The following is a 115,873-nucleotide window of genomic DNA, read 5'->3' as shown; positions in this document are numbered from 1 at the left end:
AGTTGTAATGTGGAAGTCTTATGATTTACATTGTCATTTACAGCTTTGTGTGATGACATGACAAGTGCCAGAATTACTGAATGAGGCTCTTGATGAGCGAACACTACTTTCTTTTGCTTCCAAAATTTGTCAATGAAGAACGAGAATATGATACACTGCCTCTCTGGAGAGAAAGAGAGGGAGTGTGTGTGTGTGTGTGTGTGTGTGTGTGTGTGTGTGTGTGTGTGTGTGTGTGTGTGTGTGTGTGTGTGTGTGTGTTAAAGTGTGTGGGTGCAAGTGCTTGCCTGCACTCTTGAGTGTGTGTCACTGGAAGAAGAACAACTTGGACTGACAATGTTGTTTACCTCCTGGCAAGTCAAAGCTGCTTGGAAGTGGTAAGTACACACACACACACACACACACGTACACACAAACACACGCACACACACACACACACACTAATTTAATAGAGCTGCATTGAGGAAAGGAAACTCCCTGGCTTGGAAAGGCAGTGATCACTCATATCCTGATCTTCTGATAACAAAGTGTCTGTGTGTGTGTGCGGTTTGTGCAGTATTTCATATGCTTTCTATCGCCATAGTTACTGTCTGTATTTGTTCATGAGCACAGCTGCTACAGTATATATGGGACAAGCATTCCATAGCTCTACTGCTATTATACACTGTAAACACATGCACATGCACTGACACACACACACACGCAAGGTTGCTTTTCCAAATATTGTCTGTCACCTCCACATGTCGTAACACCTCAGGTATGGATACTGTCATCACAGGCAAACACCTCTCTCTGTCTGTCTTTCAGTATTTCTTTGTTGAATGCTCTCTACATTTAAAGAGAAATCATTGGTGAGACAGTGGTGACACAACCACAAAATAAGACATGATCAAATACCTTTTGTGTGTGAGAGTGTGTGTTGTACTTTTAAGCTATGACGAATAAGGAAAAGCCAAATGAGTTTTAACAAGAATCCTGTGATTCCATGTGTATGCATACATGAAGCTCATACATGCTATACACACATATTATTATTCTATTTGGGCAATAATTATCTTGCTGTTATTTGTTTATTGTCATGCAAACACCTTAAACAAGTAATCCTATTTATATTAAGGTCGTAATATTGTAATCCAGCTTTTTTTGGATGCATAAAACAGGTTTTTTTTTAAATAAGCATCATAACTAGTGAAGGATAAAACACATATAAAAGATCTGACTTTGAGCTGTGCTACATGCCAATAAATGATTGCACACACCAAAAAGCCTTCTGGACATGGCCCGCAAATTACGTAAATAATGTGAATCAATAGAAATATATATCAATAGAATAATGGATCAGTAATGATCGTTCAACAAACTCCTTATTTGTCTTATAATATCTCTTTATGTAATTCAGGTTCTGTCTGAAACAGGCCATTTTAGCTCCTTTCTCTTTAAGGCTCCCCTCTGACAATGTTTGACAGAGATATCTGATGTAATTACAGTATAAAAACATTTTGGTAAATATGTAAGCTTCTGTTCACAGCTTGTTTCTGCTGCCCTCAAGTGGCCAAAAAGTTCCCCTTGATGCCAAAAGCAGGTTTAAGGTTGAAGGTAGTCACTGGTACTGAAGTGACTTTTACTCATAAAAATATGTTTAATGTTGCACAAGTATGTGGGCTACACAGTTTTGGGAATATTCAACAGTTTATCCATCTTTTCAAGATTTCTGTCAGGGTTTCCCCTGAAAACTGTTTACCAGAGGCAGTAAGTCACCCAGAGCCTGAAACAGGTGTTGGCGAAAACAATAACTGCACCAGATTGAATATATTTGCTGTATTATACAGCGCTGCTTTTCTCTCCTGAGGATTGCTTTATTTAATAAAAGGAATCATTTTGAAGATATTGGTTGAGGTGTTCTTTATTTTAAGTGAGGTAGCCCACCTTTTCTGTGAAATATCTCAAGCAACCCAGTCTTTTCTTTTCTGATGTATAAATGAAAATCTACTATTTCAGATTTCCACCATTGTAAGAATAAAATCCATTATTTGGTATCTATATGTTGGCATGATGTTGTTGCATTCAGTGTTCGACACTCTGTCATAGGATTTAATCCAGAAATATTCAAATAGCCAAGCTGCCAAAGTCTATCTGTGTGTGAGGATTAATCTTTTGTGTTTGCACTGACAGATACACGTTTTATGAATAGCAACCGATAAAAGCACTGTGGAGGGCTGCGTTGTTGGGAAATCATGTTTTCTTCTCAAAATCTGGCAAGTCTTCAGCCTGACTGCTATGTACACCTCTTCCAGCTGAGAACACAATACCACACACACACACACACACACACACACACACACACACACACACACACACACACACACACACACACACACACTCTCACACTTGCCCTAAGTAAAGGTGTAATAAAATTTCCCTGTCAGTCTTTCATGTGTGAGGCTTAAGAGCTGTCACACTAACAGGAGGAAACCACCACCCTTTGATAGGCCCTCCACGCTGAACAGAAATCGTGCACACATGGACGCACATGTACAGTATGCTCCAAGCACACCAGTGAAGTAAAACACATTCATTGAACAGAAATGTGATGTGACCATATGGGCAAGTAAACTTAAAGGACCAGTGCGTAATATTTAGTGGCATCTAGCGGCAAGGTTGCAGATTGCAACCAACTGAATACCCCCTACACCCACCCACCCTCCACTTCTAAACATGTAAGAGAAACTCACAAATTATTGAGCCCTCTCTAGAACCAGTGTTTGGTTTGTCCATTCTGGGCTATTGTAGAAACATGGGGGTGCATCATGTTCTGCTCATTGTGGGAGTGGACCCGCTCCCTGTGTAGATATAATAGGCTCATTCTAAGGTAACAAAAACACCGAAATTCTGCCAATAGATGTTCACACACTAGTCCTTTCAGCTGAAAATATGCTGCATTTTCATTCATTTGAATGAGGCCGTTGTCAGCACATCAGTTTTTTTTTACATAGCGTCATCTGGCAAGGTGCTACATCAGCCTGCCAAATATGTAGTTGTATCAAAGTGGATTACTTTGTACATGCTTACTGTATCACTTATGTTTATTTTGCAATCATCACAATGAGAGATAAAACAATTGACGTTGTGATAATTTTCCAGAGTTGCAAAATCCATGTTTCATGTCTCTGCTGTAGGTGAAGCAACACGCTGCCACCATGCAGTCCCACACAGAGTTTTAACACAGAGCTGTTACCTGCGTAGTTTATAAGAAAACTCAAGCCCCAAAGATGAGCGCTGAGCTTTGAGGTGATTTTTATGTAGTATGCTAGGCACAGTTGGTATTGCAGGATCATGTGACAGACAAATGCCCCAAAATATTTTTTGTCTGATAAAATTTTGTGAAAAATCTGAAATAGCCCGATCAGTAAATTATTTTCAGGTTATTCATGGTTGTGAAGAAAACTCTGAAAACACATAAGCGTCAGAAACATGTTTGTCTTATGTGTCACTTCTAAAGGGTCAGTTCACTCAAATCATAAACAAATTACTGAAAAAACTGTGTAGGCTGCTGAATAATTGAAATTTTGGAGATTTGGTTGTATTAACCATTTAAAATGTACTTAAAGACCCTTGTCTGTTTGGTGGTCAGTGTGATTTAAATGCCTCTGGAAGCCATTTTCTGCACAGCGCAATCTCACAGAATATCAAATGTATTCCTCATTAATGATATCTTATTAAAATCTTATGTTTCCATTTGACACATTTTATCAATTATATCGAACACAAGACAATCAACACGTAGAGAGAGGAATGTACTGTATGTAGAAAGTGCCATAAAAGCTTTAGAGGAGCAGCAGCTCGGTCACACAGTGGGAGCACTGAGCCAGTGGATGCAAACCCACTTAGGATTGATTACAAATAGGATATAATCAATTCGACTCCAATTGAATTCACATCAAGCAGAGGGGAAAAGCACTTCAACAGAGCAGCAGAGGCATTCTTGTCCTCCACCATTGATGGTGCGTTTGACACACATTTGTCATGTCAGGACCTTGTGGAGAATTTCCACTGAATATTCAATAAAAATCCATAGCTTCTTTCCCCCTGCTGTTTCTGGAAAATCTCTACTGTCATTTTTTTCTTGTCATTTCTCATCAGTGGGGCTTTGTCCTCAGTGCAGTGCAGAGTCACCTGGGATATTATAGCCAATATGATGACTATACAGTCTGTATGGACTGGGCAAACACACACACAGGCCACCCACTCCACCCCCAGACAAACACACAAATGCTGTTTCATTGATCCGTTAATCTAGTGGGGTGGGGAAGTGCAAGACTCTCATTTAGTTAAAATCATTACCCCTCCCACAAGATAGATAGGGATAAAGGGATTTAGAGAGAAAGGAGAAAACAGAGGAGGTAGAGGCAGAGAGGAGAGCACATGAGGTGACAGAAAAAGATGAGGATAAGACAGAGATATGAAATAAGGGGTGAAGAGAAACTGAGAAAGAATAGCATGAAGGGCAATTCTAAAATTACCTTTTGCAAATGTCTGCTGTGCTATTTCTTTCACTCTAAATCCCCCTGCCTTGCCTCTTTGCCTCCCTTTCTCTCACTCACATCACATACACCCACAAACACACAAACACACACACACACACACACACACACACACACACTGCAGAGAAGAGTGTTTTGCAGAGGGAAGTCTTTGCAGCGGTCGATAGGGCTTGGCGAGTGATCTATCGACAGAGCGGGAGCGTGTGAGAGATGAGTTCAATATACTTCAATTTAGCTCCACTTGCTTTAATTACTTCCACCCTGTGTGTGTGTGTGTGTGTGTGTGTGTGTGTGTGTGTGTGTGTGTGTGTGTGTGTGTGTGTGTGTGTGTGTGTGTGTGTGTGTGTGTGTGTGTGTGTACCCCCAGAGGCTGAGTGGTGTTAGACTACCCGTGAAGGCTGATAATAAAAATACAGCTTTGGCCATTATTGAATTCAGGGTCTGCTGAGTATTTAGGAGGGTCCAGAGGTTTGTGACCCCCAGAGGTGAGAATTTATGTAATGTGTTTAATATAATATGCAATATAATATCTCTGTTAGTATATGTCCATTTCATATTTTGCCATCTATGTCTTTTGCAAAACAACACATTTTTGAAGCTGCTAGATTTTCCTAAGCCTGAAGGACAATAATGACTGAAATGCTCCAATCTCACAGGTTTTATAGTGATCTGTGAAGTGTTATGGGTTATGGGTTATGATCAGGATGGCTGAGAGGTTAATGGACAAATGGACAAAAGTACCTGTGTGAGGATTTGGAAAAATTTCAGTCAAAATGGGCTGAAAGGGTTGTTGGGTTCTTATGTTGCTAATCAGATCCAATCCCACCACACCCACACATAAAGCATATTAGCTGACTTAAATGATAAGGCTGATTTATTTCCTGAACTTTAACTTTGATTGTTGCCCATTTAGTCATAAATATTTAAATTTAACAGAAAATACTCAAAATCCTATTTAGACAGTTAAAAGATAAGATTTCTTTCTAAATGCTGCCATGCATTTTACACATCTCGTTATCTTTCACAATATTTTTCTTTTGATGAATTTGAGCTTTCTGGTTCCACAGATTTGTTGATAAAGAAGTCAGATAAAATGGTACAAATACCACTGTTTTTATCTATGTGGTTGTTAAATCACCAGTCTCTATTCTACCTACAACCAGCAAAAACTATCAATCATGGCGAGACCACTCCCATAAGTTATATAACTCCTCCCTTCAGGCCTGCAACCCCTTTTCCCTCCACACCATACCAGAGAGAAACAAAGGAGAACCCATGTGAGTTATTTAAGGACTTTTATGATTATTTTTTTGATGTGTCATGTATTGAACATTAACTTATTGTTTTCTTCTTTATTGTACCAGATACCTGAATTAATGTATGTAACGTTCCAGATTGTGGATGCATTATCTAATGTAAGTTAAATGATACCCTGATTTGTTATTATTCTTTAATATACCAAGTTGTAACCCTAGAAAATCATCTGCTATTAATCAACGGCCTGTGTTGAATAAATAATTGAAACGGCATCCTGTGTCTAAATGTGCACACTACATAAGATGTTCAGTGAGCCAACACCAACACCACCATCAGCTATATAGCTTTTTTCAGTGGTGTTCTAACTTTTATGCAACGCAATGCATGATTCATGACTTGGACATGTTGTGATATACAGTATACTGCACGTAGATTAAAATCACAGTCTTCCTCTGAGTCTATTTTTCTCTCTCTCCCTCCCTGTACCTGTCTCTGTCTGGCATGTTAATGGATGTTTCCACTGCTATTAAGAATTTAAGAGTGAATTTGTCTGCGAATCCATAGCAATGAGTGAACATGTCCCCCATAAGCCACATAAATGATTTTACACCATAAAAGGTTGGAGAACCACTGGGGAATAACTGTCTGCTGTCTCATCTCTAATCCCTTCTTTTCCCTCCTCCACACTTATTGGTTCAGTTCCCAATACTACTTTTTCTGCTCTTCCACTTTTATGCTAAATACTGTTTCCACTCTGGTGAGCTCTTTGTTATTTCCTCTTTTCAGGAGTCTAAAAAAGAAAACATTAAAACATGTTGATTCAGACTAAAGTTTTCATATACATGGTCATCTAAAACAACACATCATAAAATATTATGATTTTTAATATAAAGGCTCATCCCCTTAAACAGCTGGGCACTGTAGTTTTAACTTGAAGTTACTCGAACGGCTATACAGCTACAGATATTTTCAACTACATATACACATTTAAGTACACAACAATACACAACATTTTTTTTATATTTGCAACAGCAGGAGAGTTTACTTGGGATCGACAGTTGAACTATGGCTCTTTTTCGTGTTCAACCAACATGCTGCTAACTGGACTGAGTTAGTACTGTTTGTACCAGAACTGCTGCACCTGAATCACTTAACAGTTGTTTTCATAAGAATAAGATACTTTACTGTCACTGTATGCATGGAACACAATTTTGTGTGGTGACAAAATAAAAGCTTAGGGTTAAACCCCCCCCCCCAACACACACACACACGAAACAAGATGAAACCAAGGACAAACAACATTTAGTATAAATAAGTCAGGTAGAAAAAAAGGATACACCTAATTAGATATTTAAGATCATTTGAGCTCATTCTCCCATATTTTCCATTTCAACTCAAAGGAGGAAATGAACTGGCCAGATTGGGCAGTTATTCTGCTTGAGTTCATCCCCATAATGAGCGTCTCCTGAACAGGTTTCTGTTGCAGTTTTGTTGTTATTGTTAATTTTACCTGGCAAACATTCAGTAGGCATAATTCAGTCAGCTAATCTAATTAAAGTTAGAAGGTCGAACATATTTGCAGTCACAGGCAAGCCACCAATTTCATGCAGAACTTTTGCCACATCAATTATAGCCTGATGATATGTTTACTCTTAAACGGGAATTATCTTTAATGCGCTGGCAAAGTGTTGTGACCTCAGGGCCAATGAAAATAATCATGGTAACATCTATTGTATAATATCTAATAGGCATTGTGATTGTTTAATCATCTTGTTAGAAAGATTTTATTCTAAATTCCTGAAATGCTGCCTTTTATATACACTAACTTTCTACTGAGCAGAAGTATCAGTTATCTTTTTTAAAAACATGCAATCTGTAATATATTGGTATCTGACAGAACTAGCTTTCATTCTTTGACCAATTTCATGTCCTACCCATGTTTTGTGTAATTTGTGGTTTTCAGGTTTGTGGATATGAGCTGAAGACAGTGGTTAGATGGGTATTTGACATGGAATCTGTACGGTACCTTCTGCTCGACATGTTCAACGGCTGCTTCACAACTGTTGATGATAACAGGGTTGAAAATATGTGTGCCGGTGTGAATCTTTCATCTGCAATATGTCAGCTAACACTCTTTCATTGAAACAGACCGAGAAAAAAATAGCGGGAGGGCGTAACTGTTTGGTGGTGGTTCGAGAGGGAGGGGGTGGGGGGGTGGGGGGGGGATCAGGTACACTAGGTTTACTTTAGCCTGTGATGTGGTTTGACTGTTTATTGTTGTGTCTTCTGAGTTACTTTACTACTTTAATTTGTCTAGCTTCCTTTATACTGTTTCAACTACATTTTTTATAAAAGTTCAGACAGGAAGACCACCTTTTTGTATGCTCACGTCATAGTTTTATTTCTCATTCTTTAGTCATTCTGATCCTTCTCACAGCTCATACTGATCTGTCAAAGCTCATATTTTCCTTGCTGTTATTTCTGGAGCATCAATTGACACATCAGCCTGGTCAAGTCTAACCAATAGCATGGTGACACACCTTCATTGTCAGCCTATCATATTGCAGCTGTCTTTATAAATGTTCTCCTTCTCTGCTCAGGTGCTCTCTTGATGCTGTTTTGTGCGACCCACCACCTCCCCATTACCACTCAGTCTTCAGATTCCTCAATGCAACACTTTAACCTCATCAGCCCAATCAGTTTCAGCCTCAAGATGACTTTGTTGTGATTTGGCCCGAGATTGATTGATCAAAGTCATCAGCTACCATCGCCAGTGTCTGGACTCCATGGGAGGGATCTATCATGCTGCTGCTCAGGATTTACGTCCTTTGATTCAAAAATTCTCCCTACAGAGTCCAAGTGCCAAAGACATTGATAATACCTAATCATTAATATCATCTGCATAATACACATTATTTTATTTCATTCTCTGGTCTCTCCTGATTGAAATATATTTAAATGTTACCTGATACGCTCAGATAAGCTCTTGTGGTAATGAATGTAGTCATCGAACCCTTTCAATAGTAAAAGTGGAAGTAGCCTCATTTGCTACTTCTGTAGGTGACTCAGACCCTGTTTACACAAACGACTTGAAGACGCATTGTGATCTGATTACTCAAACCACTTGCCAAGATGGTCTTGGATGCATTTGACACACACCTTTTGCAGTGTAAACACTAATGTGTCCTGATGCGTCCTGGCAAGGTCATAACTGGAAAATATGTCAAAAAAGCATGCTAGGGGTTTAAAAAGAAGAGGTGCACATAGTTAGACATATTACATAGAGTAATCTGAAGAGTTGGGATAGCCCATACATGTGTATTAGCCCACACTTAAAACAAACCTGACACTCATCTGACGTGATAACTGTGAAATGGGAACCCTCTAGCAGAAGTGACGTAGGCAGCAATGAAATCTGAACAGAAGTGATCATCATGGGACGCATAATAGAGACAGGTGTGAACTGCAATGTGTCTCAACTGTCTACTTGTGATCAGATCACCTGAGACGCATGGTATAAACAGAGCGTCGGTGATTAGAGCATAATTTCTTTTAAAGGTTATCCAACAGCTGGTTGTATCTGTAAAGGCATTTTCATAATCCTGCAGATGTCACTGGCTGCTAGTAGAGCCTGAGAAGTGAAAATAGAGTATGTTCCAATTTAAAGGAACATCAGGGTGGACAGTTTGGTGTAAAAAGCATAACACTAGAGAGCATTTGGTTTGAGCCTTGTCGATAGCCAACAGTCATTGGTTTCTTCCATTCACAAAGAGGATCTTTTCCTGTTGTATTTCAATGGGAGGGATGCATGCTGAGCAGAATTCATCCATACCATATTTGGTATTATTTTAACTTTAAGATATTCGAAATAAATGAATATAACATTTCTGTGGGTTTGGACAGAGTTTTGCTGTTAATGTGTTCAGAGAAGTACGTAGTCATCAGTGGGTACGTCAGTGTTAAGAGAGAAGTTAAGTCATCTGTTAGTCAAAAGTTGGATGAGTTCATAGCTGTCTAATACATCTGAGAATTCGGGAAGGACACTTTTTTTTGTCTGAATTCACCACAGCTGAGTCACTCTAACAGCACCACTAATCTCACACACAGAGAGGAGATGACAGACGGCATGCGCATGTTGTAAGCGTGTGTGTGTGTGTGTGTGTGTATGTGTGCGTGTCTGTGTTGACGACTGCAGGAAGAACACCTGTGTGGACTCGGCCAGTCGTGAATACGTACCAGCAGAGATCACTGACTTCTACACCTGCCTGTTGAGGAAAACAAAAAAACCACACATGCATGCACACACACATTTCAAGACACATAAAAGGCACAGTAGCTGGAAAGTGTTTGAATTGTTTCCGCACTTACACATTTTGTAATATGTCCTGGTACCTGTACCTGAAGATCATCACTGTCAACAATTCCTCGTTTGACATGTTTAACTATATTCACTACACGTTTAAAGCCATTTGAGTCAAAAAGTTTAGTTTAGAGAATTTTCTTGTTTCATGAATTAATTGCAAACACCCGCATGAGAAGATATGTGATTTTTATGGATTGTTACTGAACAGCACACTGACAAGAGAGATCATATGGAAGAGATGCAAGGAAGATATGAGAAGATTGTTTTTCACTACGTTCTTGTCCTGCTTATCTCATCATGGACCATCACCTGGTGGATCCAACACTGGAGGTCTCACCAGTTGATGGAAAACCCCAAAGAGGACAGACAGAGAGTGAAGAGGGGGTGGAGGCAGGGCACTACACACACACACACACACACACACACACACCCACACGCACACACACCTTCACACATCAGTCAGACAGCCCTCTAGTCAGGAGAACCCCTGGCTCACCTTCACACAGATTTACAGATCACACACACACACGCACACACACACACACACACAGAAGTTGTGCTGACATGAATCTATGCAGTCACTTTGACTCACATAAACATGCCCCCCCCCCCTTCCCAACACACACACACTTCAAAGGAAGATTGTAACATGACAGGCTGGCAACACTAAGAACCCACATACAGCTTTTCTTTTGGTAATTCCTCTTCTCAGAAACCCACCTGTTTCTTCCAACTTTCAAGTCATACCTCTCTCTCCCAAGATCTCTGTGCCTGTGTCTGAGACACACGCTCAGTCAGTGTACATATGCTGGTACTCAGGAGCTGTCTTTCTGATGTCCTCTCCCTCTCATCCTGCACTGTGTACCCCTATCAGAGGATTATGCCCACACTGAACCACCTCATAACTAGACACAATGTAGCTACACTCCTGCCTGCACAACTGGGCAGATGTGAACCGCAGTGCTCTGTAATCTTATCTGAAACATGTTGCCGAGCCGATGAGCCTGTATGCAGGCACCGACCTCCATGGCAAAATCTCCTTGATGTGAAATGCAGCTGGAGACAGTTTCGAGACAAATCTGACATTTACCATCTGAACTCGTGTTTCCTCAGCATCAGACAGTGGTTAAACATTTTCAGAACCTTTACTTAAGTTAAATTAATAATATAACAATGTAAAACTCCTGTATTGAGATTGTTATTAGAAAAAAGTGCAGAAATATCATCAGCAAAGTACTAATGCCAAATGACCCCATAGCATTATATATTATATTTTACAGGATTATTATCACAGAGGAATTAACATGGAAGTGGCATTAATGGTAATTTTAATTATTTAAATGTTGGGCTGTCTGTAATTCAGTCCTAAAAACTTGTTTTGCAGTGCAGTGAGAATACTGTATGTCTACCTGTTTTAATGAAAACTAACTTGGTTATAAAAATAAAAGAAATAAAAATAAAAATATTTAAAATTATGAAATAAGGCAGGTCATTGCATTAGGATTATGAAAAGTTATTTTTTTAAATAAAATTCTTCAAACAATCTTTATATAAAATAAAACTTAAAGGATCCCAGGCTAAAATGACTTAATAAAGGTAGACTTTTTCACCTTATAAGTTCATCATGTTTTAGAAGCTGATGATATGTTATATAGAAAAAGTAATCTGCAAAAATGTGCAAACTACCTGTAAGTATAGCTCTTTAATAAACAATGGAGCACAAACTTAAATATCTACCTCTTAAAGGGGAACTCTAATGGTAATTTCCAGCTCTATATTTTTATTTTACTCCATTAGTGTAGCTTTTCATGACTCATGGTTCAAAAAACACATTTATCATAGGCAGCCTTTTATGCAGCCCCTCAGTTCAGCCTCTGTCTCATAACAGGCAGTCTTAGCCTCTGCCTCTTAAAGGCCCTCAAACCATGTTGCAAACTTTAGCAGTATTACTGCCTTTTCTCATTTTTTACTGGAAATGTCAACTTCAGCTAAAGCTGAAGCCTGTGCTTTTGACTTGCTGGGAGCCGTTCTGCGTCTGTAACTTCAAGTTTTGGAACTTTGACCATGTTTAACATACATATCTGATGTCATAACAGAACATTTTAAGTGTAATATGTCATCCTTTAAGCACACTTCTTGAATAAATGTGTTCTGTTACATTCCACCACTGGTGTCAGACCAACATAGGCCTGATGAATGGCACTGTGTAAGGTCAGTCAGGCTTTTCACTCACATCAGTGAGCTGCGGTCCCATTGGTGTCACAGCAGGGGGTCCATGCATTGCACTCTGCTCACATAAGTCTATAGAGCCTGTTAGAGTGCCTAGTAGAATAAAGGTGCCCACACATAATATGGGGGCTAAATTCCTGCATCACACATGGTCTTCAGGTAACTCTAGTCCCGTGTGAACAGGGCTCAAAGTGTGCCAAAGTCATTCAAAAGACTGACTACTAACTGAGCTCTGGTAACTGAATTATGCTTATCTGATTACAGATGAATAATTAGAATACTTGAAGATGCACTGAAAATCACAGACATTCATCAACATGACAATCTCAAGTCAAGGTCTTTTTAGTAGCTGTTCTGGAGGTTTTTATAAGATCATATGATCCCCACCAGGAGATCAAGGTTTTAGAGAATTCAAAGAATTGTAGATTTTAACATCTGCTGTTTCCAAGGTCAACCTAAACTTTGACCATCAGCTCAGAAAATATTGTGTTCACAGTGCTGTCAAGCCGTGTTCTTTTTTTCTCCTAGACGCTCCAAAACAATTATCACACACCTCACTCGCTCATACCTGTCTTTCTCTTCTTTGCTGCATTATTTTCTAACACCAGCACTGCTCATTCTGTTTTAACTATGTCTCTTATATGTCAGAGCGACATCTGGTCAAATCCGTCTCAGGTGTCATAAGAAGTAGGGATGACTCATTCGAGACAGGCGGATGAAGAGAGAGATAAAGGGATGATGAAGGGCAGGATGAAAGAGTGCAGCAGAGCACTCGACCTGCCAGTCACTTGTCTAATTGCTGTGTCTGTCAGAGGAAGCACATGCTGACTCTTCACACGGATGACTTCATGTTATTTTTCTCTTCCTTTCCCATTACTCCCATCACTCTACCTGTTTTGGATAAACCATATTCTTAACCATTTGTCACCTCTCCCTGTCTCATTTGTTCTTTTTCACTGATTTCCATGTGTGTGACATATTCTCTAAAAATATAGTTTAATGAAAAGAAGAAAAAAATGCACTTGCACTTATTTCATCATGTTAACTATTAATAGAATATGGATTTTCATCAGTAACAATGGAAACTGCTCAATGGAAGATTATGGAATCACTTTAAATGAATTTTCAGTAACACACTCATTGCTTCTTTAAGGAATTCAGGAAAATCTTACTTAATTGTGAAGTAAGTAAGCAACACGGTCACAGTCAGAATCGAACTCCAGCAGTTAGAGACAGTTTGAAGCTTTCACTTTGTATGACTGTAATTGAGCCTGATCTTGTAGCAAAATAAATACCTGAAAGAATGGTCCTTTAGTTATTGGTACTGTTGTAGTGGGTGGGGAAAGTACAGCATGCAACCCAGTAATCTATTTTTATGTGGATCTGCTTATTTTGCGTTGTTTCTAGGTTTGGTTTGGAGTTGCAAGATTTCAAAGGACACATCACTTGTACAGTAGCAACATCTAGCCTGTAACAAGGTGACCATATTGTAGCTCCACAGTCCTTGTCATTGACAACTTCAGCCAAAAAGCTACTTGTATAAATAAATGTATGACAGCCATATCTCAGCAGAACAGAACAGATGACCCATTCGTTATTATTTGCTTATATCAATTCATCCTGCAACTATTTTATTAACCTAAAATGTTCTTCTGAGCATTTGCTTGCCAATGCATTGCTAGTTCTAGATACAGTAATTGTCTAAACAGCCAAAAGATGGTCCAGTTAATGATACTACTAGACATATGCTTGACTTTGATGCATTAAAGTACAAACAAGATGTGAAATGATTTGTTTCACAGGACAGACCTCATAGACATTATCAGCCAGGACAAGGCGGACAGCCAATTGATCAGAAATGGATATGTAGAGAATTCGATATGCAGGTTTGTGTTGTTTGTGCTTTGAGATATGGATAGATATATCAAAAGAGCGCTTCACCAATATCACATGCCAGAGTCAAATTTCTAGGGAGTACTTCTCAGTCTGTGTAAAGTTGTTTAGTGTGGCTGTGGTGGTGGTGCTGTGTGGCTTTGAAGCAGTTTTAAAAAGTTTGAGAAAATGACTCACCACTTGAGCAGCCTTGGATTGGGATTGGAGATAACTCATTTTTATCAGAAGCTGTAAATTGAAGGATACAGGGATTTGGAGTGTGACTCATAGTGGGGTCTGAAAGCCAGGATGACTTGGCCTCTGTTGCACCAATTTGAACCATTCTTTTCCTTCAACTTTATGAGTTCAGGTGCCACTTTAAACCAGCAAAAGCTTTAAGCTTAAGTACTTGCACTAACAACAACTGCACAGTGCTGTTTTAGACTGGGAAATAATTTTTTTTTCTCTCTCACTATATCAATGATTCTGTAGCTAATTATATCCAAGAGATGCAAGGCTTTTGATAGTTCCACACTGAACAAAAAGTCAGGAAAAACTGTCATGAAAGTGCATCAGTCTGTGAGAATGAGACTGAGAATGAGAATTTCTCCCAAGGGGAATCAATAAAGATACATCTAATCACAGCAGAAAACACCATTATGACACACAAGCTGAAAAATCACAAAGAAATCTCTTATGGCTTTTTTCAATTTTTTATTTTTATCTCATAAAAAATATATTCTGAAAATAAATAAATATATGAAATAAATATACTGTATGTTCTAGGAAAAAACCCCCATCATAAATAAGAATAAAATCTGTCAACAGGTTTGAAAAGGTGTCTTCGTCGGCTTCGTGCGTCTGACTGCAGTCACAATTCCTTCACTGGGTTTCAACAGAACACACAGTATTCCGCCACAGGACACCACAGAAGAAGTCCTTATAAAACTCCATCAAAACCAGTTCTTCTTCTCTTATTCCTCATGCACTTAGTAGAAAAGTTACATTTTCTGAGCAGCGTCTGTCTTTGGAGCGATTTCAAACAGAGTCCATCTACTTCAGGACAACAGGCAATCCGATACAGGTGATTGCACCAGCTCTCACATCATTTTCCCAAACCAAACATGGCTCCTTTCCAGTGCATGAAACTACATTTTTGTGTAAACCAGCCACACTGTATAGTGGATTATGCATTTTAAGAAATAGTTTACTTAGCAGCCACAGTAGTGTTTAGAATAAAATTAAAAAAGGCCTACTGAAAACAGTGGAATTGACCAGACGTACCAGCCACAGCAGGAAAAAAGTACTAGCAGCTGGTAGTTACTCTCAACTATCGGTTCCACTTTTGTCCCCTTGAACATGCAGTTTTGGCCAGCAGGTAGTGTGATTTAAGAAATGGAAACTCAAAGAAAAATCCATTAATCATCTGTTTGGCCAGTAGGGCCTCTGCATAGGCCAATAAAGGGACAGTATAAGGAGCCGATAGTGTCTTCACATCTTCCCAGATCCTTGGTGCTTTTCAATCAAACACCCTAGCCCGTATGGCTCTTTCCTCCGTGCCAACCATGGGAAGTGTGGGTTTGGTGCACTTCATATGATTCCACTTTGTCCAGATCAACATGATCTTACACTTCACTGAAGAAGTGGATTGGCATTAGGTGCACTTTTAGATTGCCTTCCAGCTGAGACTGACTTTGAGGGGTTGACACCCCTTCAGTTTCAGCTCTGGCCCAGTATGTCCCTGTACAGCTCCGGTACCCTGTCCGGATCTACGGGCCTTGGTAGGAAGTGAGTGAACCTCTGATGCCGCCTCGATCTTGTTCCATCCCGGGATGTCCCATCTTTGTTTAGAGCAACAAAGTAAAATGCACCTTTGTCTCCGTGCCGGTAGATGTTGGAGGAGTAGGTGTTGTACCAGTTTTCTTCAAACTGCTCCCTAAAAACTGATTCTGCTGACAACTTCTCCTGCAGAGAGAAAGAAAAAAAAGGAAAAGTGAGTTTTATGATGCAAAATATGCCACCTGCTGGCAGTGGGATACATATTAGACATGTTGAGAGCTGGTGTACTCTGCAGTTTAAAGCACACATCTGTTTAGTGTGTGTACTCACCGATCCATACAGTTCCCCCTTGCTGTTCATAGCGAGGTAGAGGCCACTGTCCACTCCTCTGATGCTGACCAGTCCCACTGCTAGACTGATAAACTCCAAAATACCTGCACAAACACACATTACATTACATTAGATTACATTACATTCATTTGGCAGACACATCTTTTCCAAAATGACACACAATAAATACATTCGAATTCTATCTTTGAAGTATTATGAACAATATGACTTTCTGCTGTGATTAAGAGCTCCATTGATACCTGTATAATATCCTCCTAAACTACATATTTGTTAAATACTTTAGATGTATCAAATGAAGAAAGCTGACTGTCTGACCAAACTGAACCTGCACTCAAAACAAAAAAGTCCAGTACATTTAACCAGCTGACTCTGACAAGCAAGGCTGGGTGTCTGGTATGGCCTCTGGCGTGAAGTTACATCCAAGTCTCAAATGGAATGAATCAAGTGCCAGAAGTGCTACAGCCTTGCAGCAGTAAAATAAATCTCAGAGCGGTCTACTTTTGATCTGTAAGCTGCAGCTGTTTATCTTGATAACTGAAGATTAGTCGCTAAAAGTCAAGAAAAGCTTTTAATCTAATCTCAAAGAGGAAATGTGGTAGAAATGTGCAAACATAAAATACTCCTGTTGTCCCACCTGGTGAGCTTTTTCAACAAAAAAAAAATCAATTCAATTTCACTAGATGCATTACATCTACTGGTGGCAACATTGACTGTAGCTTAGTTTTGTAGTAGCAGCTGGCACCACAGTAGTAGGCTGCTACATATGTTATACGCATCTGATTATAGTAGCATGTATGGCTTTTTATCATGTGATATTAATAGGTTACATGATTATATAAAGTGGGTGCACCAGTGGGTGGTGATGCAGTGATGATCCCCCAATGTCGTGAGTTTGAACCACCACCCTTTAAAATCAAATACACAGCTAACTAGTATGATGCAAAGACAGTTAAGACCATACAGTCTATGTTGAAGACTAAAGGCTCTCTCTTGCTCTCTCAGTGTGTGTGTGTGTGTGTGTGTGTGTGTGTCCCAGTGCCTCCACCATAAGGATACCTGTCAGCATGTTACAGAGCCTATAGCAGATATTCCACACTGGGATAGTTCATTGGTATAGGCTATCACTACAATTACTATCACTACTGATGAAAATAAAAATAAGAGTTAGGTAATTATCATAGATTGTAAAGAGGTCTGTACCGAATCTGCTGTGGTCTTTCCTAGTGCCCTGCACGGTGCCGTCAGGACGGATCTCCAGGTGGAAGCCGGTCCTGCAGTAGAGCTGCCGCCGCCTTAGAATCCCTTTCAGATGGCTGAGGTCGGCCAGGCTCCGGGACAGCCTCTCCGCGGACACCAGGTGATCCTGCTGCTGCCCCTGTCCACCCATCATCAGTCCGGTCACCGAGTCCACCGCCCCGGCTGGGGTGAGAACAAAATGAGAGCCAACGGGAGCCGGAGCGCCACCAAAGCTGTCCAGAAATCCGTTGAAGCTCCCAACCTCGGCTGCTGCCCCCATCACAGATAAGACACCCGATCCGCTTTACAGCACAGGAGATCCAAGTCGAGATCCAAGTGATGAGCAGAGAGCCTTGATGTGAACTAGCGAGCTGGGGTCAGCAGCTTAATGGGAGAAAAAGAAAAGTTGGATGGAGGGCGTCTTTTAAAAAAAAATCCCCAATGAGTGCGCGTTTTGGCGCAGTCTCCAGCACCGTTAATTAGACTGTCATCTGGTTAAACTCCCGCGTTATCTTGATGTATGCAGGTATCCTGGGTTGCAGCAACCCGTGTCCCTTCTCCTCCTCTCTTCTGCTATTTATCCTTCTCCCCTCTCCTCTATACGCTCCCTCTCTCCTCTTCACCTCGGGATACTCCCCTTTGCTCCGGTGCACATCAGGGTTTTCCTCTCTCTCTCTCTCTCTCTCTCTCTCTCTCTCTCTCTCTCTCTCTCTCTCTCCTCCTTCTGGTTACCTTCTTAATTCACTTCTCCCTTTTATTCCCGCGGTACCCTCTGCTCTCTCTCAGCTCCTCTAGAAGCAGCATGAAGCGCATGAGACAGACACACTGCACTCCACATCTAATAGTCCTCCGTAGCTATATAAATTCACCCCGAGTTGCCTTTTATGCAAATGCGCCCCGATCTCCTCCCTTTATGGCGCATTTCTGTTCCCGTTTGAAACGGAGCCCCCTACACCCCCCTACTCGATCGTCGTTCCTCTGTCTCACCTTTGATGTTCAGTTTCAGTGGAGTGAGCGCAGGGACTTGGAGAGGAAATTAAAAAACTACTAATGAAAAATGTCCCTGACGTGCTTGCTCTCACTACTGCAGTTGACGGATTAAAAGAAGCTCAGCATGCTTATGGGCACTTCAGCGGGTCAGTTTACACTACACGAGTGTTTGTGCAAGTGCGCAACTCAGCTGCGACCTGTGTGTGAAATGGACATGGAGAGAAAGAGAGAGTGTGTGTGTATACGTCAAACAGCATGAAAGTGATATTTCCATTACCCTAAACGCTTTACAACCCCACGCCCCCCATATTGAAATGACTCAGGTGCGGTGGTGAGAGAAGGAAAGCCCCCATTTGCGTAATTTTCGCACTCGGTTGTTGATTTATGGCCCCCGTTTTATGTAAGGCAGCCGCACGTTTACAGCGCCCGCAACGACACACAAACACACAGTCGCATCACACGCACGCACGCATACACACACACACACACACACACACACACACACACACACACACACACACACACACACCTGTGCAAACGACATCACTTGACTGTCAATCCCTTCATTGATCTTTCCAAGATGCTTTGAACAGGAGCCCATATATCCTTAATTGTGGTCTTAAAAGACGAATCAAAGACACAGAGGCTTCAAAGTGGAGGGATCTTGTAAGGGGATCAGGCAATAACAACCTGAAGTAGGGAATATACCTGTTTGAACTGTAGGCTTAGAAAATACCCCGACACTTGACACGTGGAGGACTTCAGAAAAAAAAACTCAATAGCTGTTAATTCTTTATGTAAATAAACTGAATTTGTCATCTTTTTATTGATCATAACTTGGAACACATTCAGTTTACTATTTAATATTTCACTTGCATGCAAGGAAACACTTTGCAGATGAAATATTGTCTGTTTAATTGGATTTAAGAATGTCAAGAAAATATATTAGCCTATTTATATGAATATTTACGTAAACAGATGCGTAAAAAATGACAATAAGATAATGAAATGACTACATTACTACTCTGGGTCTGTTCATCTTTATTTACATTTTGGTCGTTAATGAAATTGTAAAAAGGTCAATTAACAATGCAAGACTAGCTAACCAACAGATGTCTTTCCAAATATGTTTTTTTGATAAACATTGCTTTGTATACATATAGCCTGCTGCTCACTCAGATCTTACTTGCTTGGTCTACATGGTTTATATGGACAATGGTTTTTATCTGAGCAGGGGTACAGAGGCCCATGTTGGAGCCTATATAGCATTGATTTTGGCAGCTATACAGACACGCGCTCGCGCACACTACGCACGCGCACTCACAGCTGCCCCCTCCCTTGGGAGTCGCATTGATAAATGAGTTGAAGGTGCAGAGGTGTGTGTGCGCGCGTGTGCGTGTGATCGCTATAAGCAGGTCATTTTGCACTCATTTCGATTTCTCCAGCATGACAGAAAGACAGGGGTATATATTTTTTTATGCTGTGATGTGTTGTGTGGTTGATCTCTGTCCCTTTTTACTCTGTGTGTCTGTGTCTCTCTCTGTGTGTGTGTGTGTGTGTACGTGTGTTTGTATTCAAGTGAGACAGACAGACTGACGGAGCATCTATGTGTGTGGCGTGTGTCCCTCTCCCTCTCTCCCTCGGTTCATTAGTATTTATGACCAGCAAAAAGGACTTTTTTTTAAAAGGAGACAGGATTGATCAGAATCGCCTCCAGGCTGATCGGATCCTGATGTATTGGATATCGACCCAGTCAAAATGAAGATGTCAACTACAATGCCACGTTACCACGCGCACTTATGAGGTGCAAGTGAACAGTTCCCAGGGTCACATGGTTAGCTCTAAAATGTAATTTCTTGGTTTACTGCTTTGTTTGTAACAATGGACAGAGAGTGAGGCCAACCATGTTGCCACCATTGCTGTATGGAGAAGGAGGAGGAGGAGGCCCCCAGGGTTATATCCCTCTCCGCACCCCACCTTGCATCATCCACTCACCCACACACCCACACACACACACACACACAAAGAAAGAAATTACAACCTAATCGAATGCCTGGATAATGGAATAACTAAATAAGTAGCCTAGAGGTTATTAATGCAAGTTGTTTCCAAACTGGGGTCTGAGGGACTCCAGCGGTGCTTGAAAGCTACATCCAGAGGACCCCCATCAAAATGAATACATCATTTATACTATTTGCCACGAATCTGAAATTTCAACTTTACCACTATAACCTAATAGATAGGCCCAGAGTTCAAAAATCAACCACAGCAAATGCTTTTGTCCCATATTGGACAAACTGTTGTCAAATGAAGGCGTTATCCAGGATCTAATGTCTCTATATTTGTGGCATTAGTACATTTAAATGTTTGAAAAAGGTTTGATTAAACAATGATTAGTCAATTGAGTCTTTGTCAAATAAACCAAACTGAATGGGACCTTTCAACATCTGAGAGGTCAACTGTAATTTTGCATTAATTATTTAACAATCATTTTATAAGCCACCATCAACCCATTAGGGAACCCACTGAAATGATTAAAGACTAATCTTTGGGTTATAAGCAAAGTAGAATCCAAAGACACAAATTAAGATCTCATTAGGTAAATTCAATCAATAAAGGGGTTTATTTCTACCAAGAGGTTTTGATTGTTCTTGTTTGATCTGTTTTCAACTTTTGGCTAAATGGAGCTTATTGGTTAAAGTGATCCACCATGCTTCATGTGTGAACAGGTGACAGGCCCATCTATTAGACTTCTCTCCTTTATTCTCTCAGCATCAAAGTCTTGAGAAAAACCCCATCAGGTTAGCATTAGTCCTACATGTAAAGACTTAAATGGAGAGTTCATCTTTGATATTCGTTTGATATCTGCTCTCCATTGGCTGCTTTGATCCCACACTTCCCACTAGACATTTGATACCACATTGACCCTCAATGAAAAGTGAAGATTGACAAAATGTTGACAGCACTGGTCAGTTTTAATTTTCCCCATGTAAACTGAGATGTCATGTTCATTCCAATATGATGACTCATTTTTGGTAATATATAGTAGACTTTCAACAAATGTTGCTTTTGGATATGATTGATTTTGACTGTGTCTATTGTGAGTATGCAGCCAGTTTGCAGTTTCTCTCAGTAGTATATGCAGTGATGAAAAGTACATTTACTCAAATGTACTTATGTATACTTTCAAGGTACTTGTACTTTACTTGAGTGCTTCCTTTATACACCTTCTACTTCACTTTCAGAGGGAAATATTGTATTTTTACCCATCAGCTAAAGATCTACTTACAAAACATTTACATAAAAACAAAAGCTTAACATTTTGAATAACCTATAGACTTTTACTTTACATGTTTTTACATTGTGGTGACCAATAAAGCTTATTTTTACCTTAAGTAGTAAAATATCTAAGCTTCAATCCATCATCGGCTGTTAATGAATGAAAATGATGGTGAATTAAAAAAACCCCCACTTGATTAATATCTTTTTTAATATGCTTTTAAATAATATGCTTTTAAATATTAATTTATCATTAAATTTTTTTTTGGATAATATTCATTTATATAAGTTTGATGTATAGGGTATGTGCAGTTTTAGGCTACCACTTTATTGGTTAAATTGTATGTATGTATCCTATAATGTAAACTAATGGGCAATGTGAACTCATACGGATTCATCTTTGACCACAACCCTGTTTATAATTATCTGTGGTTCAAATTAATCACTAACTTCAACTCAGTGAAGCATTAAATCCTCTATGTGTCATGGATGTATAACCCTAATCCTGCCAACTGGGTACCTGCAGACCCCAGAGGTACCTATAGTATTTGTCATATCTCACAGGTGCTTTACTTCATCATTTTCAAGCCCTTTTCAATCAATGTGTTCCTTTTTCTCTTTGTGTTCTAATTAGTGTGCTTTAGAAAACATACTATTGTGCCAGTCAAAAGCACTCATTTCTACCTTTGCCATTTTAATAGATGCAACTGTTTATTGACTTCATGTTTGCCATGGATCCTATTTTACAGTATCACACACTATCAGAGGGGTCGGTGCACCCTGACATTTATTTTGAAGGCTTTGTGGAAAGAAAAATTGTATTAAAGAAAAGCATATATTTTATTTTTACACAACATTCAAATTTACTGTAAGTTTCCTAAAGTCACAATATTGTAGGGTTTTTTTTTCAGATGACACTAATTACACCTAAAATTGTTTTGAGGAGAAATAAGGTAACATTTATGTTAAACATGTTGTTAGCATGAGGCATATCCCCCAAAATACGTCACACTGTTTACATGATGTGAAGGGGTCTATAAGACCTTGTAACAGGCTGCATCCCTGCTGTGTACGGGACATTGCTCTCAGCCTCAGCATCCACTGAGCGGCCGGCCGCACATCTCGCGATGAAAGCAACGCGATAGTTTTGGTGCTGCCCGCAAACTTGTAATCACAGCAGCGCAGCAGAAACAGAAACAGCAGCAATGGCCGCTTTCCGCAGAGTGGCAGCGCTGGCAGGCAAACTAAACGTCTGGCCGGCGGCGACAAATGAGTTTTTCGGCAGTCAGACGGCCGCTGGAGGAAGGACACGGAGATGTCTGGCTGTCGGGATGTGTCTTGCAACCGGAGGCGCCGTGGCTATTTATTTGTACAACGATATGACGAGCAGCGGAGGAAGGAAGAGGATGGGGAGGCACTGCATCAACGGTCTGCTCCCGTCCATCCCGACCGTCGAAGCCAAGGAGAAGGTGGGTGTCCTACTGAACCGAGGGCTGTGATCGGTGACGGTGGCACGGAGGCTGTAGTGACACGTAGTGACTTCGTTAGGATAGTGGTCGGCAGAAAATATGCATTCCTCCTCCTCCTCCTCCTCCTCCTCAGTGTTGACACAGGGGCCTCAGGGGACCACTGGGAGAAAGAGATACCACTGAGTTTCTTTACTCAAAGATTAGACCCAGTTACACGGGCCTACTTCTGTACTGTACCCAGGCTGTCGTTGGCAGTCAGTTTATATGTTTTCCTCTGGGGCGGACAAACTGTGTCATTCATCCCAGCACGCCCAGTGGAAACAGTTTACTCACTATTTGGCTGCTGGGCGGTGTGCGCGCGCAGATGCAGGGATGGCGCTCTCCGCTCGAGCTGGTGCTGAAATGACCACAAAATGTTGAGAATGTTAAATGTCACGTAGTCAGGCTGTGGTGCACTGCTAAAAAGCACTGCTTAAAAAACAGCTTGTGCAGCCTATTTAAAGAGGCTTTGGACAGAAAAATATATAAATTATAAACTCCAATTCATACTTACATACATGCATAGCATGCAAAATCATAAAAAAACACAATACAACCACACAACACCACAATAAGACAGCTGTAAAAAGCACTACTAACCCTAACCCTAGCTTATAAAACCAGGAAAATAATATTGCATCATTATTGCACATTATATGTTCAACCAACAACTTAAGTACTACACATGCTAGTGTAGACCATCTGTGGCTTTATATCGTTTCACCAACAGCATTGAATTACAGCTGTTTAAAATCCCTATGGACAATGAAACAAATTAGTTACTTTACTCACTGCAAAGCCTTGTTACTTAACCTGTAAATTAGTTTATAAATAGCAGATAATGTTAGGTTACTGAAGAATAGATGAGTAAATACAATTGAATGAACCAGGGCCCAGTGGTGGAAGAAATACTCAGAGTACTTTTACTTAAATAAACATAACAATATCATGTGTTAAAAATATGCCATTACAGGTTAAATGTACGTTACGAAATCCAAAAATTGACTATAGTGCTTTAACACCTAAATATACTTAAAAGTATCAATTATTAACTACTCAGTAAAAGGGTCCTTTTCATAAGTTCATGTTGTTATGTTGGTCTATAATATATCATATTGCATTATTATTATTATTATTATTATTATTATTATCATTATTTTGTTAGCTGGTGGCAGTAGAGGTACTTGAAACTACTTTAAGTATTTTGATAGAGTGTTCAAATAGTGTTCATGAGATGATTATATCTTTTGAATCAAAGTGTTTATTGTATAAAGTAAAATTGTACTGGAGTAAATATTACCACATTCTCTCTAAAATATATTAGAATAAAAATATATAGTAGCCTAAAATAAAAATACTCAAGTTAAGTACTTGAAAAGCACTGTACTTAGTTACTTTTGACCACGTAAGTGCCTAATGAGCAGCTCCAGAGCTGAAACAAGTAGTAGATAAACGGAGCAATTGATCCATTTCGTGATCATAAGTAATGAAAATGAGATAATGACAGCCTTAGAAACCTAGAAATCTGTAAATCTGTAAACTACTTTCCAGTAGTTATGCATGTACTTACTATGTATGTACTAAATATGCATGTGCATGCATCTGTGTAAATGTGTACAATTATTATTATATCTGCGTAACTAACTTTTACTTGGACTTGGTTTGGACTGTGTAGCTTGTTCAGAGATTTTGTAAATGTTGTAATGCCAGCGTTTTTTGTGTCATTGTTATCTTTTTTTAGACAAGAGATTAACCTGTCAGTTTCTAAATGCAAACATCAGAATTTTCAAAAAAGATTTTAATAATCAGATTCGTACATTATATGTCAGATAGAGCTGCAAAGATTAGTCATGAAAATGATCTTTAGTTGCAGCCCTAGTGTTAGAGCATTTCTGAAAGACATCAACAAGGAGAGTTTTATATTTGGACCACAAATGGCTTTGCACATGATGATGATTTAGTAAGTTTCTGGTTTCTGAACATTGAGTTTGTGTAGGCCTACTGAAATGAACTGTTCAGTAGATGCAGTAAATTGGATAAAACATGCAAAACTGCAGGTACACTGCCTGAAAACAAATGAGATCTTCTTAATCAACTGACAGGGTTGGAAGAGTTGCCTGTGGGGCAAGGAGATTGAGGGTAGAAAGTTAACAAGAAGCTAGCCTACAGGGAGGCAGGAGAGTTATCTGACTGGGGAACATGATGCTCAGTCAGCTGGATTAAAGAGTTGGCTGGATAGCCAGCCAGCCTGGGAAGAGAACAGTTTGTCAGCAGGGAATGGGAAAACTCATCTGGTTGAAGTGGACTGAAAGGATCTGGAAGAACTGAAATGCAGGGACAGAAGATCTGCTGGAAAACATTCTTCAAGTACAAGAAAACCACATTCCCAGGAGTTTGGGTCAGTGGAGGCTTCAGGCACCTGGATCTGAGGGATTTGCTTGTCTATCCTGGCAGATTAAAGCTGAAGGGGTTCAGAAGCATGAGGCAGACAGGACCATACAGACCTAAACCAGTAACTTGGCTGACTGGCAGTGTGGTAATGATAGAGTAGGGACTTAGGAGATGCATGAGGAGATGCAAACTAAACCACAGTGATGCTCGACTGTCCTCATGGAACACAGGACCCCTTTGGGAATGTGCTGGCAGCTGTGTCCTCATTTTGGCTCTCTTCATCTCTCTACACTGTAGAGTAGAGATACTGAATTTGCTGTTGCGGAAAACACCAGATACTGTTGGCACATGAAACAATGACCTCTACTATTAAAGGGCCAGCTAATATATTCATGGTTCAGCATCAGACTCGTATCACAACAGAGAAAAAAGCTTTATGCTACACGGAACTGTATGATGCTCATCAATGTGGAAAATGAACTGATGAACAGTGTTAGCAATCTCTGAGCTTGGGACATTAGTTGGATTGCTCTGTAATTTAACTGAACACAAGACAGTTCAGAGCTGAGAAAACAGAGGAGATGGACTTAAGAGCTGCAGCTGTGAATGGAGAACAGTGGGTTCCCTGAGGGAAAACACCTGGGGCATCTGCTGTGCAGTCAGGAGAACAGGACTAGGCAACAGGAGCAGGTTTGTTTGTGGCCACATGGCACTTACAAGAACACGGTGTGTCACTCTGCACGTAATTTCAATTTTTTTTCCAGTGGAACTTACATTACTTTTTACAACATGGTGTGCAGTATAGCATGTGACCCAGCTCCCTCTGCATAACTTTGTAAACTTCATTCATTAGTGAGAACCAAAGCCACGGGCGTCTCTTCTCTTACACTTGATAACAGTGCATTCCTATGAAGCAGAGCACTCATCTCCTATTCATGCCTTCAAAAGCTCCCTTGGTGGAAGGCAGCATCAAAGCTTTATGAATGAATCTGTGTGCTCATTAGCATGTTAGCTGAGCTGAGCAGGAACCGCACGCCGGGCCCTGTGGCCAAACAGGTTTAAATTTGGAAACCTCTCTGCTAATTGCACAGCTTCATGCAGCACAATCTGTCGGCGTAGCAACTCCTTCTGCTGCAGTTAATCAAGTTGAAGCCCTGGCTCCTCACAGAGAGAGAGAGAGAGATGCTAATCAAGTAGAAAGTAGTGACAAAGTATTTGTGTGTGTGTGTGTGTGTGTGTGCCCCTGTTATCATGTTATTGTACTGCGCCAGAGGTGCTGACTCTATTTATAATCTCAGAGCTAAATGGAGAGAGTTGGTGCCAAGAATAGATGGATCTTCTCATTACAGAGGTTCAAACGCAGTGAAGATGTGTATAGACTATATCTATAGTTTAGATTCTGCTGTCTGTATGAGGGGCACAGAGTCCACTTCACAAAACACTATGACAGCAGGAAGTCACATTGAAACTACCATCATGTCTTGGTATTAATCACCTTTCCCTGTGTGCATGCTGGCAGTTTTTGACACCACTCTCAGTTATACCCCACTTGTCATTCAGATCATCAAATACAGTGTGATCTACTCATTGTCTGTACTGTATGATGAAACCAGTTTCTCTTAATATTTTCCTCTGCCTTGAGATATTTCAATTGGGAAAAATATCCTCTAAGTGTCACTTTGTGTTTTCATTTTATGTCTGCAGGCACGTCAGTTTGACTTTGACGATACAGATGTGTACATGTCGTCCCATGAGCAACGTTTCCACATGTTCAGCTCTGTGGAGTATGAAGGGCAGCTCTACATGACGCCACAAAACTTCATCGAGTCAGTCACCATGAGCGAACCAAGGAGTACGTATTATCCGCAAACCTCTTTTACACTTGTGTTCAAAATTAAAATTAAGAGGCTTTGTATCCATAATTGAGACCTACCTGGAGTTCATTATTGTTACTGTTTGTATTTTGTGTCGGGAACACGCTTTCCTGGCTCAAAAAGCTTTTGAATTTCAGTCAAAGGAATGTTTAAAGATTGTTATTTTGAGGTAAACAATATTCTCTATACATCAGCTCAATTTGATGAAGGTATACAGTTTTTTGTCACATTGGTCCCTTTTCCACACAGTTTTGGATATCGTTTTGATTTGATTTAACATTTGCTTTTATTTTTACCTGACGTTAAAATATTTGAATAAATAAAAATAGAAATTCAATACATTTTATCTTGCAGTGATAGTGATAATGAAGAACTAGCACCTGTCACCTCACACTATTTATGAGAAAGTTATTGTCAGATGGAGACAGGACCCTTCACACATTATATATTCTGAATATTAATCACTACATGACAGAGCCAGCAAATGTACAAACAGTAACTTTAAGCTTTCTATCCTCCATACATCTATAGCACTTTTCAACATGCAACAGCAACAACCTGCTTAATTCTTACTTATGTAGTTGCTCATAAGTGAGGAGGTACTGTTGCTTTTAACTTAATGCATTATGACTTTTGGTTGTTTGATTTCCATGAATTTATTCCTTATTTTATTATATTTATATCTTTTACCTCTCTGGGCATGTGCATTAGTACATATTTTTATTTTTTTGTATATAAATGATTATAACCACTAGACTTTGTTATAGTGTTTAGGTCAAATTTCCCCTTAGGGACAATAAAATATCTTATCTTACCTAATCCTATTGACTCCCAAGCATAATACCCACTATCAAAATATCTATCTGTTTTATAAGGAATGGTACAAACCTCATTGTGTCCTCATGCATATTTGATAACCAGCTGAATATGATGTGGTTTTAGTTTGTTGATCTCCATATGAGATCTAAAATGTTCCCACTTTCCCAATTCTGATATCGGTGCCAGGTGTAAAACAGATACTTTTTTTTTTCACTGCAACAATGTTTTAAAACACTTAAAGACACGCAAAGATGTGTTTAAACACATCTTTGCTGTTTCTGTCAGGCCGCTGCCAGTTGTAACAGATTAGTCCTGGCCAGCCAGCCTCAAAGCAGATGGCTTTACAGCTATTGTTTAGTCTGAGGTTAATGTTAGTCACACACACACACACACACACACATGCACACGCACACACACACACACACACACACACACACACACACACACACACACACACACACACATTCCATTTGCTCACATTTACCCTTTCTCTCTAAACCAGTCAATATATCTAAACCTTTACAATGTCCTCACAAGTTGAGTTAATCACAAACGTTTTTGCAATCCCATTAAAAGAAATCTGCTATCCCTTTCTTCAGTGGACACGTGATTGTATTGCGTGCAAACTGTGCACCTGTATGTGTGTGTTTACATCTACCCACGCTCACTGACATATGATACAGCCGCACATACCCTCTCAGCAGCCGACATCCTCTAATGCCTCCTTTGAAGTTGAATTAGATGAACTTTGTTGTATAAAACAGAACAAAAGTAGTATGTGCTTTTACAGGGACATTACACATACTACAAAGACCAGGACGGCGCACTTTAGACAGTACAAATGGGCCTGTGATGATGACAGTGTATATACAGTGAGTGTCTCTGTGTGTGTTGGTGTGTGTGTATGTGTGTGTGTTGTGACTGTACCCGGCACATTAAGACCCATTTCTAGATCATACAGATGCTATCTGACCGAGCCCACCCAAACTCTCTTCTCCTCTTTCCCTTCTTTTTCTCCCCTCTTTTGTCTCATTTCCCTGGCAGGCAAGAGGCCCTGGAGGTCCCTGACCAAACAGGTGGGAGACACACTCTTAAATGCTTCTTTCTTCTGCTCCTCCATGTTGCAGGCATCTGTTGCATGTTACATCTGTTGCAGGTTTCTCACACACTGCCAAGTTAGAATCCTGATTTTGCCAGGATTGTTAAAGACTTTGTTTTTGTAAATGCAAATATTCTCCATGTCGCATTAGTGCATGCATTGTGGATCATTAACGGATTCATGGCCAGTATATGAAAAGTGAGACAAGTGAGATGGTTGCCAGTTTCTCCTGACCTCCATGCTGCCTTTAAGACTGGATTCTCTGCCAAGCCTGAAATCTTCTAGATTGCTTTAGTGGACAAAATGAGAATTTTTAAGAGGACAGTATGTCAAGTAGAGGATATCTGTCCTTGAACTCTATGCACAGCCATCCCAGTGTGTTCTGTGACTTCAGAAGTATTCAGACCCCCTTAACATTTGTACACTTTATTGTAATTGATCCATTCTACACAGTATTAAACAGTGAATGTGTTCCTTCTGATTCAGTCATCACAGTCAGGTAGCCTGTGGAGTTTTATTGTAATCAAACACAGCAATGTTTACATTCATTGTTCAAGATACTCAAGATATTGAGTGAAATAAATGTATTTTAAAAGCTGAATTTTTTACATCTATTTTTACATTGACAAGCAATCCTTTTCTTCTCCGTCTTTCCTGCGTGTTGCTTCTACCAATTTATTGATCATTGGAAAAGTGTAGTTTGTATGCCCTACACAGTTGCATTATCGCCCTCTGCAGTCAGCTGCAATGTGCAACACGTTACCTTCGTTGTCCTGCTAGTAGAGTGAGATACAAGGAAAACGGGAACAAAACATTCCACTCCATTTGCAACCAGTGGTGAAAAACTCCACAGGTACCTTTAATGTTTTATATAAAATGAAATGCACTCTTTGTATCACTTTGTCTGTTCTTTGCCGCTTTCACTTTGTTACAGGAGCTTGAGAAGATTCTGTTAGACACTCCCCCAGTGTGGAGAGGATCGTCCAAACTGTTCCGCAACCTGAGAGAACGAGGTACAAACACACACACACACACACACACACACACACACACACACACACACACACACCAGTCATGGAAAATAGCAGCAAAGGCACCTTGAGCACCTGTGCACTTACTAATACAAATGCACACACACTTACAGACAGAGTAAATAGCAGTCAGATAATATCAAGGCCAGTGAATGTCAGTGGATTATGATAACCACTGCAGTCTAATTTCCTTTAGTACATACATTATATGTATTATTTTGTGTACAGTTTTTCATGTGTTCTAATTAAGGGGACGTTAAGCTTATTACTGCTTTACAAATGTTACTGCCTTTATTTGCATTTTGTGTATGAATACCAGGGCTTACCTGCTGATGTGTAACTAAATAGTAGTCACACTTGTGAGCTTGTGTGTGTCACTGTAGGTGTCTCTAATCCGGGGTGGGAGCCATACTGTCCCTCTTTACAGCCAAACAACCTGCTGACTAAACTAAAAATAAACCTCTCCTCTCCTCTCCTCTCCTCTCCTCTCCTCTCCTCTCCTCTCCTCTCCTCTCCTCTCCTCTCCTCTCCTCTCCTCTCCTCTCCACCAAAGAGAGACGGGAAGACGCTTCCCCTAATTAAAGCATTTGCTTCAGGAGTGTGTATGTCACAGCCCAGCTCTAGACTATGGCAATGAAAAGGGGAGTCACACGGGTAATCAGTGCACAAGTAAATTTAATCAAATACAAAGTAATCAAAGTTAACGAAAAATGACAGATGAGCAGGATGCGTCTGTAAAGTCAGTCATGTGGGGAGTAGATGAGTGAAGGTGTGTTGTGTGGGTGTTGTATGGTGGAACAAAGTAAAACAACCAAAAAGACAGTTCAGGAGTATGCCAGGGAGAAGAGAGAACTGACAGCTTCTGGCTTTTATAGATGGAGCACACTGGGCCCAGGTGTGTCCCATCCTGCTGATCAGCATTAGCATTAAGGAACCTCCTCTGCAGACAGAGCACAGTAGTGTTAGAGCAGCAAAACAGAGGGGCCGTCACACTGTTAATTACACACATACAAATTGTGTGTTGCATCCCCTCTCTTCCTCTGCCGTGATTACACAAGTACGTTCTTCACCTTGAAGTGTGTGTGTGTGTGTGTGTGTGTGTGTTGCATTCAGGGACCAGAGTTCAGGAGCAGTGCCTTCTTCCTTTTTGTCATCACAGAGATAAAGAGAGAAAAAGGAGAGACTAGAAACTAAAAAGAGAGGAAGTGCAACAAGAATTGGGGAGAAGGAGAAAAGGAAGAAATTGAAGAAGTAGATGGAGTGTATAGTAATCGATCTAGAGTATACTGAAAGAAAAGACTGAAGGACAAAATAAAATGAACCTTAAGAGGTTCGTAAAACTTATTATGCATACTAACAGAAATACATTATATAGTGCATGTCTACTCAAATTGCTGTTGGCCAAAAACCACACTCGCTGTCCCCAATCAACTGGTCTTACATCTGAAATTTGTCCCCAAAAGTAGCCTATGACAGACAAACACACCATCATTTATTTATTCTATTTTTTTTTTTACTTTAATACCCACTCACATTTTTTGAATTGAGCTTTCACTTCTGTCCCTCTTGTAAGCCGTATGTGTTTGTGTATGTGCTGATGTCACGACACGCTCTCTCTTTCATGCCATGATGAGCAAGGACAGCTAAAATCCCTGGAATGGCTTCATATTTCTGACAATGACAGAGCCATTTGTTGGACAAAGGAATGCACAGTGCTGCCTGAACATAGTTGGCTGTGTGTGTGTGTGTGTGTGTGTGTGTGTGTGTGTGTGTGTGTGTGTGTGTGTGTGTGTGTGTGTTGGTGGTTATTCTGTAACCTGGCACAGCATGTTTTTACTTTTGTTTAGAAAGTCACATGTATTCAGCACTGTGATGAGTTCAGGGTTTATAACATAGTATTTACATTTACACTTCACGTTGTCAGTTGTCTCACAGTTCAGTTGTATGAGCATACCTGACACAGGTATTATATTTTATCTGTTGTAAAAATCATTATTTACAACCAATAATCCCACATCTTAGTATCCAAATCCATATGGAATCACTACATTTTAAAAATATTATTGTGATGTATATAGCAAATACAGGTGCTAACACACATTAACATCAGACATATTCATGGATTCTATGTATAATGATTTGTTGTAATGTTATTGTAATTGTCCCAGCATGTGTTTATGATGAAGCATTATAATTTGTTCATGTCTATGCCATTGTTTTATTGAAGCCTTATTAAGTCATTGCAGCTCTATAAAACAATGAGGATTTTCTTGTCTTTTAAACAGCTTTAAGATAGGTATAACTTGACTTCAATTGACTATTTTTGTTTTGATATCAGTGAGGTTATAGTGGCTAGTTCATGAACAAGATACATGTCTCAAATGTATTTGAATTCTGTTCTCCTGTTTGGAGCACCAACTCATGAGTTAAATTTGACTTTTTAGCTGTGTGATGCTTGACCCTCTTCACCAGCTGTATTTTGGGCAGCTAGTTCACCATGAACTTGAGTGAGCTTGCATGCTGGGACTGTCGGCCTTTTGTGGAGATTGTTGAGGACCAGCTACTTAAAACAATCAGCTGAAAGCTGCAAGGAGCTGCAGGCTGTAGTGTTGATCCTTTTTGTATTATAAGGAATCATTTGATTTGATTTGCAGTTGATGTCACAACTATCATGTAGTGGACCTTAAAGCTGTGACTAGTTAAAAAGGAAGGATAGGAAGGAAAAAGTGAGACTGTCCATGGCACCTGTGAGGATGCAGAAATCAGTTTGATTTCAGTGACTTCTTATAAATCAGTGGTCCGATTTATAAGAAGCTTCATGCTTAACAGTGATTTATTGCCAAAAAACATATTATGATATTAGATATTATAAATGTGAAATATTAGGTGATAATATAAAAAACTACCTGGGGTTCAATGTTACACATCTTTTTTCAGTAGTATATCACTGAAAGTATGTGAGCTTAAACATGCAGAATGTATTTTAGAAACCTGAGTAGTTTCAGAGAGTATCTCTTAGTCTTTGTGCAGCTTGGGCTACATGGGGAAAAGAGAATTGAGTTCCAAACCAGCTCCTTTACACAAAGCAGCCAAGCATCAGGAAAACACAAGGTTCACTCTGGTTCGAGCTGGTGTCATATTCACTTGCACGCGTACACACACACACACACACATACACACGGGAAAGCAGTCCCCCGTAACACTCAAGCGAGTCACCCTGAACTATCTGAACGATCAGACAGAAAGCGAAAAAGATTCCTAAATGGGCCCGAGGCAAGAAAGGATCACCTCCTAAAACATTTTTCACGTGCTTATCCAAACACAGACACATACACACGCACACACCCCTGCCGGCCTGTGTCTTTACTTTGGACACTTAGGGTGTAGAAAAAGAAACGGTGTGTGGCCAAATGGCTGTTGGCAGCTCAGCTTGAGAAGACACATTTTAAGATGCTATCTTCATGAAAGGAAGGATTATGTGTGTTACTGTGAGTGTTTGTCTATATGTGTGTGTGTATGTGTGTGAGAGTGCGAGTGTGAGTGTGAGTGTGAGTGCGTGTGTGTCTCTCAAGAGGCCCACGGTCTTTGAACATCTGTAAACATTGTGTGTGTGTGTGTGTGTGTGTGTGTTGAATGTGACCTTTTCTTTAACTCTCTCTGTCTTGGTCTCTTTAGGCATCATCTCATATACAGAGTACCTGTTCCTGCTCTGTATCCTGACAAGTGAGTCAATTCAGTTTCTCCACACATCCTCCTGTCACTTCACCTTATCTACTACTTTATTATGCTATCTCTGTCTCTTTCTTTACTCTGCTTTCTCAATATTGCTCTCTCGCGAGCAGTATTCTGCGCCTATTTTGGGAGTTAGCCAAGACTATACTAAGGCCCACCCAGAACTCAACAAGAAGCAATTATGACACAAATCTGGTGGTTTTCCCCTTTCCCCTTGGGGTAAGATAAACACTGAGAGACAGAAAAAATAAGAAAAAAGATACTTATACTTGTGTTACTTATAACCTATTCAAAGTATTTACATAGGCAGGAGTGTTGGACATGTTACTCAAAAAAGCACTCACTGCTTACTTACTACTGTAGGTGGAATTATTTTTTTTTATTAAAATATTTCTGATACACCTTAAAAATGGTTGACTGTGTCTGTGCTTGTCCACAAAATCAGGAAGTGTAGTTTTTTTATTCTCTCCTGTTAATGATCATGATATTAAAAAGTGTTATGTTATGTTATTGCCCACATTTAACTGATAAAATGATAGCCACAGAAATATCTCATCTGTAAATCAGATTTACAGGAGTTTTGCATCCACTTAATGTGTCCACATTCATGACTAAAAACTATTCAGGAAGATGAAGGCTTAACCATTGAATTAAATTCAGTTAGTAATTGTACAAACTATACCATCTGCATTAGGTTAAATAACAATATAAATGTGGAAGCAGTCTTGTCCGTTCTTGCACAGGTTATATAGATTTATCCACCTGTCCCTTCTTCCTCTTCCCTATATGTCACTTCTTACTGTGCTATTTCTGGATTTTAAATTGCCTTTAACGCACACACACATGCATACTCACCCTATGTGCTCTCTTCTCTGTTCTCCAGAGCCTCATGCTGGCTTTAAGATTGCTTTCAATATGTTTGATGCAGACGGCAACCAGATGGTGGACAAGAGGGAGTTCATGGTGGTGAGTTGCAAATACTGAGCGAAAATCCATCCATTCTGGACAGATTTAACATGCCATCATTAATATCATCTTTTACCTCCAACAGAGAAGTGTTGGTTACATTATTAAATGTCAGAGTGACAATCAGAGTGATGTGACGATCGGTAATACACAACGTTTTGCATTATCATCATACAATAAATAGATGGTGTCATTCTGAATATGATAATAAGAGGGGCAGTTTTTACTAGTCTTAACTAAGCATGTAATGACACCATATATGATACCAAATTTAATTTAGTTTCAGTTTAGTTTGTCTCTCTAGTAAGCTCACCAATTCTTGGTTTTTTGACTAATTGTGTAGTCAGCTACAAACATTCCAGTTAAGTGAACCAAATCTGACCTGTAAACATAACACAGTCCAGCATATATATATAATATCTGGTTTCATGTAAATGTACTTAATTACAAAAACAGGGACACCACACATGTTTTATCCACCTTAAATCCCCACTGATTTAAGCTGAAGCTGCTTTTTTACTTAACTTACATAGATGCACATTCAGCTTACATGTTTTAATGATGAGCAATTATTTAACTTAAGTCAATGTAGAAAACCAACACTCTGTTGATCATGTTTTCAAAAGAGCTAAAGTATACTTGAATCACATCATAGACCAACATGAAAGAGCGACTGACTCAGGATGAGCTCAGAGCTTTGAATCTGACTTTGATTAGTGAATGAGATCTTCATTCTTTCCTTTATCACAGCTTCAGGAGATCTTCCGGAAGAAAAATGAGAAGAAAGGGAGGAAAGGGGATGCTGATAAGTCAGCGCAGTTGGTAAGATAGTTGGTAACAGAGAACCACAGTTTGTGTGTGTGTGCGTGTGTGTGTGTGTGTGTGTGTGTGTGTGTGTGTGTGTGTGTGTGTGTGTGTGTGTGTGTGTGTGTGTGAGGATTGATACATTAAGATGGGCGAAAAAATCAATTATTTTACCATTTACCCTGATTGCAACCAACAGTACAACGACCTGGAGTTATCAGTCGTAGACATGGACTTCAGTAATGCCACTATCATCAGTGGGGTGCTTGAGATTAAAGATCCAAAATGTATTTGAGTTATTGAGACAAACATAGTTAATTTACAGTGAAGTTCATATTAGGACATATCATAACAGGGCTGTAAAGTATGTAAAACAACATATGTTTCATTTGTAAAGTTGATTAAGGTGTAAAATAAGTGCTCTGTCAAACTGATTAGATTAGAATAGACAGCTTTATTATTCCCCAATGGGGAAACTCATTTCAACCAAATTAACTCCTACAGACAACAAACAATATAAACTTTGCATTCACAGTACAGGATGAATAAAAAACACCATAAAAATCAATTTGAGACATAATTAACAGCTGAAAGTTGCTATGAATCTAGACCACATCCAAAAGCTGATGTATCGGAAATGATACTTTATCATCCAAGTAAATTATGGTCTGCATTTAAAGGTATTACAGTAACTAAAACCCTCATATAAACAAGTGCATGCTGCCTTACAGGAACTGTTTTTACAATGTGGTATCTCCTCTGTTTTTACTGTGACAGTTTATCCCTACTGTGTACTTGTTAATCTGGATACATTCTTAAAAGAGTTTGTCCTTTTCAACACTTTTGTGATTAAAAAAATGTTAATGTTTCATTTATGTGTTTTATGTTCGTATCTGCAGGCTTGATGACTGTTTTTGTGGTTTGGTAACTACGTAATAATCCATCAAGCCTACACTTGTCTGGGCCAGGTCAATATTAACCTATCATAGATATATCAAGATGTTGGACTATTACTAGCAAGACATGTCAGTACAGAAGTTATGTTTGAAACAGTAAGGCCATAATGTAGTTGTTCCACCAGAGAATTTATTTCCTCATATTACCAATTTTTGCCACAATTTTTAAATAAAAAAGTAAAACCAGAGGGGCTTGCATATGTGAAACTATGAAAATATGCAGATATATCATTATCAAAATTTTGAAATTTCTCAAATATTGGCATACATCAACTTCAAAAGGTCAGTAAAGGCTGGGCTTTATTTAGAATTGTAAGTAAGTCATTAATTAATCTGGGAGTTTTTTAGGTAACAGTGCATTGAAAGCCACTTCCTGATTACTAGCTGGCAAATCAGAGTGTATTTTAACTTCTGCATGATAACATATTACTGATTTTTAAAGCTGTAATGAACTAACATAAACCATTAAGTCATTATAGTCCCAATGTACATGTACATCTTAGAGTAAAGTGATACAGATTAGATTACAAGATACCATCAATTTGAAATAAGATAAAATACATTTTTAAATAAATTATTACACTGACAAATTATCTTTGGCTGCAAAACAAAACAAATAACAGAATGTCGTAATGCAATATGTGTGTTCTTCTTAAATGTAATCATAGATGTGTTGAAAATGAGATATCCTTGTACAGACTGTATCCACAGCCTCTTTCATTGCATGTACTAACATGTCTTTTACCTTCTCTCCTCCCTCCTCTCTGACTGCATGCTCTGTCCTCTTTTTCTTCTTCATGTCTCTCTCTGTGTGTCAGAGTATGCAGCTGTATGGATATCAGGTTGCCCCCATGAACAGCGTATGTATCCAAAAATCATAACCCCTCAGTCCCTTTTTTGCTCTTTAGATGGTCAAAGAAATGGATGGAAGGGTGAACAGAGAACTAGGTGACAGCTGGGTTTCAAATAATGAAAATAAGGCCTTAAATTTGACGAGTTTATAAGAGCAGTGATGAAGACTTTAATATGAGCGGGACAACAGGTTAAGTAGTCATGGTAAACATTTCAGAATGAACATTTTCTGCTTAGTGTGTGTTTCACAATATTGGGAACTGTAATTAAAGAAATAGGTTGACTTTTTTTCTAAATATGTTTATTAGCTTTCTTGCTGACAGTCAGGTGAGACATCACTCTTATATTTGTATGGTAGACGTGGCTGCAGCCAGCAGTTAGCTTAGCTTAGCTACAGCTACAGTTAGCATGGATCTGGCCAACAATAACAAACTGTTTACTTGCACCTCCAAAGCACATCAATTAACACATTATATCTAGTTTGTTTAATTTGTACAAAGAACAAAGTGTATAAATGTCAAGTTGTTCTCTAGGACTATTTGTAACTATGCCAGGAGCAGTGACTTTTTGGAGTCTCTGCTCCGGTTCCCTGGAAAGCTCACGGTGACAAGACTCCAGGAAACCATTGTACCTGATGAAAAAGTGCCTATCTGAACTTTGTACAGAGCAAGGTTAGCTGTATCCCAGTGTTTCCAGTCTTCTCGTTAAGCTAAACTAACCATTCCCTGGTTCTAGGTTTATTTTTATGGACTGACAGGCTGGTCTTCTATTCTAAGTCTTGGCAAGAAAGCAAATAAGCATATTTCACCAAATACCTTCCTACTACTTTAATTTTCCCTTTTATATGTTGCAGTTCACATAAAAAGATAATGTTGTCTCTGATAATTACAATTATATGGTTGAGAAATAGAGGAGATAGAGCAATAACAAATCTCCAAACCATAAGTCCCGTGATCGAACACGTTTCACAGCCTGCTGGGTGGCTTATCACACAAACTTCACTTCACCTTAGTTTGAACAAATTCAGTATTTGGTTCAGACTATTTCCCTTCATTCTGAGGAGTCTATTTAATTCCCTCGTCAACCACTTTTATGTGTTGACCTGGACTTTGAAAAAGCCTTCACGCTGACCCAGTCCACCTGATCCTCTGTTGTCAGTGAAATATGTTCAGTAGTAGGCTGCTTGAAAGGGTGGATGAAAAGATAAATGGATGGATGGATGGAAAGAAAAAGAGCAGCAGAGAAAGACTTTTTAAGACAGTGTCCATCTGCCATCTCAGCTGAGTGATTGATCGAGGGATGATGGCAGAGGGTGGGCTGAATGGAGAAAGGGATGACAGAAGAGGAGTAATAGATTTAAGGGGTCAGGCGAGATGAACTCTCACAAACAGAGACTGATGTGATTTAAAATGACTTGAGACACTCTAAAGCTGGAAACACAATCAGCCACTGTCCATTTTAGATTGTTTTAGGACACGTGCTGTTTGTTTAGTCATTTGGGTTTGTTCCTGTTGGGGGAGTTTTGGTACAGAGCAGTGGATTTTTATTGAAGGATACAGACAGGAAAGTGCCTCTATTGTCTGAGCAGATTCACATTTCCATCATAAAGAAAACAGAAAAAGTTTGTATTAGAAGGTGAAATAGGTTACATCTGTTGGCTGACATCCAACATTAAACTGACCACCATTGTATTATTTTATGTAAGAGAAAGATTTATTCATTTTCTAAATTTCTGTTAAATAACACCCTGTTAATAAGTAATCACATAAAAAGGCATTATTACATCAAAATTAGAAAATGATAATGAAATATGTGATATGCCTTATAGCTACTGTTTAGAAGAAGAAGAAAAACATAATGAGCTTATATAAAGGTAAAAGGTAAATTCCTCTTAGGATTAAATGATTAACACTGTAGAATGCTGTCCATCCTGTGTTTTGAGTAATGAAGATGTACAATGAGGTAAAAAAATATCAGAGGAAGGATTTGCACTGCCTGGTAACTAAAGGCAACATCCATGTATTTAGACTATGAGCTTTCATTGTCTTGCTGTCTCTCTGTTTCTCTCTCTCTCTCTCTGTCTCTCTCTCTCTCTCTCTATCTCTCTCTCTCTCTCTCTCTCTCTCCCACACACACTCACACACGCGCACACACACACACACACACACACACACGCATACACACACACACACACACACACACACACACACATACACACACACTCCTTGTCCTGTCAGGGTTGTGATGGATAGCTGCGTTGTCACTGTGAAGTTAAGAGCCGTGCAGGGTCATGTTAAAATGGCTGCTGCTGCGTTCTCCCTGGAGAGAAAGACAAGGTGGGTGGTCAGGGGTTCAGCACCATGGTTGGCTTTAATAAAGACAGAAAACACCCTGAACAGAACTAGCACTTTCTAAAAAGTGCTCAAAAAGAAATATGCTTGTATGAGTAACACAGGAAAACCTGCTTTTAGGTGGCAGACTGTTTCGCTTCAGAGAGCCTTAGATATGATCCATTAGATATACTGCATTGGGTATGCCAGATTTCTATTCAAGATTTTATTGAAATCTGACCACTTTTGACCAGTACCACTTTTCTCTAAAGTCCTTTGCTTTATCTGTATATATGTATCAACATTTCGAGAGAAGAATAGTTGTTTTTTAATATATTCTGACCCTTTCTTCCTTCATTCCTGCTGTGTTTGACACTACTTTTATACTCGGTGTTCACTCGGTGTTTTGATGACAGAAAATTAATTCTTAATATTTTAGGTTTTGTTTCTCTTTCTCCCTCTATTTCTTAACACTATTTCATCAACCTAGAGTTAGCAAGTAATTCCCACATCTGTCACTATTCCTCATTATAACCAGCTTGGATAAATGTAGCTCACTGTAGTTCACTTATAATCTTGACCATGTACTCCACAAATATGCTATATGCTACTATATGTGACACTGTTTGTGATTATATAGTCTATGTTTGTACTAGAGTGATCACTGAAAGCTGAAGTTTACTTCCTGAAGTGGTGGAGTTGGAAGTGAACTGACGCTGGCCCTGCTTGACCGCTCCTACAGGTGCTAAAAAAAGACAGTCAGGAGTATGTGGCGCGGAGTTACTGGGACGTTCTGAGGCGAGGTGCCAGTCAAGTCCTCTTTTCTGACCTGGCGGAGGTACACAGAACCAACTGTCCTCTGTCACTTCATCTCTCCATTTGTCATCCTTTACTCTTTCTCCTCATCTGTTTCCCTCTGTTGGAACTTCCATTCATCCCCATAAGTTCAGTGTTACACAACTGCATCAAGCTCGGCCAGAATAAGACCAGAAATGCACAAAGACAGAGTCCCTAGTCGGCTGAACTGCTCAATTTTCACATGAACTAAAATATATATATTTTTAAATGTTGTAATTCAAATTATTCATGGTTAAAAAAACAACAAATGTTTGTTATTATGGGATTGTTATAAAAATGATGATCCCTGTAACTCTTTTATTCTGGGTTGGCTTGATACTGATGTACTGCACTTGTCTTTCCTTGTTTCTTTCCTAAACATTACTTTAGATTGACCCGCCTATCTCTCCCAGCACCATATTTTTTTGTCCCACATTCCTTTGTTTTGTACCACTCCCTCACCACATAAATTTAGATCACTCAGTAGCTGCTACACTTCTATCACTCTGTTTTACAAACCACATTAGGGTATAAAAACTACCTTCTCTTCAACCTTCCCTTCCTTCATCTAAAATCATTCCCATTTGGAGGAGCTCAAACTCCTCACACTGAATACAATATGATCATCCAACATAAGCTTTCCTCCTCAGCTTGACACTTTTTTAAAATGATAAATTTGTAAGTGAAATCTGAGCCTCCTCCAAATCTTTCCATCATTACCCATTTCATTGTGTCACTCACATATCCCTGTTGAACAAATATAACAAGAACTTTTGTCTTTATATTTGTTCTTGTAGTTTATTATTTCTAAAGAATTACATCTATTGTGCTGCTGTGACAGAACTGTCCAATAATGCTAGTTAGATCAAAGATAATGTGACATTTGTATCTTAATAACCTTTTATGTCTCTCAGTTTTATCACCTGCCTTTCGTCATTTGGTCTCTTCATTATGCTTTTGTATGGGTATCTGTGCCTTGTTATCTGTGCCTTGTTGTGGCTAGTGTTGTAACTTTGGTGTGAAATCATTCTCAGTTTACACCACAACATGTATAATGACACTGATTTAATGATAAGAAGGCTTCGTGAAGAGCACATATAAAAAAAGCTGATAATTATAGCAACACACACTCACCTTGAATCACACAGAATTAATGAGTAATCTTTGTTGGAGCACAGAAATCTTTTGCTTCTAAACTTTGAAATGCCTGATTTAAAGTATTATATAATGATAAGTATTTAAACATAACCTCAAAAACGAATGCTTACAAGATTGGTCATATCACTTATCACACAAATCTTGTCTTTTCTAACTTTTTTTCCCCAATATGTCCAAGACAGCGTAAGCTCCATAGAAAAAACAGTTTGAAGGTGCTGGTAATGATTAATAACAGCTAAAATAATGCTAGCAGACTAGCTGGCAGGCTAATGACAGGCTGTGTGCTGTGGTGGTAACGGAAGCTGAGGTGGAGGTAATGACAGTGGAGCGTAATGGGGCTGACCTTGTATTTACATGGAAGAGCCTTTCATGTGCTGGGACGTCAGACGGACAGAACACACAAATCAGACAGAGAGGAAAGGAGGGGTGCAGAAAACAGGGATATTAAAAGTGTGAGGGAAATAAAAAAATTGATAAGGTGAAGTGGATTAATAGGGAGGGGGACACAGTAGAAGAAAAAATGATTGGACTGAAGGGGGGGAAAAAACCCACTGAATTTTAACTCATCTTTAAGAACACCTGATCAGATAAGTAGAAAACCTGAGGGTGAAGAAAAAAGGAAGAGATAAAATCAGAGAGACAACAAAGAGGTGAGAGAGGCCCAAAGAAGATGCCACAGGTCAGCAGAGAGAACAAATGTCGAGGAACAAAGTGTGAAAAAAGGCTTGGGAAGCACATTCAGGGGAAAAGAAAGAAGCAGGTTGTATTTAAAGAAAGATGTGTTTACTCAACAGATTAGTCACCATTATACCTCTTTGCTTTTGTCTGGCGAAGGAGGGTCTGACTGACAGCTAGAGAAGGAGGGAGGGGAGGAAAGGGCGAATTACCTCTATGTTTGTCAGGTGAAGGAGGTACTGACGGGTAGTATGAGGAGAAAGGAAATCAGAGTAATCAGAGCAGGGGCAGGATGAGAGGGAAAGAAGTGATAGAAGAGAGAAAGAAAAAGAGATAAAACTAGGAGGGAGGCACAAGGGAAAAGAAGAACAGTTCGTGGGAAGCGAAAGGGAGGGCGAGCTGTTTTTACCCCTGTAAGGTGTGACTGACTGACTGACAGACAGTCTGACTGACTTGACTAAAGACAGACAATGAGCTCGTACTCTGAGGTATTACTCACAGATAGGGAGGGTGAGGAAGACCGTTTAGTGTTTACATCAATAATTACTGTTTTTACCTTCAGCTTCATGATCAAAGTCTGTGGAAGCTTACACACACACACACACACACAGACACGTAGATGGACAAATACACACATGCATACACCAGGTGTCGGCTCGTGCCCTGTAGGCGTGGTAACCATTACGTTGTCATGGGGATGATGAGCTCACACCAGTGCTGCCACACTTCCAGGAATGACAAGTTTGTTATGATCAGTTTAGCATTATGTCTACCTGAGGTTAGACTGATACAGGTTTGTCAATGGCAAATATTTATACCAAAATTGTTCAATTCTTGACAGTTTGTGCCACCATTCATGTACTTTCTGACCACAGGCTGAAAAAAAAACACAAAATCTATGCATTGACTTTTGATATTCCACCACATCACAGTGAGTTCAATTTTTTTCTAGTTAGATATTCAATATAAAAATAAGTTAAAGTCATATTTGTCTAATAAAAACACTAGTTCTAGTATCATGTTAGAGGTTAACAATACCAGCTATTTTCCTGAGTGTTTTAAAAAAAATGTTTAAAGCTGCACTGATCAATATTTTCATATCAGCAATGTATCAGATAACTATGTATTCTCCTCAGCTCTGCAGGGCTTTTCAGTGCATTGTATTGGGTTTATGACCTTCAGCTTTCCTGTCTGGTTCAGTCTCAACACTCTCATCAACAGTAGCCAGCTGTTTTCAGTAAAAAGTTTTAAACCTGCTATTAGTCATTTTTGGGCTCCTTGGGGGCAACATAAACAAGTAGTGAACACAACACCAACTTATCACCTTTTTGATCAGGTGAACTTGTTAGCAAACTGTCTCTCATTTACACATCAAGTAATTATAAAGCAATATAATCATTCATTTGGAGTTGTGTTTCACCACCTGCTGCATAAATCCATCATTCAATCTTTTTGAGCTCTTTTTCACTATCTATCAACTCCTGAGAGGAAAATCTGGTGTTTTAGTTGTTGCTCATTGCTCCACTATGTTCACAAGCTAGTCCCTAACTGTGTCTGTTTGCTGTTTGGTGCTGAGCAGGTAGTGCACAGTGGGTTTTTTGGAGCTTTTTCTATGAAAACAGCTCCCTGCTGTGGCTGTAAACAACACAGAGAGCAGTGAGAGAGAACCAAAACAGTAAAATTGCCAAAGGACTGCAGATGTGCTACGGGACTGCAGATGTATATGAGCTTAAAGCTTACTGGTACAATACATCAATTGGCAATATTTATGTGTAATACTGTACCTGGTCACTTTACAAAAAAAAAAAAAAAAGTTGAAGTTGCAGACCAGACAGCTGAACAATGAGCTGAAACTTGCTATAAAGCTCTGTACAGTCATTTGAAACATTGTTATAAAAACATTGTTATAAAAATATTTATCACCTCTAACAAATATCCTTCCATTCACACTGACTCATACATAACATATTTTTTACCACATGAACCCATTAGACAACAGTCAGATTCCAGAAGAATTTCTCAGTGGCATGTGCTGTTTTTTTGTTGTTTTTTTCAAAATATCAACAAAAGCAAAACAGCAACATAAAGTTTGATATTAGAAAAAAGACCAGGAGGGAAATCTGGATAGGAGCGAAAAGAGACACACCACCTGGATGCTGTCTCGATCACTCATGTGTCATAAAGCGAGTCTTTAGTTGTTTCAGTTTGTCAGTGTTTAAATGAAGCAAATCTTCTTTTGTCCCTAATCAGAGACTGAGAAACCCAACTGCAAAGTGAATCACAAACAGATCAAAAGTTGAGAGTCACTCATGTTACATTGTGTGTGGTCTTAAAACAGGATTTTCTTTTAATGTTCATTTTGCAGAAAACACTTTTTTTTTATCCTGTGAGTTGCCAATCTGCATCCATTACAACAGGATCTACTAGAGGGCATTTTATTTGGATTTTGATTAGTTAAACCACTGCATCTGTCTGGAGAGCATATGAATAATGTGCATCGGTTGCTGTAAGTGCCCAAAACTGTGAGTAATATGATTTTGCACCATTTTTCAACTGAATTTTTATATAATAGACTTTTGCCAATCGACCTTTTAGATTACTACTCAGCTATCCTAGAGGTTCCCAACCTGGGACTCAGTATCCCTCAACAATATCACGAGATGAATCAGAAGGGAAGTTTGGAAAGTAAACAGAAAAATATTTTTGTGCCCATACTTTTTTTTTTTAAGGAAATCTATCTTCGCTTTGTCTTGTAAATTAAGGAATTTGACCTCTTCAGGCCTCTAGAAAATGATTCAATGAAATGATCAGAATAGATCAAAATCACTCTGTTTTAAGGCTCACAGTTCATAGAAATATGTAAACTTTGATGAAAGCTCTTGAGTTAACATAACGTCTTTGAGTCAAAAAGGTCATACCGTTCATCTATAGGTAGGTAACTTTTATGATATCAGTTTCACTTTTGTTGTGTAACTTATCTTTGAAACGTAACTTGAACTTTGAACAGCGCTGACTTCCTTCTTCCCTGAATCGATATGCTAAGTTTTCTTTCCATCATTATCACATTTGTTTGCTCATTTTTTGATAGACCTATTAAACACTGTGTCACACCAAAACAAGCACAACAAAAAACTACAACACCTTGACTTGAGCAAACATCATCTTCTCTGTTTTTAAAATCTGTGTCATCTTGTTTGACATTTTCTTCATGACCCGCATTGGATTTTAGGATTTTACCCTTGAGGTAGAACCACAAATAGCATCGTGCTGATGATGATAATTATGATAATTGCTCCTCCTCCTTAAAGGGACATGAGATTTCACCCGATCTGATGTCTGCATATACCTATAGCATGGCCATGGATTGGAAAGGGGTTGGGGGTTGACTTGGGCAGGGGGGGGGGGGGGGCATGGCAGCGAGAGAGAGAAAAAAGAAAAAAAGATGAGCTTTTGACATCCTCTCTTTCTGTCCTGGCGCTGGCTGAGCTTTTCCGCTCAAAGGAACAGTCACCTTTTTCTGAAATAGACATGTACGTACACATACTCATGCAGGTGATGAAATATCTACAATTATGCGCAGTTCTCTCAAAAGCACACCAAACCTATCCAAGTTACCCCAGAGAGTTTTTGTAAGGGATTAAATAAGTGTTAACCAACAGATTACAGCACAAGCAAAGAGAACAAACAGCATAAAGCCTGTTAAATGGGATGACTGAGCGAAGACACGCTTGCAAACACTTGTAAGAATCTATATCTATCTATAAGATAAAAGGATATATAAACATGAAGCATAGAACAAAAGAAAGAAACACCACAAACTGGCAAAGGTGACACCCAACATTCTCGCCCGTTGACAGAAAAAAGGTGGAACCGTCTCACGTTCTCTGCATTCATGCTCATGTGGGTTTTGTCTAGTGCTGCTGTTTGTTATTAGATATTCTGTTGGGGTGTGTCAATGTGGCATTTGCAGAGAAATGCATGGGATGTGGTGGCTTTAATGTGTCTGTGTATGTTCCCCAGCTTAGTGTCGTGTATTTGTCTGTGACGTCTTCAGTTGTCCTTCCACAAGGCTTCTCACCCTCCTGGTTTTCTCTCACCTCTTCTGTTTGTCAACTGTTCTTTCCTTCTTTGTCTACCAACCAATCCCCCCCCCCCCCCCCCCCCACATCCCCAGTGGAGAATAGGCATGAGTCTGTTTTTTTTGTTTTTCTCTGTACTGCTATCTAAGCACTTCTCATGTGTTCCCCAGTCCTTGTTAGTCTGTGTTTCATGGTGCTAAAGCAACACTACTCGCCAGTCTGGGCTGCATGAAGACATAGTTGAGCTTCACACTAAAGTAATCAGTGTTAGGGCTACAGAATATCTCTCATTTTGTATCCTTGCTTCGCTTTCAAGAGCCAATGATAAGGAAGATCTTTGCTGTCAGGTCACTGAATGCCAAATATCCAAAGTTCTTTCCTCATGCCGTCCTCAGTCTCATGAAAGAACACATCTTTACATCACTCAGTTCAGTTTCATTCAGATTTAAAAACTGAATCTAATTTTATTTCGGTACTTGATCATGATGGCCAAATAAAAGTTGTACTATCCATTTTTTCAGCAAATATCTTCTTGGATGCTTTGACAAAGAAATGTTTCCTTCATGTCTAAATTGTGTCTTTATAACTCAAATGAACACCTATCCAACCTGAGAGATTTAACTTCAACTTTATTGCTGCCTAGACTGGTGCGTTGATGTCATGATGGCTGCTGACTGTTTGTCTGAGCTGATTGGTATCGGTATGTTTGATTGACAGTTTGTTGTTGCTCATCCAATGCACGTTTTGCACACGTGCAACTGAAACTTGCTTCCTGCTAGCCTGGCACCATGGCGGCCATGTTGGATTTATGATGGACTCCTGCCCACTGCTTCTCCTCCAACCAAAATGACATGTACTGATGAGTAACTCATTGATTTTCTCTCTTATCCCCCTTATGACTCCCTGTCTGATGATTCATAGCGAGCAGATGAGAGTATAACGATTGACACCACCCTGTTGGTCCATTTCTTTGGAAAGAAAGGGAAGGCAGAGCTTACCTTTGATGACTTCTACAGGTACTAAAATACTCAGTGAAGAGCACAAAATGTTTGCTAATGCTGCGAACAAAATAAACCAAAACAAATACTAACATGCTCCTTATGAGCAAACTTTAAGTTAAAACTCTTTGTCCTCATTTCTCTCCTTTTCTGTTCTTCAGGTTTATGGATAACCTTCAGACTGAGGTGTTGGAAATTGAGTTTCTGACCTATTCTAAAGGGTTGACAACTATCAGTGAAGAAGACTTTGCCAAAATCCTGTTGCGCTTCACCAACGTGGAGAACATCAGTGCCTACCTGGAGAACGTCCGACAGTGTATACCTGATGAGAAGGTACAGCACTTGCATGAGCACAGTTTTTTGATGGCAGAGGAATGTGTGGACATAAATATAATGAAGGAATAGTAATACACAAAAAAGTCAAGTCATGTATTTTGCTTCATTTTTGAATAATATTTTGGGTGACATGCTTTCCACTTAACTTTAGCCCCTTTTTAGCTTTAGGTTTTACACTGAGGTCCCTCCTGCCTGTTTTTCCCATTTTCTAATGGCTCCCAGGTCAACCCCAGTGCAACATGATTAATGCAGCCATTATTACTTATTAAGTTAGCCTAACCTGTGATATTTCCTCTTCACATAACTTATTTAATGAATGTTTTAAAAGTATTTTCCTCAACCGGTGTTCAAATTTGAGCAGCAGACAAAGAGGGGTTTTTTTGCGCTCCGATGCTCTCTAGACACGCACAAAGCACATCAAAACAGTCCCGGTTCAGACTGGGTTCTTTTACATCTGATGTGATGCAAAATATTGCACCGCAGTATTTTGCGACATGCCTAATAATTATACTCAATAGTGTGCATAGGTCATCTACCACATATATTTTGTGTGGAAGAGTAAAGTGATCCATCAAGGACATTTGCCTTTAATTAGATAATTGTGACATGAGACGTCACAACCATCATACTGGATGTTCTTTCATCTTTGTAGATTTAACAAGAATTTTGCGAGCAAGGACCACACCACCAATGAGATATGTTTGACAAATTTAGTAACAAGATTTGAATGAATCTTTTGTGCTCTTGATGCGGTGTGGGGAGGCCGTATGAAGGATCCGTTGCTGCAACCGGGCAACGAGGACCCCCTTGGAACCTATGAGAAAGGAGAGAAGAACAGAAAGAGAGAGAATACGAGAGCGAAAGAGGGGGAAGAGGGTTAGGTTTGTTTATATTGGAGCCAGAAGGGGTGTTATTGGGGTGTGTTCCCGCTCCTGAAACTGCGCTTCACAAGCTTCGAGTAAAGATGTAGCTTCAGTAGGTCACTGTTATCAGAAGTATTAACAACAAGAGCTACCAAACATTATAGTAACATGATAGTGTATGCTGTAGTTGTATATGCTTTAACATTAGTGCATTTACCTGTTAATCTTACTTGACACGTACTTAGATGCATGCAGGGATTTTTAATGGGTACCATAAAGACTGAGAAGTCATAACAGGGTCAAACAGGCTCCTCTTGTACTTTGGACATTCAGTGAATTAAAGTCTGTGAATGAATGCAATATATGTGAAAAAAATATATAAAGTTACCGAATGGTAATAAACACTTTTTTCTTTAGATGACAAAAATACCTCTTCATATCCATACATCTGTTTGATTTATTCCTCCTCTATGAGTGCTCCCGCCTTCCAGCCATCTACAGCGTCCGTAATTTCCCACCACTGTCTCTGCCTGAGGCTGTTGTGGCTCTCCACACTTCAGTGCTCCACTGCTTCACTTAAATACACACACACACACACACACACACACACACACACACACACACACACACACACACACACACACACACACACACTTTTAGCTGTATCTACTGTATCTATCTATCTATCTATCTATCTATCTATCTATCTATCTATCTATCTATCTATCTATCTATGTCTTATCTGTAGTCCTTATACAACCCAGTTCTATTTCTGTCCTTCCCTTTTTCTTTTTCATGCTGTGGAAGAAGCAGGAGGTTGGTCTCTGCCTCATACAATGCATCTAATCTGCAGTTTCAAACTGTCAGTGTGTCACACTTTTCCAGTTAGCACGCCATCCTTTCTTTCTCCACATGAGGGTCAGTGAGGTTAGCACACACAGATAAACGACTAAATAGCAAGTTAGTTATTTTTGTATTTATCTGTGTATTTTAACCTGTTTTTCTGTGTGTCTTATTTATCTATTTATCATAAGTCTTCGCTTTGTCTCGTACATTTTTAAAGCAAAGAGCATGTGGTAGTTTTGCATAAACAAAAGAAGCTGAGTTTTTGTCATTAATTTCATTGGAAGCATTTGTAAAGCTTTTATAAATAAAATCATCCTTGGGTCATATCGTCACATCTACATTGTACAACCACCTGCCCTTTGAACAGCCAGCTAATTGTTGAATGGCTTCAGCATTGTTAGCTACTGTATGCAGCTACCTTATGGTTGTAAAACATTGCAAGAAGGCTGCTGTTTCTATTTTTCATTTCACACACACACACACACAGTCCTGTCATTAATGATCTCTTACAGTATGTCATTAATAGACCTATTTCATGAAGTCCATCTGTTAGTGGTTTAGTAGTATGGTTATTTTTTCTTTTTGGTTAATTAATATTTCAGATCACTGAGCTGATTCGCCTCAATGAATGTTGTATGCTCGTCTGTCAAGGTCATTGGATGACAGTTTGTGCTAAAACACTCATTACTCTTGTTTAGCAGCTTTTGTTTCTCCTGAAAACGACATTTCAATACTTCCCCTTTTAGTAATTTTTCCGACTGGTTAGAGTGTGATCGCTTCATGTGTGCTTTCTCCTGGTGTTTCAGGGAATCACCTTCGATGAGTTTAGATCCTTCTTCCAGTTTCTCAACAACCTTGAGGACTTTGCCATCGCCATGCAGATGTACAATTTCGCTTCTCGCTCAATTGGACAAGGTAGGAAGCAAACAGCTACAGGCTCACAGGGTTTCTGCTTAGACACACGGATGCTGTGTTTTCTCTTCCGACTTGGTGTACAGAAAGCTAAAAACATATTTTACTTTGTCTCCTACCAGATGAGTTTGCGAGGGCAGTGTACGTGGCCACAGGTTTGAAGCTGACGCGTCACTTGGTCCACACTATCTTCAAGATCTTTGATGTAGATCATGACGACCAGCTCTCATACAAGGAATTCATTGGCATAATGAAGGACCGGCTGCACAGGGGAGGCAGGGTGAGGATCTGTGTGTGAAAGAAATTGAAAGATTAATGCTAGTAGAAGAAAAGTGTTTACAGATTTTTTGATGTGCAGATTGGTCAGAGATATGCCAATACACAATTTCACGAACTTGGAGAAACTGAATCACAGGCATTCACAACAGGTAGGACATGAAGTAAAAAGGAAGATTTTATTGATCCCCATCAGAGAAATTTGCCTCTCTCCACATGGAGGTCAGGTCGAGGTCTGCTGCAGGGCTCCTACACCTAGATCATCTTAACTTCAGCAGTGCAGATGATTAGATATGCGGAATTACCCAGAAATCAAAAAAGCCTTCTATATTAAAGGAAAACTTTGCCAATTACAACAACCAGTATTGCATAATTACAATGTGGGTAGTATATACAAATAAACAATGTTTAACTTCCTTCCATGATGCCTGCACCCAGAGCTCCTAGCTCAAAGTCTCATATATAGCACATATTGCTATATATATATATAATTGCTTGAACTGATGAAAAAACTTTAGTGTTGTTCCCAAAGAGGGACACTGCCCTCTAGTGGTGTTTTGTGATTCAGCACGAGAGCACAGAGCCTCATTTCTAATGCCTGATATATGACAAACATCACTAACATTGCACAACAGTAATATGTAATCATATGGACTTTTTTGGATGCTGTCTTCACCTCACAGTCTTGGCTTATTAATAGTGTTCTCTCTTCACATCTCTTTCTTTTTCTCCTTCTCTTCTTGCTTTGCCTGCATCCTTAATCTTTTGACTGCTCATCTGTCCTTCCAACAACATACTTACCTTTTTCCTCTTTCCCATTTGTTTCTCCCTCCTCTCTCTTTTGTTGCTTCTACAACTCTCTGTTTTTCTTTTTGTCTCACTCTTTCGCCGCTGTCATGGCGACTTTCTATGAACCTCTCAGGGCTATAAAGCTGTAGAGCGCCACACTTCTTTTAAATCCTGTCTGAAGAAGGAGCTGGCAAGCAGATAAGTATCAACAACAACCATAACAACCAAGATCAAGAGAGAATGTCACATTAAGTCGATGAAGTTCATTCATTTTTATGTTAGAATGAAATGATTTGAAAATGTTTTAATCCCAGAATAATATATTTTCTGTATCATTCGCACCATTAAATGTGGTGTATTATGATGGACTTATATTATGACAGTACAACAATGCCACTAATCTACAAGCTAAAGACAACACTGTTGTGTCTTCTGCAAATATTTACATGAAAGGGTAATTTAACTTAAAATGTAAAATCTCTGATATCTCCAATTCACCTGTCCTAACATAAACATACAGTGTCTGAACTCAACACCTCATCCTACTGCAGCGCATTAACAGAATGAGTAAATCTGAATTAGGCTGGGCGGAAAACACGTCTTTTCAACAGTAAAGTGACAGTTGCTCTTTCATAATATATACCTCATTTAGAATTTCATGTAGAACAGATTTATTATAGAGTTATTAGTCACTATTACTTCTACATCCTATAAAGTGGCATATTGTATTTTTCAGGTCATATGTAATGTGCTGGTAGTTGTACAGAGATGCAACAGTGGGTTCCTGAATTTTTTCATCCAGAATATGTCCACATATTGAAATTTTGAAACTTTTATCCCCATTTCAACACTTTCACCCAGACAGAGTTACCAGATTAAGGAAATACACCCCAGAGTAGCTGTTTCCTCTTGAATGTTTAGTTTTCACTGTGCCAATAGTATCAATCATAGTTAGAAGAACTGGCTGGTAGCCCCCTGCATGACCATGCCTCCTTTTGCTCTGTGTTTACCAGGTGAAGGGCCGACACTATGCCTCCTTCTCCAGCTGTGTTCGCTCTGGGGCCAGGAAACAAATGCACCAGCTCTGGAGGAGGTACAACGAGAAGCTGTAGAGGAGAAGAGAGAAAGAACACAGAAAAAACATGTAGGAAGACGATTAAAAAAACATGTCTGATTGATGAAATGAATTGAATTGAGCTCTGACTTTTATATTAATAAGTCGAGTGGACGTCCAAAGCTGATAACAATTACAAGCATGACTGCCACAGCTAACTGACATTCTTGATGCTGATAATGAGCAACATCGTTCCTCTTTTAGTTCCTGTCTTCTCAGTCACCTGCTGACAATCATCCCAAATATGATTCACAGTGTATTAAAACACAATAGATTAGAATAGTATTTTACTGTATGAGGGTGGCACCCCCACAACAGTAAAAAACTACTAATGATTTTTTAAATTATGAATAAATCTAAATCTCCATTGCTTACTTAATCTGACCAGCATATAAATTCATTGCAATGCAAGTATTCATTTATAATATAATATATAAACAATATGATATTATGTACCAACAATATATATTTTTCTTTTTACTTTTTTATGTGCTGCCAACAAATGAAATGTTCACTCACTTACTTCATCAAAATATTCAATACTCAAATTATTTTCGGAGATGTAGAATAATAACTATATAAATAAATTCACAATAAGAGTTGAGCTGCTGCACTACAAACTGTAAAAACTGAAGGAGCACAACAATAACTATATTGCCAAATTCTGATAGTTACGAAGAGATTGACATCTTGGTAACTCTATTGTAAAATAATATATTCACATACACTAAAATTGTAGAATTTGTTGAATTAAAGTATTATGAATATGCATTGTATTCAAGTCCAATCTGTCTTTTTTCATTTAAATATGTTTAATCTCTTATAGCCAGTATACATTTTGTTACTTAATATATTAATATATATATATTTATATATATATATATATATATATATATATATATATATATATTAACACTAATGCGCCAGTTAATAATGCTATATTATCCTAATATTAATATAGCATTTGAGATGTCTTTGACCTGGATGTGACAGCACAGAACATGAAGACAATAGGGTGATGCAGTTTATATTAATAATTTCTGTATTTTTACATAACTGAATCTTCAGTGTCTTGACCCATGTGTTTGAGTGTCTTAGGTGCATGTATGACATATATCCACATAGGTGCCTTCTATCCATCCCCATCCTCATTCAACAGTTGTATTTTCAACAATTATACCAGCACTGGGTAGTTTTAATAGCAACAAGACGTGCAATGATTACATAATATGTACTATATGTAATTCATATCACCCAATCTTTAATGTTGTAATTTATCATGAATTATTGAATATAATTTGTGACTGTCATGGTGTGAAGTATGGAATATAATTTCAATATGTTTATATGAAGGAATAAGTCTATATGTGTGCCAAGTTATTTCTCATAATGTAAATTATTTTCATTATATGTGGAATAAGTAATGTATTTGTCACATCAGTAGAACTGGTGAATACATTTTCATGCATGAATAAACTATTTTAGGAGGACTTGTGTAATCCGTGGTGTCATTTGAGCATGCGCAACGAAAGCTTTGAGGCAACCAGTCCTTCGACGAACCTGCTACGCTTTTCATTTTAAGGTCAAAGTCTTTAATATGCCTTCAAGGTAAAAATAAATCTGCTGCAGTCCCACTACTGTTACATTGGTAAGTAGGTTGTTGAACTTGGTATCAAAGTGGCATCAAGAAAAGGTAGTTATTCTACACTGTAGGTGTAGGAGATAGCTAACAATTAACATTAGCTTAAAGTATTGACTTGAGTTAGCAACCGGGAAACTTATCAGGTGCGTCCTTTCATGCACACTTTTGCCAGTTTTTAATTCTTTATTGTGTATTTGCTGTAGTTTATATATAATCTCGTTAAATTTCATGAAATTATGTCGGATACTAATTAATTATCGTTATGGTGACGTCTGCCGAAACAGTGGACTTTTCTTCAAACTATTTTTATTATCAGTTATCATTGGTTCAAATGGCATCATTACAACGTTAATAACAATTTGTTGGTTTCATTGCGTTGTGAAAAGTTTGTTTTCGTGTCAAGTTTGAGCTCATTTTAGTGAAATCTTTGTTAAATGCTGCCCCCGTGTGTTCAACAGAGACAACTGCCGATCAATAGGATAAAACAAAGACGGGAAGGTTTTCTTGTCGATCTCAGACCACTTGTATGGTGTGTCTGTAGTCTACGGCGGCGTATTGGGGCCATAGGGTTAGGGTTAGTTAGTTTTTCACTCCCACATTTGTGAGTTATCAATTTTGTAAGTTTATTTCTCATAAATTTGTGACTTTTTTCTCACACATTTGCGAGGTTTTTTTTTCTCGGATTATTCCCCCCTCCTCCCGGTCAAACTTTTTTTTTTTTTGTGAAAATTGGACAATCAGCAAAACAGAAAAAAAAATACATGAGATTTTACAACATACATAAAACAAAGATAGACTAACTAGGGGTTACAGAAAAGAGTTTTTTTGTTGGTCATTATTAGAGTTAAAGTATCAATATATAAGTTAAGATCTACAAGAAACAAGTTAAAGTTTGGAAGTGATTTAGAGAATTTTGCTTTGTGTATGTGAAATTTACGAACTGCAAGTATGAGGTTATTGTCCGATTCAAATTTTGTGATAATATGTTTAGGCATAATGGTTATAGAAAGTCCAGTTTTGTTGTATACAAATTTCTCCATATCACTCCAAAACGCAGATGAGGTGCAGCTTCCGTACCTCCTCAAAGCTGACATGTGTCGTCTGTCTCTGGGACCCGGAACTATGCTCCCCTCGCTGCGTTCTGTCAGGAACACTACAAACGACGCACCGTGTCAACAAACATGCGCCTCCCGTAAACGCCAACATAGATAATCCCAATATACATAGAAATGCCGGATTTAGTTTAATTACACTGATGAAACAATACGACCACAGATCAGAGTGATTTGGGTACTTTTCGTGTTTAAAAAGCGAAATGAAATGCAACAACGTCTGTGACTGCTTCGCAAAGCATGCTGGGTCTTGTGAACTGTGATTATAAGTAAATAAAATCCTTTAGGCTAATACTAACATGATATTAGTGTGATGTATAGTTGCTAAAATTTGCTCACTACACATTAACTTTGTTTTATATTCTTATGAGAAAGTAAAGATGAACCCTGAGTGATAATGACTCTCCTGTAGATCGGGTCCTGTCTCCATCCAGTTATTCGTTAAGACTATACTTTCAGGGATCATTTCTATAGTTTCTGACTTGAGAAATGTGTTTCTAAAGTGATTGGTCTCGCCAACCACGATGATGAGTCGTGATATTCTTTCCTGAGCGCGAAGCGGATAGAGAGTAATGATTCAGTTCATAGGTTCTCTGTCATTGATGACCGTTCACTGCTTCCTAGTGGAGTAGTGAGGGATAGAATATGATCAGAGTGGTTTGCTTAAATGTTAAAAAAAACAATATAATCAGTAAGTTTATTTAGAAAATTTAAACTTTAGAAGTTATTGTGATTGATTTGAGTTATATTATCAATCAAGTAGAGAGATGTCGAGACAGTGTGTACCCGTTCTTTGCTTCCTCGTGTAGCATTGAGGAAGGAATATGGTTGAGTGATGATGACTGGTTAGCAGCAATTTGTGAAAATATCTATTATAAAAATCTGAATTCAGTGTTCACTGTTAACTATAGCAGTGTACCAACTGCATATCCCACCGTGAGAAAGGCTGGTTTGTCATTCCTTTGATTATTTTAATACTGTATTAAATAGTCTAACATATTGTCACTTGACAGGAGTGAAAGACAAAAGGTTTGATTATCAATCATTTAGAGAGGAGAGGCTTTTGTCTTGCCAGTATTTTGAGTTGTGAGAATCTGTGTAATTTTGCATTCTTCTTAATTTCCCTCACAATTTAAAAAAAAACTTTTACCCAACCTTCTTCATGCCAGTGCTGCTTTCTCTGCTGTCTACGTGCTCTCTGTGTCACAGCTTTGCACTGATTGGCTGTGAAGTGTTTTGACATTTACATAAACAGATGTGACTGGACGAGACTCAGCAACTGGTGGAGGCAGGGACCCTGAGTGAGAGTCACTGTGCAGTACATGAGGTACAGTTTTCACACTGTGACTCATTAAGACTATACTTTCAGGGATCATTTCTATAGTTTCTGACTTGAGAAATGTGTTTCTAAAGTGATTGGTCTCGCCAACCACGATGATGAGTTGTGATATTCTTTCCTGAGCGCGAAGCGGATAGAGAGTAATGATTCAGTTCATATGTTCTCTATCATTGATGACCGTTTACTGCTTCCTAGTGGAGTAGTGAGGGATAGAATATGATCAGAGTGGTTTGCTTTGATGGTGAAAAAACAAAATGACAAGTACATATTAGTTGCTAGGAATATATAATTATGTACGGGGTTCTCAACCTTTTGCAAGCTGGGCCCCCCCAAAGCTGGTTCATTGCAGTTGGGGCCCCCCTCCTCCCGGTGACACCCTCCCTTGCGGCCCCAACCCCACTACACCACCTTGCATAGATAGATAGATAGATAGATAGATAGATAGATAGATATATAAAATAATAGATTTGTTATTTTTAGGCCCACACTATTATTATTATTATTAGCCTATTATTATTATTATTATTATTATAATTATTATTATTATTATAATCATCAGGTAGGCCAATCATCATTACTAGGCTATTGTTATAACTGGCAGTAGCACCAGACTTCTAATGTGAGCTTGCAGGCATTATTATTATTATTATTATTAGTATTATTATTATTATTATGAGTAGTGATATCCCTATTATCATTACTAGGCTAGCTATATAATTATAGTTACATGCTTTGCTGTTATTATTATCATTATTATTATTATTAGTAGTAGTAGTATTACTATTATTATTATTATCATAGGCCTATTATCATTACTAGGCTATTGTTATAACCGGGAGGTAGGCGATGTTAATGTGAGACCTGAGCCTGCTTTGCCTTGCAAAGATCCTCAATTCTTGGTGCAATGTCTGATAAACATAGCCTCAAATCATCCTCAATTTGTGCACGATTCCGGTATTTCGTTTTGAGTGCAGTCATTTTCGAGAAGCCTGCCTCACACAAATATGTCGACGCGAAAGGGAGGAGAATCTTCAATGCGACGTCACAGAGTTGAGGGTATTCCTGCATCAATGCTGCCCAGAATGACGAAAGAGGGCAGGAGGTGAAACGTTCCTTCAGCCTACTGTCACTCTTCAGCTCAATAAGCTGTTCCTGCATGTCAATTGACAGCTCGTTTGCTGTGCACACAAATGGATCTCGAACCCACGCGAAAGAGCGATAATCCTCTTTGAAATACGTCGCAAATTGTTGTCTCATTGCAGACAGGTGCTCAGACGCTGACTGAAATAAAGAGGTGAAATCGTGTGACGTGCCTGCATCAGTGATAAAGTCTGCAAGGCTGGGGAACATGTCGCAGTTCCCTCGACTGATGCGGCCATGCCAAAGGTCAATTTTTTGTGTGAAGGCGTTCACTCTGTCCGCGAGGAGCAAAATATGAGTTTCGCGGCCTTGCAAAGACAAGTTGAGGCCGTTCAAACGGTCAAATATATCGACCAAATAGGCCAGGGACGCAAGCCACATGGTGTCATCCAGATGCTTAGCCAGATCTGATTTGATTTCTGTCAAAAAACACTTCACCTCCGCTCGCAGCTCATATAACCGCTGTAACACCCGGCCCCTGGAGAGCCAGCGAACTTCAGTGTGCAGGAGCAGCTGTTCGTTCCTGTTGCCTACTCGCGCCCGCTCGCGCCCCCACCGGTTGAGAAACACTGATGTACCTTAATGAAATTCATAAGTGTGTATGTAGTCTGTTCATTTAGTGATATTAGAATTAAACACATGGATTGATTTGAGTTACAAAAAGTTTGATTATCAATAAATTAGAGAAAAGTCGTGCCAGTTTTGTGACAGTGTGTACCCGTTCTTTGCTTCCTCGTGTAGCATTGAGGAAGGAATATGGTTGAGTGATGATGACTGGTTAGCAGCAATTTGTGAAAATATCTATTATAAAAACCTGAATTCAGTGTTCACTGTTAATATAGCAGCGTACCAACTGCATATCCCACCGTGAGAAAGGCTGGTTTGTCATTCCTTTGATTATTTTAATACTGTATTAAATAGTCTTAACATATTGTCACTTGACAGGAGTGAAAGACAAAAGGTTTGATTATCAATCATTTAGAGAGGAGAGGCTTTTGTCTTGCCAGTATTTTGAGTTGTGAGAATCTGTGTAATTTTACAATGTTTGAACTACTCTATTCTTTTTAATTTCCCTCACAATTTTTAAAAAACTTTTACCCAACCTTCTTCATGTCAGTGCTGCAGTGATGCGGCAGTGGGTCGACTGTTTTTAACACCCGCCCCAACCCGACCCGCCAGGAGATCCAACCCGCCCCGCCCAACCCACAAAAGAAATGCGCTGATCATGACCCGAACCTGACCCGAGGGGAAAAAAATAAAGCCAGTGAACATGTTACCATGGAACCTACCGATGAGAACTCATTTGTGACACTGTAAGCCATAGATAGACAAGGATTTGCACTGGATTCACAGTAAAGATTATGATAAAATTTCAAGAAAGATTAATTGAATACCAAACAACAACAAATACACTGTAAGATTGATTTTTACATCGTTCTTTATTGAACGATTGCGGAAAGCATCTCTCTGCCGTGCGCACAAATACAAACACACACAAGTGTACATGCCAAACGTGGTCAAAACTGTAATATCTGCTATAACATCAGATCTGAGAGCTTACATTTTAGTGAACTGATCTTTGATCTTTAAATTGAAGTAGTAATAGATCGTAGGTAACAATGATATTTCAACAAAACGTATATGTATACGCAGAGCATATAATGATATTTATAGCTGATGACTCTCACAGATCGAGAGGTGAATTAATCTTCTGATCACAATTTAACTTTAGCGTCACTAAGCTATTAAACACGTTATTATTGATTGAGCACAACCATAATGTTGATTTGGAGTGACACCCAACTGTGTTAGGACATAGTCAGGTTTGATCTGAAGAGATTGTGGAAAAACGGCACCATCAAGCTTCAGCTCTCTCCCGTTGCCATGGAGATTCAAAACAAAGCAGATAGTCAGCCAGAGTCCGCACAAAAGTAGTCACATAGCGATATTAATAACAGTTTTATTTTAAAGTTTGTCTTCTTCTTCTTTCACATAAAAAATGGATTATCATAAATAGGCAAGTGAAAGTTCCTAAGTGAGAAATATGTGTTTTCTCTTTATGCCCCGCCCGCACCCGCAATATTAAAAAAAAATTGAACCCGAACCCGCCCAACCCGCGGATAAACCTGCGGATGTCCGCGGGTCGTGGGTTGACCCACGCATCACTGCAGTGCTGCTTTCTCTGCCGTCTACGTGCTCTCTGTGTCACAGCTTTGCACTGATTGGCTGTGCAGTGCTTTGACATTTACATAAACAGGAATGACTGGACGAGACTCAGCAACTGATGGAGGCAGCAACCCTGAGTGAGAGTCACTGTGCAGTACATGAGGTACAGTTTTCACACTGTGACTCATTAAGACTATACTTTCAGGGATCATTTCTATAGTTTTTGACTTGAGAAATGTGTTTCTAAAGTGATTGGTCTCGCCAACCACGATGATGAGTCGTGATATTCTTTCCTGAGCGCGAAGCGGATAGAGAGTAATGATTCAGTTCATATGTTCTCTATCATTGATGACCGTTCACTGTTTCCTAGTGGAGTAGTGAGGGATAGAATATGATCAGAGTGGTTTGCTTTGATGGTGAAATATAAACATAAAACACTTAAATGTGTTAAAGTGGGTGCAATCAATTATGTCACCTTTTTCTTTTACCATCAACATCAGTTAACTTACTAATGTGACTATGCTTGTTTGTGTAAACCTTTACTTTACCAGATGCATACTATCCTGGGTTTGTTTGTTTTGCATTATAGTTGGTTATAATTTACATTCAGCAAACTTTTAGTCAAAGTAAAACACAGACATGTATTAAGGTTAAATTTGATTGGATTTAGTTCTGAGTTCATAAGTTATGTATTGTCTCTTTGTTACTTACCATACCATGTGCTTACCAAATAAAAGGGAAAACCACCCAACTGCTGCCTGTATTTATACACTGGTGATGTCAGTGGGTTGGACTAAGCAGGGGGGGGGGTATTTTACTCAGTTAAAAGGCTGATTTCATGCCTTTGATTTATTCTTGTTTTGGCTCATGGAAATGTTGGGGATGATGGGTGGTAAACAGTGTTGACTGATACAAGTAGCATTGTTGAGTGCCAATTGGTAAGGCGGGGGGGGGTGTAGGTTTAGAGGGGGTCAGAGGATGAAGGTGTAGCTGTGTGCACATGTTCATGCCTTAGTTGAGTACCTTGAGTTAAGCCAGTTCATTTTTGAGCGTTTGTATTCTTTTCATTTTTGGACACATGTTCTTGTTGTTAGGTTGGACTGAATAATCAGTTTTTACTCATTCAAACAACAGCCCGAGTCTGCCTGCCTACCACCTTCTTTGTCACTTGAGTTACACTACATCACACTTGAAAGCTGCTGCTAGGTGTATGTAGTCAGAAAAGTTTCTCAGTGGAAATGTTAGTGTGTTTATTTAGTGATATTAGATGCCATTTCTATAGTTTCTGACTTGAGAAATGTGTTTCTAAAGTGTTTGGTCTCGCCATCCACGACAACAAGTTTTGATATTCTCTTCTGGGCATTAAGTAATGGTTTGTCTCATAAGGTCTCTGTCATTGGTGACCATTCTTTACTTCTTCCAGGAGTAATGAAATAATGAAGGAGGGAATATGATCAGAGTGGTTTGCAGATTCATGTCAAAGATTAAAATAATTAAATATGTAAATGTGTTCAGAGTAGTGTAACAGTTTGACACAATATGTTTAATAACAAAGTTTCATCTTAACTACATCAACTTCAAAACAATAGTTTAGTTTAGAAAATATGATGAAGAGGGTTTGCTGTCATTTGTTGGTTGATCAGTTGAATGACAAAAAGATTCAGTTATGATTTTGATAACTCTAATCCAGTAAAAATTTAATCTATTTTTTGTTTCAGTATTTTTTTCAGTTTTGGACTGTTGGTCAGCTTAATTCTTCACTAACACTAAACAGATATGACTAGACGAGACTCAGCAACTAGTGGAGCTGCTTGATGGCAGGCAGCGACCCTGAGTGAGAGTCACTGTAGTGAATGAGATTCAGTTTTCACACTAAGTTGTGAGTCACTCAGCTGCTGTTGATGACATGTTTTTTACTGTCATGTACTGATGTTTCTCATGGTCGAACAAGGGGGCTGAATGTCCCATTTAACCCAACACTGTTTTATTTCTAACACAAAAATTATAGTTATATCCTTCTACACCTTCTACACCTTCTTTTCAGCTGTACTGTACGGCACATAACTTAAAAAGAAGAAAAGAAGACAAGAATCAAACAAAACATATATGTATTAATTCATTGTCTTTATTAGTTTATTAAATATTTTTTCTTTCAAACAACTATACGATTAATCATTTCTGCCCTTTGCTAAAAAAGAATAAATAATATAACGCGTTTTAAACTAATCTAATACAATACAAATAACTCACATTGTTGGACTTTCCTATCCTTAAAAAAGAAACAGGAAGTTGCGTCATACGTGTATTTGCTCTGTGACGTAACACGTAAATAAGTTGATCAAGCTCCTGCTGCTTATTTGCGAGCTTGTTGTCTTCCTTTAGCTTTAATTATCTCTCGCTTTAGTCATTTTAATGTCAGCGATACGATTTCACACAAACTCGTGGAGATAAAGGCGGAATCGACATTTAATTTGACACAGGAGGACATGCCCTCTGACTTTGTAACGTAACTACAAAGTGAGCGGCGTGTGGACAACAAACCGGACCGTCAATCAAGAGCTAACAGCGGGTAGCGCCTCAAATCTGCTCCCCCTGTGCCGCTCCTTCACTTGTTCTCTTTCATTTCGTTTTCGTCGGCTTTCTAGATTCTGTCGCCAAGTTCAGTCGGTTGTCTCGCCAGGAGAGGATGAACTGGCTTTTCCCCCTTTCCAAAGGCTCCGGACCTCTCCCTCCTCTCAACAGCCTACAGCAACAAAGACAGCGGCAGATCGAGTCTCTGAAGGCGGCTCACCCCAGGTACAGTGAACGCACCCCGGCCATCTAACACCACAACCCGGTGCTAGTGCTACTCATGAGCTGGATCATGATGTTTTTATGACAGCGCACAATGTATGTTGGCCACGTTGTTGGCGTTGGTTATGAGGAACATGTTGACTCATCTAACGTAAACAACACGTTAGCTTAGCTAGCCTACAAGCTAACAGTGCACTGCCAGTCTAAGAAGTAGCTTACAGCCTCATTGTTCACATTTTTTCCCGATTGTTCCGTAAACATGAGTGACAGGCTTGTATATGAACCTGCTGTACGTGTTGAGCGGCTAATGTTTGCTAGCCTTGCCTCTTAGCTATGTGCTTTGCTGTGTTTGCTAACTAACCTAGCTAATGACAGTCACAGTGCTTATTTTTAGGGTTGATGACACAAGTTGTAGCTGGCAGGCCGTGTCCTATGATCATAGCAGTGTTTGTCTGGCCAACTGATCGTGCATGTAGTTAAAGGAGGAGCCAGCCAATTAGATGTAGAGATTATAGTATTAGCCTTTGTTTACTAAGGAGCTCTGTTGTCTCAGTGACCATTTGTTCTTTCTGCTCAGTTAGGCATTAACCGCCTGCAGTAACACCATGTGATGGTAGTTCATTTCTTGGCAGCCAGTTGTATTCATTCACAGGCATCTGCCTCCTGATGTATGCAGTTTGTGTGTGACAGTGAAATGGGATTACACACTCTGGTAGTTCTGTGCGTTTTCTCACGGAAGTACAGCTGGTTTCTTTTAGAGGCCGCATGTACTTTAGTCAACCTTCTGATGGCAATGATGTGGATGGGCAAAGAGTGTCCGAACTACGCTGCAGGAGTTGATGTCAGAGACTTGTAGTAGGGCTACATTATTTCTTGTTAGGCATATTGTGTAAGGCACACATTGCTTAAAAATCTGATCTAGTCTTTGGACCAATATCTTTGTAGTGATGTTGTTAGACTGGAGAGGTGTAATGTGTATAGCTTTACAGTTATTGCGCAATACAATGTGAATGTCACATGGCGTAACACTGACAGCACAGGTTTTCTCATTAGTCATATTCCTGGTACGAGTGGTTCCTCACGAGTTCAGATATAAATACTAAAACACTTAGATGCACATTTCTTTATTATGCCACAATATTGACATAGCCTCATAAGTAAACGCTTTTGTAAATTGTAATATGTGTATGGAAAGAAAAGAGATTAAATTTATAGACCATACACATACAGCATACTCAGTATGATGTTAATATAGCCATTGTGGAAACTTGTTCCCCAACCATTAGCTGTCAATCTAATACAAATTACTTGTCATTCCTCATGCCTAAAAACTTGTTCATATGCAGCATTAAACCCTTAACCCCCAAACAAGTTTCCATTGCATGTTGGTATGTTGTTTTACTAAGAAATAGGAAGTAGAGTTGGCGGTTCAGGACAGACATCACCTCTTTATATGGGGTTAGGATTAGGGTTAGGATTATGTCTTCCTACAAGCTAGCAGAATTTTCATAAATATTTAGATATATATATATATAGTATGTTTTCTAAATGTGCTGATGATGACATCCCTATGTTTTTGTCTCTTCAACAGCCTCGCAGAGATCCAGAAGGATGTTGAGTACCGGATACCATTCACAGTCAACAACTCCACCATTAGTGTTAACATGTGAGTACATCTTTTCACATACAGTCACAAAATGTCATTGTCTTTTGCTTTTTCTTTTCCAAACAAATGTGTAGACAAGCTTGCATTAGTCACACATAATAAGATGACGGGAACACAATGATTGAAGTGTATTGCATTGATAAATTGTGATTGCAGCATGGTTTGTTAAAGGAAACACATGTCAGGGTTATATACAGGAGTATCATACAGACAGCAGGAGTGATTACATCATTACAGTAGTGGAGACGTACTAACAATGTGACCAGCTTGAACAAGAGGCTTACAACTGTCTCAACACATGATTTCAATGCCAAGAAATCTCTCTCTCTCTCTCTCTCTCTCTCTCTCTCTCTCTCTCTCTCTCTCTCTCTCTCTCTGTAGTGACACACACTGCACATAAAAGCACATTCAGTGCAACAAAAACATTACTCTGCTGCCTTACATTACACTAGAATCTATATTTAAGTGCTTATATTTTCACAGGCTGAACGGTCAGTTAGGAACCACAATATGTCTCTTTTTAGCTTCAGTAGCCACACCATGAACTAGTCAACATGTTTATGCTCATGAGAGGTGCTGCTGAAATCAATCGGCTTTTTATCACAGAGCAGTAAGGCTCTACACGTTAATCACATGTGAAGCTGCAGCACACATATGGCTTGGCTATAAAGGGAAAATAAGATATTACACCACCGTAATACCACATTACAATATGAATATACTGTTAATCACTTCTATTGTATCTTGTTGTATATTCTGTTATAGAGATTCCTTTAAAGTCGTAAATCTTTGCTTTTGTCTTTCTTCTAGTCTGCTGCCACCTCAGTTTCCTCAGGAGAAGCCGGTGGTCAGTGTCTATCCCCCTGTTGGTCACCATTTAGTCGACAGCAATAATGGTACCATGATCACAAGCCCTCTCATCAGTAATGTAAGTAGCTGTTCAGTTCATTATTTGATTAGGCCTATGGTTCCTGAGTAGGGATGTGTTTGACAGAATTTTTATTAAATTCATATTACCATATTGAATCCAAATCCTTTCAATTCCTTTACTGAATCTTGTTACATTTACCTTTCAAATCTGTAAGTAATTAAAGGTTAAAATAACTACAATCGTAAGATGTGCAATCACCTTTGGTCAGCTCAGAAAGCAAAAACATCACAGTTTTTAGTGGCATGCCCAATAAATGTTCCCAACCTGTAGCTGCAACATGTGTTAGAGGTGGGCTGACATAACTTTGACTGCTGACATTTAGGGATATCGTCCTACTTGCTGTATGTTTACACTGTTTCCTTACTCGATGTAAAAGGAAGAGAGACAGAGAGTACAGAGCAAGTATTGTTGCTGCAGCAGTATGACAGGATGAAAAGAAACACCTTTCCTCATAACTGTAACCAAAGTGATTAAATCTCCCCCTGACTAAAACTGAAACTGAAATGTGTAAGTCTGATTAAGGTAGTTTCCACAGCCGAACAGTGGGTACTTTGCAAGATTCAGATTCTTACTGTGCCATCCAGCCATGTACTCTGACCTTTTGAGTAGGAAGAAAAATGATCTGTTTTTTCCATCTCCCTGTATTAACAAGTTATGAGGGTTTCTTTGTTTCTCGAGCATTTGTTTGGATAACGATAAAGGTTCTCCGGTTTCTAAAAACAAGGATATGTTGTTATCATGCACAAACAAACAAAGATACTAGTGTACAATCAAATATTTCAGCCTTAGTTCAAAACAGATGCAAGATAATTTTTTCCTTCCTTGCCCTGATCATTTTCTTGCTTCTTTCGTCATCATTAAGACAATCTACTTATTTTTTATTAAGTTCTTTTGTTAGTTCATGCTGTGGTTTTATCAACGATGTTATTCTCATTTTTTGTATTTTTATTGTTGTGTGTGTTGCAGTTTGGGATGCACTCAGATCTGGGTAAGGTTATTCAGAGTCTGCTGGATGAGTTCTGGAAGAGTCCTCCTGCCTTGATGTCTTCTGGTTCCTCTGGCTTTCCATAGTGAGTCTACTCTTTTTATGCACTGTGTAAATATTTGAAAAGTGGCATTATAGTTCCCATTTCCCATAGCTTAGATAGACAACTCTGGTCTCTTTACTATAAGGATGTATTATTAGCTAAGTTGATAATTTTAATCACTGTACTCTTTTGTGTGTTTTGTCCACCTCAGCTCGCTAGTTTTGAAAGTTGGGGTAAAACTTCTAGTTTTAATTTCCCTCCAATGAATATGGAGAGTAAAATAATAATGTTGAGTAAAACTATGAAAACAAGACGAGAATAAAATGATTTAAAAAAGCAATCTTTTTTGGGTGGGAGATTATATTTATTATAGTTTTTCTCTAAAATCTTATCTTATATGATTGTTGTGCTTCCTCCCATTTTTGCCGCAGCAGTATGTACAAGCCATCCGGCATGGCTCCTTACCCAACTCAGGTGTTCCACTATGGTCCTCGCCATGTGGGCCCAAGTCAGACGCCGCCACCAGCTCCTTCTCAAGCTCCAGGTTCCATGTCTCACCCAGGTGTCGATAGTGTCCATGGGCCTCCTCGAGCCCCAGCCCCATATGGACTCATTACTGACCTTCCACTGCCTGTACCAACTGGAGACTCACAGGTATGCTGATGATGGATAAACGTACACAAGTGTAATGGTAACATCTGTTCTCTGCACAAACACACAGGGCCATGAAGTGAGCTTTTAAAAAATGAAATAAAATATGTATCCATGCTGCCTTCCCATTAATTATATAGACTGTGGAGGCCCACCATAGTCTAATTTGTTTAGCAGCAAATTAGCACCTGTGGTCGAGTGAGATAGGGAGTGAATGAATAGAGGGAGCACTGACAGTAAGAAAGCCGGGGAATCAGATCAATAAAACGTTATTTTCTGGTTGTTTCACAGCGGTTACGTTCAACAGCACAAGTAAACTTCCCCACACACCTCAACTCAACCCTGCAGCTCCAACTCAAACCTCTGAATCTGAAACACGTGCATGCTATTTAGAACACAGCAGTAACAGCATTATGCTGGTTGGACTGGTTCAGTGTCAAGAAGCAAAGTCTTACTGAGAGATCTTTATTTCCATCTGTAAAATAAATCAACTCTTATCCTGATTTACTTGTAAGTCATCTAGAAGTTGAGTCTATTGATTAGCAGACAGTTAGTTTAGTTATTTGAAGAAACACAATGTAGAAAAAGATAGGCTATTTACTGAAACAGTATTTTATGTATTCATAATGAACTAATTGAACTTAGATAATCACTTCTGCTTTCTTTGTTTCACAGCTGAAATATGGGCATTGGTCTTTTTTGATGTCTCTTTTTTTGTTTAATTGGAACATTAAATGAACTGGTAAAATGTATTTCTTGTGCTTTGTGGGTGTGTCATCACCATTCTTACCAGTAGTTCAACCAGTAGTTAAATTACTCAAGCACGCAAAAAAAATCTAGATGACCTAGTAATATTGCTCTCAGAGTGCACCAGAATGTGCATTTGACTTGAAACTGTACAAAATGTTCTCCTGGGTGACCCCCTAGAGGGCCAGACTGAGACCTCACCAAATTCTGTGGGAAACACTGCTTCCTTATCTACTTCGTACATTTACTTGAAAGCTTTCTCAAAAAACCTCACAAATGTCAAGTCAAGAATTTGATTGCAAAGGATCAGGTTCACAGAGTCTGAAACAATAATAATAAAATGAAGCAATAGCGCACTTAAACACACTGATACACTGATAGTGATAACCCAGAATTTTCCAACACAGTTATGTATGAAACCATTCAAGTGAAGAGGCTTGCTTTCAGTTTGATATCCTTTCTAGCAACTGATCAGTCAGCTTCAGAGTGTTTAATGTGACTGGCTTACACTATCTCTGTCTCTTTTTAGGCTGGACTTAATGGACACATGTACAAGATGCCTGAGATTCCTGAGTCGTTTCCTGAACTCTGTGACTTAAAGTAGAGTATTCCATCATATTATCAACTTAAAATGCTTTAAGATGTAACCAAACATTGTTAAAGGTTCATGGGGGTAAGGTTTAAGGATTGTTATGTGTGTATGAGATAAGAGAAACAGTCTTTTTGTACCTATAGCCAGCGTCTTTATTGTCTTGTTTTCTTACCCACTGCCTTATTTCTACCTATATGACCACCCTCTACACTCTACCCCAGTCTGACCCAGTTGTCAGATATGTCTGAAAATGAGGATGTGTTACTGGAGTTCTTTGTGAGTTTGCCACAACTCAAACAGGTCACCAATGATAAAGAAGAGCTGGTAACCAGCATAGTGGATATGGCTAGTAAGTTCATCTCCTGACCCTTAACTGCAGGCTTTAATTCATGAAAGAGAAGCTTTAATTGTGTTGAGATTCACAAAGACCTGAACATCTTTTTTTTTTCTGTGATTCACAGAGAAAAACCTTCAGATGGAGCCACAGCTTGAAGGAAAAAGACAAGAAATGCTTTACAAGGTCAGTTATGACTTCCTGTTTCTTGGACTCAGTCTTTCTCCCTCAAATTCTAACTAATTCATGCCATTGTCTAGCAGCTTATGATCTGTGTTTTTGTCTGTTGACAGTACGAACAGCTGACTCAGATGAAGTCAGCCTTTGAGACAAAGATGCAAAGACAACATGAACTCAGTGAGGTAAGAGGCTACATGGAAACGAAATAGAATGAGTAATGGTAGGAGCAAAGAATAGTTGCTCCTACCATTAAAAAAGATTGAATAGTCCGTGTCTATTACAGCAATGCAGATCATTTGAAGAAATAGCTGGATCAGTCCCGACTTAACTAGCAACAGATGTCAACATTTTTTGCTACACATATACCTGTGTTTGGGGGATCTTTTCTTGTTGGTTTTGCTCGCATTTCTAAGGAACCACACTGCAGTTGAGGAAGGAGGAAGACTTACTGTGTTCAGACAAAACACAAAGCGAATTTTAGTGATGGCATGAGCACATGAACAGACACGTTCACTCAAGTTGTTAATGTTTTTTATTACCGAGACGAGAGGAGGAAAATACCAGAAAGTTTCTGCTGAGATGGAAGTTCAGTCAACTGAGCTGATCACAAACACATGATGTTTGTTGCTAGCTAGCTTACAGCTAAAAAACATCTCAGCAGTCAAATTTGCACTAATGACACAAGGTGAAAATTCTCTTTGCTTTCTGTCTGAAGACACCTCGAAGCTGCATTCAGACATAATAATTGTCCTGAGTTGTTTCACTAATTGACTAATCTGTTAATCTACGAATCGTTGCAGTTCTAGATATAAATTCCTGTCTCTGAATATAATGAAGAGACGTTCAATGTTTCTTATTTTTACTCATACTGGACTTCCTGGATGATAAATCAGCTCACAGCATTATTTCATTATAACCACTCCAAACATGCTTGAACATGAAATTGAACAAAGTCTCTTTTTCTCTTACTCAAACTTCTGTGTCTTCTGTTCCCCACTAGAGTTGCAGTCTTAGTACTCTGCAGGCTCGGTTGAAGGTTGCAGCGCATCAGGCTGAGGAGGAGTCAGAGGAGACAGCTGAAAACTTCCTGGAGGGACGTACTGACATAGATGAATTCCTGACCAGTTTCATGGAAAAGAGAACGGTGAGAGGCCAGAAGTGCATCGTTTGTGTGAGACAAAAAAAAAGACAATCTCGATACGTTGTCTTTATTGAGTTGTAGTGTTATCAGAAGTACATTTTGAGAACAAAGCTGTACTAACTGTTTTTGTATCATTCCACAGCTTTGCCACAGCCGAAGGGCCAAAGAGGAGAAGTTGCAACAGTCCATCAATACACATGAACAGTTTCCTACCAGCCACTAGAACACAAGGTACAACCACGCCGAGTTTTTAAAGCCCCGTTTTCACTACATTGTACTGACCCAACTCGACTCTACTCACCTTTTTTGGTTTATGTTCTTTGAAGTTACTGTTGCTCTGGTTGGATTTAATGAATGAACAAAAAAGAGAGATGCAGAAAAGGGAAAGGAAACTGAAATTAAGTGCGTCTGTCTCCATGGTGAATTATGTGTAGAGTGTTTGGTTGTATTTCTGGTTAAGTAAGTAACCGCTGTGAAACTTTGTTCTATCTACCACCTCTACCTTTCCTCTCTTGACCACTGCCGCGCTGTCTCTCTCTGTCTCTCAGCTCACTCATGCTCTTTCTCTGAGGGAGTACTGCCTGTAATGAAAAATTAAATCTAGAAAGGTAAAGTGAGGCGAGTTGAATTGGTACTGTGTAATTGAAAAATAGCATACGAGTAATTACTGAACAATACGCACAAGAAAGTGACAGTCACTTGTCTCTTTATAGAGGGAAGGCTTAACAAGGAAAACCAACTTGTCATAGTTGTCTGTTCATTCTTTGTGTCCATGTGTTTGGTCCTCAGGTTTGGTGTTTTCTCAGCCAACTGCTGCCAACTAAAACGTTGAAGACAGTAGAAGGGACGAAAAGCACACAGAGTCAACAATGGGCACTTTGGAGAAATAGGAAGACGGTGATGGTCATGGTGGGCTGAAAAAAGAAGGCCATCGCGCCCAGAGCTGGGCTAAAAAGCTGTTTAAAGTTGGATCGTTTGTGAGCAAGATGGACAAGCTATTGAGTCACCACAGGAGGCCAAATGTGGGAGAGTGACACAAACGTAGCTGTTCCAGCCACATTAATGAGGATTGATCACATTGTGGATAATTTCTATTGCACACGCTGTTTGTCCAGTTTTGACTCGACAGTGATGACAAAGAGTTTTGTTTTGTTCCAGGATTCATTTCACATTGAGTGCACTTGATCAGAGTGGTATGAAATGTGAACACTTTTTGATGAAAGTACAAATTGCGTAGGACAGTATTCCCAATCTTACATTTTCCCTGCAGTGAGCAAGTAAATATCACTATAAGATGATTGTGCTAATTCTAATGTTGGCATCTGTACTTCCCATTTCTGAGATCATTGTCCAGTCCTTGTTTTATTATCTCAGAACAGCCCCAGACAGAAGAACAACTTTTGCACTCCTCCTTTAATCTCCTGTTTACATTAGAAAGGTTGTTCCAGATATTTATAAGTCTTAGTAATGGCAGTGTCATATCAATAAGTGAGAATTATCTATTCAACGCATTCTTCATTTGGAATTAAAAAATAAGAACACATTTGGGATTTAACACAAAACAAGGACTGGACAGTTTTTTCAGAAGACCTACAATTTCGGCTGTTTAAAAATTCTGCATACTGTCTGCAGAAAGTGGTTGACTCTTCATCAAGTTGGTGGGTCTCCCACTTCAGCAAAGTCTTGAACACAGTGTAAATATCAGTGTGTTTGCCTGAACATGAATAATTTGTGTAAACACTCTTAACGCAGTACTCTGAGTCAAAATAACCATTACTCTCTACAAGCTGATATGGATAATGATTATGGATCTATGTATTAATACAGAAAACTATTTTTCTTCTCATTCTGTGGGGCACTGGTAAAATGTTCCCTGCTGTTTACCACACAGTATTTCAGCCATTGACCAGTCAAACAAGTTGTGTAAACTCAGATTATCAGGGGAATCAGAGTACTTTAAACCATGATAACGGTTTATTGACACTACCTAGAGTGATTTACATTCAAAATATTTGTGTATATAGACACACTGATCTCCACTTTGCCCTGATGAGCACCACAATATTAACCAGACTATTATCTGACACCCTAACTTTAGGCGCCTCGGAAGAAATGGGATAATGTTGAGGAATATTAGGTTAAGTGCTGAGGTAAAACTTGATGACATTGGATACTGTATTTAAATAATGTTAATAATAGGCTATATTGTAATCAGAAACTCAGACATCTTGTATTATATGTTCTTATTTAATTTGTTAGAGTAATAAAGCATTTAGAATAAATCTTGGTTTCATGTGTTGTTTGACAATCGCTATAAGCACATTGAATTTACAGTTAAGCCATCATTGATCTCACAACAGGCAAAAAACTACGATTACTAACACTCAGCGCAACTTGCACATCATCATGCCCAAAATGCCTGACATCCAACTCAAACCTGAAGTTTCTTATCTTACCCCAGAAAACTCTTCTGTAATAGTTATGTTCAGCAGTGTGACAATTATTTCACAGCAAAAAAAAAAAAAGTGTCTCGGTCAGAAGGGAAGTTATAGTATAGTATCAAAATCATCAGACAATTTCAAAGTGTCAAGCTGATTTATAAATAAATGATGTACCAGGAAGTTTGTCTGCATTAAAGGTATGATGAGCCACCAGGAGTTATTATTAATTATCCTTCCCTTGGACAGGATGAACCAGAGGTGGCAGTGGGCATTGTCCATTTTTAAGTTCATTAAATTCTTTGCATTATATTGAATCTATAGTTTAGCATTTCCCATAATTTAATATTTGGATTATTTGATGGATTTTCCTGTTTTAATTCTGTTATTATTATATGTTATAATTCTTCGTCATGTAAACTTTGTGTGTATGTATAGGCTACATATATATATATATATACATACATACATACATACATACATTATGTATGTATGTATGTATGATACATACATACATACATGTACACACAGTCTATGATATATACAATACCTACAATGGTTGCCATGGGAATGCCGGTACGCGGCGTACGCGGCCGTCAAAGCTTCCGTCGAGCCTCTCGTGATACGGAAGTGGACATGGTTTGGTTTCAGAGCGGTAAGCTTGCATCAACGAAGACGTACTTATCGTGGCCACAGAGAAACAGGAGACAACATACCTATTACGGAAACGTTATTGTGTCGGCTGCTGGAAATATCTCAACCGGTTGTGCGTGCATACAAACTGTGAGTGTTCAACTGTTGCCATTTATTGTGTAAAATACAGGATTAGCTGTTGTTGTTAGCTTGTTGTCGATGTTAGCTCTGTTGAAACCCAGTAATGTTAATCATATCTATAATATTTTGCTTGCTAACATGAAATGTAAACACGGCTGGTAATTGCTGCGCATATGTTTCTGTTAAGTAAAGTTTTTGTCCTGTAGCACGACAAAGTCAATTCCCGTGATGTTACTGTGTCATATCGCACTGTTTATTCACTGTTTATCGAGAGGTCTAAACTCTTCCTCCACAATGCATCCACGCACGCGCAGTTAATGAGCGTTAGCGGGAGATTGAGAGTTCCTGTTTTGCACTTTCTTTTCTATTATAATAGTGCCTTAACTTTGATCTGCATATATGGTCTGTAGTTATGTGCATATTCATTAGCATAAGGGTGCATTTTTAGCGTGTATATCATATATGCATATTCAGCAATGTTTTTTTATTTTTAATTCAGAGTGATATTGTTGTACTTTGGAAATTACTAGTGTGTACGTGTTTGTACTTCATTTCGTGAAGATGCTTGACCATAAAGGTCTGAATTTCAAGTCCATCGCTCTGTCTTGGACACCCAGCAGCATGTTTGAATGCCGTAATCAGCTATAGTTTATTATAACAGGTGTTCATCTTTTTCATTAAACATTGCTTTACTTAAAGAACCATTTCTCCATGAAGTTGTTGAAGCTGAAGTTTGTTCTGTGTGTTTAGGTCAGTCTGGTCTGGAGCCATGTCACGACAGATGGAAGACAGCCATCGAAGATTCCTACAGAATATGATGGTCAATGGCATTATTGAGGAACAAGGGGCGAGGGCACTGTATCAGCGCTGCTGTGCAACACACAACAGTAAGTCATTTTAGATCCTGTACACATAGACAGTCACTGATCTCATTAACACAGAGCACACCGGTATCAGAAGACTTGATTCATAACAAGACCAGCCCTATTTCTCATAGGTCCTTGGATCATAAGAGTAGCACTGCCCATTCAGTTCAACAAAATGTTTTTTTGTATTTTTAGATTTCTTGATTCTGGGAATAATTTTATATCCTAATAATTGACATTATCTTTTTTTTTTAAATGGCAAAGACGGTAGAAATTGTAGTCAAAACAAGTGGTGAAAACAGAAGAATAAGCATCACATACAAATTATTCAGCCTGTTCCTTAAACTAAAAATCTGTCTTTTTCTTGCAGTGCAGCATGTCCCTGACAAAATGGACGATTTCATTGATACCATCAACTCAAAGCTGCAGCCCACATTCATGCAGATTAGAAAAGGAATGTCTGAAGACAGTGGCCAGCAGCACTATGCTCTGGTTAGTGATGTTTACTGCGTACCTGTGTGGTCAAATTTATGTTTTACTTTGTGACTGAGGCAGGTACGATGAGCCACCAGGAGATATTATTAATTACAGTTTCACTTTAATTCTGTCTAGGTCAATATGGCTGAGACTGATGTCACCAGAATGTCGTCAGATTATGCGGACAATGAACTGGAGCTCTTCAGGAAAGTAGTGAGTTAAATTAGAATATCCTACAAATCAACATTTTGTGGACAATTTTGTCCAAATTATTTTAGAAAAATGTGTCAGCTTTTGATTGATCTCTATTTTTGAGGCTTTAGATTGTGGTCATGTATCAAATTGTATCATGAAGTGTTTCTAATATTTAGTTCCTTCTAATATACACATGCCAATACAATGCCACCAAAGTTACTGGACAATACCATATATTTGAGTTTACTATACTACTTTAACTGTCTATCTAATGTAATGAAAGAAATCAATACCATCTGAACACAAAGGCCTTTTAAATGTGAGGAAAATAGAAAGCATGAAATATTTGATGCACACTTGAAAAAAGTCTAAAAATGAAATCAAGATAATCTGTTTGGTTCAGTTTTTAACAAATGTATCCTTCTGAGTTCTTCAGTTGTAAATAATTCCCTCCATTGCACAAATATTTTAAACTAGGTCAGTCCATCTGTCAACACTTGATATTTCTTCAATCTCCTCATCAATTTCCGAGTTAAGGACTCATTTAGTATTAAGTCCTTTTCTTCCATTGAAGAAAAAATCAGTGTTGTCCTCTTCTAGCAGGATCAACTCTTTTTATTTTCAAACTGATCATTCCTTATCTCTTTCTTTCATCGTCAGTTACTTTGCTTACTTTCACAAATACATATGAGCAGAAGTAAAATTATTTTATATTATATTATTATTATTATCATTATTATTATTATTATTATTATTATTATCATTATTATTATTATCATTATTATTATCATTATATATTATTATTAAATTTACTAAGTTACTAATGGATTACCACATCAGACACATTTTCAGTGGTGTAAAAGTCAGTCAAAATAATTATACACTGAAGTAACAATGGCATGTATCAAAAGTAATCAGAGAGGCTGAGCTGCTTTAAAACCTATGTTTCCTTTTAGAAATTGGGTGTTATGATTAATATTAGTTGGTCTGATTTAGGTGGACCTGATCGTGAGCTCTGAAACTGGCATGGCTTCCTCCACGGACATTCTGAATAGTGCTGATACCATGACGTCCAAAAGGCTGAAGAAGAGTGAGACAGAGCATCTCTTGAACCGATTCGTGCATGACAAGTGGCTCTGTGAGGTAAAATTCAGCATCTCCACCAGGATTTAAACTTTTAAGTGATGTGCTCTCTGCTCCAATTTCTGCTGAATGCAAACACACATATATATCTCTAAAATGTAAGAGGTATTTAAGCACCTAACCAAACATATGCACCATCAGCAGTTCAAGGGTACTGTATTAAATAGGCTTAAGTACTGATCACCATTGGAAATGTAGGTCACTGCAGTAGAAAAACATTTTGTGACTTGGTCAGGTGGATGCTAAAATTAGTGAATAAAAAAAATAAAAGTCACATTCACAAACTCTAAATGTGCTGTTTGAGCCATTATTGAGAAGGAATAATAGAAATTGTTCAGCAAAATGAATCATAATTGCTACAAAGTCTAGATTAATTTTTCCAAAAAGACTTTGATATGTTTCCTAATCAAACGAAATATGCTCGACCACATCTGGCCCCCACATTGTTGATTTATTTGTTTTCTATTGATTTCTGTTGGTTCATATAGAAACGGGGTGAATACACCCTGTCCACCAGATGCATCATTGAGATGGAGTCGTACATCCGCACAATGTATCAAGACCAGGTCAAAGTCTGCCACATCTGTCACTACATTGCTTTCCAGGTAAATGTTGATTATCAACTCTGTAATGTCACTCTGGAACCCCTCAGACAAATACCACAATTAAATAAAGTGCTGTCATTTAAATGTTCCCATTCTCATGTCCTTCAATCATGACTATAAAGCAGAAAATCCATGTATTTTTTCCTCAAGGACAGTATCCCATATAATTCTGTAATTGAAAGGCTGTGTTTTTGGTTGTCATTATATGAATTTTGAGATAAGCATATGATAAAATGTTTAGACATGAGATTTTTAAGCTGCAGCTGTGTTAAACTTGCAGTGACATTGGTTTTGTATCAGGTGAATGTAAGTTTTGCTTTTATCCAGCTAATGTGTGATCTGATTGTCTTATTTTTTAGTGCCAAATATGTGAGAATCCGATATGTGGCATAAAAATACACAACCCATGTGTGGCCAGATATTTCAAAGGAAGATCAGAGCCACGGTGTCCAGCATGTGATGACTTTTGGCCTCATGAAATCCCTGGTATTTATTGTTTATTTATACATGCACATATTCTACACATGTTACACCTACAGCAATTACACAGAGACACTTAAAAGTCCTTCTTACTGATGTATAAGAGATTTTGCTTTGCAAGAAAATGATGCATGTGCAGTTTTTCAGTATATTGATGTACCACTGAAATTACATGAAACAAGATTTGAACATTGCCTCATTTATAATTATATTTCTCCTTATCATGTATGATTGACAAGTGACAAGAACAAGAAAGGAAGCTTGTTATAGTTCACATTGTATTGAATCTGTTCATTACAGAAATCAGACGGCCCAGCTCTCAGTCCAGAAGATGAGGACTTCAGTACCAAGTGTGTTTTTTCTTTGTTGAAGTTGTTAAGTATAATTTTCACAAAAGTTTGTAATTAATCAGTTAATGTGGATTTTTTATCATTATTTTTACAAGAATTTATGAGAATGTTTGAAAATGTGTGGAACCTTTTTACTCTGAAAGAAATCAATCTGTTCAAGCCCATTTAGGTTCAGAATTGCAGATATACAACATACTGTGTTGATTTTCTTTCTTTTTTTTTAAAGAAATGGCTGTATGCAAAAGGTCAACTGTTTAAGTGAACTGTTTTCATTATCACAAATTGTAATGATAATTTTCTCTTTTAATCACTAATAGTTTATACTATAGAATGCCCATTACATTTTCCAAAGACCTAAGCTTCAATGCCCTTTTTCTGTTTGACAAAAAAAAGCCCAAAATGCAAGAAGAAGCTGAAGCTATTACATGTTTGGAATCATTACTTAATACATGACTTTTTGTTTCAACTCTTTATCACACATATGTATGAGTCCTAATTTCTGCCAGATGAAGATGGTTTTTAGAGAGACACTGGGGCACACATAAAATTCTAACAATGTAAAACATGATCAACAGAATTGTATTTTGTTAAGCGTAGTCATTTGTAGTTGATACCAGTCATGTAAATTTTATAATGTTGTGTGTGTTTGTGACATTAAAGTATTTGTGCCTGAGAGGAGTCTTGCTCAAGTAGCAACATAACGATCAATGCATATGAGCACAACGTTTCCCACCGATGTTGAGGAGAGTGTGAAGTCTATAATGTAAGACAGAGCACACATGAGATCACCCAGCAACGAACAGTTTCAACCGGCATTAATAACAGCCCATCAAGGAGGTCAGAAATGGCCAGGGAGAGGAGGAGCGGATTGGTGGGGCTGTGGAGCTCTCTGAAGTGGGAGATGGAGATGATAACCAGCAGGTTAAGAACCACAGTGAGAACAGCAATGGAGGAGAGCAGCATGTAGAGGGTGACAGCCTCAGAGTGAGGACGCATCAGGCCTCTGCAGGATAAGTTTAGGAGCTGAGGGTAGCAGAGCTCAGCTGCCTCCAGACTGTCCATCACCCAGAGGAGAGATGATGGTCTGAACCTCAGGCTCAAGCGGCACTTTGATCATATGAAACATTTCACAACTTATTTATATCTGACTGCACTCCCTGCTTTTCAACTCCCCAGTCATCCCTTTCATCACGGTTTCCTCCCTTTGCTCACTCATTTCTAATCTATTCCATCATACTTCTCCCTCCTCCCTATAGTTTCAGTCTGTTCTGTTTCTCCTGCAACTTCCCTCCTCTTCCTCAACTCCCCCTTACTTTTTCCCTCCTCCCTTTTCATTTCATTACGTGATGCAACATATTGATTTAATTTAACTGATTGAGAAGTTTACTCTGAACTGTGCAACTTTCTTACAGTAAAGGAGAGGAGATAATAGTCTTAACTCCTACAATTACATTTCACAGATATACTGTTTGGGTTCTGCAGTTACATTGCAGGACTGGCAAGGCTATTGGTCATCTGTAGTTATGGAAATATTGAGAGATTTGCTTAACCTTAAAAGTATAAGTCTATAGTCTAAGTCCTTACATATGTTAAAAACTGTCTCTGATAAAAACATAATAAAGCTCAAAGCTCACTCTTTTCCTTGTCTTCAGTGCAGAATGTTTTATACCATTGCACTCTGAGTATCTTTTTCTTTTGGACTGTTGGTCAGAGAAAATGTTTGAATTGTCTCTTTTGTGATATTTTATAGGCAATAACAATGAGTTAAACAGATTGACAATGACAAACAATCTTAGTAAGATTGTTTGCTTCTGCTTATGTAGATAATCTAATTAGAGTTGTGTCCAATTATACACTGTTGGTTTCAGCCAACTTGAAAAGGCATGCATGTTTGGTGTGCAGAGATACAGTGTGTGGTTTATGGCTTCAGCCAAGGGAGGGTTTATTGCTAAATGTGGCCTCAAACAGACAAGACAACTTTATCCCCAACTTTTGCTGACAAGTACCTTCATCTCTCACCAGCCAGGGAGCCACAGATTCACTCCTGCATTTAGAGCAGTGCCAGCACACATCTGGACCATGAATATTCTTCAGACAGTAAACACTCAGGTATGTTTACCGCTACAGAATATGCTCAAGCTATGTTGAGTACAGGGCCTTTTCTTGTAAGTGGTTGTGTTTGTGGAATAACAAGCAGTACATCAGAAACAGCTACATTTAAGATCTATCTATGTAAAATTAGACTATTTGTTTTTAAGTTGTTGTTTTAATGGCACAATGTACAAATACAGAAAATATACTTTCAACAAAATTTACTTCCTACACACTTACAGTATTAGTTAGTCATTTTAGAGGATTGTAATGTTAAAAATGTTTCATTGTACAATGGTGTAGGAGCCTAAATGTGTTTTTTTTAACAAAGTTTTATTGAAAATTGAACAAACAGACAATCAGCAAGACAGAAAAAAGTACATGAGATTGTGTAACATACATATAACTAAGGTAGACTAACTAGGGGTTACAGAAAAGAGTTCCTCATAATATGATAATTTACTTTTTTTGTTGGTCATTACAGTTAAAGTATCAATATATAAGTTAAGATCTAAAAGAAACAAGTTAAAGTTTGGAAGTGATTTAGAGAATGAACTTTGTGTATGTGAAATTTACCAATTGCAAGCATGAGGTTTATTATGTAACTTAAAGATTTATTGTCAGATTTAAATTTTGTGATAATATGTTTAGGCATAATGGTTATAGAAAGTCCAGTTTTGTTGTACACACAATTCTCCATATCACTCCAAAACACAGATGAGGATGGGCAGTGATAAAACAAATGTAAGATAGTCTCTGAGTCAGTATTACAGAAGGTGCATTTCACATCTATATCAGCAAATTTGGAAATTATTATGTTACAAGGATAAATGTTATGCAACATTTTAAAATGAATTTCTCTGATCTTATTTGAAATATAGAATTTAAAGGGACACATCCATGCTTTACGCCAGATTATGTTGTCTAGTTGTGCATTCCAAAAATGTTTTCCTCTAGGTGAAATCTTATTGAAGCTCTGAAAAACCTTCCTTATATGTTTGTTCGTACACTTCCTGTTAGTTAATTCTATTCCTCCAATCAACAAATCAGGAATTTGAACATTAACACTTTGATAGACCAAGTGATAGCTCATATCACAGAAGAACATTCTTGACAGGGAAAGATCTCATTCTCATAAAGTCTTCATAGCAGCAAAGATTACCTTTGTCATCAAATAACTCTTTAAGAAAAATGATACCCTTTTTGATCCAATTATTTTTGTATAAACTTTTCCTGTTAATTATAATATTGCCATTATTCCAGAGGTATCTTTATGTGGAGAGAAATTGTGAACATAACATAATTTCCAAGATAGCAAAGCTTGCTGATGAAACATTGAAAGTTTTACCGGTAATTTTTGAAACATTATAATTACACCCTAACAGAAATTTTAAACCACCTAATTCTTTAAGCGGTATAAAATTCCATAATGAATCCGGGATTTCCAAACATGTCTTTAAGCCACTTTATCTTAAAAGTTCAATTTAAGTGGATAAAATGTAGGATTTCGTTGTTTTGTTTATGTTTATATTTGCTTGGGCTGCACATATTGCGTCACATGCATTGATTGACACATGGGTGTGGTTTCCCCTTATTTTGCCTGTTCACTTGTGGCGGCGGGAGATTTGGACAAAGGGAGTCATCACCGTTGTCTTTCATCACTTTATTCTCACAGTCGGATCATATCAGGGGTTTTATATGTTTGTGGAACATCTGCCTGTCCTTTTTGATTTTTTCATTCAATAATCTTCAGTAAAACGTCATCTGGATTTCAGTACTATGATTTGTGGACGTGTCACAAATAAGAGCCTACTCTCAGCGACCTTTTGGAAAAGTAGTCCCAGCAAATGGAAAGTAAACATCGTATGTCTAAATACATGACTGATAGCTATATTTAAACTGCTGAACATTTAGTGTATTATGCTATTCTGTTATGGAACTTCCCATTATAACTACAGTGACTCCATATTGGTATGTTCAAAGCATAAACCCTAACCCATAAATAAATACCCCCATTAAAACAGAGTCTGTAAGTTTATATGACATTAAACAGTCATTTTAGTGAATTACGAACTAAAATCTATCCATCCATCGCAGAGTTGTCTGTGCTTTCTCATCTCACAGGTAATCTGGGCCTGTAGACGTCCGGATGACAGATTCCAGTCCCGGACCTCTCTCTCCTCTCAACCCCAACCGGTCGAGGCAGATGGCCGCCCACTCTGAGTCTGGTTCTGCCTGTGGTTTCTTCCTGTTAAAAGGGAGTTTTTTTTCTTGCCACTGTTGCCAGGTGCTTACTCATGTGGGAATGTTGGATCTCTTTAAAATTAAACCTGAAGAGTTCGGTTTAGAACCTGCTCTATGTGTAAAGTGCCTTGAGATAACTTTGTTATGATTTGGCGCTATACAAATAAAGATTGATTGATTGATTAATTGATGGATGGATGGATGGATTGATATATATTGTTAAAAATGTTAATTTGACAGTGGAAAACAGGCATAGAATGTCGGAACACGTGAAAACAGTTATTATAGTTAGTTAAAATTAAAGGCAATCATTAAAAGCTATGTGAGATATTCAGCAGTCATTTTAAGGAATTAACCAGTTTTTACACATTCATTGTTTAAATAAAGGTTTGAAGATGGATAAATTACCTGTAAGTTACTGAAGAAACAATATGACTTCATCTCATTCATCTATCCAGATTTATTTGTACAGCAACAGGTTTTAGTAGTGCTGAAATCATTCTTGTCACTGATGTGGTGCTGCCATCTGTTGATGATGGATACTAACTGACCCAGTAATGCATCAGACTTAGTAGTTTGAACTGAAAGTTTGCACTAATGTATGTGCGACTGTGTACAGTAGAAACTCAGCCTCTCTGTTGTTTACACCAAGCAAAGTGGTAGTGTGGTTAATCAGACACTAGATGGCACCGTTGGTAAAGCAGTCAACACTGATCTAAAATATCTGATGATGATTTAGTGCAATCATCACTTCTATAAATCTTCTTTCAAAATACATAACATTAAAAAACATGTTAAAGAGTGCAGCTTTTCATACACATAAACACAGTATGTGAAGAGGTATTTCATTTTGATAGCCAATTTGATATGTTTTAACTTCGAAAACCTTTTATAATTTTGTGTTTATTGCAATATTTTTAACCTCCCCTTCCTAAGTTCTACTTTTTATGTCAGCTGGACTGTTCATACCAATAACCTGCAATGTTCTGTCTATGGTCACAATTTTAGAAATGAAATCTGTTATTGCTCACATTTTAGGAAAATTACAGCAGCAGACAAGAAGCAGAAAGCAGATCAGTCAGAACAGAAACTTGTATTGAGCTGAAATACATTGTTTATTATGAAAAAGTGTGACTATTAAGATCCATACTTGGAAAAAAATATTATTTAATAATTATCAGTGATTCAATGCAAACATTTTGGGATTACCTACAAATGCAGGAGTACTTTTGTTGCATATTATGGAAACTATGCTAATAGATAATATTGAAATAAGAACCTAACAAATGACTGTAATATAATACTAATATTAGAGTACACTGACATTATATAACAAGATTTTTACTTTACTGATTTAGGTTGAGGGATTAACTTTGAATAATAATAAAGATGACTGCAGAGCACTCCTACTTCTGTTTTTTTCTTATTCTCATTCCCATGTGATTTTATTTTAGGCACTAACTGATGCTTTTATACTGAATTATGGTTGCTACAAAATAACCCTTATTTCCCTTAACCAAAACAATAACAAGCAGCCTAAAATAAGAAAAGTAATAGCTTTGTTCTTAGTGTTCTTATAATGAATGCAGTGAATGCTGAGGAGGGAATGGTAGTAATCTCAGTGAAAATGAAAGATGGGATATTTTTAGAAAGATTAAATCCTTCTGTGGAAGAGGGCGATGTTGTACAGAAGATGACTTTTCAGTCAAGGAGGGAGGACCTGGACAGTCAGGGCTCTGCTGGGCATGACGGAGGAGACTGAAGGTTGGAGATGTGAGTGGCTGCTACGTACAGGACTCCATCTTAGTCTGAATGTACTCTGCTGCAGATATCTTTATGTGTCCTTGCATCAAGGCTGGAGAAAAAAATGAGCATATCTGTGCTTAAAGGTCACCTTTATTTACTGTGTAATTCATAATTCATAGGTCTTCAGTTGAAGTCTGGAAATGAGGGTCAGAGTTGAACTATAGTTGGTTTTGGTTAGAAAAGAATGACATTTTCATTACACTGAAATGAGAAGACGTAAATGAATCAGCCATGCCTCACAGAAAATCTGTAATCTGTAATGTTTTCCATTTGATATTACTTACTCCAGAGTCCAGGGTGTTATTTAAGTATAATAAGTAAGAACATAGCTAAAACTTCACCCTCATCAAAATGACTTATCCTAATAACATCAAACTGACCTAAAGCTGAAGAGAAGTATGCTGTCATTTTGTCTAGACAGAAATACAATCTGATGGTTAATGTTAAAAAAACAAACAAACACACAACAGGCTAGTTATTGTAATGCCTGGTTTCCATACAGAATTGTATCAATCCAGTTTAATGGTCACAAAGAAGCACTATGGTTGTTTTGTTTAACACCAACTTCTGTTCTTTCTCTTGTAACCACATCATCACTGCTCTGTCTCACATTAAACTGCACAAAAGCTTTTAATCCAGAGTTAGCTGAACTGTTAACTTCTTAAGTGTGCAAGAACTGCAGTGTGAACATCTAAGTAAACATCTTCATTTGATTCCATTTAAATTAAAGACATGTTTGTGATTGTATCAAATTTAAAGGATCACTTTTAACTACATCATCACGCACCAGGTGAATGATTTCTTTGTACTTTAGGAAAAAACTTGTTTGACCTCTAAAGCTATATGAATGTTTCTAAAGGGTCCTAAAATTACCATTAATTACATTTTTTGACTCAAAAACAAGTAATTAGTTGTACTCTCAACTTAACTTTATTTATATAGCAATTTACACAGTTTTAGATGGCAGGTGATTTGTTCTGTTATGCACTTTAAAGGAATACATTTTAAAATCAACCCAGCTGGTATTTAGTAGTTTGTTTTTTTTCAGATTGGAATATAAAACAGAATAAAACAAAATAATATGATCACAATGCAAACAAAACTATATTATAAAGTTAAACTATACACTGAGGTTATAGTGAGAAATGTAAATTAAATGAGTTGATTATGTTATTATGAATGCGTGAAAAAGTTTATAAACACACACACAAAGGGACACACATGAACGCCCACACATTAACACGCCACGTTTCACTCAGTTTCTTTTCCACACACCGCAGCCTAATTGATTCTCATTTTAATTATGCTGACCCAGACTCCGTCTCTCTTCTTCATTGACAACAAAACCAGCGCAGGCCAGCAGTCTGCCTCTCACACTGTGAGGATGACACCTCCGTCTCCTTACAGAGGAAAGAGTTGAGGATCCACTTTGATGTCGCTCCCCTGCAAAGGAAAGGTCAAAATAATAAATGTAGGCCCAATTGATGGGTTGGCAGGGGGGCACAGGGGGTTCAGTGCTGATTTTTGGACGAGTGCTCCCCTAAAGGCAATGAATTCATACAGTCGGGCATGGCCAAAGAGGAAAACAGCATGAGTCCTCTCTCCATGAAAAGGTTGATATAAATCTGAAGATGAGCCTGGCTCCTTTTTCCCACTCTTTCTGTGACCCATTGCTCTCTTCTTTCTCTCTCAAACACACATACACGCACACACGTTTGAAAGAATCCTCACGGCTCTCCCTGACACATACCTCTGCATATGCATTATCTCCTCCCTCACTTTTCATGACAGAGGTAAAGCAGATCAGTGTAGATCAAATACCCGGGCCGTCAGTAAGCTGCTCCACCTCACTGTTCCTCATAGCAAGGCACCTTTGATTCAACAGTAAATAACCCCAAAGAAATACACAAATACTTGAATATGTCTTTGAAAAGGTTTTAGGATAGCTGTTGGTAAGGCAAGCAAGCTGCACCATGTCCAGTGACCTTTGACCTTTTGTCCATTTCAACAGACTCTTGCTTTGCAGCCCTGGAGCTATCTTTTAGTAAAGAAGATTCCAACCTTTTCAAAGATGCTAAATACTTCAGGCTATTAACACATAATGTGTACATAACAATACACAAGACATCAAGAATTCTTCCAGGTATCACAAAGTTTAGTTTTAATGTTTCACTCCACTGAAGTGTCGGGTCAGCAAGCGGGGAAACTACTTTTGTGATGTTTTACTTCAATAAACGTGGCAATACATTAAACAACTACAACAAAAAACCTCTGTTACAAGTGAAAGTATTGAATCCACACTGAACAGAAAAAGTAATTCAGGTATCAAAAGTATTAATACTCAATATGCAGAATGACCCCTTTTATATTATATTACTGGATTCATTTTATTGATGCATGATCTATAATGCATAAAGTTTTAGCTGGAGTTAAATTAATGACTATACTATTTGGTAGATGTATGTTTAATATTACTACTGCTACTACAACTACTTAGTAATATTAAAATCACACTTTATAATATCATCATATGTTTTTTTGTGTGTAAAATAACTAACTAGAATTGTTTCAGATACATCCAGTGGTGAAATATTATAATATGTCCCTCTGAGGAGTAGTTTAAATGAAAATACTAAAGTCATGTACAAGTACTTTAAAACTTAAGTTCAATGCTCCAGCATACTAGATGTCGATTGATTAGTCAAAATTTAATTGCTAACTATTTTGATAATGAATTGTTTAGTAGTTGTTTTTTTTAATGAAAATGCTAAAACTCTTGTTTCTTTAGTGCTCTGTGATAGTAAAATGAATAGCTTTGGGTTGTGGACTGTTAGTTGGGACAAAACTAGACTCTTCAAGTTGCATTTTGGTGCTTTAAGAAACTGAGTGACATTTTATAGACCAAGCAATTCATTAAGAAAATAATCAAGAGGTAAATCAATGCATGACTAAATGAATAAATAAAAGTAAGCATTTGGTACAGCTGTTGTGGGAATATGGGAAAATGCTCAGCTGGAGACAAGTATAGTAGGAAATTTAAAGGAAAAGTTGGGAGTTCCCAGCTTGAAAAAAAGTCACCCTACTAAGTAAAAGTGAACCAAAAATACCTTCAAATTATTCTAAAAGCAATATTAGTGGATAAGAATTGTGTTTGTTAATTTTAAATTTGGATAGCCTGTAGCCTATAAGGTACTATTTTGCATGTTAAGCCCTTACTTGGTTTTCATTTGAACTGATTTCTTTCCTTAGAACTATGAATGCAAAGCACGCTGAAATACTCAGCAGCCATTAATTAAATGTGCTTTAAAATTCAGTCTGGTGTGTTCCCATCTTAAGACAACTCAGATATTACAAGATCCTACTGCAGGCAAGTGAGATTCACACTGATGACAAACACGAGATATGATTATTTTCCACAGACAAAAACGCAATTTCCTGATCAGCCACAGCAGCCTCTGTGAGCCGCGCTCAGATGCTCATTCACACTGAGCTGCAGCTTCCTCCGGAGGACGGAGCCGCTCCAGGCTGAATTACATGCGCAGTCCTGCCGTGAATCACACATCACCACGGCAACCGGCGGTCACACCGAGTCGCCGTCAGCATCAGTGGGGTCCGATCCCATCTACAGGCGACCGGAGAGCCGAGAAAACCACCGTAAGTTTTTATCCTCCTTCCTGTCATCATATATCTGAGATTGAAGCCGATTGATTTCTGTTAGATAGTGATGTGTTTGCGGGTAAATGCTGGAGCTCCTCTGCGGAAAATCTCGCTATATGACACATATTTCCTTACATGATTATGCTTTGTAGTGCGATTAATTCATAATAATTCATCTGCTGTTGAGAATGAATGAATTCTTATGCTGGTGTTACTGTATAGGCTATGGGACCGTCTTCCTAACAGGCTGAATTATGCTATGATTTGCTCTACCTCCACATTAAAGGCTGCAGTTAAATACTCATCTATTAATTGACCTCCATGGCTTTTGACAACATTAAGTAGAGTCCACAACTCTTTAAGAAGAAATGGGTAGTCCTCATTAAATAGTAAAGGTGCAACATTAGATTTAATCAGATGTAAGTATGAGAAAACAGGCTCCAGTAGCTGGAATAACACATAATTCAGACCTATAATCTAATAGAAAATCAGTCTTTTCTCTATTTCACATAGACAGGCCTTTACTGTATATGTGTCTCTGATTCTTAGTCCTACACAGCCTGTATCTCTTGTCGCAGCAGTCTTCAATGCAGCAAGTTCAGATATGCATGACCAGTGAACCCTGAAGAACTTGAGAGGCACAGGCAGTAAACAGCCCACTCTCGCCTATTCATAACACTGCTTGTATTCACTTTTTTGGAAGCTGTGTCTTCCCTGTCCTGTCTGTTGATAATTATGTGTCAAAGTATGTTAAATCATGTAACATCCTGATATTTACATTTTTTTTACAAAGAGGACAGTACAGTTTTTTAAATGTACATTTAAAAGCTGTCGCTCTTCCATTTACTTGGCATGTTTTCTCTCAGAGTGTGGGAACGGTGAGTGTTTGACAGCAACACTCGGCTCATTTGTTAATCACAGATTTTGGATGATTCATCGTTCCCACACTTCTCCACTCCAACTGTGGGGATGAAAATGGTGGTCAGCACAGATAATCACTTTATCCACCACTTGTACAGACACCAAGGATACTGGACGGGGTAGTCTTGAGCAATTAACTCACTCAAGATCCTTTGAATGACAAATTCTGCTCTTGTCGCTTGTAATTTGAAAGCAGATTCTACATCTTGCTCTTTTTGATAATTTAGAGATGGTTATTTTGCACCCATATTGAAGGCCGGCTGTGTAAACGGCTGTTGTTGGGTGAAATCCTACAATTGGTGTGTGAGAGTTTCTCAACCAGAAATATTATTTATCCTGAATAGATGTGTGCTGTGGGTCTTTACTAATGACCCAGTATCTCCATTATCAAGAACACATTTCCTGTGCATCAGGGATTTCTCCTGGAACATAAAAACTGTTAGCTCCCCCCGCCCTGGCGTATCATCATTGTGAGTCATTGGCGTCAGTGGGCCCGTGGGGTCCTTGGCTGGGGGAAGGTGTTGTGTTGCACCGTGTGAATGAGACAAGTGGCTCCTCACCTCTTCTCTCTACATTTAGATGATCATTTCTTCGAGGAGAGAAAATAGAATCGACACGAAAGCTTAGAGGCGTTCAGAGCTGTGATGATGATGCGTTACATTTGCAAACTGATTCGAAATATTAAAGATAAGAGTTGGGAGGAAGAGATTGATCTCAGATATACATAATGAATCATACCCAGTGGTTATGAAACGTGTTTACTCTAGACTGTTGATTTGATAAACAGGAAGAAAGCTGGCTTTCCCTCTGAGGATGGTTGCAAACACCCAAGTCTGAAGTTATTTACATATGCCCCCACTTTAACCCACATAGCTTAATTATAATTCCACTAACCATGAACAAATTATTAAGCAGTTAATTAGCGATTATTAAAGGAACTGTTCAACATTTTGGGAACTATGCATATTTGCGTTCTTACTCAGAGAATGCAAATAACAGATGATCCCACTCTCTTGTCTGTAGGGCAAATATGAAGCTATAACCAGCAGTTGGTTAGCATAGCTTAGCACAAAGACTGGTAACAGGGGGAACAGATAGCCTGGCTCTCTCTAAAGGTGACAAAATCTGCACTCACTAATGAATATGCTATATCTCATTTGTATAATATGTGTAATCAAACACATAGGAGTAAAATGACAAGTTGTGATTGTGTACAGGTTATATGCTGGACTTGAGTAGAAGTATTTAGTTAGAATTATTGCTCCCAGTTCAGAAATGAATTCCCTGTAAAATGGCAAATTGGCATTTTTTTCCTTTGGGTTGTGTACCAATCAAACAAATAATAAATATCTGTCACAATTCATGAGCTTTAGATGTGCTAGAAGACTGATTATGTCTCTTTTGTACAAAGTCAGGCTAGCTGTTTCCCTCTGTTTTCAGTCTTTGTGCTGAGCTAAGCAAGCCGACTGCTGCTATAGCTTCACAGACACCGGAGTGATATTATTATCTTGTCTCACTCTAAGCAAGGAATCAAACAGGTGCATTTCCCAAAAAAATTTTGAACCATTCCTTTAATGCATCTTCAGGAAACTCATAAACTGTGTGGCTACATAAGCTACACTCATAGGTTTACCTATCAAATATGTATTGTGTTTTATTTAATACAACAAGCTAAATGTTTTACAGAGAGATTTCTAAAGTCTTGCTCTATCAAAAATACATTTTCATTGTATTTTTGATAGTGCAAAAATAGAGTCCTGTCCTTCACTCTGTCCTCTTCTTGTTCTTTTTTGAGTTTCAAGCAGCGCAGCCACATTTGCTTAGAAAGCACACCATCTGAGTAAGTCTGACCTGGGCTGTCTGTTCCTGCTATCCAGATTTTTGCAGGCATTTTCAGGCAGCCGAGCAGACATGGTGAAGTTGGGCAGCAATCTGTCTGATAAGCTGGAGAAACAGCCACCTGTGGATGATGGCTTTGATAACATCCCCCTTATCACACCCCTGGAGGTCAACCAGCTCCAGAAGCCGTTCACAGACAAGGTACGCAAGGCCTATTAGGTCTGTGTTTGTGAGTCTGTTTATGTGCCTGCCCACTTATGTTTGTTTTCCTTTTTAACTGCGTTTCCAAGTAGCACACTACCCACCACACATCACGCTTTACAGCATTACAGTCATGGCCATTAGATTACAGCTCGCTGCAGAACACGTCTGGACAAACAACATTAAAATTCATGTGGGCGTACTTACCTTCTCAGCAAAAGCTCCAACACTGAGACTGCTGTATTTACCGTCCTTTACCTGCTGTCCCAGGTTAAAACCTTGGCACCAGCCCACGCTAACTAAGCACCTCTTTAAATGCATAATGCAACAAGAAAGCCCTCAGAATCATATTTTGGTTTGATGATGCACTCAGCAGCACAGGATGTTCCACAGGCTGATCAGATGGTGGTGAAACATTACCATAAAAAACACTTAGCATCTCCCAAATGTCTTTTTAAGGCATTGATTAAGACTGGCTGCTTTTGCAAATGATGCTCATGTATTTTTAGACATGAAAATGGTGTTTTCAGTGGATACACTGAGCCTGCGTCCCATTCATCAGCTTTAATGTGAAACAGAGAATGTCTAATAAGGAGATCTGAGCTGTTTGTTGATGATGCTGCAGGTCATTGTGAAGACGTCGACACAGTACCAGCTACAACAGAAGAAGAACAAGTTGTATGTGCCCAACATCAAGAAGCTGAATATCAACTTCTACAGTGATGTTTCAGAGAAAGTTAAGGTACAAGAACAACCTGATGACTGGGCAGTGACTCAAGCATTGACTGGAGGATAAATCTAGTGATATTCTGTATTTTCTTACTGTCAACAAATCCCATGAGTCCTAATAAATACTGCCACTACAACCAGAACCAGAACTCAACTGTCATCCAAAAACTATAAAAAGCATATCAGTGATACACACTGTTGAACTGAGTGATAAATTCTGTTTTCACTATTTATTCTTATTTCATCCTACATACACCCTCCTGTTGTAAATACTCACTAAAGTACCAAATGCGTATTCATTCGCAGCTGAAAATAGTCCGCAATAGTGTAATATTTGCTGACAACTACAACGGCCAGCTGTTTTAGACAAACATTTAGCTTTTCTAGAAATTACATTAGAAGTTTACATTAGTAACATGTTTATTGTAGGTTTGTGTCTCAAATAACTATGCTAGTGGCTGAATGCAACACATAGGGTAGATAAGTCAAAGAAGATTGAGTGACGGACTAAAACAATGTTTTTATTGATTATTACCCTTAAATGCATATACCTTTGTGTGTTCATGTGTGTGTTATTGCACAGATCACAGGTCTGATCCTCATCACTTTGGCCTTCCTGACCAGCCTGCTCCTCCTACTCATGTACAAAGCCATGTGGTATGACCAACTCACCTGCCCAGAGGGTTTCATCCTTAAGGTAGATGGCAGACACACACACACACAAATACACACACGTTCACATATGAGCTCACATACATGTCCATTGTCGCCGCAGAAAACAGAGTCTACATAAACACATACTCAAGTATGTGCTTTTACATTCATGTGCACACTGATGCATAAACATGTGGATTTACATGACTTAGTGACAGAAAGGAAATGTAAATATGCCCATAGCAGAGACCAGTAGAAAACAGCTCATATCAGAGTCTTGTCCTTAGATATCACACTATTTATTGCATTATGCATTCCAAAGTAGTCTGTGTGACACCCACTCAAATGGTACTTAACACAGTCTACGATGCTGCTCATCTGGTGCTTTGTTTCTCAGCACAAGCTCACATCAGTCACTTGAGCAGAATTCTCTGAACACTGGAACTGGAAACCCAAACTCATTATCTCCCAACGACACCTTGAAGGCATTGTGTACCGAGCCGACTCTGCCACGCATGTTAGTTAAAGAGTCTGTGTTGCAGAAGAAAATGAGAGAGTGGGAAAGCAAAGGAGGGAGCTGGAGTAACGCAGCCTGCTTTCTGGTCAGGCAGAGATTGGGATGCCCGCCTGTGAATCGGAGGGGTCTTTAATTAGGGCTGAGCGTGACTAAACTGTGATTAAAGGCTTAACAGTGAGGGGGGAAGCAAGGAAGGGAAGGAGGGAGGGAGGGGGCCTTCCGGCAAGGCTTTTGATGTTTTTGCCGGTTACAGTTGCTTTCAGCATTTTTTCCTGCTAATGCGTTGTTGGAGACATAAAAAGAAGAGTGAGGATGGATGGCGGCGTAGTCACTGCTGTTCTTTTGAGATGTGCAACTCCTCACTGTGAGGGAAGGTCAGGTACTAGATCCTTGAAGGGAAACTCTTGTGAAGTCAACACAACTCAGAGTGCTCTTCCCCAAACATAACATTGGGGTGGACGTTCAGTTTGTTTTTACTTTATTCACTCATAGAGTCTCATGGTACATAGTTTTTCTCCCCTCAAAAAGTAAAAGTGGATGCTCTTTGATAAGCGACTAAATTGACTTTTCTTCTCTGAGCTGAGTCTGGAAACTGTGGCCTATCAGTACTTTAAATCTTAAACTAAGCCTGAGCTCAGCGGTTAAGATTAACTTAGTACTTCATTTACTCCCTTGATCAGATTTGTAGAAACATTAGTAAAAAATAAAACAATATTTATTTTCTCTAAATGCTGGTGTGTAGAGACAGTCCAGTGTTTAGATACCATTTTCTACTGATAAAGGTTGTGTATATAACTATTTTTTACCCATGCCAGTTTTGTAATTGCAGGAACTTAAAAGCTGTGATCTCAATATGTGATGATCAATAACAAAGAACTTGAGAGGCTTTGGTGATTATTTCTTCTTTGCATTTTGTTGTATTGTAAGAATTGTAACACTTGATGAAATCCAGTTGGTGACCCAAAACACTTGCACTATGCATTTCTGTCCATGATTTGTCTATAAACAGGTTCCATTTACTTTTTATATGTATAATATTTTTCCTGCACTGTGATGCCTACTTAAATTTTCCAAACCCTGCATTATCCTCTGGTGCACCTTTTGATTTGAGCTTGAAAGTTTATTCTTGGCCTTGGAAATTAACACCAGTGAGAAAATGTAGGATTATTTTGTCCAATATTTTTATTTGCGGTAGCCAATTCCAACCCTCTAATCTCCCCAAAGCTTGTCAGGGCTCAGATGTCATCACTTGTCCAACACACATCCGGTAGTTTGGTCTATTAAAATAACAGCTGTTGTTGCAAATTCAGTACTCTATAGTAGTTACTGGTTCATGCTTGTAGTCTTTGTTGTGATGTGACACTTTTACTTGACCAACTCATAAGCAGGGCTAGTTTAAGGAGCTTCTTATTGAGTGTGTGTCCTGGTTATGATCAGAATTTCATATCCCGGTTATGTGTTGAGGTTCTTAACACCAAATCCTGGTTTCAGTACTTCAATGGAAACCAGGATACTGTGCCATGTAAACACCATATCTATGTGTCTAATAGTCCTCTGCTATGTTTCCAGGTGTGTTGTCAACTTAAGTTACATAGTAGTTAGTCAGTCATACAAAAAAAAGATGGTAAATGATGAGTGATGATCAACACGCTGAAAGGGAAAGTCAATTGTTACTGTTGTTTTCCATTACCAGTGAGGAAATGAAGAGGCTAAATCCAGCTGCATGATAAGTGCAGCGTGTTCAGACAGCCAGAAACCAATATGTGTTCATTCTCGTAGAGGGAACTCAGTCAATACAAAAATAATTAGCAGAGATGTTCAGGAATCAGGACATGCCTGCAGGCAAATCATCAGAAACCTGGCTATTGTTAATTGTTATGATTATGTAAACACAGTTATGAATAATCAGGTTTCTCATCTTTCAATATAAACACTGCATCATGAATGAAGAACTCTGACTGTGAAAGGACCAAAAACATTTTGTAACCTGTGGCTCAATGAATGCAGACAAACATGTATATGTAAACGTAGCCCAAAGTCCACATGCAGAATCTGTTTCAATGACTACAAGTTATCGATCATTTCTTCAACAAGGACTCACCATGCATAATAAAGACAAATGCAGGTGTTCAGTTTCATGACCTGCACTTCAGAACTGGTTTATTTACAAGTCTATTAATCACTATTAATAATCATCATACATCATCAATAATTAATCATTCAGTAAATGCATTTCAGGAACAAATGTACAGTGTGTGTTGATATTTTGTTTTCTTTCTGTCATAACAGCAGAAGCACTGCACTCCGGCAGCTCTGGAGATGTATTACACAGAGCAGCAGCAGGAGCCTGGTGTTCACGGCAGCACCAATGCTGGGTTGTATGCCGCCCTCAGCCACCTCAACCAGGTCAAGAGGACTGGGCCTGAGCTGCCATCACCATGGTTACCAGTCATCAGTGCTCTGAAGGAGGCTGAGATGGCAAAACAAGGCAGTGAGCCACTCAAAGGAGCACTGGAGCGAGAGGAGTGAAGGGGCTGATAGAAAAAGCATGATGGGAGGTAGTGTAGGTTATTTGTGGGTGCGTGTGTGTGTGTGTGTGTCTGTGTGTTTGTGTGTTATCAGGTTTTTTTTCTTCCCCTGGACAGTCCACTGGTGGTGCGTCAGAACCTTTAATGTGTCTGAATATCTGCTGAAATTTGGAATCAGAAACACAAACCACAAGTTTACACAACTTCAATCTAGTTATATTCTGTTAATATTTAACACAAGTTAATACCCAGCTGTGGCAGTGTGTGTAAGTGTGAGGATATATGTGCGTGCATGTGTGTGTGTGTGGTGAGTTGTTGTGGTTAAAGGCAGGAATGTTATTAAAGTGTGAGAGACTGTGCCTGACTTTTACAGTGTTACTGAGTCATGACTAAACTCTGCCATCTGCATTCTGTATGTGTGTATACACTCGTGTATAAACTGTACACTGTAAATACTTACATACATATGAGTGCACATGCATGTACAGTATATATTCATTAATGTGCAGTGTGTATGTATTGTACACACTACATGACTTGAGTACTTTTCTCAGTTCCTGTCTGAGAAAGTTGGAGGTGAGAGAAGAGAAGCACAGTGAGAGCACAGAGCGAGAAGTGATGATAACAGGTTTTAATGAGATTACTGCAAGTTTCTCCTCATCACTGTGCCTCGTTATCTCCCCATCTATTTGAAGGAATGTATGAAATCATCAGTGAGTGTGCTCACAGCATAAACATTAAGACAAGGAACTATAATTGACTATTTAAAGTTTGCTGAAGTGAGTTGATTTCACATCTTATTATCACAAGATTGCAGCTCTGTGTTCGCTCACAGTTCAATTTATAGGAGGAGACAGTGTGTTTTTTGAAAGTCAGGTGTTGTCAGACTCACACAGTGGCTCTTGAAAATATCAAACTATTAAAAATCTGAAATTAAAATCTCTGAAAACGACATTAGTAAAAGAGTTTGAATACTTTCCAAAGCCACTGTAAAACTCTTTATTTGAAGACATATTATGTACGACATGAGCTACTACCTGAGTTATGGATAAAACTTGAGTGTTTAATGTATTACTACAAAACAATCTACATTTTAATGATGCTGTATGTTCAAACTGATTGTAAAAACTAACCAATTTTCATTTTCAATTTTCATCCAAGTTTTGTTACTTCAGTTTGTTTTTGACTTACGTCACTGTAAGTACTCTGTAATGCCCTTGTACAGTAAATGAACATGTAAAGTAGAACCACGAGGGTAATATAACGCACATCAAGATCCTTATATGAATGTATATGAGTGGCTGCAGTAGATAAAATTAGTGCTTATAATGTACAACCTAAAAGCTTCTACAGTATTGACATTTTTCTATTTATTTATTAACAGACTATTTATGTGTGGATTATTTGATGCCTTTCAAATGGAAAAGTTCTGTTTGCAGATCTTGTGGAGTTCTTCTCCTTTATAGTTTGTTGACCAATCGTTCCTAATTTTGTTGCTCAAAAGTGACCTTTTTTTTGTTAAATGATGGATGTCTTGTTTTGGAGGAAAACTCTTCATGCGAGTAGAAAGAATGTGAGATCACAGCACAGCTTGTCCTTTGGACTCAGGTGCCAAACATTTACATCAGACCCATCTGCTCTGATATCACCAATTGGACAGAAATAAAATGATTGAAGTGTTGAGTTCTGTTATTCACAACAAGCCCTGCTGATTTACATTCACCACCTCTAATGAACTGAATTATTGATTCGCTGAGAATGATGACATTTGAGTTAGATTCAACAGAAACCAATCATTAGATGATTTTATCTAGGACTGTTGTATAAACTCAACTTTGAGGTATTATAATAGTTTGTACTCCACTACATTTATGTATTTGACAGATACTTTGTGGAGTGCGTTTTAACAAAAAACACATATTATCAGTTTGTAAAATATGATGTATTATTGTAGTATTCTGGTGACCCAACATGTTGTATAAAACAGTTAAAACTAGCTCTACTTTGACCTGCCAACACTTTAAATGCTTCTTGTACATTTATGCATCGATAATAATAATAATGAAACACTACAGTATTTTATAAAACACAAATATCTCCAGGTAATATACAGGTACATGACATACTGTGCAAGGGACAAATCAGGAACTATGCAATCATTTCTAAGCAGTTCCTGAATAACTGTGTCACATATAGCAGATATTGATAAGTTACTTAAAAAGGAATTGAGATACTATATTAATGGAACCATATGTGATGATGATTAGTTCACAGATACCAGTGAATCGACATACTGACAACTTTATTCAGTCACTGCTGATTAATGTTGAATCAGCCACTGAGCAACAAAAAACTAAAAATGACTCATTAATTATTACTTTTCTTTCTCTCTTCTCCAGTAAATTAAAACATCATACTACATAATTAACAAATAGATGCTGATTTTTTACTGAGAATTCACAAGCAGAGAATGACTAAGAATGACAAACCCAAAACAGCAGGACTCTCTATCCGTTATTTCCTGATTTGTTCCACACTAAAGATTTAGTCAATTGTCATCAGTATAACAATGACAGGGATCATCTGCAAAATGATTCATTTGACTTTTTATACTCACATTTAGCCAGAAGTACTTAGAACTTTTAGTTGCACAGTAATGGTGTGTTTTTTTTAACAATCTGATATTGCTGCTTTCATTTCAAGTAAAGGATTTAAATACTTTATCCACCACTGCTCGAGCTACACAGGAGGACGTTCCTGCGTGTGTTTTTGTGACACATTTGTCATTCAGATCTAATCCTAAATTACAAGCAGAAGAAAAACCTGCTCCTCCTTTTATACTCTGCTGCTCAGAGATGATCAGTATGCATAGAATTCAAAATATGATTCCTTCCTTCTCCTCAAAGTTTAGTTTAACAATTCAAAGCCAAGCCACATCCTCTCTCTCTCTCTCTCTCTCTCTCTCTCTCTCTCTCTCTCTCTCTCTTTCTCTCTCTCTCTCTCCTCTTTCCCTCTCTCTCTCTTTCTGTTCACTGCTGTGAGCCTGTCTGCATCTCATTTACAGTCACATATTTTCACACCATTTCTCTAAACCCAGGGATGTGTGGCTTGAAGGTTTTTGAGTTTTGTGTGTGTGTGAGTGTGTGTGTGTGTGTGTGTGTGTGTGTGTGTGTGTGTGTGTGTGTGTGTGTGTGTGTGTGTGTGTGTGTGTCCATGCTTAGCTTGTTAATTAAATCTACATTACGCCCTGTTTAGCCTTTAGGGTTTTTTTCTCCCCACTGTTACTGGGTGACATACTTTAGATGCTGTTGGCCCAGGGCATGGAACTAAATAAAGTGCTAAAAATATTTATTAGGGCATTTACAGAACCCATGCTTGGTCAAGGCATAGCATGTTGTGCCAAAGAGGCTTAGATTCAGGGCCCGAGGAAAATCACGTAAAATCACCCGAGTAGTCACATAAAGGCTGCCAGCCCCGTTTCCCTGCTTTATAGCATCAACAGATCTGAACAGTAAAATAGCAGGATGGCTTTTTAATTTGTCCTGACCGTTCTGAGTCCACGCCCCCCTTCCCCAGCATTCCCCGGGAAGATTGTGAGGAGGAGCCATGCCAAGAGTCATTTAGCCGTTAACATCCCCCAGAATCAAATTCCTCTGAACCCTGATGTCACTCAAATGTTGGCCAGAAAGAGGGAGGCTGCATGGTGATGCAAGTACTGTCTTCCTACTTTTTCCTTTCCTGTGGATTTCAGGCTGATCACACAGGAGGTGTTAAGATCATGCAGATCCCTCTGAAGCAGTGTCAGCATTTAAACACAATGGAAAACAAATAAAAAAGTGAAAGATAAAAGTTTAAAGTCACTTTAAAAACGTCTTATATTCCCATAAACAATAAAGGCTAGCTATAAAATTTCATGCAATTTAAAAATTCTCTCAGATTTAAGATAGCTCCAGAGGTCTCTCACATTATTTAAGAGTGGATAACTGAATACAGTCTTTGCAATATACCATTAGCCATTATCCATATCATGTTAGCTGAAGTAAACAGGGTCATTTAAACATTCCATAGGATCTTACTCTCCTCTCTTTTTTTGCTTTTATCAAGGGTGTGAACAACAAGAATAATGCTGACTATTTTGTTAGCAGTCACTTTCAAAGCAGTTTAATTCTCTGCATGTGGCAGTACGGCGATAAATTCTCCTTATAATAGGATTTGTTTTTCATTTTGTTTCTATTTAATTCATATTATTGCCTCCCTGAAGTTACTTGAATGTTGGAGAGAAGGAGGGAGGCTGCACTGCAATTATTGCATCCTTATTTATATTTCGTAAATATTGTAGGTTGTTCTTAATTTTACATATTAATAGCCAGTGCGAGTATTAATGATTTCACACAAATAGAAATAATACATTTTTATTAAAATTAAAATATTGAATTTTTTGTGTGGTAGATTGTATTTCAAAAAACAAAAACAAAAATGTTTAAATGTAAGGATTAAAAAAAAAAGACTGAACAATATGTCTCTGATTGGCTATTCCTGCTTAGAACATGAGATCAATCATGTGATTGCTTGAGATTGCTTATTGTTCACACTCAACGAAGAATGTTCTCATAATACTAATACTACTACTAATAATAATAAACTTTATTTATAAAGCACAATATTACTAAATGCTTACAAAAAGAAAAAAAAAGCATGTTTTGAAGTATTGCATTAGAAAAGGCTGATGGAAACAGCAAAATTTGAAAAAACATCCTAAATTTCTCAAAAAGCTTTTTTTGAAAAAGAGTTAACGTGTTAAATACAGGATGGAAACACCTTTGCCCAAGAAGTTCTGACATAGTGAATTCTCACATTACTGATCCGCTGTTTCTGTTGTCAGCATCCTTTCAAATATTCCCCTGATGAGTGAAAACATGACCAATACTAGTTCACATGATACAACAATTACAACTTTCCCCATTTAAACAAATTCCTCCAAACTTTTCTCCATTTTTCTCTCACAGATGGCCAAAGTGGCAAACTCTACTTCTTCTACTCTGTTTATTATGGCCACGTGTAACATAGCCCACACCGCCAACTTCTAACCAAACTACACTTTGTGTAGCCTAATTTATTCGCTCCAAACCAGTTGATGGAAATGTGCTTGATTTGCATTTTTTTCTGCCATTTTAAAAGTTTGCTTACAATTCACTTGACATTAGATGGAAACACGGTTGGTGAGGGCTAGAATAAAGAGACAAAATGGGAGGAAAATCCGAAGAAGAAAAAGGATGAGCATAAGAGAAGGAGCAGATGAGAGGCGGTGCAGCCTGGGAAGGGAAAGCGGGGGGTGAGGGTTTGGGCTGGAGAAGAGGAGGCGGTGGAGGCCAAGAGGCCTGGAGGTGGTGGTGGTGGAGGAGGAGGGTGAATCCAGGCTGACCCCTGTGTCTGTGTGTGTTGTTGTGTGTCTCAGTGGGTTTCCTCTGCCCTGGCGCCAGCTGGAAATGCCTCCACTAAGCAGAGGCAGTACACACATCATCCTCCATTCACCCCCATTCAGTCCCCTTTGATGAGAGTAACACTATACATGCCCAGCGCGCCTCACAGATCCTATCAAGCTGCTGTTTAAAGGGCGGGAGCGAGAGCCGGGGCAGCTGATCATAACTTATCGAGTTTTTGGACGCACTGTCATCCAGTTTCGTTGCCCGCAGAGCAAATAAAAGCGAGCACAATTGAGGAGGTTTTGTAATTGGAGTGATGTTGTTGCAACAGAGGTGGAGGTTTCATGAGATACACTGCCACCTAGGGGTCATCTCCCATGGTTGCAGAGAGGAATGTGGTGCAAGGCTGTCTCCTCTCTGCTTATTTTGAACTAACTGTTTGATAAACAGAATTTAAGTGGATTATGTTTTCTTAAAATTCATTAAAGTAACTACAAATCTGGTAAGTGGAGTCATCATAATGCTCATCTTTTATCACTTCAGTAGGGCCTTTTACCTTGCTGACCATACCTTGAATACTTGCTATTGGGTTAGTCACAGTTGCTCTTTAAAGCTGATCCTCATGATGGTCTTTTTAAAATGACTCAGTAGCCATGAAATTAGTCATTAGCTTTTTATCCTGCCGTGATGTTGCCCTCATGCAACAAAAACCTCACCAGTAAACAATTAGACGACTGACACAGCAAGGTAAAGGCCCAAAGCTGCGGCCCAGACATGCCATGAGGAAGAAAAACAACCCGCTCTGCTTTGCTTAGATTTAGTTTGCTTTGTTCTGGCCATTACGGAGCCGAAATATTGTCATTACTCATAGACCAAATCATTTTACGACATCCTGCAATTAAACTTTAAGCTAATAGGTTAATGAGACAAATGGAGTTTGAATGCTGGAAGTTGGTTTCTATTAGTGATGGCATTGCAGGGAGAAGTGCACTGTTGCACGCTCTACAAACATACACACACACACACACACACACACACACACACACACACACACACACGTTTTCCTGTCTCTCTCTCGCTCTCTTTCTCTCTCTCACACACACACATGCACGCACGCACAGACACACACACACACACGCACCCTCATGCAAACACAAACACAGAGAACAGACTGGTTTGATTTAGGTTTTGTGGTCCCCTCCCGCTGAAGCCTCAGACAGGCAAAGAGGACCAGAGCGGAGTGAACTCCAGTTCAGCCTTAGCCCGGCTGTCTCTGCTAAGCTTCAAGTTGAAACCATCCAAATTGGGTTTAATTTGTGTTTTGCTTTGCCAATTATCGACCCGCAGAGCTGCATGGCAAATGGGGATGAATGAGCCTTAGATGGGTCTGGTGGAGAGGAAGGTCATTGCGTGATTAATGGGGATCTATTGAATCCGTGACTCGGCCTGCAAAGATGTAGCAGAGGATGCATATCTGCAGGGAAAAAGATAAGATGTGATACAGCAGACATTCAGTTTTAGATCTGAGACTGAACACAGAGTATAAAACAAAATTAATGTCAAACACTTACTAAAACCAAGAAGGGTTTACCAAACAGTACATTAGTTTTTCAATCAACATGGCTGCTGAAAGTTTCCAGACAAGAGGTCTGGTTTCTGTGTCATGTAATACCATTGCTGTGGTATCAGGAGTTTTATGAAGATGTATATGGGCTACCGTCTTTGAACTCGCTGTACATTGTAATCACTGTAATTATAACATGTTCACATCATAGTGGAGCACTTAAAGAATGAGATGACATCTCATTTCCACAACTTTGAAATGTTCATACACTTAAAGGATGAGTCTGGTGATAGTTAAAATTTTTCTTGTCAACACTAAAACCAATAATGAACTGATCTTACTAACATGTCTTGTCTATGTTGTCTATATTGTCTAAAGCTCTGTGCGAGAGCTCCTAAAAACATCAATGAGCCACACCGTTGCACTGATAGACATGTCTCTTCATCACAATCATCCATCCTGCTGCTATAGACACTCAACTGCTAAATTTAAATTTATCTACAGCTGAAAAAACAATAAATGCAATATTTACTCCTGTTTAAGATCTATACATTTATTGAGTTTGAATCAATGACTGAGTGCCACAGACAGGCGGTGAAACTCTGAGATAGACTAATGCAGTGTGAATTTTTCATAGAATTTGTTGACAATAAAACAATATACAGAATACTCGCAGCCTTATCCTTGAATTTGTTGCAACTTATATATCCTCAAATTAAAATAAACCTCAACCCCCCTACAGAAGACCATACGTATGTCTGTGACTTGCATTATTGTGAATATGACTAATCATCCTCATTTTATTTGAGACTTCTGCTTCCAATGTGCTGATAAAATGTTGCCATCTGTGTTATTATCTGTGTTAAAACATCAACATGACAAACACTTAGGGATGGAGTGTTTGAGTGTCTCCCTCTCAGTTTGAGTGTGTCTCTCTGTCTCTCTTCTCTTTATTTCAGCTACAAGAACTCACTATTAATGACATTAAACTAGTCTTAAGTGAGGATTTTACAATAGTTTACCAAGAAACTCTATAGGAAACCTGTAAATACACAAGGACCAGGTGATCCATGTAAATAAATGTGTCTCTCTGCAGGTTTTCATTCCAGCATGATTAGTTAACAAACCACTGCTCTATTCTAAATGCACTTTACAAACTGATCTCACTCAGAGCCTGTTTCAGCCAACCTTTCATGATGAAAGTGCATTACTTATTGTCAGTTCTCCCATCATCTCCCATAATTGTTCAAATTGAGCTATTTGAATTTGCACAGCTTTAGCTTCATGGCAATTTGTTTTATCCAGGGACAGTTTTGAGGTATATCACAGGGGCGCGGTTAGAAATTCTGGGAGCCCTGACTACATCTCACAACCCTCAATAGGTTCTTGATCCCTGACATGTTCCAGTGTGTTTGGACTTCTTGGAAAAAAGCCATCACAGCCCAAAACATCGCAAACCATCACATGTGCTCCAAAACCAAACAACCATTTCTTTAAGTAACATTTTTGTATGTAATTTTGTTAGATGATGATGCTGGCACAGCCACTGAGTGACATCTCTACTCTGCAGTAAAACTCACAAATGTTTAAAATGTTGTGTCAGAAAACCAAATGCATACTTTTGATATGTGCAGTGTGACTGTGTTTTGCATCTCTCTGTCAGTGATGGAGATATCACTGTTAGATTTTTTTTAAATGTGTTTTTAATTACCCATAAAATGATGATTACCCATAAAATGATTTACAAAGCAAGTGTGGTAACTAACTAAATTGAGCCTTAAAGGAACTCAACAAAACAGAACTGAACTGAACTCAAAATACTGAATTGCAGAACTAAACTGCCCTCAACAAAGATAAAACTGACCTCACTGATGATACATGAGGGGAACATATTTACTGGCTGACCAAACTATTTAACTAAACTTGGACTAAACACAATAGCTATTTTAACCACAAAGCAAATAAACACTACATAGACAGTTTACTTCAAACTCCACACATACTGTGCAAGTTCTAAACAAAATAACTTTTTAAAATGATAAATTAAACTTAAATTATCTGCCAAAGTATACACACAAAAAGTGATTGTTTTATCCTGTGAGGTGTATCATAGTGGACCAACAATAATGCACCAATCGGATATGATTGGTTGAGTATCAACATGTACTATCATTCTCTCTGCCACGTCACGGCAGGAATTCATGACTCTATAACTGCCTAATCGAACACTGTGACGTCTTATCAAACAAAAATATTGTCTAGTCTGAACCTGGGATCAAAGATAACAGAATTTAAGTGTTGAGAATGCAAAATTAACTAAATGTACACACTTAATCTAAAAAGTATGTATATCAAACATTATAATAAACTTCCAAAATCAAATTGTGTTGATTGTCTGATTATGATGAATTATGTTTAAGTGAATGCAAATCTAAATGAGAAATGAAACAATTAAAGGTTATTAGATCAGCTATTATTCACAGTATTAGTCTTCTGGTATGGCTTTCACACAGAGGCTGCAGAAAATCCATCATATCATTCATGTAATTACCACGAGGAGGATGAGATGAAGGTCTTTTCCCAGTTGGCGGCTTGTATTAACAGTATTTCCATCATTAGACTGACAGGTGGGTGTACTCCACCACACCCAGCTTCAGAGGTGGTTACACTTCCTACAGGCTTACCTCAACACACCATCAATGGCACTTTTGCTCTACATTGTCATTATCATGCAGGTCTTCAGTTAACAGGCAGCTCGTATGCAGATTTTTGCAGGATTAACTTTGATTGGCTCTGCTGACATATTCCCCAAAATCCCTCAGTGGGCAATGCAGAGCCACTTACCAACCGAGTCAACTGTCAAACCCACAGAGATCCAGTCAGAGGACCTCAGCATGGGTTATTCTTGAAACTATACAATTTCACCTCTGGATTCTCTTGCTGCCCAGAGATGATATATTATTTAAGAGAAAAAAAACTAGGAATGAAAACGTCTTTGTCGATTTGAGGTGTTATCCAGGTCTTCAGGTCCGGTTACATGGTGTTGCATGAAAACTAAATTTGAGACAAGAAACTGTTGTTAAAGAAAGGATAATAATATTTATGAGAGTATCTCTTGAGCAAGATTCTTAGCAAAACGAGACCCCCTCCCCACCACCACCACCACCACCACCACCACCACCACCACCACCACCTCAACCTCACCATAAATAGTTGAGAAAAAAAGATGTCATGTCATGTGCTCATTGCCTCACAGTGGCCTAATTCTTGACATGTTTTCACCCCTCACTTCATTTGACAGTGGTCATAACTGCAGAGAAAACAAAGAAATACTTTCAAGAAAGTGCAATAAATTTGGAAACGATGATGAACAACTGTCAACAAATAATGACAGTCGCTATTAAAAACCGAAGCGACCCCTTGCCACAAGCTTCTCTCGAGGGGGACGAGGGAAGCCAAGAATAAATTGCCTGTCTGTAGTCATTTGAATGCAACATTTAGCTGTGATTTATGTGAAGGGGGAAAAGCATTATGAGAAAACATTTTCCAAGTGCAACAGCTTGCAGCAATTTACATTATATGGGGGGAAAACCGCTGAAACAAATATTTGACTGGCCTCCATAATGAAATGGATATATTTATACACAGTGAATTGAGTCAAAGGCTCTGTAATGAACGCATGGCTTCACCAAAGGACCTCTCTGCGTTCTTGTAGTAAACATTTTACTGATGCTACAGGGGCTGGGAATGAAAGTTATTAGATCCATAATTCTCTCAGCGAGCCAAGAGATACAAAGATAATACAAATGAAGAGGGAGCAGATACACTAGAGGAAAATCAACACTGTGTTTGTATCAGTTGCAAAAAGGGATTCAGAGATTCACAAATTCAGCTTCAATTAGCCTCAGTTCAAATAAGTAAAGCTGAAATTGTCTTTGCTATCTTTGTGTTGCTCTTAAACCTGCTGCTCTGTGTCACCTTTTTTTCTTCTTTTTGCAAAAATGCTGACAAGGAAAATGTGCAACTATTTCCGCAGAGTGACCTTGATAAGATAATACATATAACAGGTTTTACTTTACAACCTTTGCACAAAAACGAGCACCTCTTAAAAATGTCATCTGCATTCTTATTTTAACACATTATACTCAAACATTTTGAAATCTACTTTGATTTATTTTCTTTAGCGTGAAACCAGTGTTGTACATGCAATTTGTGTGTGTGTTTGTTCATTCTCATATACTGTATATATATTTATCTCTAATCCCAATTACATTTAAACTGTAGATAAAGGATTTTATCATCTTTTTTTAATGTTTTAGTGTTTTAACACACACACGGTGGGTATTTTAAAGCTGATTTCAGTCATTTTAAAATGTCACTATGTTCAGGTTTGTCTACTTTTAGGCCAACAGAATGATAGATAAATAAATGCATTAATAAATAAAGACATCAGCAATCCCCCAAGAAGTTAAGTCAGTGTAGTGGAGAAGACTTTAAAACTGAATTTAGACCTTCATATAACTCATAGAGAGAAAACCGAACAGTAAATGAAATAGATGAAAAATCCAAATAACTAGAAAAGAGACGCTCAGTCTTTTCGGCAAATGCTCAATGACACAACGACACAAAGCGGCTATGGAAATTATGGTTCTTGTCTGTCAGGAACAAAGGAGGAAATAGTGTGAAGTCAGAACCACAGAGTAAATACTAATCTCTTTTAACCATGACCATGACGCTTCATTGCCTTGTTATGCCTAAATCTAACCAAACTTAAAACATAGTGGTGTCACTTCAGAAAACACATTCTGTCATCCAATATATTTTGTTGTTTATCTAACGGAGACTTTCTCTTTGTGTTTGTTTTAAGCGAGCTGACGAGTGACAGCCTTGTCCCTGTCCCTGTGCATAATGTAGCATACATAAAGGGACACACACACACACACACACACACACACACACACACACACACAAACACATTTACAAGCACACATGGAGAATTTCACCACCCCTTATGCACAGGCAAGAAGACACAAACGCAGCACTCTAATTAATATGTCACAGAGAAAATATTTTAATGACTTACAAATGGGGGTGACTGCACACTGCCCTGTGCCATTTATTTACAGTGAGGCTGAGACTTACTGGCATGAGGCAACACATACAGCAAATTCTTAGACATCTAAATTAGAGGGGGCCTGGAGTGTCGTGGCTTCAGATACATGTGTGTAACCCCTGTGGTCTCCAAACCCCCTCCTTCAAATTTGCGTCTTCCCTAATCAGTGCCAAATGGAGTTTTTTTTTTCTTTCCCCGTCTTCCCCAGCTTGGGCGATACAAAGAGAAAGAGAGGAAGGAAGTCATTGTATTCAATGAGAGCCTTCCATTTTCATTTTTTTACAACCGCGTCACATTCACCCCCCCACATAAACTGCAACTCTTACAGTTACCAACGCTTTCATGTATCCCAGTCAGTGGTCGCTGGGGAAGGAGGGCCAATTGCTTATAATTAAGAGGTATTTGTTTGGGAGCTGCAGGGTGCTAAATTCTTCATCCACATGGCACTTTTTTGTCATATTAGCAGCACTGTAGGATAAAATCTCCAGTACAAAAACAATATAAAAACTGAGCTCAAGAGTTTACCAAAGAGGCTCTGAGCTTATGTATCTTATGAGATTTGAATGTTATATAAAATTTTAAATACACGTAAAGTTGTTTTCATTATTTTTAACCTTTATAGAGAAAAAGCAGTCGTCGAAGGTGCTGTTTCAAACAAAGTTGTTGGATGGAGGGTCTGAACAGCCATTACTGCACTTTTAATCTCATTTGCACCTAATGCCACAGTAAAAGAATTCCACACTTTGAGCAGCATATGCTAGTGATTATTAATTAGTGTTTTGCCTGCATTTTAGGTAATAAGAGAGAGAACCAGTAAAATTGCGAGCCCTCATACCCAAGGCAAATGCCTACAATTAAAGTTTACTACGTGTTTGTTTTTCAATAGGTTTTTAATGTCTGGCTGATGCAACAACTTGGCAGACATGCAGACTCAGAGCAGCTATAGTTCCTCCTGCAAGATAAACAAGAGCTGCTGCGAAGTTGAAGGACGGTGTTGCCACAATCAGCCTCCTCACAGTATATTTGAACAGGTCAAGGTGAACTGGAGGAGAGAACAACTTTAAAAAGATAAAAAAAAGAAGGAGAAGATATTAGATATTAGTCAGAAGATTGTCTCAGCTAAAAAATTCAAAACAAATGTTTAATGGGAAAAAAGAGCTTAATTTGTCCAATTCAACATGTGATCACACAGTTGAAGGTGCTATAACAAAAATACTGCACTTATAAAGAGATTGACAACATATGACCATTTATCCTGTAATTTGAGATGAATATGTTTTAACCTTTTTAGGTCTTCTGGTTTAAAATGACTTATATACTGATATATTGATACTTTGGGTATTAATAATAGTTTTAGATATAGATTCAAATAAAAGATTAATCTGATTATATTTATTGTTCTTTTAAATCTAATGATCATATAACTAATATATAGTATAGTTATATATAATATAATATATAGTGTTAAAACCTGATGATACTTGATTTGTCTGTCTTTTTTCCACAGTTGCACTGGGTGACATGTTCCTTTATTACAGTGAAAATGGACGTTGTAGTTTATATTGAGTCAGTACTCAGATACACCATCCTGCTGTTGTAAATACTCACTAAAGCGCCAAATGTGTATTAATCCACAGCTGAAAATGGTCCCCAGTGAATATACCATTTACCTAGGTTTGAGTAGCATTGGCTAAAAACAGTTTAAGGAAATTACTCTATTTATTTTTGTTCTTTCCCCCCAAAGTATTTTTTCAAAAGAGATGAAGACAACTTTGAAACTATTAAGAAACATATTGTTGGTTTTGGTCTTTTCAAAAGGTTTTACTTACAATAAGAAAATTACAGAATATCATTAACCTTACCCTCTAAACAAAGAAAATGAACATGTATCCTACTGATTTAGTCCTTCATCACACACAACTTTTGGATTTTTGTCTCAGGCACAAGATTCATGTGTACTAGAGTATATAAAGTTTTTATCCTGCTGTAAACACTGACCCTCTTCCTGCTGGTGTCTCAGCCTGATGGGACAAATAGGAGGTCACTTCTTCTCTGCTCATCTCCGGGGACGACGCAGTCATTCAGCTGATCAATGACGGAGATGTCCAATTCTCCACTGAGACACACACACACACACACACACACACACACACACACACACACACACACACACACACACACACACTCCTCTCTCTCTCTCTCTCTCTCTCTCTCTCTCTCTCTCTCAGCTATTGTGTGTGTGCATGTGTGAGGGTATTACTACCATGGCACTGTCATTTGGTCCTGCTGACATAGCAGAAAACCGTCTGGGTCACAGAGTCAGCTGGCACCAGAGCTAATGGGCCAGGCCTGTGTGTGTTTGTGTGTGTGTGTGTGTGTGTGTGTGAGTGTGTGTTTGTGAATGTGCACACACTAATGGTTTTGTTGCATATGTGTGTGTGTGTGTGTGCCTGTGTGTGTGTGTGTGTGTGTGTGTGTGTGTGCGTGCGTGCGTGTGTGTGAGTTGCTCCCCGGCCCCCCAGCTCTGCTCTCCATCCACAATGAGCCGTGCTCTGAAACGTGGAGCCGTGTGATGACAGGCCGATCGGCGGGGGACAATGCAGTGTAATTTGTGAGGGGCCTTGCCGCGAGAGGAATGATGGGTAATTAAGAGGAAGACACTGAGAGACATGACGGGGGTTCGGTGACAGGCGACAGGCCATTGGCTGTGTGTGCCAAAAAGCCAACAAACCCTTCTCTGGTTCTTCCATAACAGGCTGGTCCCCCGCTCTGTTTTACACACACACACACACACACACACACACACATACACACACACACACACACACACATTTCACCCGCTATCTCAACTACTTGCCACATACTAATTCTAACCTTGTAGTGTTTCAACTCCAGAAAAATGAAAATAACTATACTTAAGCTGCCTGTTACTTATATTAAGTATACCTAAATGATATTTACGATTTTTAATATCACTACGACAAAGTCTGACATGACAAAGAACACAAGCAGTCAGACAATCAGGTTGTGTACAAGCAAACAGTTTAGTCAGATTACCAAAGCCACTTTATTTGGAGGTAAAACGAAAGAGAGTACATAAGAAATGACGATAATAATATCTACACAAGAAAGTTGTGTTTACACAGTACTATGGCAAGTTGTCTGTAAACTGAGATTGATGTTCACAACAGACAGTTTATGTCATACTTTGTTTTCTCTTCCTAATAAGTTTGGCCTGGGAATTGTTGAAAACCTTGCTGATCATCTGTTTCTCGTCCATTTCACTTCTTTTTATTGATGCTGATGCATTCCGAGAGCTCAGCAATTAAAGGAATAGCTCAACATTTTTGGTAAAACAATAATTTGCTTTCTTGTTGGAAGCTAGCTAGGCTCTGTTTTAGGCATCTGCCCCAAATTTCATCTTTTCTGTATCTCCACTGGTTGCTAGGTAACCTCATCTTGACAAGACAAGTCACTGCACCATTTACCAAGAAATAGTTACAGTCATTACATACATCGTCATTTATTTGTCTATGAAATTAGATAAAGTGTTCTTCAGAGGTGCTGCTATGTATATTGTTGTATGCTTTACTAGCATATTATGTGAGGCATTGATTTGTCATCTAATTATAGAGTCAGGAAAGCAAATATAAAATATTTCCCAACAATTTGTAAGTATTCTTTGAACTTGGTGAGTATAAGTATTGTTATTTCATTGTTTTAACTTTTGATTTTGTCTTTTATCATTTCCCATTTGTACAAAACAGTGTTAGCATGTGTATGTAGTGTTTTTACTTTACAATTATAATATACAGTTGTATTGAACTGGGACCCAGTGTCTTTCTCTCTGGCTCTCTCTCTCTCCCTGTCTGTGGGTGGGACAGTGCCAACCTGCCTTTTGTGTACCTGAATAAAGGACAGAGGAGGCACTGATGTGTTACATATCAAATGATAAGAAGCCACATGCTCTCTGTGCTCTTAGACTGAAACATTCAACACACTCCATCTTTTTAACAAATCTCACATCTACAGGTATGACAACAACATGTGCTAGACGTTCACCCATTGGTGTTTAACAATCACCGTCTACATGAGGGCAATGAGTTACACCTGTGAATGTAAAGAAAACGGAAAATGTGTGTGTGTATATTAATGCATGATGATATGTGAACACATAGAACACAAATGTCAAACTCATGCTTGCTCCTTAGGTAAAAGTCAATCCTCTGAACCAAAGTGTGTATTCATGTGTATTTATGCACAAATTTAAAATGACCATGAAAAAACAGGTTATGCATATGAGGTGCAAAAGTTGGCATATTGATAAAGGGAAGACACTGAATAAAAGATGAGTTGAGGAACCTGCCAAAGAGTTTTATTTTCAGCAGTGCAGCCTTCAGCATGTTGCCTCCACCCATTTCACCTTCAAGCAGACAGAAAAGACAAGTAATTCATGGCTGTAAAGTTTTTGTGACTACATAATGTTGTTGCTCCCTCTTCAGAATTTTAACATTGTTGAAAGTTTTTTTTTTTTTTTGCCAAATATTTGTAACTTTGCTCAAAATCTATGCAAAAAACTATTCAAACTTTTAGCGGGCGATTTCCTTACAGCCCTCAGAAACTATGTGTGTTTCATGTGCACTGCGGTGCAACACACTGATCGGGTTCCTTATTTCGTGCCTTTAAGTCACTAGAAAGCATTTGCAAAAAATAAACACAACATATCAAGAAATAAACAAAATCAAAGAGGGTTAAAATGAGTTACTCTGTTCACAGGAGCAGTCTGTGAGGTATGTTCAGGTTTTGTCTGAAGGGAGTGTATGTTTAAACCATAGACTGTAAAAAGAAACAATTAAACACAATTAAAGACTTGTACCACTTAGTTAAAATGCAACATTTATTAAATGATTAACTATTGTTGCTGAAGTAGAGAAATTCTTTTGGTATTTGCAAAAAGTCAAATGATATCAAAACATTCACTGTTTTTATTTATTTTTTGGTGCACAAGAAATACCTTCATATGACATCACATAATCTACTTTTGATTAGTGGGGGAAATACACCAAACAACAAAACCCAAAACCCAAAAAGTGCAAGGTGTATCATGTTAGCAGTTTTTAAACAGTGCCGTGGTATTTCTTTGAAATCAAAATTCAAAATCAACAACATTTATACCTTCTGTTCTTTGTCTCAGAGCATTTCCATAGCATATCTGAAGAATGCAGCTCAAGCACAAAAAAGGCTGTGGTTGAAACCCAATACATATGAAAAGAGGCATTAGGCCCTCCAGAAAATCTCAAACATTTTCTCTTTCCTTTGCATTTCTTCTCTTCCTCTGCAATTCTTTTCATCTTATGGAGGTTTCACCGCATTACTACAGGGACCTTAAACCGCAGTACCAAATCCTCAAGGTACACACTACATATAGGCTCGGTTCCCACAGACTTAAAAAACCCATATCAGCCCATGTCTGCACATCTCTCCCTTACATCTCCCTCGCAGCCTGTAAATCACCAAAGCTCACTCCCAGCCCCATTAAATAAACGTGCTGGAGTCGCTGACTAATTGATACCGTTACAATCTGAACTGGTTCACAGTGGCACTAAATTGAAAACATTGGGGGAGGAAGACAGGGGGATGTTGGTAGTAAAGAGAGGGAGGAAAAGTTTAAGAGGAGGGAGACAGAGCATGGGGGGATGTCGGGAGGAGACAGAGAGAGGGAGGGAGAGGAAGAGGTTTTGATGATAGGGGAGAAAGGAGAGGGAAACGAACGGATGCCGATAGGAGAAAGGGAGGAGAGGTTCCTGAGGAGGAAGTTCAAGGAGAAAAGAGGTGGTTGAGGAGAGGAGGAGCAGCATAAGCAAGATAAAGCAGGAATGGCATCTGAGAAGGAGGTTTAGACTACATCCACATTAAGTCGGCTAAATATGAAAACACTATAAAAACAATGTGTAGCCACACTAGTGTTTCCAATAATCCCTGCCCACAATAAAACACCTCAACAAAGAGCACTTGTCTAAATATGTGAGTCTTTGTCTTTTTGGGTCAGTAAACAACAAAACTGCACATCACAGGCAACATCCTGCACTCTTTGATCACCCAAACTGGGTTTTAATAGTCAGACTCAATGTTGTTCTCATTTACATATTTATTCAGTTTCTGTTGTTGGACACCAGAAATGGCTTTTTCTACATTTTAACCAGATGAAACCACAAATCCTCTAAACTGAACATTTCCTCCAAAACTACACATATGAGCATTTTAATGAATGGCAACACATTAACATATTTCAAAAACCATAAAATTTGACCATATCAAAAATGATTTTTATGACTGTTTATGAATGTTTACTACTTACTACAGATATTTCACCGTCAACACTGACAGGCGGTAGAGAAAATGTACTCTGCTGGAGAACACTAATGCAGTGGGCATTATAATGGCAGAAAAATGAATAACACTTAAATATCTTTTCTTTTTTGGAATTTTGACCAAATAAGTGCAAACGTCAAGACAAATTAAGGATGTGTTTCATATGAAAAATGAATTCAGTTTGGCTTTAAAAGGACATACTCTTAGAGGATGCATATGGAGGGAGAGAACGAGAGATAGAGAGACAGAAAGCTGACGGGGAGGAGGAGAAGATGAGGGAGGGGTGAGTTTGTCTTTGATCTCAGTGCATGTCTGCCATGCTGTTTTCCTTCAAGGCTTCCTGGTAAGTTTCAGTAGACACCAGCGGGTCCACTCTCGGGGATCGGACGCTAATGGATCTGTTAAAGGGGCCTATTCTTTATGGCCGGGCTAAGTGTTATCATCTGGGGTTAAAGACACTGACCATGGAGCAAACTCCTGCCAGATAGCTGCTCCTCTGGGGGATTACAGTAGGCCCTTTGCCAAAGTAAGGAGGTGACTAAAGGAAAGTGGTCCTTGTTCTTTGTTTTGTTTTGGTTCATTTATCTCACTTAGATCTTTCTCTCCTATCTATTTCTTTCTGTTCCTCTGTTCCTTTCTACTTTTGTCTCGCACTTTCTGCAGACACACATCAGGGAATACCTCTGTAAAACTCCCTGAATGCTGTTTGAAACCATTTGTCAGTTGTGCAAGACAGAAAGCTGACGATGGATTCCAGAAGTTGAGGTGACCCCTTTCATACAGCAGTTTATCCGTGGGACCTGTCAGGGCCGACTGCTTCAAATACGACACAGGGCCCGTCAGATAAGGATCACAAAGACAGAGACATGCCTTCTAAAGTGATCACTCTGCCTGTGTTTTTGTTTAACGAGCAGTCCGAGGGCTGGATTGACAGCTCATAGACTCCCTCTAATTGAATGTGATAGATTCAGTCATTACGTTAATTGGCAGCTGGTTTTGATCATGACCTGTCACACTCGCTCAGAGATTTTATGCGATAATTTTTGAAGCCAGTTGCGAAAACCTCAGTCTCTCAGTGAATACCAGCAGTGTGAGTGTGTGCTGGACCTTTCAGTTGTGTCTTTTCATCACGTCATGTTAACAGCATGTGCTGTGCCAATGTGTCACTATCAATACAAAGGTAACACAGATGCTTTTTTTTTCTAAATCAGTGCTCAAGACAGGCTTTCTGACTGATATTTACTTCATGTTAATTCTGAAAATCCTCTTTTCTTATAATTTTTATGACTATATATTATATACTATATATTCATGACAGACAAGAGACTCAGATACAACTAGAAGTTGGCAAGAAAATATTACATCTGCATCTAACCATTCTTTTCAGTGTCGATAATCTGTATCATTATCATTATATACTATCGATCGGTCAATCATTGGTTACATAAAACATCTGGAAGCAAGGAAAGAAGACAGAGTTTCCTAAAATCCAATGTGACTTCAAATTTTTTGATTTGTTAGAGTTAAAAGATATTTAATTCATTATTGCACAAGAAGAAGAAAAGCAGCAAATCCTCAAAAATGACTGTCTGAAACTGGGGAAAACTTGACATTTTTGCATTAAAAATGAGTGAAATGATTAATCGATTATCCAAATAGGAGAGGAAGAGTCGTGTGTTATTTGATTAATCAATTTATCGACTTGACGTTGCATCTCTAGAAAATATTCATAATCATATTTAAAAGATTCATATTTCTTGATTTGAAATGGCCCTTTATGGTAAAAAGGAAAAGTAATGGGTTACTTCTAATGGTAACTTTCTCCAACACTGACATCAGTTAAAATACCCTCTGAAAATAAAACACCCACATAGTGTTTTAACTCTTTCTACCACCTCTGTATTTGTTAAGCTGTCAATCAGAAAGTCTTACTGTCTAAACCTGAAAAGGTCCTCGTTACACACCAAAACATCTCAGTCAAGTATAAAAAGCGGACCTGTCGTAAAATAGCCAATAACACGTGTTTTAAATTGGCCATTGGTTATAGATTGGTTTACAAGGCTGGCTGGTTATCGGCCCAGTGGCATTTCCCCGTGTTGATAACGCACCAGGGAGTTGTGGGTCAATTAGTTTGCCACAGCAGAAATTCCTGTAGACAGCCAATTAAAGCTCTTGGCCTGTAGTCATGCAGCACGCTCTTCCTGTTGATGGCTCACACAGTTATTCTCAGCCCCTGGCAGCTCCTTGCTCTACCGATGTTAAACCTTATCCTAAGCCTAGTGCTA

General features: G+C 38.6%; 5 protein-coding genes and 4 non-coding genes across 12 annotated transcripts; 8 read left to right on the top strand and 1 right to left on the bottom strand.

Moving 5' to 3' along the window:
* Positions 1-15,978: 15,978 nt before the first annotated feature.
* LOC128374147 (fibroblast growth factor 20-like) lies at positions 15,979-17,905 on the bottom strand. The gene is made up of 3 exons (XM_053334416.1): positions 17,590-17,905; positions 16,369-16,472; positions 15,979-16,224 (listed from the first exon to the last, which is right to left on the bottom strand). The coding sequence occupies exons 1-3, from the start codon at positions 17,903-17,905 to the stop codon at positions 15,979-15,981; spliced, it is 666 nt and encodes a 221-aa protein (XP_053190391.1).
* A 5,189-nt stretch (positions 17,906-23,094) lies between these two features.
* Positions 23,095-53,166, top strand: micu3a (mitochondrial calcium uptake family, member 3a). Of its 2 annotated transcripts, XM_053331218.1 has the most exons (14): positions 23,095-23,363; positions 27,498-27,645; positions 29,531-29,562; positions 30,520-30,598; positions 34,292-34,339; positions 35,232-35,314; positions 36,065-36,136; positions 37,893-37,934; positions 40,999-41,094; positions 47,927-48,021; positions 48,165-48,336; positions 50,855-50,963; positions 51,083-51,240; positions 52,159-52,613. In XM_053331218.1, exons 1-14 carry the CDS (start codon positions 23,100-23,102, stop codon positions 52,225-52,227), a joined length of 1,467 nt encoding a protein of 488 aa, XP_053187193.1. In that variant the 5' UTR covers positions 23,095-23,099; the 3' UTR covers positions 52,228-52,613. The 2 variants fall into 2 exon arrangements, with proteins under 2 accessions (XP_053187193.1, XP_053187201.1); XM_053331226.1 differs by lacking the exons at positions 37,893-37,934; positions 40,999-41,094 and adding an exon at positions 53,036-53,166 and having other exon boundaries at positions 52,159-52,223.
* Positions 53,167-56,336: 3,170 nt separating this feature from the next.
* On the top strand, positions 56,337-56,552 carry LOC128383153 (small nucleolar RNA U3). Its single transcript, XR_008323867.1, has one exon. It is a non-coding gene; the product is annotated as a small nucleolar RNA U3 (small nucleolar RNA).
* A 694-nt stretch (positions 56,553-57,246) lies between these two features.
* Positions 57,247-57,462, top strand: LOC128383131 (small nucleolar RNA U3). Its single transcript, XR_008323865.1, has one exon. It is a non-coding gene; the product is annotated as a small nucleolar RNA U3 (small nucleolar RNA).
* A 3,265-nt stretch (positions 57,463-60,727) lies between these two features.
* On the top strand, positions 60,728-60,943 carry LOC128383142 (small nucleolar RNA U3). The gene has a single exon (XR_008323866.1). It is a non-coding gene; the product is annotated as a small nucleolar RNA U3 (small nucleolar RNA).
* Positions 60,944-61,793: 850 nt separating this feature from the next.
* LOC128383164 (small nucleolar RNA U3) lies at positions 61,794-62,002 on the top strand. Its single transcript, XR_008323868.1, has one exon. It is a non-coding gene; the product is annotated as a small nucleolar RNA U3 (small nucleolar RNA).
* Positions 62,003-62,862: 860 nt separating this feature from the next.
* On the top strand, positions 62,863-73,015 carry vps37a (VPS37A subunit of ESCRT-I). Of its 2 annotated transcripts, none has more exons than XM_053334918.1 (12): positions 62,863-63,334; positions 64,923-64,997; positions 65,808-65,925; positions 66,895-66,998; positions 67,391-67,610; positions 68,884-68,954; positions 69,168-69,295; positions 69,408-69,466; positions 69,574-69,642; positions 70,461-70,604; positions 70,744-70,832; positions 71,391-73,015. In XM_053334918.1, exons 1-11 carry the CDS (start codon positions 63,225-63,227, stop codon positions 70,822-70,824), a joined length of 1,179 nt encoding a protein of 392 aa, XP_053190893.1. In that variant the 5' UTR covers positions 62,863-63,224; the 3' UTR covers positions 70,825-70,832; positions 71,391-73,015. The 2 variants fall into 2 exon arrangements, with proteins under 2 accessions (XP_053190893.1, XP_053190885.1); XM_053334910.1 differs by having other exon boundaries at positions 67,388-67,610.
* A 700-nt stretch (positions 73,016-73,715) lies between these two features.
* nsmce1 (NSE1 homolog, SMC5-SMC6 complex component) lies at positions 73,716-78,181 on the top strand. 2 transcript variants are annotated; one of them, XM_053334931.1, is made up of 8 exons: positions 73,716-73,822; positions 74,564-74,700; positions 75,050-75,171; positions 75,292-75,369; positions 76,348-76,494; positions 76,983-77,099; positions 77,459-77,585; positions 77,880-78,181. In XM_053334931.1, exons 2-8 carry the CDS (start codon positions 74,583-74,585, stop codon positions 77,912-77,914), a joined length of 744 nt encoding a protein of 247 aa, XP_053190906.1. In that variant the 5' UTR covers positions 73,716-73,822; positions 74,564-74,582; the 3' UTR covers positions 77,915-78,181. The 2 variants fall into 2 exon arrangements, with proteins under 2 accessions (XP_053190906.1, XP_053190914.1); XM_053334939.1 differs by having other exon boundaries at positions 73,757-73,822; positions 74,569-74,700.
* Positions 78,182-90,559: 12,378 nt separating this feature from the next.
* caly (calcyon neuron-specific vesicular protein) lies at positions 90,560-95,117 on the top strand. The gene is made up of 4 exons (XM_053336291.1): positions 90,560-90,688; positions 91,314-91,430; positions 92,001-92,114; positions 94,878-95,117. Exons 1-4 carry the CDS (start codon positions 90,560-90,562, stop codon positions 95,115-95,117), a joined length of 600 nt encoding a protein of 199 aa, XP_053192266.1.
* Positions 95,118-115,873: the final 20,756 nt, after the last annotated feature.

This window comes from Scomber japonicus, chromosome 2, assembly GCF_027409825.1.
Source record: "Scomber japonicus isolate fScoJap1 chromosome 2, fScoJap1.pri, whole genome shotgun sequence".
NCBI lineage: Eukaryota > Metazoa > Chordata > Actinopteri > Scombriformes > Scombridae > Scomber > Scomber japonicus.
This window is presented reverse-complemented; position numbering and strand designations above follow the sequence as displayed.

Coding starts and splice junctions, on each gene's coding strand:
- LOC128374147 (XM_053334416.1), bottom strand. CDS start 17,905: ATGGGGGCAGCAGCCGAGGTTGGGAGCTTCAACGGATTTCTGGACAGC. Junction 16,473..17,589: donor GAAAGACCACAGCAGATTCG/GTACAGACCTCT, acceptor GTGTTTGTGCAG/GTATTTTGGAGTTTATCAGT. Junction 16,225..16,368: donor AGGGGGAACTGTATGGATCG/GTGAGTACACAC, acceptor TTCTCTCTGCAG/GAGAAGTTGTCAGCAGAATC.
- micu3a (XM_053331218.1), top strand. CDS start 23,100: ATGGCCGCTTTCCGCAGAGTGGCAGCGCTGGCAGGCAAACTAAACGTC. Junction 29,563..30,519: donor GGAGGTCCCTGACCAAACAG/GTGGGAGACACA, acceptor ACTTTGTTACAG/GAGCTTGAGAAGATTCTGTT. Junction 35,315..36,064: donor ACAAGAGGGAGTTCATGGTG/GTGAGTTGCAAA, acceptor CCTTTATCACAG/CTTCAGGAGATCTTCCGGAA.
- vps37a (XM_053334910.1), top strand. CDS start 63,225: ATGAACTGGCTTTTCCCCCTTTCCAAAGGCTCCGGACCTCTCCCTCCT. Junction 63,335..64,922: donor CTGAAGGCGGCTCACCCCAG/GTACAGTGAACG, acceptor TCTCTTCAACAG/CCTCGCAGAGATCCAGAAGG. Junction 66,999..67,387: donor GGTTCCTCTGGCTTTCCATA/GTGAGTCTACTC, acceptor TTTTTGCCGCAG/CAGTATGTACAAGCCATCCG.
- nsmce1 (XM_053334931.1), top strand. CDS start 74,583: ATGTCACGACAGATGGAAGACAGCCATCGAAGATTCCTACAGAATATG. Junction 76,495..76,982: donor ATGACAAGTGGCTCTGTGAG/GTAAAATTCAGC, acceptor TGGTTCATATAG/AAACGGGGTGAATACACCCT. Junction 77,100..77,458: donor GTCACTACATTGCTTTCCAG/GTAAATGTTGAT, acceptor CTTATTTTTTAG/TGCCAAATATGTGAGAATCC.
- caly (XM_053336291.1), top strand. CDS start 90,560: ATGGTGAAGTTGGGCAGCAATCTGTCTGATAAGCTGGAGAAACAGCCA. Junction 90,689..91,313: donor AGAAGCCGTTCACAGACAAG/GTACGCAAGGCC, acceptor ATGATGCTGCAG/GTCATTGTGAAGACGTCGAC. Junction 91,431..92,000: donor ATGTTTCAGAGAAAGTTAAG/GTACAAGAACAA, acceptor GTTATTGCACAG/ATCACAGGTCTGATCCTCAT.